Genomic DNA, 144,179 nt, shown 5'->3' on the forward strand with positions numbered 1-144,179 from the left:
CACAGGAAGATCAGCTCGGTGCTTTGTGACCACCTTGGGGGGGATAGGGAGGGTGGAAGGGAGACACAAGAAGGAGGGGATATTGGGGTATATGTATATGTATAGCTGATTCACTTTGTTATAAAGCAGAAACTAACACACCATTGTAAAGCAATTATACTCCAATAAAGATGTTAAAAGAAAAAAAAGTATGTTTGAGACAACTTCAAATTTCCATACTTTCTGGCTTAAAGTCAGGGCAGAATAGCCTGAGACTGCCTGAAAAGCCTGCTTCCATTTCCAACATTCTATATTTGTGAAACAGGGTTTTCTGCAGTGACAGCAACCAAAACAAGATTATGGAGTTGACTGGACATAAGCAACACACTTCGGGTGTCACTGTCTCCCATCACCCCCAGATGGGACCATCTAGTTGCAAGAAAACAAGCTCAGAGCCTCCCACTGATTCTGCATTATGGTGAGTTGTATAATTATTTCATTATATATTGCAATGTAATAATAATAGAAATAAAGTGCACAGTAAATGTTATGCACTTGCATCACCCTGAAACCATCCCCCCTGCCCCAGTCCATGGAAAAATTGTCTTCCATGAAACCCATCCCTGGTGCCAAAAAGGTTGGGGACTGCTGATACAGATGCCTAACATATTCTAAACACTGAATTACAGGGCAAACACCTTCGGAAGCAAGATAAAACACATGACAGATCAATGGTCACCAAATAAACCAAATACATCAATCGTGAATTGGGCAGTAAATGCTAATCCTGCACCTCTGAGTAATCATACATTCAAGTACCAGTTATGGCATTTTCTGCTGTGACACATGGTTTCTTAAAGGCAGATTATCACATAACAAAAATCATTTAATTAGCATTTTTCTATTAAAAATTAATTTTAGAAAAATTATATACCTAGCATAATTTTTCCTCACTAAGGACTATCTATTAATATCTCACTAAACTCTGGGCCTGGAAACACAATATGGGAAATGCTGCCTTACGCTTGCTTTTTTTTTTTTTTTTAATTCCCTGCTCTTGAGTAGCACAGTGTTCTGAAAGTGCTGAAAAACACTGGTTCAAGAAAAATATTTATAAACTTAGACCCCTGAAATGTGAGATGAAAACAAGAGCTTAAGAAAAGAAAGCACAGTAAATACAGAAATACAGTCAAATGAAACTATGACCACATGTAGGAATGGATCTTATTTAAGATTGGGTATGGATGTGTGCTCCAGCAAAAACTGGTTATTGGTTAGCTTTTTGCTCTGGATGACAAGTTGGACTAGAGTGGGTCACTTCCAAGTCCTCTGCTCCTTAAAATTCAAGGGAGAGCCCTAGTTTGAGGACTTGTATCACAGATTTCTACTATCACCGTTCCTACGCCTTTTCAATACAATGAAAGGCCACTAGGGGGAGAAACACGCAGAAAAGCGCATCCTTATCAGTTGTGATCTCAAAAGGCAACAGATCCTATTACTCTCAAGCAAAGAGAGGTTTCTATGGTACGCAGTACCAAAACACCTTGCATCTAATCTGCAACCGAAATGGCTTTTCTGCAGTCTCCGTGGGCGCTACGCGAAAAAAGCACGTATTCTGAATAGTCAGAAATGAATCCTACAAGCTGACTCAAATCTGGGGGGAAAAAGGACATTGCAAAAGGTCTCCCCTGCAAAAGGTCTCCCCGAGTGAGTCAAAGAATTGCGGTGGGATGTGGCAGTGCATTCCTCTTTCCGGATGGGCTATAACTTAACCTTACGTTGGCAGAAGGACGCGTAGCAACGTTTTGTAAAAGGCCTTGTTTCTAGTATTGATATCCAATTCTGGTTAGCCACTGACAGAGGCGGTTAGCCACCACATCCCCTTCCCTCGCCCCTAAACTAGAGGAAATCTCATTTCCTCTACGGGCGTAAAAGTGAATGGACCCGCTTCCTCCCAATACTCCTCTCTGTATCTCTCGCTCGTAGAAACAGATGTACGACACATACGCCGCCACAGGATGACGAAACAGCCTCACTACTGCAAAAGACAACAGCATTAAATACCAGCGCGCCAGAAAAGCACCCATAACGCCACCCCACCTTCAGGAACAACACCAGAGCGCAAGCGCACTGGCACACTGTTACCCGATTTACCCACTTCCCACTCCTGGTCTCCGCAGTTTCACTTCCCTTCATTTGTTCATCTGCTTCCGGGGCATAGTAGGCTCGGCCCCTCCTCAGCTCTTACCCTCCTCTGCCCGAGGAGGGGGGAGTCGAGGGGGTGGGGAAGAGTTCGTTGTTTGTTTACACGATGTGAGCGGAAAAAGAGACCAATAAAGTTTATTCTGGAAACAAAAGGAAAAAAACAGGGGTGACAGAGAAAGGAGACGGGGGCGGGGGCGTGTGGCTGGGGCTAGCGAGGAGAGGCAACGAGAAGGAGAAAGCGGCAGTTCCGGTGCCGCCGCTGCGGCCGCTGAGGTCTCGGGCTGCTGCCGCCGGGCCGCTGGGGCTGGGGCCGCCGGCGAGGCAGGGCTCGGGCCCGGCCGGGCAGCTCCGGAGCGGCGGGGGAGAGGGGCCGGGAGGCGGGGGCTGTGCCGCCCGCTTACCTCTCCCTCGGCGCCGCCGCCGCCGCCGCCGCCGCCCGCGGGGCTGGGACCCAATGCGGTTAGAGCCGCGGAGCCTCGAGGAGCCCCAAGCGTGAGTAGAACGCGGACTGGCCGGGAGCGGGCGCGGTCGGGATGGGGCCGGGTGGGTGCTCGTCTTGGGCGGGGGCTGCCTGCCGGTCGTTTCTCTCAGCGTCGGCCCGCATCGGAGTTCGCCTGCGATCGCCGCTCCCTCTCCCCCGCCTGCTGCTGGCCTCACCCAGATGCAGAGGCGAGGGTTCGCCGCTCCCTCTTTTCTCCCTCTGGCCGCAGCCTCGCTCCTCGTTTCCTTCCTCTCCCATTTTTGGGGATGGGGCGGCTAGGACTGAGGAAGTGCGCCCAGGGCCGCCGCCCCGGCCGCGGTGGCTCGGTCCCCCTCGCCCTTGCACATCCACCCGGCCCGCGAGCACCGCGGCGTGAGGGATTCCGGCGCCGAGCCGCGAGCTGTTCCTGAGGGGCTGTCACGCCCGAGGACTCCGGCCCCGCCAGCCCGGCGACCCTGCGTTTGCCTCATACTGGGTTTAAATCGCCCGGCTGGGGCTTGGAAGGAAAACCTCCCCCCACCCTGCTGTTCCCCTCCCACCCTTCCTCTCGAAGTTGTTGTTTTCGTCTTAACCGAGACAGTCAAACGTATTGGATCTTTCATTCATAGACCTGAGACGTTGTCTCGTGATTTGTGCCTTTACTAATTCTATTATGTGGTGCCTGCTTCATAGCTCCTAAGTGGCTCGGAAAGGTAGGGTAGCGCCCAGGATTGGGCTGTGTCAACACCAGACGTTCGGCCAGTGTGTTTTGATCGCGGTTTGAGGGGTTTATTTTAGGATGCAAAAGGAATAGTGGTGATGGTGGCTAGTTACCAGACTTAGGAATCGAAAGCTCTTTTCTTGGATGTCAGTAATTGGGGAGCTGTTTACGTAGTTATATAAAGGGTAAGGGGAGCGCAACAAGAGGGGGCTCTGTAAAAACAGCCTACATATTCTTTAGTGAAGTAGAGTTGTGATTTTGTTTGGTGAAGCTTCCTCATTCCAGCACTGCGCCTTTGTGCACATGCAGGACATGGGTTTGCGAGATGATGTTTTGAATCGTAGTTTGTGAGGCCTGGGAGAACCCCTAGAAAACTTGGGTAGGTGAACTCCTGGTAACCCAGGTCGTCGGTAGTTAACTGCGGCCACATTTGAACTACTGTGGGCAGTACTGATCGCATGTTTTCCTGCTCAGAAGATGGGTTCTCTGGGTATTTGCTTACATTGCACCGTACAAAATTTGTTTATTTGCTGGATTGCGTGTTGTTAAGGAAAGACCTGCAAAATACTTAAGATACCATGTTGCTAATTTAATTTGTATAAATCAGAACACGTCTTTATTAATGGACTCCAGAAGCAATTGCAGTGTAAGAATTTGTTAATATGTCTGTGTATTCAAGTTTTAACATTTTTTAACTGAAGCATTGAATTCTGGTTGACAGCATAGATCTCTATCTAAACATCACATGTCCTGGAAAATTTTAATTATCAGATTAACTGTTCTGCAGTGTCATCAGCCAAAATTATCTGAAGAGGGCCCTGTGTGTGTGTGTGTGTGTGTGTGTGTGTGTGTGTGTGTTGGTGTTTTGTTCTGTTTTCTAAGTTTTCTCATTTCACGTTTTTGGATAAAATTAAATTTCATCCATAACTTTTTTCAAAAGTTTCTTGTGGGTTTTTCATCATTGTAAAATAGAGTGCTTTCCTATTAAAATCACAAAATAGGTCATTGAAAGAAGTGATAGCACATCGTAATAGTAATAGCATCATGAAATGAAGGTGAATGAATATTAATAGTTTATCATTGACTATGAATATAAAGTTTGAAAGGCATTCCTATCAGTTTCAGTTGAAGAGTTAAAAATGAACCACATATAAATGCAGAACAGTGTTTTTATATGTCTAAAGTTTTTTTTTTTCAATTTTAAGTAAATTGGGTAGAGCATTAAAGAGATAACACTAAATACAAATGCTGTACTTAAACCCCAAAATTACCACGTGAAAGTGTATATTCTCATGGGCAAGATATATGTGAAAGTGAGACTATAAAAGAGCAGTGGCTTTGCCTGGCTCTGGATGGAACAGCCCTTCTTGAGGCAGAGCTTCCTTCCTGTCAGGGGAAGATCCCCTCCATCCCAAATAAGTATTCCCTTAAAAAAAAAAGTAAATTTATAAATTAAATACATATATGATAAGGTAGATCATACATTTCTTAAAACAGTTTACTTTGTGTATAACTTTCCTTATTAGTGCCCTTTACTGAATAAAGAATTTTTAACATTAGCTATTACCATTTAAAGGGCATTTTGCTCTGTTGATCTCTTTATTTGCAAAGGGCTAACTTAATCCCGTTTGATCTCTTTAGAAACTAAAATAGTATTAAAAGGATCAGTTCTCTATTATTTAAATATCTTGAACTTCAAGGTAGGGGTGATTCTTTAAATGAAATGTGTTTCTTAAGCATCATAAAGGATTTTATCTCTGGTGAAAATATTTATAATCTTTAAAATTGTGCAACTTTAGAAGCATAAATCTTGGAAAACTATGGTTTATATTTTATTAGCATAGTTATTGAACTATTTTATTAAATATATTTATCTTGAGCTACACAACAGCCCTGTAGAGAAGGCAGTATTACTGTCTCTGAGAAATGACATTTTAATCTAAGGTCAGACAGGTGTCAGGTGACAACTCATTGACAAAACTAATGCTTTGTGACTTCTTTCATTTTATCATGCTACCTCTAACCTGCTCCAGCCTGCTTTTTAATAGGTTAAGAAACTAGGGCCCAGAGATACTAAGATCACCTTTTCCCTTATTTGCAGTAATAAATGTATATGTTTAATTCCCCATATAGCTTAAACAGTGGTTTTTGATCCTGGCCACATATTAGAATCATCTAGTTAGCTTTTTAAAAATATCAGTGCCGGGGTCTCATTCCTAGAGTTTCTGATTTAATTGGTCTGAAAGGGACCCCAGACATCTGTTTATTTGTTTTTAGGTTCCCCAGGTAATTCTAATAGACACGATTGTAAAGCCCTTGCTTTCGAAGACCTATATGATTTGTTTCTTGCTTCTCTCTCTAGGTTCATCTCTTCCTCCTCCTCCTACAGCTCACTTGGCCTTTTCCTGCTTCATGTGCAAATGCTGTTTGCTTTTCCTGAAACATTTGCATATTTCATACCCTTTCCTTAACTGGCTGACTCCTACTCTTCTTTCATATCAACTCCTTTGAAAAGTCTAGTCTGGGTTAGGTGCCCTTGCTTCCTGTTCCCATAATATCTTGTACTCCTCTGTCATAGCATTGACTCACTGCACTGGTAATTACCAATTTATTTGTTGGTATCCTCCACCAAGATGTAAATCATGAGAAGGATAGGGTCTCTATCTTATATACAGTTGTATTCTCATTGCCAAGCACAGTAGCCAGTACATAATAGGCAGTTATTCACTGAATAAATAAATATATTGACAACAGACTTCTTTACAACATGTAATAATTTATAAATGCCAATTAAGCTTTTATTCTTGCCAAACACATTTATTATTTTTGGTCACTAAATATGTACATCCCTGCACCTGCCACACATATGAATTTTATTTGGAGACAGTTGAGATGTTCTAAATTACATATAAATTATATCAAGAGTGATACTCAACCTCAAACACACACACACACACACAAATAATTATACACAGAACTGTGCTGGAAATCAGGAGATATGAATTCAAATCCCAGCCTCACCACAAGTGTGTGACCTTGGGCAAGTCTCAATCTTTTGGGGCCTCAGTTTCCTCATCTGTAACATAGAGGAATTGTACTGAATGTTCTACATGGTACTCAGTGATCTTGCCTTAAAATCCTATGAGTACTAAAAATATTGACTTTGGAAAATCTGAACCTGCTTGGATCAAAACCTGGCTTCTATACTTACTGGCAGGATTACTTTGGACAGATTTCCTAATGTGTATAATGGGAGTAATTACTACTCAACAGACTTGTTGTTGTTGTTGTTGAATTAAATGAGATAATATAGATCCAAGAAAGTTTTTGTCCTGGATCAGATGTTTAAAACATGTTCATTTCCTTTCCCCTTAAAAGGTGTTAGATCTCATGATTGGACTTATCTGAGATAAGAAAAAAGACAGTTTATGTAATAAATCCTGTTTTCCACTTTGCTGACTGCTAGCTCTACAGATATGACTAGGGACCAAAAACCACGTGGCTTTTAGTTTCATTTTCTTAGAACCTTATTCCACTGTCAAAACATCCAGGTGTTAGTCAACCTGCTTGGGAAAGAATTATACCTAGAAGTTTGAACCATGACAGGATAGCAAGTGTCAAGCTATCTATACATCCATAATACATAATATGGAGGAAGGAAGAATCTAAACTGATGACCTTATGCCATCTCCAAAGATAAGTAAAATCAGATTTGACCATTCCAAAAGAATGGACAGATTAAAACTAAGGATGATTTACAAAAGAAGACCCAGAGATTTTGGTGAAACCTCTGTTTGCCAGACCTTAAAATTCAGGAACATTTATTTAGTAATTTCTAGGAGATACAGGGAGTATACCTCTGGTCAGGACCAATTTCAGAATATTGTTCTCAATATCAGAAGTGGTTACAGATATCAGCAGACTGAAGTTATTGATATCTTTCTCTATTTGGGAGCCATGTATCTTAATTTTATATGGTTATTTTAACCTTCATTTATTTGGTAATAGGGTTACCTTACATACAATGTAATAGTATCTCTGCTGAAGTTTCTGGATACAAGTCTTATTTTTGTATAAAGCAAATTGACTTGTCTGAGTTCTCCCTTAAGTTTATGTTTAAAGTGAACTTTATTATCTTTTTAGAGAAAGTACTGTAATAAAAATTAAAAATAGCGGGTAGGAGAAACTGAAGTCTTAAGGGTGTAAAAAAAGAAGCATGAGGGAACACACAGTGGAGTCTGAGGATTCGATTTAAAGGCTGGAGATTTCCATCATTCAGAAAGGTTATTCAACCTTAGATATACTGATAACGTTTTATAGACATTTATATTATTCACATTTAATCCTTTATTAACATGAATCAGTTGATGCTGGTTAAGGAATTTTTAGATGTTCTCTCTCCCTCTCCTCAACTATACAGTTTGGGGAGTTTAAAGTTAAAATGCTTCAACAAAAAGTTTATAAATTTATAGTAAAAGTGGTGGTTTAGAGTTTTTTCTTCAAGTTTAGTATTTCTTACAGTGAAACTGTTTTTAGTATGGATTATGGTGCTGTGGTCTGGATGGCTGAAAAACTAAATTCCAATCCCAAACTGCTACTTTGTATTTGTGTAAGGGGGAGAGGAGGCAGACTGTATCACATCTTTGCCTCTCTTTCTGCAATGATACAATAGGAATTATAATATGTTGCTTGCTAATAATTCATATAATTAATGACATAATTTAAATGATCCAAATTGCATAAAATTATTCATGGGAAAATGTGTACATATTAATCATTATTTTAAATTTATACCTAGTACAAGAATAACATATTTCATATTTGGTCTGACAATTAAACACTCATTTCTTCTGTATCATTTTGCTAGTTAGCTTGACAGTTTATCTAAATTGCACTCATTTATAAGAGGTTAAGTTTTAGTAACTTTTAGTATATAATTGGAATTGTTACAAAGGAGTCTCTGTGTCAGGGCCAGCATTGCCATTTGAAATAAGTGTGGGATTTAAAAAGAAAAAAAAAAGTAAGAATTTTTACAGGCCATACTTATCTGCTACACTTCAGATTTTAAATATTTGTGTAGTGGAAGCCAAATAAGTCAGTGTTGTGATGTGAAAAAAGCTACATTAGGATAGAATCATTCTGTTCTGATCATAACTCTCTTGCCATACTCACCAAGAGTTAGTAAGAGTCAGTGGAGAGATACATCTTATAAAGTACTGTAGAGATTTAAAGCAATATTATGAAGATAATTTTAAGCATAAATTTTTTAACAGGAGGAGACCATGTTTGTGTTCATTCTTATATCCTCAGCACGTAGCATAGTACCCAAAAGTAGGTGATCAGTAAGTGATATTTTTGCAGTAGAATCATAATTGGGAATCAAAACACTTTTCATATCTTTCTATCAATTAGTAGCTATATATTTTAAACTATCTGAAAAGTATATAAATTGCTGTGGCAGTCTTAGTTGATCATTTACTGAATATAGATTTGAAGTAGATAGGAAACACATTTCTATAAGTTGTTAACTAGTGCATATTTCTACTGATGTTTGTAGACATTTTTAACAAAGATTGATAGATTAGGAGAAGCCGTGTCCTAAAAGAACATTGGGTCAAGAGTCTGAAAATCTAGGTTGTATATTGAACTATTAACTAGCTCTTTGGCGTTAGATCTTTACCTTTTAGCACTTTTCTTTACCTGCAAAATTTCTAAGGTTCTTTACAGTTCCAAAATGCTATGAGATTCCTAGCATTTTAAAGTCTCTTTCTTTTTTTTTATTTTAATTTTTTAATTTATTTTTTTGGCTGTGTTGGGTCTTTGTTGCTGCACATGGGCTTTCTCTAGTTGTGGCGAGCAGGGGCTACTCTTCGTTGTGGTGCATGGGCTTCTCATTGCAGTGGCTTCTTTTGTTGTGGAGCACAGGCCCTAGGCGCATGGGCTTCAGTAGTTGCGATTGCGGGCTCTAGAGCACAGGCTCAGTAGATGTGGTGCACGGGCTTAGTTGCTCCGTGGCATGTGGGATCTTCCCGGACCAGGGATTGAACCCGTGTCCCCTGCATTGGCAGGCAGATTCTTAACCACTGCACCACCAGGGAAGTCCTAAAGCCTATTTCTGATTTCAGGGAAGAGTAAGTTAAGCCACTCCCTAGAGGGAAGATGGTCCTATCTCAGTAAGCAAAAATCTTTTTTTCTGCCTTTTTATAAATGTGCACATATTTGAAGGCCCTTTGTGAAATTCTGTGACAGAGAAAAGCTGCCATCAGAAAAGAATGGACTGGAAAGATTTTCTTTCTTTCTTTCTGAAACCTTCAGTGACTTTGAAGGATCAAAGTTGTACAGGCATGGCCATTTTGGTTACTGGCAAAGGCATTGCCAGTAAGCGACTGACAGGCATTGAGAGTAGATCATCCATTGCACACCAGTTGCCAGGGTTATGAAGGCCAGAAAACCTGTCACAGCACCCTTAATAGCCATTGGCAACCATCATTACTTTAGTTAAAGACTTCTAGGAAAATATGTTCCATACTTTCCTTTGGTAACCCATCCCACTAGATGGTTTTCAGAAAATATGTTCTAATCTTAGAAACATAATTCCAGAGGCATAGTAACCCTCTTTTTTCTAGATGTATCCTCTATTTTGCAGATATATACAGATATATGAAAAGATGACAAAAATAATTGTCCTTGTCAGAAAGCAATGGTGTGTATGCTACTGATTTGTTGTTTCTATGAATGTTCAAATTACCTTCAACTTTTCAATAGTTTTTAACCAGCAAACTGTTCAGGTAATGAGATATTATTTAGAGTTATTTTGAGTATGTACTCATTTTTCAACAAGCTAAGCAGATTTCTGTGGCTTTTCTTTGACAGATCATGCTTTTCCAAGTACTTTTCTGATGGACTTACTGCAGGTCTAGACCTGAAAGTACTATTGCATTTTGAAACAATTGACTGCCTTTAGCCTAAAAGCAAGTGAATTGTGTGTGTGTTTTTGGTTTTTCCTTAGGAGGTTAACTTCTTGACAAGTACAAAAACCTTGGAGTTTTCTGCTAAATAAGCTGCCTTTCTGGAATATAAATTTATGGGGCATGTGATCAAAAGTAAAGCAGCATTAATGGGAAAAATTGTCAGGAAAAAGATTGAAATTAGGCACAACTATAAAGTCGATCTGAAATCAAATCATATATGACCGCAAAGAAAGGAAAAATTGTATTTTCACACTGTCATTTTTATACTTATTGAAGTATTAGCAGTAACATCATTTTAAAGTTATTTTTCCTATGAAGATTTCCTTAAAATCTAATGGCTATTATTTGCAGTTGAGACCTTGATAGGCAGCATCTTAAAGTATTTATGAAAGTGATATTCGTACTCTTTTTCTCTAAGTATATACCAGTTGTAAAAGTTGAACATGACTTTATTAAAGCAGTTTCTGTACTAGTCTTGATAATTACAATGGTAGTAAAATCCAAAGCAATTTATAATATTAGTGATTTTATGGTTCGGAGACTGGTAGTTTGTTTTCACTAGAAGTGACCAACTTTCAAATTTCTTAGTGATATTGTAGGACTTAAGATTTCCTCAAAATCACTGTGAATAATTTTGACTATTTCTATGCAGTGAAATGGCTCTTTTTACAGCCATGTGTTGTTCACAGACACTACTAATATACAGCTAAATGATGTAGTAATGAACAACGACTGAAGCACAGCTAAATGTATCATGTGATGGTGTTTTGTTGAGTCTAAATATCAGATATATAAATTTGTTATGTACATTCCTCCTGCAAATAATTTTTTTCCCCAGCCAAAATGGGAGCAAGTAATCTGACAACAGTACAGAATATTTGAAGTCAGAACAGTCTTAGAAAATACACAAAATATGGTCAGTGTATGTAGGCTTCTTTAATTTTCTTTTCCTAAATATATGTCACAATGACTAAGAGCATGTGCTCTGAAGCAAGACTGTCAAAATTTCTAGTTTTGTAATTGAGGGCAAATTATTTAACCTGTCTGGGTTAAATATTCTCTGGGTTAATACGTATTTCCTCATTTGTAGAAAAGGGATAATAGGAATACCTACATCATAATATTATAATGAAGGTTAAATGCCGAATACATGAAAGCATTTAGAACAGTGCCTAGTACATAGTAAGCACTTAATAAATATCTGTATGCTACTTGAGAGCACTAACCATGTCATATTCATCGATTTATTTGGGGGCTTTAACATTTTGTAGTGAATTGAACCCTGTACATTTTGAGGATTTACTAATGAATCCTTTCTCTGGAGAGTGAACGGTAAGGTTCCTTTCTAACAAGGTTCTTGACATTACTGCTTGCTTTTTGTTCTATTACAACTTTTTAAGGTTTCATTCTCACTCTGGGAATTTGAATTCTATTGCATACCTAGTCCTAAGAGAAGTTAGCATATAGGGATTTAGCATGATCGGAATGAAGGTTTAGTGGACAGAAGGGAATTAAGTAAATGGACGTACATTTTTCACACCTAGTCTGAGCTTCCTATGGATTGTTTTTCCCTGTCCACTCCTGGAATCTCAGAATCCTCAGATGTCCTTTTTCTTTTTTGTTGAAGTATGGTTGATTTATGATATTAAATTAGTTTCAGGTATACAACCTAGTGATTCAGTATTTTTCTAGACTATACCCCATTTAAAGTTATAATAAAATATTGGTGGAGATCACCGGGGAAGATGGCGGAAAAGTAAGACGCGGAGATCACCTTCCTCCCCACAGATACACCAGAAATACATCTACAGTGGAACAACTCCTACAGAACACCTACTGAACGCTGGCAGAAGACCTCAGACCTCCCAAAAGGCAAGAAGTCCCCACGTACCTGGGTAGGGCAAAAGAAAAAAAGAATAAACAGAGACAAAAGGTTAGGGACGGGACTTACACCAGTGGGAGGGAGCTGTGAAGGAGAAAAGGTTTCCACACACTAGGAAGTCCTTTCGTGGGCGGAGACTGCGGGTGGCAGAGGGGAAAAGCTTCGGAGCCACAGAGGAGAGCACAGCAACAGGGGTGCGGAGGGCAAAGCGGAGAGATTCCCGCACCGAGGATCGGTGCCGACCGGCATTCACCAGCCCGAGAGGCTTGTCTGCTCACCCGCTGGGACGGGCGGGGCTGGGAGCTGAGGCTCGGGCTTCAGTCGGAGCGCAGGGAGACGACTGGGGTTGGCGGCTTGAACGCAGCCTGCAGGGGGTTAGTGCACCACGGCTAGCCGGGAGGGAGTCCGGGGAAAAGTCTGGACCTGCCGAAGAGGCAAGAGACTTTTTCTTCCCTCTTTGTTTCCTGGTGCGCGAGGAGAGGGGATTAAGAGCGCTGCTTAAAGGAGCTCCAGAGACAGGCGTGAGCCGCGGCTAAGAGCGCGGACCCCAGAGACGGGCATGAGACGCTAAGGCTGCTGCTGCCGCCACCAAGAAGCCTGTGTGCGAGCACAGGTCACTATCCACACCTCCCTTCCGGGGAGCCTGTGCAGCGTGCCACTGCCAGGGTCCCGTGATACAGGGACAACTTCCCCGGGAGAACGGATGGCGCGCCTCAGGCTGGTGCAACGTCCTGCTGGCCTCTGCTGCCGCAAACTCGCCCTGCACTCCGTACCCCTCCCTCCCCCCGGCCTGAGTGAGCCAGAGCCCCCGAAGCAGCTGCTCCTTTAACCCCGTCCTGTCTGAGCGAAGAAAAGACGCCCTCCGGCGACCTACACGCAGAGGCGGGGCCAAATCCAAAGCTGACCCCAAGGAGCTGTGTGAACAAAGAAGAGAAAGGGAAATCTCTCGCAGCAGCCTCAGAAGCAGCGGATTAAAGCTCCACAATAAACTTGATGTACCCTGAATCTGTGGAATACATGAATAGACAACGAATCATCCCAATTTGAGGAGGTGGATTTTGAGAGCAAGATTTATTATTTTTTCCCTTTTTCCTCTTTTTGTGAATGTGTATGTGTATGCTTCTGTGTGAGATTTTTTCTGTATAGCTTTGCTTCCACCATTTGTCCTAGGGTTCTATCCGTCCGTTTTTTATTTTATTTTTTTCCTTAAAAATTTTTTTTCGTAATAATTATTTTTTATTTTAATATCTCTATTTTATTTTGTCTTACTTTATTTTATTTTATCTTTTCTTTTTCTTTCTTTCCTTCCTTCCTTCCTTCCTCCCTCCCTCACTACCTCCCTCTCTCCCTTCTTCCTTCCTCTTTCTTTCTTTCTTTCTTTCTTTTCTTTCTTTCTTTCTACTTTTTCTCCCTTTTATTCTGAGCCGTGTGGATGAAAGGCTCTTGGTGCTGCAGCCAGCAGCTTTGCCTCTGAGGTGGGAGAGCCAACTTCAGGACACTGGTCCACAAGAGACCAGTGCCACTGCCAGCTCCACATAATACCAAATGGCGAAAATCTCCCAGAGATCTTCATCTCAACACCAGCACCCAGCTTCACTCAACGACCAGCAAGCTACAGTGCTGGACACCCTATGCCAAACAACTAGCAAGACACGAACACAACCCCACCCATTAGCAGAGAGGCTGCCTAAAAAATCATAATAAGTCCACAGACACCCCAAAACACACCACCAGACGTGGACCTGCCCCCCAGAAAGACAAGATCCAGCCTCATCCACCAGAACACAGGCACTAGTCCCCTCCACCAGGAAGCCTACACAACCCACTGAACCAACTTTAGCCACTGGGGACAGACACCAAAAACAACAGGAACTACAAACCTGGAGACTACAAAAAGGAGACCCCCAAACACAGTAAGATAAGAAAAATGAGAAGACAGAAAAACACACAGCAGATGAAGGAGCAAGATAAAAACCCACCAGACCTAACAAATGAAGAGGAAATAGGCAGTTTATCTGAAAAAGCATTCAGAATAATAATAGTAAAGATGATCCAAAATCTTGGAAATAGAAGAGAGAAAATGCAAGAAACATTTAACAAGGACCTGGAAGAACTAAAGATGAAACAAGCAATGATGAACAACAAAATAAATGAAATTAAAAATACTCTAGATGGGATCAATAGCAGAATCACTGAGGCAGAAGAACGGATAAGTGACCTGGAAGATAAAATAGTGGAAATAACTACTGTAGAGCAGAAAAAAGAATGAAAAGAACTGAGGACAGTCTCAGAGACCTCTGGGACAACATTAAACGCACCAACATTCGAATTATAGGGGTTCCAGAAGAAGAAGAGAAAAAGAAAGGGACTGAGAAAATATTTGAAGAGATTATAGTTGAAAACTTCCCTAATATGGGAAAGGAAATAGTTAATCAAGTCGAGGAAGCACAGAGACTCCCATACAGGATAGAGCCAAGGAGAAATACGCCAAAACACATATTAATCAAACTGTCAAAAATTAAATACAAAGAAAACATATTAAAAGCAGCAAGGGAAAAACAACAAATAACACACAAGGGAATCCCCATAAGGTTAACAGCTGATCTTTCAGCAGAAACTCTGCAAGCCAGAAGGGACTGGCAGGACATATTTAAAGTGATGAAGGACAAAAACCTGCAACCAAGTACCCAGCAAGGATCTCATTCAGATTTGATGGAGAAATTAAAACCTTTACAGACAAGCAAAAGCTGAGAGAGTTCAGCACCACCAAACCAGCTTTAAAACAAATGCGAAAGGAACTTCCCTAGGCAAGAAACACAAGAGAAGGAAAACACCTACAATGACGAACCCAAAACAATTAAGAAAATGGGAAGAGGAATATACATATCGATAATTACCTTAAATGTAAATGGACTAAATGCTCCCATCAAAAGACACAGATTGGCTGAATGGATACAAAAACAAGACCCATTTATATGCTGTCTACAGGAGACCCACTTCAGACCTAGAGACACATACAGACTGAAAGTAAGGGGGCGGAAAAAGATATTCCATGCAAATGGAAACCAGAAGAAAGCTGGAGTAGCAATTCTTATATCAGACAAAATAGACTTTAAAATAAAGACTATTACAAGAGACAAGGACACTACATAATGATCAAGGGATCAATCCAAGAAGAAGATACAACAATTGTAAATATTTATGCGCCCAACATAGGAGCACCTGAATACATAAGGCAAATACTAACAGCCATAAAAGGAGAAATCGACAGTAACACATTCATAGTAGGGGACTTTAACACCCCACTATCACCAATGGCCAGATCATCCAAAATGAAAATAAATAAGGAAACACAAGCTTTAAATGATACATTAAACAAGATGGACTTAATTGATATTTATAGGACATTCCATCCAAAAACAACAGAATACATATTTTTCTCAAGTGCTCTCGGAACATTCTCCAGGATAGATCATATTTTGGGTCACAAATCAAGCCTTGCTAAATTTAAGAAAATTGAAATTGTATCAAGTATCTTTTCCGACCACAACGCTATGAGACTAGATATCAATTACAGGAAAAGATCTGTAAAAAATACAAACACCTGGAGGCTGAACAATACACTACTTAATAATGAAGTGATCACTGAAGAAATCAAAGAGGAAATCAAAAAATGCCTAGAAACAAATGACAATGGAGACACGACAAACCGAAACCTATGGGGTGCAGCAAAAGCAGTTCTAAGAGGGAATTCCATAGCAATACAATCCTACCTTAAGAAAGAGGAAACATCTCGAATAAACAACCTAACCTTGCACCTAAAGCAATTTAAGAAAGAAGACAAAACCCCCAAAGTTAGCAGAATGAAAGAAATCATAAAAATCAGATCAGAAATAAATGAAAAAGAAATGAAGGAAATGATAGCAAAGATCAATAAAACTAAAAACTGGTTCTTTGAGAAGATAAACAAAGTTGATAAACCATTAGCCAGACTTATCAAGAAAAAAAGGGAGAAGACTCAAATCAATAGAATTAGAAATGAAAAAGGAGAAGTAACAATGAGACTGCAGAAATACAAAAGATCGTGAGAGATTACTACAAGCAACTCTATGCCAATAAAATGGACAATCTGGAAGAAATGGACAAATTATTAGAAATGTACAACCTGCCAAGACTGAATCTGGAAGAAATAGAAAATATGAACAGACCAGTCACAAGCACTGAAATTGAAACTGTCATTAAAAATCTTCCAACAGACAAAAGCCCAGGACCAGATGGGTTCACAGGCAAATTCTATCCAACATTTAGAGAAGACTAACACCTATCCTTCTCAAACTCTTCCAAAATATAGCAGAGGGAGGAACACTCCCAAACTCATTATACGAGGCCACCATCACCCTGATACCAAAACCAGATAAGGATGTCACAAAGAAAGAAATCTACAGACCAATATTACTGATGAACATAGATGCAAAAATCCTCAGTAAAACACTAGCAAACAGAATTCAACAGCACATTACAAGGATCATACATCATGATCAAGTGGGATTTATCCCAGGAATGCAAGGATACTTCAATATACTCAAATTAATCAGTGTGATAAACCATATTAACAAATTGAAGGAGAAAAACCATATGATCATCACAATTGTTGCAGAAAATGCTGTTGACAAAATTCAACACCCATTTATGATAAAAACTCTCGAGAAAGTAGGCATAGAGAGAACTTACCTCAACATAATAAAGGCCATATATGACAAACCCACATCATCGTTCTCAATGGTGAAAAACTGAAACCATTTCTTCTAAGATCAGGAACAAGACAAAGGTGCCCACACTCACCACTATTATTCAACATAGTTTTGGAAGTTTTAGCCACATCAATCAGAGAAGATAAAGAAATAAAAGGAATCCAAATTGGAAAAGAAGAAGTAAAACTGTCACTGTTTGCAGATGACATGATGCATAGAGAATCCTAAAGATGCTACCAGAAAACTGCTAGAGCTAATCATTGAATTTGGTAAAGCAGCAGGAAACAAAATAAATGCACAGAAATCTCTCACATTCCTATACACTGATGATGAAAAATCTGAAGGAGAAATTAAGGAAACACTCCCATTTACCACTGCAATGAAAAGAATAAAATACCTAGGAATAAACCTACCTAAGGAGACAAAAGACCTGTATGCAGAAAATTATAAGACACTGATGAAAGAAATTAAAGGTGATACAAATAGATGGAGAGATATACCATGTTTTTGGATTGGAAGAATCAACATTGTGAAAATGACTCTACTACCTAAAGGAATCTACAGATTCAATGTAATCCCTGTCAAACTACCACTGGCATTTTTCACAGAACTAGAGCAAGAAATTTCACAGTTTGTATGGAAACACAAAAGACCCTGAATAGTCAAAGCAATCATGAGAATGAAAAACGGAGATGGGGTAATCAGGCTCCCTGACTTCAGACTATACTACAAAGCTAAAGTAATCAAGACAGTATGGTAGTGTCACGAAAACAGAAATACAGATCAATGGAACAGGTTAGGAGGCCCAGAGATAAACCCACGCACATATGGTCACGTTATCTTTGATAAAGAAGGCAGGAATGTACAGTGGAGAAAGGACAGCCTGTTCAATAAGTGGTGCTGGGAAAACTGGGCAGGTACATGTAAAAGTATGAAATTAGATCACTCCCTAACACCATACACAAAAATAAGCTCAAAATGGATTAACGACCTAAATGTAAGGCCAGAAACTATCAAACCCTTAGAGGAAAACATAGGCAGAACACTCTATGACATAAGTCACAGCAAGATCCTTTTTGACCCACCTCCTAGAGAAATGGAAATAAAAACAAAAATAAACAAATGGGACCTAATGAAACTCCAAAGCTTTTGCACAGCAAAGGAAACCATAGACAAGACCAAAAGACAACCCTTAGAATGGGAGAAAATATTTGCAAATGAAGCAACTGACAAAGGATTAATCTCCAAATTTTATAAGCAGCTCATGTAGCTCTATAACAAAAAAACAAACAACCCAATCCATATATGGGCAGAAGACATAAATAGACATTTCTCCAAAGAAGATATACAGACTGCCAACAAACGCATGAAAGAATGCTCAACATCATTAATCATTAGAGAAATGCAAATCAAAACTACAATGAGATATCATCTCACACCAGTCAGAATGGCCATCATCAAAAAATCTAGAAACAATAAATGCTGGAGAGGATGTGGAGAAAAGGGAACACTCTTGCACTGCTGGTGGGAATGTGAATTGGTTCAGCCACTATGGAGAACAGTATGGAGGTTCCTTAAAAATCTACAAATAGAACTACCATATGACCCAGCAATCCCACTACTGGGCATATACCCTGAGAAAACCATAATTCAAAAAGAGTCATGTACCAAAATGTTCATTGCAGCTCTATTTACAATAGCCTGGAGATGGAAACAACCTAAGTGTCCACCATCAGATGAATGGATAAAGAAGATGTGGCATATGTATACAATGGAATATTACTCAGCCATAAAAAGAAATGAAATTGAGCTATTTGTAATGAGGTGGATGGGCCTAGAGTCTGTCATACAGAGTGAAGTAAATCAGAAACAGAAAGACAAATACCGTATGCTAACACATATATATATAGAATTTAAGAAAAAAAATGTTATGAAGAACCTAGAGGTCAGATGGGAATAAAGACACAGACCTACTAGAGAATGGAGTTGAAGATTTGGGGAGGGGGAAGGGTAAGCTGTGACAAAGTGAGAGAGTGGCATGGACATATATACACTACCAAACGTAAAATAGATAGCTAGTGGGAAGTAGCCACGTAGCACAGGGAGATCAGCTTGGTGCTTTGTGACCACCTAGAGGGGTGGGATAGGGAGGGTGGAAGGGAGGGAGACTCAAGAGGGAAGAGATATGGGAACATATGTATATGTATAACTGATTCACTTTGTTATAAAGCAGAAACTAACACACCATTGTAAAGCAATTATACTCCAATAAAGATGTAAAAAAATATATATATATTGGCTTTCTCCCGTATGCTGTGCAACATATCCTTGTAGCCTATTTATTTTATACTTATTAATTTGTACCTCTTAATCTCCCACCTCTATATTTTCCCTCCCCTTCCCTCTCCCCGCTGGTAACCACTGGTTTGTTCTCAATATTTGTGAGTGTGGTTTTTTTTCTGTTATATTCACTCATTTAATTTTTAGATTCTACATGTAAGTGATTACATACAGTATTTGTCTTTCTCTGTCTGATTTATTTTACTAAGCATAATACTCTTGAGGTTCATCAGTTTTGTTGCAGATGGCAAAATTTCATTCTTTTTAATAGCTGAGTAATATTCCATTGTATACGTATATACCACATCTTCTTTATCTGTTTATCTGTTGGTGGACACTTAGGTTGCTTCCATATCTTGGCAATTGTAAATAATGCTGCTATGAACGTTAGGGTGCTTGTATCTTTTTGAACTAGTGTTTTTGTTTTCTTTGGCTGTATATCTAGGAGTGGAATTGTTGGATCATATGGTAGTTCTATTTTTAGTTTTTTGAGGAACCTCCATACTGTTTTCCACAGTGGCAGCACCAGTTAACATTCCCACCAACAGTGTACAAGGGTTCCCTTTACTCCACATCCTCACCAACTTTTGTTATTTATGGTCTTTTTGATGATAGCCATTCTGCCAGTAGTGAGGTGGTATCTCATTGTGGTTTTAATTCACATTTCTCTGGTGATTAGCAAGCTTGAGTATCTTTTTGTGTGCCTGTTGGCTGTCTGTATGTCTTCTTTGGGAAAGTGTCTATTTAGTCTAATGCACACTTTTTAATTGGGTTTTTTTTTTTTGGTGTTTAGTTGTGTGATCTCTTTATATATTTTGGATATTACTCCATATCAGTCATATCATTTGCTGATATTTTCTCCCATTCTTTAGGTTGTCTTTTCGTTTTCTTGATGGTTTCCTTTGCTGTGTAAAAGCTTTTAAGTTTAATTAGGTCTCATTTGTTTATTTTTGCTTTTGTTTCCTTTGCCTTAGGAGACAGAGCCAAAAAAACATTGCTAAGATTTATGTCAGAAAGTGTTCTGGTTATTTTTTCTTCTAGGAGTTTCTTAGGTCTTCAATTTATTTTGAGTTTATTTTTGTATATGGTATGAGAAGATGTTCTAATTCCAGTCTTTTACATGCAACTGTCCAGTTTTCCCAGCACCGCTTATTGAAGAGAGTGTCTTTTCTCCATTGTATATTCTTGCCTCCTTTGTTGTAGATTAATAATTGACCATAGGCACAAGAGTTTATTTCTGGGCTCTCTATTCTGTCTAAAGATCTGTTTTTGTGCCAGTGCCATAGTGTTTTGATGTCTGTAGCTTTGTAGTGTAGTCTGAAGTCAGGGAATGTGATACCTCCAGCTTTATTCTTTTTTCTCAAGATTGTTTGGCTATTTGAGGTCTTTTGTGTTTCCATATAAATTTTAGGATTGTTTGTTCTAGTTCTGTGGAAGATGTCATGGATATTTTGGTAGGGATTGCCTTAAATCTGTAGATTGCTTTGGATAGTATGGACATTTTAACAATATTAATTCTTCTAGTCCATGAATACAAGATATCTTTCCATTTCTTTGTGTCATCTTAAATGTTCTTCATCAGTGTTTTAGAGTTTTCAGAGTATAGGTCTTTCACATCCTTGGTTAAGTGTATTCCTAGGTATTTTATTCTTTTTGATGTGATTTTAAATGGGATTGTTTTCTTACTTTCTGTTTCTGGTAGTTCATTATTAGTGTATAAAAAAAGCAGCAGATTCCTGTAAACTAATCTTGTATCCTGCAGCTTTCCTGAATTCATTTATTAGTTCTAATAGTTTGGGTGTGGAGACTAGGGTTTTCTATATACAGTATCACATCACCTGCGAATAGTGACAGTTTTGCTTCTTCCCTTCTAATTTGGATGCCTTTTATTTCTTTCTCTTGTCTGATTTCTGTGGCTAGGATTTCCAGTACTGTGTTAAATAGAAGTGGCAAGAGTGGGCATCCTTGTCTTGTTCCTGGTTTTAGAGGAAAAACTTTCAGCATTTCACCATTGAGTATGATATTAGCTGTGGGTTTGTCATAAATGGCCTTTATTATGTTGAGATATGTTCCCTCTATAACAACTTTACTGAGGGTTTTTATCATGAATGGATGTCAAATTTTGTCAAATGCTTTTTCTGCATCTATTGAGATGATCATGTAGTTTTTATCCTTCCTTTTGTTAATGTGGTGTTTCACATTGATTTGCAGATACTGAATCATCTTTGCATCCCTGGAATAAATCCCACTTGATCATGGTATATGATCCTTTTTATATATTGATGAATTGTTTGCTAATATTTTGTCAAGGATTTTTGCATCTATATTCATTCAGAGATATTGGCCTGTAATTTTCTTTTTTTGTAGTGTCTTTGTCTGATTTTAGTATCAGGGTAATGGTGGCCTTATAGAATTAATTTGAGGGTTTTCTGTCCTTTTCAATTTTTTGGAATAGTCTGAGAAGGATGGGTGTTAGCTCTCCTTTATATGTTTGGTAGAATTCCTCTGTGAAGCCCTCTGGTCTTGGACTTCTGTTTGCCTCCAGCAGCTGTCTTAATAGCACTCTGCCATTGAAGCAGTACTTGTTTCATGCTACTGGGTATTTCCTTTCCCTGTCTTTCTTTATGCACTAAGTGGTAATTGTGTCATATTGTCACATAGTTGCTATGTTACATGGCTTTTGTAGAATTCTCATGTCATGTTTTAAAGCTGCTTTTATTTCACTTCTCTATTATACCTGCTATGAAGTCTTAATGAATACAGATTTAACTCTTTTGTGTATCATTCTGTTTGTTATCTAGTTTACACTGACTGGGCATTGTGTAAACCTTACAAGTTACGTGAAAATAAGGAAATCAGCCATGTATGCTGAATATTTTCATCAGTTCAGTCTCTTAAGTCTTTGCCTTAATCACTAATGATGCTACCTGGCATCATTGATGCAAGTTTCTATGGCATCATCTACAGTAAGTCCCCTACACACGAACCTTCAAGTTGCAAACTTTCAGATGTGAGAACGTGCATTCGCACGTCCAGTCACATAAGTTAGTTCACGTGACTGGCATACATTGTCACGTGCGTGTGGTTGTGCTTTTGTGTACTTTACTGTACAGTACTGTATAGAGTACAGCAGTACGGTATCTTTATTTCAAGCCCAGGATGTCTGGAAGCAAGTGTAAAAGCAGCGGTGATGTAGCTGGTACTATACTGTACTTTTCAAGGTACTGTACTGTAAGATTAAAAATGTTTTCTTCATTTTTTGTTTGTTTTTTACATATTATTTGTGTGAAAAGTATTATAAACCTAATACAGTACAATATTATATAGCTGATTGTGTTAGTTGGGTACCTAGGCTGACTTTGTTGGACTTACTCTCGGAACAGAACTTGTTTGTATATAGGGGACTTACTGTACCTGGTTTCAGTACTGTGGTTGGCACCTTATATAAATGAGACTATTAGTTCATATTTAAGTTTTTGCTAACTATATGTGAATTTATGTTTTCTTACCTCTTACTTTTTAACAGTTTTCACCAGACTGCCCTTGATGGTCATACAACGTAACTTATTTTTCTCAAGTTGATGATCCCATAGTCTATTTCTCTCATGTACCAGGTTAATAATAACAATAAAACCCACACAATTTTTTTCTGTTTTTTTTAACATCTTTATTGGAGTATAATTGCTTTACAATGGTGTGTTAGTTTCTGCTTTAAAACAAATTGAATCAGTTATACATATACATATGTCCCCATATCTCTTCCCTCTTGCATCTCCCTCCCTCCCACCCTCCCTATCCCACCCCTCCAGGTGGTCACAAAGCACCGACCTGATCTCCCTGTGCTATGCGGCTGCTTCCCATTAGCTATCTATTTTACGTTTGGTAATGTGTATATGTCCATGCCACTCTCTCAATTAGTCCCAGCTTACACTTCCCCCTCCCTGTATCCTCAAGTCCATTCCCTTGTTGGTCTGCATCTTTATTTCCGTCTTGCCCCTAGGTTCTTCTGACATTTTCGTTTCTTTTCTTTTTTTTAGATTCCATATATATGTGTTAACGTATGGTATTTGTTTTTCTGTTTCTGATTTACTTCACTCTGTATGACAGTCTCTAGGTCCATCCACCTCACTACAAATAACTCAGTTTCGTTCCTTTTTATGGCTGAGAAATATTCCATTGTATACATGTGCCACATCTTCTTTATTCATTCATCTGTTGATGGACACTTAGGTTGCTTCCATGTCCTGGCTATTGTAAATAGAGCTGCAATGAACACTGTGGTACATAACTCTTTTTGAATTATGGTTTTCTCAGGGTATATGCCCAGTAGTGGGATTGCTGGGTCGTATGGTACTTCTATTTTTAGTTTTTTAAGAAACCTTTATACTGTTCTCCATAGTGGCTGTATCAATTTACGTTCCCACCAACAGTGCAAGAGGGTTCCCTTTTCTCCACACCCTCTCCAGCATTTATTGTTTGTAGATTTTTTGATGATGGCCATTCTGACCGGTGTGGGAAGATATCTCATTGTAGTTTTCATTTGCATTTCTATAATGATTAATGATGTTGAGCATTCTTTCATGCGTTTGTTGGCAATCTGTATATGTTCTTTGGAGAAATGTCCATTTCGGTCTTCTGCCCATTTTTGGATTGGGTTGTTTGTTTTTTTGATATTGAGCTGCATGAGTTGCTTGTATGTTTTGAAGATTAATCCTTTGTCAGTTGCTTCATTTGCAAATATTTTCTTCCATGCTGAGGTTTGTCTATTGGTCTTGTTTATGGTTTCCTTAGCTGTGCAAAAGCTTTGAAGTTTCATTAAGTCCCATTTGGTTTTTTTGGTTTTATTTCCATTTCTCTAGGAGGTGGGTCAAAAAGGATCTTGCTGTGATTTATGGCATAGAGTGTTCTGCCTATGTTTTCCTCTAAGAGTTTGATGGTGTCTGGCCTTACATTTAGGTCTTTTAATCCATTTGGAATTTATTTTTGTGTATGGTGTTAGGGAGTGTTCTAATTTCATTCTTTTACGTGTAACTGTCCAGTTTTCCCAGCACCACTTATTTAAGAGGCTGTCTTTTCTCCACTGTATACTCTTGCCTCTTTTATAAAAGATAAGGTGACCATATGTGCATGGGTTTATCTCTGGGCTTTCTATCCTGTTCCATTGTTCTATGTTTCTGTTTTTGTGCCAGTACCATACTGTCTTGATTACTTTAGCTTTGTAGTATAGTTTGAAGTTAGGGAGCCTGATTCCTCCAGCTCCGTTTTTCTTTCTCAAGATTGCTTTGACTATTCGGGGTGTTTTGTGTTTCCATTCAAATTGTGAAATTTTGTATTCTACTTCTGTGAAAAATGCCATTCGTAATTTGATAGGGACTGCATTGAGTCTGTAGATTGCTTTGGGTAGTAGAGTCATTTTCACAATGTTGATTCTTCCAATCCAAGAACATGGTATATCTCTCTATTTGTGTCATGTTTAAATTCTTTCATCAGTGTCTTATAATTTTCTGCATAAATGTCTTTTGTCTCCTTAGGTAGGTTTATTCCTAGATATTTTATTTTTTGTTGCAATGGTAAATGGGAGTGTTTTCTTGATTTCACTTTCAGATTTTTCATCATTAGTGTATAGGAATGCAAGAGATTTCTGTGCATTAATTTTGTATCCTGCTACTTTACCAAATTCATTGATTAGCTCTAGTAGTTTTCTGGTAGCATCTTTAGGATTCTCTATGTATAGTATCATGTCATCTGCAAACAGTGACAGCTTTACTTCTTTTCCGATTTGGATTCCTTTTATTTCCTTTTCTTCTCTGACTGCTGTGGCTAAAACTTCCAAAACTATGTTGAATAAGAGTGATGAGAGTGGGCAACTTTGTCTTGTTCCTGATCTCAGTGGAAATGCTTTCAGTTTTTCACCATTGAGGACGATGTTGGCTGTGGGTGTGTCATATATGGCTTCTATTATGTTGAGGAAAGTTCCCTCTATGCCTACTTTCTCGAGGGTTTTTATCATAAATGGGTGTTGAATTTGTCGAAAGCTTTCTCTGCATCCATTGAGATGATCATATGGTTTTTCTCCTTCAGTTTGTTAATATGGTGTATCACGTTGATTGATTTGCGTATATTGAAGAATCCTTGCATTCCTGGGATAAACCCCACTTGATCATAGTGTATGATCCTTTTAATGTGCTGTTGGAGTCTGTTTGCTAGTATTTTGTTGAGGATCTTTGCATCTATGTTCAACAGTGGTATTGGCCTGTAGTTTTCTTTCTTTGTGACATCCTTGTCTGGTTTGGTATCACGGTGATTGTGGCCTCGTAGAATGAGTTTCGGAGTGTTACTCCCTCTGCTATATTTTGGAAGAGTTTGAGAAGGATAGGTGTTAGCTCTTCTCTAAATGTTTGATAGAATTTGCCTGTGAAGCCATCTGGTCCTGGGCTTTTGTTTGTTGGAAGATTTTTAATCACAGTTTCAATTTCAGTGCTTGTGATGGGTTGGTTCATATTTTCTATTTCTTCCTGGTTCAGTCTCAGAAGGTTGTGCTTTTTTAAGAATTTTCCATTTCTTCCAGGTTGTCCCTTTTATTGGCATATACTTGCTTGTAATAATCTCTCATAAGCCTTTGTATTTCTGCAGTGTCAGTTGTTACTTTTCCCTTTTTCATATCTAATTCTATTGATTGAGTCTTCGCCCTTCTTTCCTTGATAAGTTTGGCTAATGGTTTATCAATTTTGTTTATCTTCTCAAAGGACCAGCTTTTAATTTTATTGACCTTTGCTTTCATTTCCTTCATTTCTTTTTCATTTATTTCTGATCTGATCTTTATGTTTTCTTCCCTTCTGCTAACTTTCGGGGTTTTTTCTTCTTCTTTCTCTAATTGCTTTAGGTGTAAGGTTAGCTTGTTTATTTGAGATGTTTCCTGTTTCTTAAAGTAGGATTGTATTGCTATATAACTTCGGTCTTAGAACTGCTTTTTTTGCATCCCATAGGTTGGGTCGTTGTGTTTTCATTGTCATTTGTTTCTAGGTATTTTTTTATTTCCTCTTTGATTTCTTCAGTGATCTCTTGGTTATTAAGTAGTGTGTTGTTTAGTCTTCATGTGTTTGTATTTCTTACAGATTTTTTCCTGTAATTGATATCTAGTCTCATAGTGCTGTGGTCAGAAAAGATACTTGATACAATTTCAATTTTCTTAAATTTACCAAGGCTTAATTTGTGACCTAAGATATGATCTATCCTGGAGAATGTTCCATAAGCACTTGAGAAGAATGTGTATTATGTTGTTTTTGGATGGAATGTCCTATAAATATCAATTAAGTCCATCTTGTTTAATGTGTCATTTAAATTAAAGCTTGTGTTTCCTTATTTTCATTTTTTATGATCTGTCCATTGGTAAAAGTGGGGGGTTAAAGTCCCCTACTATGATTGTGTTACTGTCGATTTCCCCTTTATGGCTGTTAGTATTTGCCTTATGTATTCAGGTGCTCCTATGTTGGATGCATAAATATTTACAATTGTTATATCTTCTTCTTGGATTGATCCCTTGCTCATTATGTAGTGTCCTTCTTTGTCTCTTGTAGTAGTCTTTATTTTAAAGTCTATTTTGTCTGATATGAGAATTGCTACTCCAGCTTTCTTTTGATTTCCATTTGCATGGAGTATCTTTTTCCATTCCCTCACTTTCAGTCTGTATGTGTCCCTAGGTCTGAAGTGGGTCTCTTGTAGACAGCATATATATGGGTCTTGTTTTTGTATCCATTCAGCCAGTCTGTGTGTTTTGGATGGAGCATTTATCCATTTACATTTAAGGTAATTATCAATATGTATGTTCCTATTACCATTTTCTTAATTGTTTTGGGTTTATTATTGTAGGTCTTTTCCTTCTCATGTTTGCTGCCTAGAGGAGTTCCTTTAGCATGTGTTGTAAAGCTGGTTTGGTGGTGCTGAATTCTCTTAGCTTTTGCTTGGCTGTAAAGATGTTAATTTCTCTATCAAATCTGAATGAGATCATTACTGGGTAGAGTAATCTTGGTTGTCGGTTTTTCTCCTTCGTCACTTTAAATATGTCCTGCCAGTCCCTTCTGGCTTGCAGAGTTTCTGCTTAAAGATCAGCTGTTAACCTTATGGGGATTCCCTTGTGTGTTATTTGTTGTTTTTCCCTTGCTACTTTTAACATGTTTTCTTTGTATTTAATTTTTGACAGTTTGATTAATATGTATCTTGGCATGTTTCTCCTTGGATTTATCCTGTATGGGACTCTCTGTGCTTCCTGGACTTGATTAACGATTTCCTTTCCCATATTAGGGAAGTTTTCAACTATAATTTCTTCAAATATTTTCTGAGTCCCTTTCTTTTTCTCTTCTTCTTCTGGAACCCCTATAATTCGAATGTTGGTGCATTTAATGTTGTCCCAGAGGTCTCTGAGACTCCTCAATTCTTTTCATTCTTTTTCTTAATTCTGCTCTGCAGCAGTTATTTCCACTATTTTATCTTCCAGGTCACTTAGCCGTTTTTCTGCCTCAGTTATTCTGCTATTGATCCCTTCTAGAGAATTTTTAATTTCATTTATTGTGTTGTTCATCACTGTTTTTTTGCTCTTTAGTTCCTCTAGGTCCTTGTTAAGCATTTCTTGTACTTTCTCCATTCTATTTCCAAGGTTTTGGATCATTTTTACTCTCATTTTGAATTGTTTTTCAGGTAGATTGCCTATTTCCTCTTTATTTGTTAGGTCTGGTGGGTTTTTGCCTTGCTCCTTCATCTGCTGTGTTTTTCTCTGTCTTCTCATTTTGCTTAACTTGCTGTGTTTGGGGTCTCCTCTTCGCAGGCTGCAGGTTTGTAGTTTCTGTTGTTTTTGGTGTCTGTCCCCAGTGGCTAAGATTGGTTCAGTGGGTTGTGTAGTCTTCCTGGTGGAGGGGCCTAGTGCCTGTGTTCTGGTGGATGAGGCTGGATCTTGTCTTTCTGGTGGGGCGGTCCACGTCTGGTAGTGTGTTTTGGGGTGTCTCTGGCCTTATTATGATCTTAGGCAGCCTCTGTGCCAATGGATGGAGTTGTATTCCTGTTTTGCTAGTTGTTTGGCATAGGATGTCCAGCACTGTAGCTTGCTGGTCATTGAATGGAGCTGGGTCTTGGCGTTGAGATGGAGATCTCTGGGAGATTTTTTGCCATTTGATATTATGTGGACCTGGGAGGTCTCTTTTGGACCAGTGTCCTGAATTTGGCTCTCCCACCTCAGTGGCACAGCCCTGGCGCCTGGCTGGAGCACCAAGAGGCTGTCCTCCACACAGCCAGGTACGTGGGGAGTTTCTTGCCTTTTGGGAGGTCTGAGGACTTCTGCCAGTGTTCAGTAGGTGTTCTGTAGGAATTGTTCCACATGTAGATGTATTTCTGATGTATTTGTGGGGAGGAAGGTGATCTCCCTGTCTTACTTTTCTGCCATCTTGAAGCTCCTCTCCCCCACACTCTTTTAAATACATATATTATTGTAATTAATTTATATGGAGATTGCTTTAGAAAGTATCTAATTTTTGGCATAATTGTTCAACATTTTTCATTTTTACTTTCTTTTCAATAATTGTTATCATACTCCCCAACATTTTTTTAAATAGATCTTCATTGGAGTATAATTGCATCACAAAAATGTGTTAGCTTCTGTTGTACAACAAAGTGAATCAACCATATGCATACATATATCCGCATATCCCTTCCCTTTTGAGCCTCCCTCCCACCCTCCCTATCTCACGTCTCTAGGTCATCGCAAAGCACCCAGATGATCTCCCTGTGCTATCCTGCTGCTGTGTGTTAGCATATGGTATTTGTTTTTCTCTTTCTGACTTACTTCACTCTGTATGACAGACTCTAGGTCCATCCACCTCACTACAAATAACTCAATTTCGTTTCTTTTTATGGCTGAGTAATATTCCATTGTATATATGTGCCACATCTTCTTTATTCATTCATCTGTCATTGGACATTTAGGTTGGTTTCATGTCCTGGCTATTGTAAATAGTACTGCAGTGAACATTGTGGTACATGTCTCTTTTTGAACTGTGGCGAAACATTTTTTTTAACTAATTAATTAATTATTTTAATTTTTGGCTGCATTGAGTCTTCGTTGCTACCCGCAGGCTTTCTGTAGTTGCGGAGAGCGGGGGCTACTCTTCGTTGAGGTGCGCGGGCTTCTCATTGCAGTGGCTTCTCTTGTTGCGGAGCACAGGCTCTAGGGCACGTGGGCTTCAGTAGATGTGGCGCACGGGCTCAGTGGTTGTGGCTTGCGGACTCTAGAGTGCAGGCTCAGTAGTTATGGCACACGGACTTAATTGCTGCACAGCATGTGGGATATTCCCGGACCAGGGATTGAACCCGTGTCCCCTGCATTGGCAGGTGGATTCTCAACCACTGCGCCACCAGGGAAGCCCCCAAACATTTCTTATGCATGTAAAACTGTATAGAATTTTGTATCTTTTGGGTGGGGGGATGATATTCATAATGAAAACAAAACAACACAACAGTGGACTGCCCTTGAACTGACAAAGAATTTATTGACAGAATGTGGGAGAAAATTTGCTCGATTTTCTAAGTGTACCTGTTAGTGTGTGTGTGCGTGTGTGTGTATATGTATGTGTATATATATATATATATTTTTTGAGTTACCTCAAAACCAAACTTTAAATCTCACGAATCTGGGAAAGGGGAAGGTTACGGACTTTGTATATGTTATATCCCTTAATCTTCACAGTAACACTTCAATACGCATCACCTCTCCATCTCAGATTAGGAAATTGAAGTTCCACATGTATTCAGTACAGTGGAGTCCCGTCACATTTAATTTACAAGAAATCAGTTACATATACTCAGCCAAAAGTAAAAATATGGCAAAAGTAATCATAAATATTGCAATCACATCCCACTACTGAGCGTTTGCTTTAAAGTAGATGTGAGATTAAAGATGTGAATTTGCTGTCACCTCAACAGGTCTCAGTGTGTAGGTCTGAACTCACTGTGTTGAGTATGATTCTCTTATTCAGACATATGTAATGTTCATACAACATGGCCTCCAGTACCAATTCTCTAGTGCTGAACTAAAGAAACAGCAATTTGTTCCAGTGTTGGAAGAAAAACTGCTGTTTTAGATTGGTTGAGCAATTGTGGTGATTTCCAAGGTGGCCTTGCAGTTGTGCCCACAAGAATTTATGCATGTGCGTTCTCTCTGGTACATGCCTGCACCTGCATAAATCCACACCATTTTAAATACAACATATATTTTATATATTCCATATATAAATTTATTGTGTTCTAGATTGCTGTATATATATTATATCTTTACACAAAATATATTTCTATACAAGGTGGTAAAAAAATGTACATTGTAATTTATGGGGGATTTAAGAGATTCTTTTCAAGGAAAATGTTGACTCTGTAAATCTGCAGACTATGTATGTATTGTTTGCCACTATATACCCAGAGTCTAGCATGTAACCAAGTACAAGGTTTATTGAATAAATGGGCAAATAAGTTTAATCATTCAGCTACATATTTTTTTAAAAATACAAATATATATATGGTGATCACATTTTCTAAGCCCAGATTTTGAAGGCACTTTTGAAACATCTGCTTTATTCCCCAGATGGATTAATCTTAAGTCATATTAGAACAATCCAGAAAGTAGAATATTAGAAATAACAACTATCTCACATTTGGTCCTAATGTGACCACTAGACTTACTGTTACTTATGTTTCTTTCCTTTCTCCTTTCTGTTCTTTTATATGTATATGGATTTGCTAAAGGAAATACAATTATACTAGGCAAAATTTATTTTATGAAAACTCTGAATGGGTTTCTGCTCTTTCACCTAAAGAACTGGAAAGACTGAAGGATAGAAAATGTAAATAAGGTGACAAATCTACATGTTATTCTCACCTCCTTATGTAATATTGATTCCCTTTGTACAAATACTTTTTGAATTCCTATCTGATTTGTGTAGGGAAAGAGAACTTCCCCTAGGTCCCTGGAAAGAGCTGAGCTGCCATGTGGTGGGGGAGGAAAGGTTTGATGCAGTGAAACAGGTCATTTGCTTACAATTCTAGATCAGAACCAGAATATCTAACCTGCCTGCTAACTACGTGACACTGAATGAGCCACTTACGTTTTATAAGCCTGAAAAGTTGATACTGGATGGCTAGTGACTGAAAGAGATGTTTCCAGGGTACTGTGTTCCAGAAATGAGCTTATGCAAACAAACTTTAAGAATGTAGAACTCAAATAAGAATGTAGAATTCAAATAAAATAGCAACTCTAAATAAAATAGGAGCAAGAGTAATTCAACAGTATATTAAGTCTATTTTATGATTACCAAGTAGGAACTATTCTAAGAATACAAAGATGGCTTAATATGAAATTTTATAATGCATAGATCAATAAATCCAATAAGGGAAATAAAGATCATATCAGTAAATATGGAAAAGAAATTAATAATTGCCTTTTGTCTCAAAATCAGGAACAGAGAATTTTCTTAAAAAGTATATCAAACTGAAAGCTAAAATAATGGTTAATGGTGAAAAAGTAACCGTTTTTAAAAAATTGGAAACCATTATCACTATATTACTACATAGCATTGTTCTGGAAGTTCTGACCAATAAAATAAGACATGAATTAGAAAGAAGAGGAATAAATACTGAAAAAGAAGCTGCACAGTCCCATTTTCAGTGTTACATAATTGCATTCATAGGAGAACCAACTGAGAAATTACTAGAATTAATAAGAATATAGAGTAACTAGATTTAAGACAAATAGTTTAAAATCAGTGGTTCTCCTTCATGTTAGCAATAATTGTTTAGCAAATATAATAGAAAAGAAATCATTTTTAACAGTGTACAGAAAAAGGTTAAATTATGTTCATAAGAAATGTGTGAACCCATGTGAAGAAACCTAAAAACTATTAGGATATGGACAGAGTACAGGTGTAATGAGGACAATGTCATGTTCCTATGAGAGAAGTCCAACTATTACAAATACCAGTTTTTCTCAAGTTAACTTACAGATTTAACATAGTCCTAACTTTTAAAAAATGTGTTTGAGAAATTAACAAGATAATTCTTGATTTTGTCCAAGAGACTAAACAGATAAAATGGGATAACTTTTAAGTGAAAAATCAAGAACAGTGTTAGAGAGCTAACCCTGTAGCCCTATCAGATATCAGAACATACTATAAAATTATAGTAAATCAAGGAGTTGGATACTGGTAAAAGCATTCATAGGAAAGTCGGTAAAAGGAAATAGAGATCCCAGAAACAGACATTCTAAATACAAAAAAGGAGTTCAAAAATCATTAGAGAAAGGAAGACAGTCAATAAATGTTTTTGAGAGCATTAAATAGTTACAAAAACAAAATCAATTTGATATTTAGCTCATCTTATGTACCAAAATAAATTCTGGATAAATTGAAGAGTGAAGTGGAATAGAGTAAATATTCTTATGCTAATCTCATTTAAGAAATATATTTATCTGGATGGGGAAATAACTTTCAAACATAAAAGAATTGCCAGGGGAAAGTTTATTACATTTGACTCTCAAATAAAACATTGACATTTATTCTGTCTATTTCTCCCACCTCCCCTCCTACTCCACTTCCCAATACAAGTGAACAAACTGAAAGATGTGCAAACCAGGATTATAAATTTGCAAAAATGTAATATAGAGATGTTTAAGTTTTAAGGTGTTCATACAAATACTTCTAAAAACACCGTGATCTATGTAAATGAATGAGCAAAGAACTTGAAAAAACTAAAGAAAAAATAAATGGGAAAATGTTTTTCCCAGAAAGGTAAAGAAGTAAAACTAAAAGATACAGTGATATATTTTTACTTTCTGAATTAGCAAGAAATTTTTTCTCACGTTGTTCCTGGTTGAGGTGCTGTGAAATGTCCTTGCTTCTGTATTTTTATTGGCAGTCGAAATTGATTCAACCCTTCTGGAAAGCAAGTCAGCGATTTTTTTCTTGCCATTAAAATTAACATCCCTTTTGATCTCTTAATTAAATTTGTGTCATTAAAATAATAATATAAATTTTATTTTTATTTTTTTAAAAAAACTTTATTGGAGTATAATTGCTTTACAATGGTGCATGAGTTTCTGCTTTATAACAGAGTGAGTTACCTTTACATATATCCCCATATCTCCTCCCTCTTGTGTCTCCCTCCCACCCTCCCTATCCCACCCCTCTAGGTGGTCACAAAGCACCCAGCTGATCTCCCTGTGCTATGCGGCTGCTTCCCACTAGCTATCTATTTTACGTTTGGTAGTGTATATATGTCCATGCCACTCTCTCACTTTGTCACAGGTTACCCTTCCCCCTCCCCATATCCTCAAGTCCATTCTCTAGTAGGTCTGTGTCTTTATTCCCATCTTACCCCTAGATTCTTCATGACCCTTTTTTTTTCTTAGATTCCATATATATGTGTTAGCATACGGTATTTGTTTTTCTCTTTCTGACTTACTTCACTCTGTATGACAGACTCTAGGTCCATCCACCTCACTACAAATATCTCAATTTCGTTTTTTTTTATGGCTGAGTAATATTCCATTGTATATATATGCCACATCTTCTTTATCCATTCATACGATGATGGACACTTAGGTTGCTTCCATGTCCTTGCTATTGTAAATAGAGCTGCAATGAACATTTTGGTACATGTCTCTTTTTGAATTATAGTTTTCTCAGGGTATATGCCCAGGAGTGGGATTGCTGTGTTGTACGGTAGTTCTATTTTTAGTGTTTTAAGGAACCTCCATACTGTTCTCCATAGTGGCTGTATCAATTTACATTCCCACCAACAGTGCAAGAGTGTTTCCTTTTCTCCACACCCTCTCCAGCATTTATTGTTTCTAGATTTTTTGATGATGGCTTTTCTGACTGGTGTGAGATGATATCTCATTGTAGTTTTGATTTGCATTTCTCTAATGATTAATGATGTTAAGCATTCTTTCATGTGTTTGTTGGCAATCTGTATATCTTCTTTGGAGAAATGTCTGTTTAGGTCTTCTGCCCATTTTTGGATTGGGTTGTTTGGTTTTTTGTTATTGAGCTGCATGAGCTGCTTGTAAATCTTGGAGATTAATCCTTTGTCAGTTGCTTCAATTGCAAATATTTTCTTCCATTCTGAGGGTTGTCTATTGGTCTTGTTTATGGTTTCCTTTACTGTGCAAAGGCTTTTAAGTTTCATTAGGTCCCATTTGTTTATTTTTGTTTTTATTTCCATTTCTCTAGGAGGTGGGTCACAAAGGATCTTGCTGTGATTTATGTCATAGAGTGTTCTGCCTATGTTTTCCTCTAAGAGTTTGATGGTGTCTGGCCTTACATTTAGGCCTTTAATCCATTTTCAGTTTATTTTTGCGTATGGTGTTAGGGAGTGTTCTAATTTCACTCTTTTACATGTAGCTGTCCAGTTTTGCCAGCACCACTTATTGAAGAGGCTGTCTGTTCTCCATTGTATATTCTTGGCTCCTTTATCAAAAATAAGGTGACCATATGTGCATGGGTTTATCTCTGGGCTTTCTATCCTGTTCCATTGATCTATATTTCTGTTCTTGTGCCAGTACCATACTGTCTTGATTACTGTAGCTTTGTTGTATAGTCTGAAGTCCAGGAGACTGATTCCTCCAGCTCTGCTTTTCTTTCTCAAGATTGCTTTGGCTATTCGGGGTCTTTTGTGTTTCCATACAAACTGTGAAATTTTTTGTTCTAGTTCTGTGAAAAATGCCATTGGTAGTTTGATAGAGATTGCATTGAATCTGAAGATTACCTTGGGTACTATAGTCATTTTCACAGTGTTGATTCTTCCCGTCCAAGAACATGGTATATCTCTTCATCTATTTGTATCCTCTTTAACTTCTTTCATCAGTGTTTTATAGTTTTCTGCTTACAGGTCTTTTGTCTCCTTAGTAGGTTTATTCCTAGGTTTTTTCTTGCAAGGGTAAATGGGAGTGTTTCCTTAATTTCTCTTTCAGATTTTTCGTTGTTTCTGTATAGGAATGCAAGAAATTTCTGTGCATTAGTTTTGTATCTTGCTACTTTATCGAATTCATTGATTAGCTCTAGTAGTTTTCCGGTGGCATCTTTAGGATTCTCTATGTATAGTATCATATCATCTGCAGTGACAGCTTTACTTCTTCTTTTCTGATTTGGATTCCTTTTATTTCTTTTTCTTCTCTGATTCCTGTGGCTAGAACTTCCAGAAGTATGTTGAATAATAGTGGTGAGAGTGGACCACCTTGTCTTGTTCTTGATCTTCGAGGAAATGCTTTCAGTCTTCCACCATTGCGAATGATATTGTCTGTTGGTTTGTCATATATGGCCTTTATTCTGTGAGGTAAGTTCCCTCTGTGCCTACTTTCTGGAGGGTTTTTGTCATCAATGGGTGTTGAATTTTGTCAAAAGCTTTTTCTGCATCTATTGAGATGATCATATAGGGTTTTTCTCCTTCAATTTGTTAATATGTTTATCACATTGATTGATTTGCATATATTGAAGAATCCTTGCATTCCTGGGATGAATTCCACTTGATCATGGTGTATGATCCTCTTAGTATGCTTTTAGATTCTGTTTGCTAGAATTTTGTTGAGGATTTTTGCATCTGTGTTCATCAGTTATGTTGGCCTGTAGTTTTATTTCTTTGAGACATTTTCTTCTTATTTTGGTATCAGGGTGATGGTGGCCTCGTATAATGAGTTTGGGAGTGTTCCTCCCTCTGCTGTATTTTGGAAGAGTCTGAGATGGATAGGTGTTAGTTCTTCTCTAAATGTTTGGTAGAATTCCCCCTGAAGCCATCTGGTCCTGGGCTTTTGTTTGTTGGAAGATTTTTAATCATGGTCTCAATTTCAGTGCATGTGATTGGTCTGTTTATATTTTCTATTGCTTTCTGGTTCAGTCTCAGAAGTTTGTGCTTTTTTAAGAATTTGTCCCTTTCCTCCAGGTTGTCCATTTTATTGGCATAGAGTTGCTTGTAATAATCTCTCATGATCCTTTGTATTTCTGTAGTGTCAGTTATTTCTCTTTCATTTCTCATTCTGTTGATTTGAGTCTTCTCCCTTTTTTTCTTGATGAGTCTGGCTAATGGTTTATCAATTTTGATAGTCTTCTCAAAGAACCAGCTGTTAGTTTTATTGAGTTTTGCTATCATTTCCTTCATTTCTTTTTCATTTATTTCTGATCTGATTTTTTTCTTTCTGCTAACTTTGGGGTTTTTTTTTCTTCTTTCTCTAATTGCTTTAGGTGTAAGGTTAGCTTGTTTATTTGAGATGTTTCTTGTTTCTTGAGGTAGGATTGTATTGCTATAAACTTCCCTCTTAGAACTGCTTTTGCTGCATCCCATAGGTTTTGGTCATCATGTTTTCATTGTCATTTGTCTGTAGGTATTTTTTGATTTTCTCTTCTTTTTGTTCAGTGATCTCTTGGTTATTTAGTAGTATATTGTTTAGTCTCCATGTGTTTGTATTTTTTACTGATTTTTTCCTGTAATTGATATCTAGTCTCATAGCGTTGTGTTCGGAAAACATACTTGATACAATTTCAATTTTCTTAAATTTACCAAGGCTTGATTTATGACCCAAGATATGATCTATCCTGGAGAATATTCCATGAGCACTTACGAAAGTGTATTCTGTGGTTTTTGGATGGAATGTCCTATAAATATCAATTAAGTCCATCTTGTTTAATGTATCATTTAAAGCTTGTGTTTCCTTATTTATTTTCATTTTGGATGATCTGGCCATTGGTGAAGGTGGGGTGTTAGTGTCCCCTACTATGATTGTGTTACTGTCGATCTACCTTTTTAATGGTCATTAGTATTTGCCTTATGTATTCAGGTGCTCCTATGTTGGGTGCATAAGTATTTACAATTGTTATTTCTTTTTCTTGGGTTGATCCCTTGCTCATTATGTAGTGTCCTTCTTTGCCTCTCGTCGTAGTCTTTATTTTAAAGTGTATTTTGTTTGATAGAATTGCTACTCCAGCTTTCTTTTGATTTCCATTTGTATGGAATATGTTTTTCCATCCCCTCAATTTCAGTCTGTATGTGTCTCTAGGTCTGAAATGGGTCTCTTGTAGACAGCATATATAAGGGTCTTGTTTTTGTATCCATTCAGCCAATCTGTGTCTTTTGGTGGGAGCATGTAATCCATTTACATTTAAGGTAGTTATCGACATGTATGATCGTATTACCATTTTCTTAATTGTTTGGGGATTGTTATTGTAGGTCTTTTCCTTCTCTTATGTTTTCTGTCTATAGAAGTTCCTTTAGCATTTGTTGTAAAGCTGGTTTGGTGGTGCTGGGTTCTCTTAGCTTTTGCTTGTCTCTAAAGGTTTTTATTTCTCTGTTGAATCTGAATGAGATCCTTGCTGGGTAGAGTAATCTTGGTTGTAGGTTTTTCACTTTCATCACTTTAAATATGTCCTGCCACTCCCTTCTGGCTTGCAGAGTTTCTGCTGAAAGATCTGCTGTTAATCTTAATGGGGATTACCGTGTATGTTATTTGTTGCTTTTCCCTTGTGGCTTTTAATATTTTTTCTTTGTATTTAATTTTTGATAGTTTGATTAATATGTGTCTTGGCGTGTTTCTCCTTGGATTTATCCTGTATGGAACTCTCTGAACTTCCTCAACTTGATTTACTATTTCCTTTCCCATATTAGGAAAGTTTTCAACGATAATCTCTTCAAATATTTTCTCAGTCCGTTTCTTTTTCTCTTCTTCTTCTGGGACCCCTATAATACGAATGCTGGTGCGTTTTATGTTGTCCCAGAGGTCTCTGAGACTGTCCTCAATTCTTTTCATTCTTTTTTCTATATTCTGCTTTGCTGTAGTTATTTTCCACTATTTTATCTTCCCGGTTACTCTTCCGTTCTTCTGCCTCAGGTATTCTGCTATTGATTCCTTCTAGAGAATTTTTTTTTCTTTCTTTTTTTTTTTTTTTTTGCGGTACATGGGCCTCTCACTGTTGTGGCCTCTCCCGTTGCAGAGCACAGGCTCTGGATGTGCAGGCTCAGCAGCCATGGCTCACGGGCCCAGCCACTCAGCGGCATGCGGGATCTTCCCAGACTGGGGCACGAACCCGTGTCCCCTGCATCAGCAGGCGGACTCTCAACCATTGCGCCACCAGGGAAGCCCTAGAGAATTTTTAATTTCATATTTTGTGTTGTTCATCATTGTTTGTTTGCTGTTTAGTTCCTCTAGGTTCTTGTTAAACGTTTCTTCTATTTTCTCCAGTCTGTTTTCACGGTTTTGGATCATCTTTACTATCATTACTCTGAATTCTTTTTCACGTAGACTGTCTATTTCCTCTTCATTTGTTTGGTCTTGTGGTTTTTTACCTTGCTCCTTCATCTGCTCTGTGTTTCTCTGTCTTCTCATTTTGCTTAACTTACTGTGTTTGGGGTCTCCTTTTTGCAGCCTTCAGGTTCGTAATTCCCATTGTTTTTTGTGTCTGCCCCAGTGGCTAAGGTTGTGTGTTTCAGTGGGTTGTGTAGGCTTTCTGGTGGAGGGGACTGTTGCCTGTGTTCCGGTGGATGAGGCTGGATCTTTTCTTTCTGGTGGGCAGGACCACGTCCGTTGGTGTGTTTTGGGGTGTCTGTGACCTTGTTATGATTTTAGGCAGCCTCTCTGGTAATGGGTGGGGTTGTGTTCCTTTCTTGGTAGTTGCTTGGCATAGGGTGTCCAGCACTGTAGCTTGCTGGTCGTTAAGTGGAGCTGGCTCTTAGCGTTGAGATGGAGATCTCTGGGAGAGCTTTTGCCATTTTATATTATATGGAGCCCAGAAGTCTCTGTTCGTCCAATGTCCTGTACTCGGCCCTCCCACCTCATAAGCAGAGGCCTGACACCTGGCCGCAGCACCAAGAGTGTGTCAGCCACATGGCTCAGAAGAAAAGGAAGAAAGAAGGAAGGAAGGAAGGAAGGAAGGAAGAAAAGAAAGAAAAGATAATAAAGTTATTAAGATAAGAAGTTAAAAAATTATTTAAAATAAAAAACATTAGAAAGTAATAAAAGAAAGAAGAGAGCAACCAAACCAAAAAACAAATCCACCAATGATAACGAGTGCTAAAAACTACACTAAGAAAACAGACAGACATAACCATAGGACAAATGGTAAAAGCAAAGCTATGCAGACAAAATCACACAATGTCCCCTGCCTCAATTTTGGGATGATTCGTTGTCTATTCAGGTATTCCACAGATGCAGGGTACATCAAGTTGATTGTCTAGATTTAATCTGCTGTTCCTGAGGCTGCTGGGAGAGATTTCCCTTTCTCTTCTTTGTTTGCACAGCTCCTGGGGTTCAGCTTTGGATTTGGCCCCGCCTCTGCATGTAGGTCGCCTGAGGGTGTCTGTTCCCACTCAGACAGGATGGGGTTAAAGTAGCAGCTGATTAGGGGGCTATGGCTCACTCAGGCTTGGGGGAGCGAGGGGTACGGAATGCGGGGTGTGCCTGCGGCGGCAGAGGCCGGCATGATGTTGCACCAGCCTGAGTCGCGCCGTGCGTTCTCCCGGGGAAGTTGTCCCTGTATCACGGGACCCTGGCAGTGGCGGGCCGCACAGGCTCCCGGGAGGGGAGGTGTGGATAGTGACCTGTGCTTGCACACAGGCTTCTTGGTGGCAGCAGCAGCAGCCTTAGCATTTCATGCCCGTCTCTGGGGTCCACACTGATAGCCGTGGCTCGTGCCCATCTGTGGAGCTCGTTTAGGTAGTGCTCTGAATCCCCTCTCCTTGTGCACCCCTAAACAATGGTCTCTTGCCTCTTAGGCAGGTCCAGACTTTTTCCCGGACTCCCTCCTGGCTAGCTGTGGCGCACTAGCCCCCTTCAGGCTATGTTCATACAGCCAACCCCTGTCCTCTCCTTGAGATCTGACCTCCAAAGCCAGAGCCTCAGCTTCCAGCCCCCACCCGCCCTGGCGGGTGAGCAGACAAGCCTCTTGGGCTGGTGAGTGCTGGTCGGCACTGATCCTCTGTGAGGGAATCTCTCCGCTTTGCCCTCTGCACCCGTTGCCGTCCTCTCCTTCGTGACTCCAGAGCTTCCCCCAATGCCACCTGCTGTCTCCACCAGTGAAGGGGCTTCCTAGTGGGCTTCCTAATGTGTGGATACTTTTCCTCCTTCATGGCTCCCTCCCAGAAATGCAGGTCCCATGCATATTCTTTTGTCTCTGTTTTTCCTTTTTTCTTTTGCCCTACCCAGGTACGTGGGGAGTTTCTTGCCTTTTGAGAAGTCTGAGGTCTTCTGCCTGCGTTCAGTAGGTGTTCTGTAGGAGTTGTTCCATGTGTAGATGTATTTCTGGTGTATTTGTGGGGAGGAAGGTGATATCCAGGTCTTACTCCTCCGCCATCTTGAAGGTCTCTTAGTAATGTAAATTTAAAAACAGCTGAAGTATACAAGTAAGCTGTGCTATATCTTTCATGGAAATGAGCAGTCAGAAGGCTATCGTTTTATGAAGAATTTACAAAAATTTGAGGAAATTTTTTGAAGTGAAAAAAGCAAGATACAAAATCATATGAGCACAACTATATAAACCAATGAAGTAAACTAAAAATATGCATATTAAAAATCTGTAAGAGACTACATCGAAAAATGGTAATAATAGTTGTCTTAGGTACATTTTTCACTGTTTTGTTTTCCTCATTCATTCATGTACCACTGTAGTTCGAGTATGTAGTTCGAGCACAGTCTCAGGTTCTTAATAGACACTTCAGTCAGTATTTAAGTGAATGAACTTCTATAATAAGCATGAGTTACTTTTACTTTGAAAGAAATATGAATACAACCCACATCTAAGTTAAGGAGAGTGTGGGAAGTGTTCTAAAAAGGAACCTGGTTCTATTTTATGTGATCCTTTTCTGTTAATAACATCACTACTTGCCTAAGCTAGAAATTTCTGTTAACCTTGGACTCTGACCTATCAAATCCAACTGATCACCAAATCTTGGATATTTTTCTTCGAAATGCCTCTTGATTTCATCTTTATCTGTTCTCATAGTCACTGCCTTAGTTTAGTCCTTTCCTGTGTCACTGAAGTATCCCAACAAGTCTCTTCACTTTTCTACTCCTCTCTGTTTTACTTTCCACACTGCTGCCAGAATTATCAGACATGTAAATAATCAGCAGAATTTCGTATATGTGCTATAATAAGTTTTATGGAAGTAAGCAGGGGAGAGATTGACACTGCCAAAATATCACCCTAAAATACAAAATTGATCTGCTTAAAGCGTAGTAATTCCTTGTGACCTACATTGCTGCTGCTTTTTGACCTTTAGGTGTATTAGAATCACCAGGGGGAACTTGTTAAAATATGAATTACCCAAAGCTTAGAAATTCTGATTAGGTGGAGCTCTGGGCCTGGGAACATGCATTTTAACAAGGATTTCTGCTCTTGAGCCTCCTGCATGTGATCCCAAGACAAGATTTTAAGGAATGCTGACCTCAGAATAAAGTGCAGTCTCATTCATTTACTGTAATTCTCACAATTTGGCACCATCCCACTTTTCGTACACATTTTCTACACTGTCCCTGGTGAACATCTTGCAATCTAGCCATTTTGAACTGCCTCAGAGTCACCTAGCCCTTTCTGGACTCCTGTGCTTGTTCTCATGCTGTTCCTCCTACTCAGAGCTCCTTTTGCTATGGTTCCTTCTACCCAATAACTTGTTGACCTGGCACACTCTCTTCAGCTTCTGTGTAAAGTATTCCTGGGCTCAACATTCCTAGGCAGAGTAGACCTCTCCCTCCTTTGTACTTCCATAGCCTCTACTCATTGCAACACACACATATTAAGTTATGCTTATTTATTTACATATCTGTCTTCCTCAATAGACTATGAGCCTCTTGAGGTCAGAGATGTCATTTTATTTATTTATTTATTTATTTATTGGATGCATTGGGTCTTCATTGCTGTGCGTGGGCTTTCTCTAGTTGCGGCGAGCAGGGGCTACGCTTCATCGTGGTGCTCAGGCTTCTCATTGCAGTGGCTTTTCTTGCTGCGGAGCACGGGCTCTAGGCACGCAGGCTTCAGTAGTTGCGGTACGTGGGCTCAGTAGTTGTAGCGCACAGGCTCTAGGGCACGTGGGCTTCAGTAGTTGTGGTGCATGGCCTCAGTAGCTGTGGCTTGTGGGCTGTAGAGCTCAGGCTCAGTAGTTGTTGCACACGGGCTAAGTTGCTCCACGGCATGTGGGATCTTCCTGGACCAGGGATCGAACCCATGTCCCGTGCATTGGCAGGTGGGTTCTTAACCACTGCGCCACCAGGGATGTCCCAAAGGGATGTCATTTTATTTATCTTGTATCTCTAGCATAAGCCTGGCACATAATTGCTTAATAAATGTTTGTCATGTGAATAACAGTCCAGTAAAGAAGGCAGGGGAGGAATGATTAGTCCCACTTTTCAGTGAGAAAAATGAGGTCTTAAAAAGTTAAATATTTGCTTCCAGTTACCCAGCTTGTTAGTACTATAGACTTGAGATTTGCCCCCAAGATATTTGGCTGCTTTTCTGGTTTTAGTATTTACAGGAAAGTTAGACAGACTGTCACTGTAAAATTACACACACACACACACACACACACACACACACACACACACACACACAACCTTTTAAGCATTTTTTCCTGCTTATGTATTAGTTGATCTTTTATCATGTTTGGGGGAGAAGGTGTTTTAATAAACTTTTTCATCATATGTCACAATTTATAAATAATATCTATTCCTCTAGGGCAAGAACTGATTACTGGATATTAAGCTATTGTCTCTCAGTGTTACGTCCAATCTCCTATCCTCTGCTTTGTGATGCTTTGTATCCCTTTCAGAAACCATATTATCGTACCTAATGGGGTGTCCACAAATATTGTTTAATTAAATGCAGCTGACATTTATGTAGTTAGCATTTTATTCTGCAGTAATTAAGACAAAAAACTATATAAATAAATACACACATATATAGTACATAGATAAGTATTCAAGTGGGTTTGCGTTGTATTTTTTAAAGTTCAATTTCCAAAGTTTAGTTGTGTTTAGCCTTGCTATAGATTTCAGTCTTGATGTGTTGATGGAAATCAACGACCAGCTGCAAAGTTCAGATCCAGTATGGCATAGAATACATCTAGCTATGGCTTAAACCAAATGTTAGCAATGAAATATTTAGTAGCAACTGTTCTTTTAAAAGAAACGTTTTAGATAATTAGAGTCATCTTGTAATATCCTTACACCCAGCTGTCATCTTTTTACTTTTTCTGCCAATATTTCTGGAACTGAAATCAAGAAAATGGAAATTAGGGTACCACACTTTGAAATACACTAAACACTTGAAAAACAGTTATATCTTATAAAGATTTCCGAGTTCCTCAGTCAGTGTCTCAAAACATTTTATAGAAAGGAAGAATGTATAATAACCTCCAAAATTAAACTGAAATACAATACATTAGTAAATAATAGCATTTGAGAAATTGAAGAATTGCCTTTCTTAATAGTCACACATGAAGATTACTAAAGTAAATTTGAGCATTTTAATTTCATTTAAAAAATTTCCTGCTACTGTTAATTTTGTTACCTGTTTAATCAGCATCTCACTATCCTTCCATTCTCTCTTTCTTTAGTTTTTGTCATTACTTTCTGCTTTTAATATACTCAAATGTCCATTTTCTATCACATCAACTTTTAATATTCCTGATATCCCACCATTAGACAGTGATATTAGTAGCCTATTTTCCTTTTAAGTTTTGTCCCACTCTTCCACAGCACGTTATATATACAGTTACTTATATTGTCAAGTAATGATAACTTTTACATTCTATTCTATCAGTATGACCATACTTAAATCCTCTTCTGTTTTGACTATAGGAGGATTTTAATAGCTTATGCTAGTAGTATTTACATTAATATGATTATTTAAAAATGTTTCACTCCATGACCATGTAGAGTGCTAGGATTAGATTTCTTTATATGTTCAACATCATGAACCACACAGAGAATATTCTTAGCATTTAGATCACATGGTTACTCTTTTTATACACTCCACAAGTTGCTGAAAATTGTGCTGTTTTGCTTCATATTTTGAGCATGATTTTATTATACATTTTTGTTTTTTCCCCTAAAGTTTCAAATTGCCTGTTTTTTTTTTTCCTGTTGTGAAAATAAGCATGTACGTTATTCAGCATGCCATTAATACTTCGTGACTCCTCAGTTCCTTTATCTGCTGCTTAGAAGCTGTTGTATTCTTTTTTCTGAATACTTTTTACTTTGGCCACACAGATTTCATTCTGGTTTGGGCTTATTACTTTCTATGATTGATGTAAAACTTTCCCTAGGATTGCTTTTTCTTATAATAAATAAGATTGATTTATTTATGTGATTTGGCCTCTGAGTCAGTTCTGCCATCTCTAGCATATATCTTCCTCTTTCTTGACCTCCATTTTTGGTTGGCTTGAGTAATAACTCACATGCCTTAGAATTGGTTCATGAGAGGTAAAACCCATGGAAATACTTTATATTTTCTTTACCTATGACAATTTGCTGGGTATAAAATTCCTGATCAAAACACTTTCCAACAGATTCTAATTACTGCCTAATTTTTCACTCCTATTGTTGTTGATGAGAAGAGTTGTCAGTCAGATAATCGTTCCTTTCCATATTACCTATTTTTCCCCCTCTGAAAGCCTTTAGGCTCTTATCTTTATCTTTTATTGTCTAGTATAGTTTTTTTTTTTTTACACCTATTCTGCTCAGTGGTCCCTTTTAATCTGAATACGTAAGTCTCTCCAGCCCAGAAATATTTTTCTTTTATTTCTTTAATTTCCTTTCTTCCATTTTTCTCTTATTCTAAAATAAGAAGTATTTGGTTATTGGACATCTCATGTCTTCCCCCTCCCCCCACCCCTTGTTTTCAATGTATGTCTTTTCACTGTATGTTCTAGCAGTTTTTTTTTAATTTTGAAATTCCAGTGTTTTATCATTTAGTTTACATTTTATTATGAATAAAGATGAGTAATTTTCATAAGTTTATTAACTGTTTGTGTTTGTTTTTCTATGAACTCTCAGTTCATATCTTTTGTCCATTTTATATTGTTTTATTTATACAGTAGGGATTTCTCCCTTTGTCAGTTATATGAATAGCAGATAGTTTTTACTACTTTTTCTTTTGTCTTTGCCTCTGGTGTTTTTTTCCTACATACAGGAATTTTTTGTTTCTTACATAGTTGCATTTATCAGTCTTTTCTTTTTATGGCATCTCTATTTTACTGAGAAGAAACTTACACATATTAAAAATGATCATCTCATATTTTCTTGTACTTTTATGGTTTTATTTTTACATTATGTTTGTTATTCTAAGTAGAATTTATTTAATGTAAGTTGTAAATTGGGAACCCACTCTTACTTTTTTTCAAGTTTCCAGATACTTGTACCAAATTCTTTTCCCTATTAATTTGAAGTGACACCTTTATCGTATAATACATTCTTTGTCTATTTTTAAATTTTCTCTTCTTTGTTTTTTAATTTTATTTATTTTTGGCTGGGTTGGGTCTTCATTGCTGCACGTGGGCTTTCTCTAGTTGTGGCAAGCAGGGGCTAATCTTTGTTGCGGTGCACAGGCTTCTCCTTGCAGTGGTTTCTCTTGTTGCAGAGCATGGGCTCTAGGCATGCAGGCTTCAGTAGTTGTGGCGTGCTGGCTCAGTAGTTGTGGTGCACAGGCTTAGTTGCTTCGTGGCATGTGGGATCTTCCTGGACCAGGGATTGAACCTGGGTCCCCTGCATTGGCAGGTGTATTCTTATCCAGTGCACCACCAGGGAAGTCCCTTCTGTTCTATTCTATTAATCTGACTCTTCATAAGCTGTATCTTACCATTTTAATTATTGTAGTTTTATTATATGTTTTAATGTCTGGTAGGGCTAGACCCTTCTCTCCCCCTGATTTTTCCCATCCCCCAATTTTTCCCGGGTTTCCTGCTATTTTAATTTTTTTTACATTATAGTCAGCATGGTTAATTCTATACATATGAATCATATTGATACTTTATTGGTATCATGTTCAGTGTACAGATTATTTAAGCGACAGTTGACATCTTTATGAATTTGAGTCTTCTTTACTAAGTATGTAGTATTTTTTTCCATTTCTTCAAGTCCTTTATGTTTCTCAGGAACATTTTAAAGTTTTCTTTATATATCTTAAAGTAAGGCAGTAAAAATTCAACTTTTTTTTTCCCTCCAAGTGTCTGGTCACTTCTACCAGGACCATTTATTAAGTAATTTATCCTAGTACCCTAATTAGAGATTTTGGGTTCTTTCCTATACAAAATTGCAGCAATAACTTGGGTTCATTTCTGAACTCATTTCTGTTCCTTGGGTCTACATAGGCCCATACTATATATACTATTTTTGTTACTGAGGCTTTGATGTCTATTAAGGCTAGTCTCTTCTCATTATTCTTCTTTCAAATATTCAGTATGTTAAAAGCTATTGTAAAATTTGTTAAACTGTTCTGGAGCCACACACACACACACACACACACACACACACACAAAGAAAATTACAGACCATTCTCATTTCAAGTATTTATTCTAAATAAAGTATTAGCTAACAGATTCAAAGTTTGTTAAAACATACACATACATGTACACATGCACTCACACCCCACAATCAAATGCATTTATTCTAGAAATACAGGCGTCGTTTTAATGTTAGGAAATCTGTAACACTTATAAACACACATATTCTTTCCTTTTCTCTCCCTCCCTCCCTCTCTTTCTCTCTCTCTCTCTCTCTCTTTCTCTCTGTCACACACACACACACACACACACACACACACACACACACACACACTTTAGTAAAATAGTAATAGAAAGTTGTTCCTTGATGTATTAAATAATAGCTGTCCCAAGCCAGAAGCTTTGCTCAAGCTCAATAACGAAAGATTCACATTCCATTCATGTTATGAATAACATAAGGAACAATCAGCTATTTTCTCACCTTTTTTTGTGTTGGTGTACAATACTGGTACAGTTAAATGAGGGAAAGAAAACAAGTATAATGAAAGGAGAAGACAAATTATTATTTGCAAATTTTACTTTCTGTCCTCACTGCCCATCATATCCTGCTCCTCAAAGTGTAGCCAATGTTAATAACGTGGTTAATTTTAGGGGGCGACATGGGAGGGGATATAGGAATATATATTTATGTAAAATACTTTTTAATCCAGGTTTTTAGTTTTATTAGTATACAATTATAATCAACATTCTTTTTTCAAATATCTTCTGAGTCTGTCGTTGTATTCCCCTCTTATTTATTTATTTTTATTTATTTTATTTTTGGCTGTGTTGGGTCTTCATTGTTGTGTGCTGGCTTTCTCTAGTTGCAGTGAGTGAGGGCTACTCTTCGTTTTGGTGTGTGGGCTTCTCATTGCAGTGGCTTCTCTTGTTGCGGAGCATGGGCTCTAGGTGCTCAGGCTTCAGTAGTTGTGGCTTGCAGGCTCTAGAGCACAGGCTCAGTAGTTGTGGCGCATGGACTTAGTTGCTCCGCGCATGTGGGATCTTCCTGGACCAGGGCTTGAACCTGTGTCCCCTGCCTTGGCAGGCGGATTCTTTTATTCAACCACTGCCCCACCAGGGAAGCCCTGTATTCCCCTTTTAAGTTTTTAATTTTCATCATCAAAATAAATGTATCTTCCAGTAATGACAGTGTGACGAGGTTGGGTGATTCCCCTTCGTAGAAAATAAGTATAAGAATGCTGGAGTAACTGTATTAATATCAGCCAATATATTTTAAAACAAAGAGTAATACTAGAGATAAATTATAAAATGAACACAGCAGCATAATATGAAATTCTAAATATATGTGCACTTGACAACAGAGACACAAAATCCATGAAGTAAAAAACTGCCAGAATCAAAAATAGAAATAGGCAGTTAAACATTTAGAGTTGCAGGCTTCAGTGCTCTTCTCTCAACAATTGGTAGATTAAGTAGGCAGAAAAACAGGATACATAGAAGACTTGAATAAGGCAATCAACCAATTTTACCTAACTGACATCTACAGAATACCACACCCAACAACACATTCAAAGTGCATTTGAAACATTCATCAGGATGAGCCATATAATGGCCCACAAACATAAAATTTGTTGGTAAATATGAAAGGATTGAAATTACAGTGTGTTGAAATTATGCAGTATGAATTAAATTAAAGGAATTAAACTAAAAGTCAATACAGAAAGAAATAAGGAAAATTCCCAAATATGGGGAAATTGAATCATGTGTTTCTAAGTAAGCTATGGGTGAAAGAAGAATTCACAGAAGTTAGAAAATATTTTTAACTGAATGAAGAAAATATTTTAAACTGAATGAAAATAAAAATACAGCATATCAAAGTATTTGGTATGTAGCTAAAGCAGTGCTAAGAAATTAACTTATAGCTTTAAATACTTACATACTAGAAAAGAAGAAAGGTGTAAAATCAGTTATCTAAGCTCTTGCCTTAAAAAGCTAGAAAAGAGGGCTTCCCTGGTGGCGCAGTGGTTGGGGGTCTACCTGCCGATGCGGGGGACACGGGTTCGTGCCCCGGTCCGGGAGGATCCCACGTGCCGCGGAGCGGCTGCGCCCGTGGGCCATGGCTGCTGGGCTTGCGTGTCTGGAGCCTGTTGCTCCGCGGCGGGAGGGGCCACAGCAGTGAGAGGCCCGAGTATCGCAAAAAAAAAAAAAAAAAAAAAAAAAAGCTAGAAAAGAAATAGTAAGTTAAGCCCAAAGTAAATAGAAGAAAGGAAATAATAAAGATCAGAGCAGAACTCAGGTAAGTGGAAAACAGAGAAAGCCAATGAGATGAAAACCTCATTCTTAGAAAATTCAGTAAAATTGATAAACCTTTAACTAGAACAATTAAGAAAAAAGATGTAAATTAACAATATTAGGAATAAAAGAAAAGATGTTATTACAGATACATAGATACTTAACAAGATAATAAAAGAATATTATGAACAACTTTACACCAACCAGTTTGACAACTTAGGTGAAATGGACAAATTCCCTGAAAAATATAAATGACCAAAAACTGACTCAAGAAGAACTAGAAAATCTAAATAGACCTATATAGAATAAGGAAATTCAGTTAGTAATTAAAAACCTTCCAACAACAAAAAAATTCAGGCCAGTGGCGTAATTGGTAATTCTGTCAAACACTGAAAAAAGAAAAAATATAATTCCTACCCAAATTTTCAGAAAATATAGGCGTAAGGAGAACATCACAACTCATTTTATGAGGCCAGTATTACCTGGATACCAAAGCCAAAGAAAGACATCACAAGAAAAGAAAACTAGCAGTGAATATTCCTCATGGACATAGACACAGAAATCCTTAACAAAATATTAGCATATTAAATCTAGCAGTATATGAAAAGGATAATACATCATGGCCATGTGGGATTTATCCCAACAATGAAAGACTGGTTTAACTTCCAAAAATCAATTCAGTGTAATACATAATGCTAATAAGATAAAGTTGAAAAATTGTATGATCATCATCATAAATAAATAAAGAATATCTATGAAAACACAACTAAAATCATACCTCATGGTGAATGATTTTGTTTTTCCAATTAAGATCAAGAACAAGGCAAGGATGTTGCTCTCACCACTTTTATTCAACATTATGCTAGAGGTCCTAGCTGATGCGATAAGAAAAAGAAACGAAAGGACAATACAGAATAGAAAGGAAGAAGTAAAACTGTTTTATTCACAGCTGGCACGTGTGTAGAAAGTTCTAAGGGATCTGCATTAAAAAAATTATAGAACTAATGCATCAATTTAGCAAGGCTGTAGGATACAAGATAATTAACAAGGATTAATTATATTCCTATATACCAGTAACGAACAATCCAAAAGTGAAATTAAAAAACAAAACCACATTAGCATTATGTAATTACTTAGAAATAAATTTAACAAGATATGCAAAGCCTGTGCACTACAAATTTTTGCTGACAGAAATTAAAGAAGATCTAAATTAATTGAGAGTTACATCATGTTCTTGAATTGGAAGACTGAATATTGTTAGGATGGAAGTTCTTATGAAATTGATCTATAGAGTCAATGCAGTTTGAATCAAAATCTTGTCAGTCTTCCATAGAAATTGAAAACTGGTTCCAAAATTTATATGGAAGTGCAAGGACATAAAGCAGCCAAAAAATATTTTTTTTAAGTATGAAATCTGAGGACTTAACAGTACCTGACTTTTTGGACTTGCTGTAAAGCTACAGTAGTCAATATAGTACAGTATCGGCATAAGGATTGACATATAGATGGATGGGGGGAAAATGAGAGTCTAGAAATAGAACCATGCTTAATGTAATTGATTTTTTACAAAGACACCAAGGTAATTCAAGGAGGAAGGAATAATCTTTTCAAAAAATGGTGCTAGGATGACTAGATATCCATATGGAGGAATTTTTTAAATTCTTAACACTAAACCCCAAAATTTATTTGAAATGGATCCTAGACCTAAACATAAATGATAAAAAAAAAATGATGCTAAGCGAAAGAAGCTAGACACAAAAGATTCCATACTGTATGATTCCATTTATATAAATCTCTAGAATAAGCAAAGCTATTGTGACAGAAACCAGGTTAGTAGTTACCAAGGACCTGGGGTAGGAGTGGAGATGGACTGTAAAGTAAGAAAACTTTTCGTGATGAGTAATTGAAGTGTTCTTAACTTGATTGTGGTGGTAGTTTTCGCAACTGTGTACATTTGCCAAGACTCCTCGAATTGAATTTTAAGTTATACCTCAAATAAAGCTGAAATAAAAATAATACAATCATGTATTTTTAAAATACTATGAAAAGTTAATAAAAACAGCAGTTTACTACCCCTCGTTTCTCCTGTCCTGTCCCCCTAACCTGTCTTGTCCCATGTCATTCTTCAGAAAAACCATTTTCAACTATTTTATCTACTTTTTCTATTTACCACCTTATAATAATGGGGTATATATACTCCTGTCTCTTGGTCCACCAATATTTAACATACATTGATTTCCTCTTATAACATGATTTTAACTCTCAATGCCTTCCTTCACCTTATCTTGTCATCCTGATGTATTTAACTATTACTTAGTGCTTTCATTAACCATACTTAGTGCTTTCATTATTATGACCATAAAAGTATTGTTCAACAGTGAAGCAAACAGCGCATATGATTATGTCTTTTCTTGTACAACTTTTGTTGTTGTTGCTGTTTCAATTAAATAATTAAGTCAGTTTAAAATTTTGCTTAGTTAAGGTTGCATCTGAGTCTGTCTTCCCAGAGGCTTCAAACCATCTTTGTAATAATAACTTTCACCTGTAGGATAATTAGTTTGGTTATTTTCCTAAGATACCTTCCTAGAGCCTTCAATTTTTCTGATTTAATCTTCACTGCCCTTTAGGTCTGTTTCACAGCTGTTGTCTTATGACTTCTCTTTGCTCTTATCCTGGAAATTCCCTACCCCTGCTTCCTGTGTTGGAGGCTTGATTTCCCATGTCCCATACCTTCATGGTGTACCCTCTCATTTACAAGACCATACTCTCTAGTGGCTTCCTGAAAAGGGATAACTGAGGGGTAAATTGTTTGAGATTTTACATACCTGAATATGTCATAGTCTACTCCTGTAGTTATGTGGATACTTTTGGTGAGTGTAGAATTCTAGATTGAAAATCATTTTTACTCAGAATGTTTAAAGTATTGCTGCTGTAATATATTCTGGCTTCCCGTTTTGCTATTGCATGATCTAGTGCCATTCTGGCTCCTGATCTTTTATTTGGCTTGTGTGGGGGGTTGGGGGGTGGGTGGGTGTCTTTAGAAGTTATTATTATCTTCCCTTCAGGCCTGGTGTTCTGAAATTTTATGGCACTGTATCTTGGTGTGGGTCTCTTCCTTTATTGTGCTATGCACTCAGTAGGTCCTTGCTTTCTGCAGACTTACATCTTTCAGTTCTTGGACATTTTCTTGCCTTTCTTTTTTGATATTTTCTCTCTTCTGTTTTCATTGTTGTTTCTGGAATTCCTACAAGTCAGATATTAGACTTCCTGAATTGCTCTTTCTGGTTTTTTACCTTTCCCCCCTATTACTCATCTCTTTCTTTTTATTCTGCCTTCTGGAAAATTGCCTTGACTTTAAACGTTTATTGAATTTTTTTTTCAGCTCTTATTCTCTGATTCTTTTTTTCTTACTGGTTCCTCTTCTGGTTAATGATGCAATATCTTCTCTTATCTGAGAATATTTTAATTAGTTTCTTTGACATTTTCTTCTGTCCCATCATTCTCTTTGTTTCTCAGCACTCCTGTTTTGTTTTGGTCTCTGTCTTTAATATTGGAGGCTTCCTCAAAAGCATAAAGATCCTTGGCTGTCATTCATATTTAAAAAGTATTAAAAGCTGATAAAAAGCTCTGACTTTGAGGGCAGAGCTCTTGTCTGTTAGTGGACTGTGCTGTAGGAAATCCTTAAATGTCATGATCTTACTCTATGTTAGTCAGTTTTGGCTTCTTTTCTGGAGAAAAATCTACCATCTCTTATGTGGGGCTACTTATATGTTCTAGAGATTTACTGAAGAAAGGGGCTTTGAATCTCATTAGACTTTCAAATAATCCTCTGGTTTTAGTCACAACTTTACCCTTAGCTATTTCTGTGTCTATTTAAGTCCAAAGACTTTGGGGTTTAGTTTTTCCAGAAACTATGCCTTCTGATTTCCGAAGGATTGGGAAGCCATTGACTACACTAAGAGGAGTTGGAGACCTGAAGTTCTAATAGTTCCAGGTATTTCCTTGTCCTGAACCTTTCTTTCTTTCTTTTTTTAATAGATCTTTATTGGAGTATAATTGCCTCACAGTACTGTGTTAGTTTCTGTTGTACAACAAAGTGAATCAGCCATATGCATACATATATGCACATATCCCCTCCCTCTTGAGCCTCCCTCCCACCCTCCTTATCCCATCCTTCTAGGTCATCACAAAGCACCAAGCTGATCTCTCTGTGCTATGCTGCTGCTTTGCACTAGCTAACCGTTTTACATTCAGTAGTGTATATATGTCAATGCTACTCTCATTTCACTCCAGCTTCCCCCTCCCACCCCGTGTCCTCAAGTCCATTATCTATGTCTACATCTTTATTCCTGCCCTGCCACTAGGTTCATCAGTACCTTTTTCTTTTTTAAATTCCATATATATGTGTTAGCATACATTACTTGTTTTCCTCTTTCTGACTTACTTCACTCTGTGTGACAGTCTCTGGGTCCATCCACCTCACTACAAATAACTCAGTTTTGTTTCTTTTCATGGATGAGTAATATTCCATTGTATATATGTGCCACATCTTCTTTATCCATTCCTCTGTCGATGGACACTTAGGTTGCTTCCATGTCCTGGCTATTGTAAATAAAGCTGCAGTGAACATTGTGGTACATGACTCCTTTTGAATTATGGTTTTCTCGGGATATATGCCCAGGAGTGGGATTGCTGGGTCGTATGGTAGTTCTATTTTTAGTTTTTTAAGGAACCTCCACACTGTTCTCCTTAGTGGCTATATCAATTTACATTCCCACCAGCAGTGCAAGAGGGTTCCCTTTTCCCCACATGCTTTCCAGCATTTATTGTTTGTAGATATTTTGATAATGGCCATTCTGACCAGTGTGAGGTGATAACTTATTGTAGTTTTGATTTGCAGTTCTCTAATAATTAGTGATGTTGAGCATCTTTTCATGTGCCTCTTGGCCATCTGTATGGCTTCCTCGGTGAAATGTCTATTTAGGTCTTCTGCCCATTTCTTAATTGAATTGTTTGTTTTTTTTATATTGAGCTCCATGAGCTGTTTGTATATTTTGGAGATTAATCCTTTGTCCATTGTTTCATTTGCAAATATTTTCTCCCATTCTGAGGGTTGTCTTTTCGTTTTGTTTATGGTTTCCTTTGCTGTGCCAAAGCTTTGAAGTTTAATTAGGTCCCATTTGTTTCTTTTTGTTTTATTTCCAGTACTCTAGGAGGTGGGTCAAAAAAGATCTTGCTGTGGTTTATGTCAAAGAGTGTTTTTCCTCTAAGAGTTTTACAGTATCTGGTCTTACATTTAGGTCTTTAATCCATTTTGAGTTGATTTTTGTTTATGGTGTTAGAGAGTCTTCTAATTTCATTCTTTTACATGTAGCTGTCCAGTTTTCCCAGCACCACTTATTGAAGAGGCTGTCTGTTCTCCATTGTATGTCCTTGCCTCCTTTGTCATAAATTACATCACCATATGTGTGTGGGTTTATCTCTGGGTTTTCTATCCTGTACCATTGATCTGTATTTCTGTTTTTGTGCCAGTACCATACTGTCTTGATTACTGTAGCTTTGTAGTATAGTTTGAAGTTGGGGAGCCTGATTCCTCCAGCTCCGTTTTTCTTTCTCAAGATTGCTTTGGCTATTCGGGGTCTTTTGTGTTTCCATACGAATTGTGAAATATTTTGTTTTAATTCTGTGAAGAATGTCATTGGTAGCTTGATAGGGATTGTATTGAATCTGTAGATTGCTTTGGGTAGTATAGTCATTTTCACAGTATTGATTCTTCCAATCCAGTAACATGGTATATTTCTCCACCTGTTTATATCATCTTTGCTTACTTTCATCAGTGTTTTATAGTTTTCTGAGTACAAGTCTTTCACCTCCTTAGGTAGGTTTATTCCTAGGTATTTTATTCTTTTTGTTGTGATGGTAAATGGGATTGTTTCCTTAATTTCTGTTTCTGATCTTTTGTTGTTAGGGTATAGGAATGCCAGAGATTCCTGGGATTAATTTTGAATCTTGCAACCTTACCAAATTCATTGATTAGATCTAGTAGTTTTCTGGTGGCATCTTTAGGAATTTCTATGTATAGTATCATGTCATCTGCAAACAGGACAGTTTTACTCTTCTTTTTCCAATTTTTTATTTTTTTTTTCTCTGATTGCCATGGCTAAGACTTCCCAGAAATATGTTGAATAAGAGTGGCGAGAGTGGACATCCTTGTCTTGTTCCTGATTTTAGTGGAAATGCTTTCAGTTTTTCACCATTGAGTATGATGTTTGCGGTGGGTTTGTCATATATGGCCTTTATTATGTTGAGGTAGGTTCCCTCTATGCACAATTTCTGGAGAGTTTTTATCATAAATGGGTGTTGAATTTTGTCAAAAACTTTTCCTGTGTCTATTGAGGTAATCATATATGGTTTCTATTCCTTAATTTGTTGATGTGGTGTATCACATTGATTGATTTGCGTATCATGAAGAATCCTTGCACCCCTGGGAGAAATCCCACTTGATCATGCTATATGATCCTTTTAATATGCTGTTGGATTCTGTTTGCTAGTATTTTGTTTAGGAATTTTGCATCTATGTTCATCAGTGATATTGGTCTATAATTTTCTTTTTTGTGATATTTTTTTCTGGTTTTGGTATCAGGGTGATGGTGGCTTCATAGAATGAATTTGGGAGTGTTCCTTCCTCTGCAATTTTTTGGAAGAGTTTGAGAAGGATGGGTGTTAGCTCTTCTCAGAATGGTTGGTAGAATTTGCCTGTGAAACCATCTGGTCCTGGACTTCTGTTTGTTGGGAAGATTTTAAATTACAGTTTCAATTTCATTACTTGTGATAGGTCTGTTTATATTTTCTACTTCTTCCTGGTTCAGTCTTGGAAAATTGTAACTTTCCAAGATTTGTCCTTTTCTTCGTGGTTGTCTATTTTATTGGCATATAGTTGTTTTTGGTAGTTTCTTATAATCCTTTGTATTTCTGCGGTGTCAGTTGTGATTCCTCCTTTTTTATTTCTAATTTTCTTGATTTGCGTCCTCTCCCTTTTTTTCTTGATGAGTCTGGATAAGGGTTTACCAGTTTTGTTTATCTTCTCAAAAAACCAGCTTTTAGTTTTATTGACCTTTGCTATTGTTTCTTCATTACTATTGCATTTATTTCTGCTCTGATCTTTATGATATTTTTCCTTCTACTGACTTTGGGTTTTCTTCTTCTTTCTCTAGTTGCTTTAGGTGTAGGGTTAAATTGTTTGAGATTTTTCTTGTTTCTTGACGTGAGATTGATTGCTGTAAACTTCCCTCTTAGAACTGCTTTTGCTGCATCACATGTTTTAGGTCGTTGTGTTTTCCTTGTCATTTGTTTCTATGTATTTTTTAATTTCTTTGATTTCTTCAGTGATCTCTTGGTTATTTAGTAGCACACTGTTTAACCTCCATGTATTTGTCTTTTTTACAGTTTTTTTTCCTGTAATTGATTTCCAGTCTCATAACGTTGTGGTCAGAAAAGATACTTGATACAATTCCAATTTTCTTAAATTTTCCGAGGCTTGATTTGTGACCCAAGATGTGATCTATCCTGGAGAATGTTCCATGTGCACTTGAGAAGAAAGTGTATTCTGCCACTTTCAGGTGGAATGTTCTATAAATATCAATTAAATCTATCTGGTCTATTGTGTCATTTAAAGCTTGTGTTTCCTTATTTATTTTCTGTTTGGATGATCTGTCCATTGGTGTAAGTGGGATGTTAAAGTCCCCTACTATGATTGTGTTACTGTCAATTTCCCCTTTCATGTTTGTTAGCATTTGCCTTATGTATTGAGGTGCTCCTATGTTGGGTGCATAAACATTTGTAATTGTTATATCTTCTTCTTGTATTGATGCCTTGATCATTATGTAGTGTCCTTCCTTATCTTTTGTAACAGTCTTTATTTGAAAGTCTATTTTATCTGATATGACTATTGCTACTCTAGCTCTCTTTTGATTTCCATTTGCATGGAATATCTTTTTCCATCCCTTCATTTCAGTCTGTATGTGTCCCTAGGTCTGACATGGGTCTCTTGTAGACAGCATATATATGGGTCTTGTTTTTGTATCCATTCCCGCAGTCTGTGTCTTTTGGTTGTGGCATTTAATCCATTTACATTCAAGGTTATTATCGACATGTATGTTCCTATTACCATTTTCTTAATTGTTTTTGTTTTGTTTTTGTGGGTCTTTTTCTTCTCTTGTGTTTCTCATCTAGAGAAGTTTCTTTAGCATTTGTTGTAAAGCTGATTTGGTGGTGCTGAATTCTCATCACTTTTGTTTGTCTGAAAAGCTTTTGATTTCTCCTTCAAATCTGAATGAGCTCCTTGCTAGGTAGAGTAATCTTGGTTGTAGGTTTTTCTCTTTCATCACTTTAAGTATATCCTGCCACTCCCTTCTGGCCTGCAGAGTTTCTGCTGAAAAATCAGTTGATAACCTTATGGGGCTTCCTTTGTATGTTATTTTTTGCTTTTCCCTTGCTGCTTTTAATATTTTTTCTTGGAATTTAATTTTTGTTAGTTTGGTTAATATGTGTCTTTGTGTGTTTCTCCTAGGTTTTATCCTGTATGGGACTCTCTATGCTTCCTGGACTTGGATGACTCTTTCCTTTCCTGTGTTAGAAAAGTTTTCCACTATAATCTCTTCAAATATTTTCTTAGACCCCTTCTTTTTCTCTTCTGCTTCCGGGACCCCTGTAATTCGAATGTTGGCGCGTTTAGTGTTGTCCCATAGGTCTCTGAGATTGTCTTCAATTCTTTTCATTCTTTTTTCTTTATTCTGCTCTTTTACAGTTATTTCCACCATTTTGTCTTCCAGCTCACTTATTCATTCTTCTGCCTCATTAATTATGTCACTGATTCCTTCTAGAGTAGTTTTCATTTCAGTTATTGTACTGTTCATCTCTGTCTCTTTGTTCTTTAGTTCTTCTAGATCTTTGTTAAACATTTTTTGTATTTTCTCAATCCATGCCTCCATTCTATTTCTGAGATTCTGGATCATCTTTACTCTCATTACTCTAAATTATTTTTCAGGTAGATTGCCTATTTCCTCTTCATTTATTTGGTCTTGTAGGTTTTTACCCTGCTCCTTCATCTGTGACATATTTTTTTGCCATCTCATTTTTTTTTCCCTTTTTTTAATGAGTGCGATTGTGTTCCTGTCTTACTGGTTGTTTGGCCTGAGGCTTCCAACACTGCAGTTTGTAGGCTGTTGGGTAGAGCTGGGTCTTGGTGCTGAGATGATGACTATTCCCTGGGGTCTGAGGTTCTCTGTTAGTCCAGTGGTTCAGACTCAGAGCTCCCACTGCAGGAGCTTCGGCCTGACCACTGGCTTGTGAACCAAGATCCCACAAGCCGCATGGGGTGGTTTGCTTGGGGGTTCTTCCTATCTCCTTGGGCGTCGGGGTCACCCACCAGCATCCAGCAGGTGCCCTAGTTGTCGGGAGATGTGAACTCTGCGTCTTTCCACACTGCCATCTTGACTCCTCCCCTCCCTGGTCCTGAACCTTTCTGAGGTTCTGTGAGAATTGGCTTGCTTATTATCTATAGACAGTTAAATTTAATATTCCTTACTTGACTTACCATTTTTTATTCCCCTGTCTGAGCTATTTGTAAACTACAAAAAAAAAAAAAATTAGCCCTTTGTCATATATGTTGCAAATATATCTTCCCAGTTTGCCAATGGTCTTACAATTTGGTTTATGGTACTTTTGCCAAAAAATCTTTGACTTTTTAGTCATATTTCTCTATCTTTTTCTGTATGACTTTTCAGTATTGTAGCATTAATATATAAATAAACCATAGTTTTCCTTTATATGAACAATAACCAATTATATAATGGAAAAGAAGAACCCATTCACAAAATTAACAAGATCACTTATCTGCAAACAGTTATCTGTTATCTGTAACCGTTACCTGTTAATAAGCCATAACAGAACTTACATAAAGAAATCTTTTAAAATTCTACTGAGAAGGCAAAAATTTCTTGAACAGAATACGAAAAGCACTAATCATAAAAGAAAATTAGATAAATAGGACTATCAAAGTTAACAGTTTTTGCTCATCAAAAGACAACAGGAGGATGAGCAGACATGCCACAGAATTGAAAAAAATATTCTTAGTACTTACAAGTGACAAAAAAAACTTATTTCCAGAATATATAAAGAACCTGAAATCAACATTTAAAAAAATCAACTATATGGGGCTTCCCTGGTGGCTCAGTGGTTGAGAGTCCACCTGCCGATGCAGGGGACACGGGTTCGTGCCCGGTCTGGGAAGATCCCACATGCCGCGGAGCGGCTAGGCCCGTGAGCCATGGCCGCTGAGCCTATGCGTCCAGAGCCTGTGCTCTGCAACAGGAGAGGCCACAACAGTGAGAGGCCCGCATACCGCAAAAAAAAAAAAAATCAACTACTAAATAAAAATGGGTAAAAGACACAAATAGACATTTCACAGAAGATATACAAATGGCTAATAACACATGAAAAGATTTTCAACATCATTAGTCATTAGTAAATGCAAATTAAAACAATAGTGTTTTAATTTGTAGAGCTATCACTACCTACCCAGTAGAATAGTTAAAATTAAAAAGTGATACCACTAAATAGTTATGAGGATGTAGGCCAGCTGGAACTCTGTTTTATTGCTGGTGGGAATACAAAATGATCAACCACTTTGGAGAACTGGTAGACAGTTTCTTATAAAGTTAAACATAACATTTACCTCATGTGTCAGTTTACTAAAACCAGGTTTGATGGTTTGCTAGGAGGACTCACAGGACTCAGCATGTAGTCATACTCATTGCTGTGATTTATTACAGCAAAGGATACAAAGCTCAATCAGCAAACGGAAAAGGTTCGTTGGGAGAAACCCAGGGGAGACCAGGTGCAAGCTTCCAAGGGTCCTCTCCCAGTATAGTCACGCAAGGTACATTTAATTTCCCCAGCAAGGAGTTGTGACAACATGTGAAATGTAGCCAATCAGGAAAGCTTGTTAGAGATTCAGTGCTGCACAAGTATAGCTTTAGAGGCTGATCCCTCTGCCCAGCACATACCCAAATTTCAGAAGGAAAGCAGGCATTAGAAGTAAACCATATTGTTTACAATGAACAGTTCAGGTACAGTGAGCCACTCTTATCAGTTAGGGGGTGGAAATCCTCCCAGTATCCAACATCCAAATTCCCAGACACTAACCAAGGGCTAGCTTTGCAAGCAGAACTTTTTAAGGATAAGCAGTCAGTTTATACTCTGTAGAACCCAGCATTTCACTTCTAAGTATTCACCAAACAAAAACATTAAAACAAAAACAATAAAAACTGATGTAAGAACGTCCATAGCCAAAACTGGGAATAGCTCCAACAACTGGAGAATAGATAAACAAGTTGTAGTATATTTTGGAATGCTACTTGGTGATTTAAAGGAACTGATTAGTGATACATTAACAACATGGATAAATCTCAAAAATAATGAAGGAAAAGAAGCCAAGTACAAAAGAGTATATACTGTGTGATTTGATTTACATGAAGTCAAGAACCAGAAATACTAATCTATAATTACAGAAATCAAAATGTGATTGGGGCATAGAGAGAAGTTAACTGGAAAAGAGCATGAGGGGACATTCTGGGGTAATAGAAATGTTCTGTGTCTTGTGTGGTGGTTACACAGGTGTAAAAAGCTATTAAAAATCATCAAACAACATTTACGATATAAGCAGTTCATCGTATGTTAATTATAATTCAATTTTAAAATAACTACTGAGGAACATTGAAAAATAGATGTGGAAATACATACTTGAATAGGAAGATTATTTTGTAAACATGTCAGTTCTATCTCAGCATAAATCAGGTGTTCTTAATCAAAATATGACCAGGTTTTGCTTTGAGCTGTTTTTGAACTTAACAAAATGATTCTAAAGTTCATCTGGAATTGAAAGTCAAGTTTAATGAGACTGTGAGGGACTAGAGGGAAGGCATTTGGGTTGAATTTAAAGAATGATTGAAATGGCAATGAATAGGAATGGAGATTGAAGAAAGATCATGGACCCTATTTACAAATGCAAAGAAGACTGAAGAGAAAAGATTGATCCAATAGGATTAGAGTTTGGAGTGTGGGTCAGGAGGGGGAGAGTAAAGGCAGACCATTGTTGTAATGGTTCATGAGGCTTTGAGTTTGAGCTGTTTTGTAGATACTAGAGATTCATCATATTATTTTAATTGAGTAATGGTATAATTAGATGTGTGTTTTAGGTAGCCACTTCTAGTGACACTGTGGATAATGGATTGGGAAGGGGAAAAATTAAATAGTGTATGTTTTCAGGGCTTTTTGCCTTAGTTTATACTGCCCACTTAACCTGCTGTGCCCTCTGTACCTGTCAGAAATCCTTTTCATTTCATCTTATAGAAAGCAATTGCTTAATGAATGCTCATTGAATTATAAACAAGTCATTGTTCCATGTGAGAACTCTTTAAGGCCTAATAGTGATAGAGAAGATGGCCAAAAAAAAAAAAAGATGAATTTGAGGGCAGTTTAGTGGATGGAAGTGACGTCATGCAAGAGGAGTTGAGAATTCCAAAGGTTCTAACCTTGGAGATTGAGAGAGTGGTGATGTCATGAAAAATCCCCACATTTGAGTAATAAGCAGAGTAAGAGGTACCAACAAAAGAAACAATTAAAGGAGTCCAGAAAAATACCACAGAAAGATTATTTTGACTTTTTATTGAGGAAACTTTGGGGAAAAACTTTAAATCATTTATAATATTAATAGTTCCTTACCTTTGTAATTTTAAGTTTTTAATTTTGAAGGTATTTTAACATGAGATATAACATATGAACCTGAGAACTTTTTGACATTTACCATTGTAGAAATATACACTTTTAGAATGTTCTCTATGTATACTGTATTGTAGTGACTTTGTAATAGATGCTTGAATAGCGAGAGAGAAGTAGAGAATGTGTGAGTGAACACATGTGTGTATGTGTCTGTATTTTGTCCTGGGAAAATGACATCCTGACAGGACAGAAGAACAAAAGAACAGTATTGAAAATAGCTAGAGTAAAGGTTGTTTTTCTGTCACCACACAGCAGATATGGAGAGTAGTAAAAGCAGACAGATGGACAGCTGTGCTAGTTTTGGAGTGTTCTAATAGAGAAAAGAAACATTCTGTTCCTTTTATTCAGAAAATGAATTTCTAGGCTAAATTACTAGTTTCAGTAATAAGTTTCATATTCTGACCAAAGAAACATTTTTTTTTACCCTGGGGATAATGACTCATGCTCTTCTCAGAGTTTTGCTTTTGTGGAAACTAAAGTGCAGTCATAAATACAGCACTGTTACTTGGATCTTAGTGTTAATGATACTATTGTGAGTAGACTAGTGATGGGTAAGAACACTAGTATTGTAAGGCCACTTGTAACAAAGGAACCAAGCACAGGCTTTAATTAGCTGATTCCTAGAGATGTAAAAGTCGTTAAAAATGTAACGTTAAGTTACATTTAAAAGTTATTTAATATTAATTAATATTAATAATTATTTAATTAATATTAATATTAATAAATTAATTAATATTAACATATTAAAACTTTTACATGTAAAAGTTATTAAAAATAAAAACTAATAAGCTAGTTATCATGATTTTGTTGATTATGCTATAAAAATAGAACATACTTTTATCTTTTTTAAAAAAAATACTTCATTGTTTTAAAGACTTTGTGACAGAAGGTAAATTTCTGACTTCCAGTAGAGACAGTGGAGATACTTTATTTTCTTCTGTGCATTCTTTTCTTATATCACTGAAAATTGGTATGAGAGTATCAAATTATAATCACATAGACCATAAAGCAACTATCAAATAATAGAGATTATTGGTATTGACTAGATAAGTTAAAAGTTTATGTTCCAGTTTTAGTTTAACCTTAATCTTGCAATTTAAGAAATAGAGATTTAAACGTGCTCTTTATGTGCCGTAATAAAAGCTCTCATGCTGAATTTTCACCACATCAGGATTCTCCAATGTGTCCATTCCTGTAATAACCATTATTGAGCACATACACAAAAGTCTCTGTTAATGTCCCCCACAGTGTCTCTCTTCAACCTAGGAACTGTCCCGTATCTCTTCACTTTAATCTTTGCAATCGTTCTCTTTCTTGAGATACTACTCCCTAGTGAAGGTTTAGAATTTTAGATCTTTAAGTTCCCTTTTTCAAACTTTCTTATGGCTCCCTCTGTGCATTTATTTTAATTTCAGCAAAATTAACTAATGAATCATAATATGTGAAGCAGTTGTTGGGATAATAATTTAATGACTTACATTCAGTAACCAGTTTTAAAGTTTCTGTCAGTTGATACGTATTAAAGAAGCACTTTAACTTATTGAATTATAAGGTAATTTATTGTTTAACTTTATGCCTTAGGTGATCAACTGATGACATATTAAGCAGCAGTGGATAAAATGGAAATATTCTACTTACTGATCACTTATTTTGCTGTTTATACACAGTTACACCCATTTCAGTTTGTCATTCTCATTGCTCTCATGTTAAGGTATAGTAACCATGATTTCCCAGATACTTGGTACATTGTACTATATCAAGTATACATGAATAGTGTTTGAAAAGGCAAAGTGAAACCCATCTACTAATATTTCTCTTCCATCATTAAATGGATTCTAAAGTATCTACCCATATTGTGTTGGCTAAAAAATTGAGTTTTTAAAAAAATACCTATGCTTACATGACTACACGTTGTTGTTATCAGTCGTAGGACTGCTTCTCTTCACATCTTGACTAGGTGATGTTTGTGCTGCGGTTAAGCTACCCTCTCTCTGATTGCGCTTCTGGGAGATCTGCATTCCTTTGCTTGCCAGACAGCTATCCTGTATTACTCCAAATTTTGCTTTAGTGAAGTAGCCCTTTTTACCAGATATCAAATACTGAAGTATGATAAATCACTATTAAATACGGTCAATAATTGCTTGCAGGGGAGTTTTTCACTATTACTAGTATAATACTAAAGTATTCTGTTATTGCCAGAAAATGGAGCAGATGGCAAGGAGTTACATCAGAATATAATATTACTGTTTGGTCTTTATCGTTGAAAAAGCAAAATTTTTAAATCAAGTTTCTACTGTATTTCATGTCTTTCATCCAGTGTTGTAGCATCCCTCTTGAACTGTATTGTTACCTGTAGATAGACTTGGGTGGCACTCATTGAACAAATAATACAATATCTTACATTTATTAGAGTATAGTTTGAAGAAAATGGAACATATTTTCAAGTAGCTCTCTATAGGTTTATTTGATTAAGTTCAGTAAAACTAGGGACTGCTTGTTTTGGCCAATAAATTTGGCATGTGAAATAAGCATATTAAAAATAGACATTATATGATCATCTTAAGTGAAATTTAATGAAGTAAAATGTGAGTGCCCTATGCATTCTATGCTTTGTATCTATTCGTAGAATGCCAGTAATATATCAATAGATATGACATAAAAGAAAGAATACTTGAAGAGATTACTATAATGGCCTCTAAGAAAGGTAACCAGTTCAAGGAAAAGGGTGAGATTGTGATATTGGGACTAAAGGTTAATAGCAAGGGCAGATAAATAACTAGACAAAAATGTCAGGGACCTATGTATTGATATGATAACCAAGGTTATGCAGTACATCTTCGGCCAGATTTCCCCAGTCTAATCTAAATTAAAAACTAAAATATATTTTCATGACACTGTATTATACTGATGCTTAATTTTGTAATACAGCCATTGGGGACTATGCCTTAGGATGAATGAAGCTAAAGGTAAGGCCCTTCTAGTATTTTTAGTAAAAGTTCATTGGATAGTACCTGTTTCCACAGAAAATATACTAAAATTAGAATGACAGCAGAAGACTAGCATGGTCCCTGTGTAAGGCTGATACACAGATTCAAGAAGTACTCCATATTTTTAAGTTAATGTTTTTATTTGACTCACCAGCAGGCTGTTTTCCTGCCATAAAGGAAATTGGTGGAGTCCAGTTGTACTTTCTTCTTAGCCTGTGAGTATTCCCAGAATCACCACCATGATCATTGCAGCACATTCCAGACCTTGTCATTCAATTTTGAAAATATTGTCCTTGCAGCAGCCAGTTACAGCAATGATATATAAATATATGCTTTGTTCATTATTTGTGTGTGGTAGTATGTAATAATAATTACAGACACTATAGCTTAAGTTTAATGACACTGCATAAAACTCAGGAAGTAGAGAAATCCATTGGAAACTGTAGACCATAATGAAGCTTTATGATTGGCCCCTCATTCTCTCTCCTAGATAAGTTTGGCCTTGTGACAGATAGTACAATCTATAAAATTTGAAATGTTACATTGGTAAAAAATGAAAATAATACTACCAAAGTAAAGAGACTTTCTATGAAATATATCTGGATGCAATTAGGTGAATATATTATGTCTGCTAGTACCCCTAGTCAGAGTTGCTAGCTCCAACTTTATTGGATCAAACTAGACTGAAAATTTACTGTGTTGGTATTTAGGGTGTTTTTTTCCTTTCTCTATGGATACTAACTACTTGTTCTGTACAAGGAGGATAGAGCATCTCATTTTACTGAGAAATCTGTAGCTGACACAAGTTTCACTTTGTTTATAATGATAGCTTAAGACTTGTTATGCAGGACTCATCTTTTCATCATTGTCAGGAAAGACCATAAGGTTAATCAGTGGGGTGCAGACAAGTTTCAATACATCTAGACACTAGAGAGGTGCCACCAGAAGGAATAGTAATTGACTAGAAGTCCCAATAGTGACCAAATTATGTCTTCATCCTCTGACATAAGGAAATAAGGTAGCTGTTCATTCTTGATAAAGAGAAGAAAAGACAAAGAACAGTGTGAAGCAAATGTTTTCCGAAAGTTCATCTGCCCTCACCCATAGTAGCAGGAGAACTTGAAAGATGACTGTTGAGATATTCAAAGCCATGGAAAGGCTTATGAGGGCATTATGCTAAACCAGAAAGAAACAAAAATAAAAGAGGAAAAGCTATTTGTAAACTTCAGGAAGAGAAGTTCTCATTCCTGATACGGAAACATCTTGCCTTCAGCTTATTACAGGTCTTTAAAAGAATCAAGTCAAGTGAGCTAGAAGACACATTGCTAGTGTTACCTTTTTCTAGATGTTTTAATTTAATTAAGATGTTTACTGAAGATATTCTTAAACTCTTTAATGAATTTATCTAGATGGGCCCTGGATGATGTACTCTTTTGTCTCTTCAAAGGAGTACATCCAAGTCCCGGATAGGTGTTAGCTTCATTAGTGTAAAAAAGAGTGAAGTTATGTTTTGTGAAGCCCCAGACTTTGGAAAGAAAAAGAGGGGAGAATTAATTTTGATACTGACTTTAAGTTGGAAAGTAGATCCCTTTTATACTTTTTTAAATGAACCCATCAATCAAGAAAGGAACAGTGTGTAGTTAGCATCATCTATATAACTCCAAGTAATAAATAGTAATAAATAGACTTTCTTTCTGAAATATATGGGACATGAGTCTCATTTGTAAAGGGGAATTAGAAAGGACTGTGAGGCCTATTTTTTGGTTATCATCAGTAATAAGTTTGGTTATAAACTTTGACTTCTAAGAGATTAAGCTTTCAGGACCTTTTCTTTTCATCTTCCATGGGAGCTAAAATTTTTGCTTACCAGGAAATTGGAGTAACATTTCAAGAACTGCTCCATATTTTGCATTTCTTTGTAGTAGGCCATGCTTCCTTACTGGGCTGTTCTCTTCATTGATCTCACATTGGTTAAATTTTCATGGAGGCAATCAGGTGCATAATTAGGCTTCTGTTTTCACTGTTGTGTTGAAGTATACTCTTGATTCTTAAATGTAAATACAGCTGCTAAACTTAAATATAGAGTTGTTTCTCTCTGTATATAAAAGATACTACTTTGTAACCATTTTTCAAGGAAAGTATCTTTTTTCTCATTAAAAAATAACCCTTTACATTATACCAAATTTCCTTTAAGTATTGCTTCTGTGAACTAAATAGTATCTTACTAAATGTACATGAGCTATGTTGTTGGTTTTTAGCCCCAAAAGATCATCGATCATCACTGCTTATTTCCAGTCAATCCAGATATAATTAAAAGGCATTTATTTTAACATGAAGAGAAAGTCGGTAGTATGGTCTATTTTATTCCCCTTTACTTCTTGCTTTCCCTCACTGGTCATTATTTTTTTTCAGTCCAAAGAACCAAAAATACTTGTTACGTGACTTTGAATTTTTATTTCTATTATTCATTGCAATTTTCCTCCTTTTTCTTTAAATGAGAAAAACCAGTAGAATCTCATGTGTAAACTTAAAGAAGTAGATTTTACAAATTATGTATAGCATAATTCTAAAATAAGAATTTCTGTATTTCCAGCTGCTTTTGTCTTATGTCTCTTGTGTTTTATCATTATTGAAATATGTTAGATGACCATTTGATGCTTATGCTCTGCTGAGAATGTACGGACTGAGTTAAACAGGCCTCATCCTTTAGGAATTTCATGTTTCAGTAAGAATACAGAGACAAATACAAAGATGGGGACAGAGACATCTGTACAGATATCAAATATATCAATAAAATATTCTGCATCAAAAATATTTTTTAAATCATTTTAAAAAATATCTTTCATCTCCTTACAATAGGCCTGAAACAATAAAGTTGTGTCCCTTTCTGGACACGTGGATCTAGATAGCATTGATCCAATAGATAAGAAGAGGGAACCTTTATTGAATTTTTATGCTCCAAGCACTATACTAAGGATTTTTTTACATGTATTATCTCATTTAATTCTTATAACATCACTATGAGGTAGTAACTTTTTTTTTCACTTTGTGCAAATAAAGAAACTGACTGAAATTTCCTCTCCTGGGGAAGTCTTAATAATTGCAGAGTTCTTCATAGGGTCAGCAGAGCTGAGGGTGATGGAGCGAGCAGTGATCTGAACCAAAGCAAAACCCTCAGGTTAGACCATTTCTGCTCTGCCATTAAAATAAGACTGTTTTCATATATGCTACTAAATACTGAATAATACCATAATTGAAAAAACGTAGAGGTTTCTAAAACATTTTCAGGTTCCTTGGTTATTCATTTGTTACAGGTGTTAAGATGTTAAAGCTTAAGTCACCTGGTTAGATTCTCTTTATGGAATGGTTAGCTTTGTTCGTTTCTTTAGGCAGAAGGAGGCACCCTTAACCGTGTCCACCTGTGTTACCAATGCTTGCTATTAGTCACAAGGTGGCCTGATTAATAAAGAGGAATCAAAGAATTGGAATTTACTACTCTTTTCTACAAATAGAAAAACAAGGCAAACTATTAATGTATTTTTTATTTGAAGTATTATTCATTAAGTGAATGGGAATTCTAGAGTTACCTGATTTACAGTTTACTTCTGACTGCCTGCTGCCTGTTTTACATGAAGCTGTGATAATCTGTCTTGACTCCCTCACAAAGATGAGAAAAATATTTTCTGGAAAACTTTGTCAGTGTGGAATCATTTGTCCTATTAAATTGTGTGCTACTATGAAATATCTCTTACTGTATTTTCCACATTGTTTAACTATATTTACTTCATAATCCTGTCCTTCCAATTTTCACCTCTATTAATATTTAGGCCCCTTTGAGCTTAAATTTTAAGAAATTTTAATTTATCCTATCACACAGTAAAATTTGAATTTTTATAAGCTCAAATTGGGAAAATTAGTGACTATATTTTGAGATTTGGTATGTTTTCTTTATGTATCTATATAAAATATGAAAATTATAATTTAATCTAAGATCAAATATTTATTAATCTGTATTTCACCTTATTAATGACTTATGTTTGTTTACCACATTTTTTTTAGTTAAGCGTTTTTTTATTAATTTATTTACTTGGCTGCGGCGGGTCTGTTGCGGCACGTGGGCTCTTCGTTGCAGCGCTCAGGCTTCTCTTCTAGTTGTGGCGCGCAGGCTCTAGCGTGCACGGGCTCAGTAGTTGCAGTGCAGACTTAGTTGCCCCATGGCATGTGGGATCTTAGTTCCCCGACCAGGAATTGAACCCATGTCCCCTGCATTGGAAGGTGGATTCTTAACTGTTGGACCACTAAGGAAGTCCCTGTTTACCACATTTGATTCTGCTACACATTTGTTCACATTTATTGATAATCAAAAATCTGTCAGTAGAGGGACTTCCCTGGTGGTGCAGTGGTTAAGAATCCACCTGCCAATGCAGGGGACACGGGTTTGAGCCCTGGTCTGGGAAGATCCCACATGCCGCGGAGCAGCTAAGTCCGTGCACCACAACTACTGAGTCTGAACTCTAAAGCCTGCGAGCCACAACTGCTGAGCCCAAGAGCCACAATTACTGAGGCTGCGTCCCACAACTACTGAAGCCCGCATGCCTAAAGCCCATGCTCTGCAACAAGAGAAGCCACTGCAATGAGAAGCCCATGCACCGCAATAAAGAGTACCCCCGCTCTCTGCAACTAGAGAAAGCCCGCGTGCAGCAACGAAAACCCAACACAGCCAAAAATAAATTTATTTTTTAAAAAAAACCATCAGTATAAACATTGCTGACCTAGACCTTAATTGTCATTATTTTAAAAATCCATTAGCAAGACCCTTCCTAAGCCCATCTATGGACCTCATGTTAGGCAACGCTTATGTTATATAATGCATTAAATCTCTGAAATGTATTTTCATAACACCTTTTTTATAGCACTACAAATTTAATAGTGAAAATGAATTGCATCACCTTCTAAAGGAATTTAAATTTTCTATATCCTGGTCATGAGAACTTGATTTTCCAACCCGAAGTTGTTAAGGTCTGTCTGAATCACTAAAATAATGAGTTAAATCTGTTTTCTCATGATCTGCTTGTAAAGGTTAGTGAAGGACAGCACTTTGACAGAAATGGATAATACGCATCCTTCCAGAGCTCGTGTATATTACAGCTGTCTGTTTGGACTCACTCCAACAACAGCTCAGTGACTCTTAGAGGAAGAGAATTTTAGAGGCCCTAACTGGGGCTCAGAATAATTGTACTGAAAGACACTTGCTTCCCATGCATAACCACTGCAGTGAAATTTGTTTAAAATGGTTTCTTATCCCTTAAATCCAATTGATCTCTCAGTGCTTTTGATTTTCCTTTACAAGGTATCTTCGTCTATCTCTTTTCTTGCTTATTACTGTTGCTACCACTCTTTTGTTCAGGGCCTTGTTACATTTTCCCTGGGATAATTTCAACAAATTAGTTTTCCTACTTACTCATTTATGCTGTAGGATTATAGTGACCCAAATAAAGACCCTATCCTGGAAAAGTTCACAGTCTATCAGGAAGTCAAACATGGATGTAGATAATATAATAATAATGTATTAAGGTACAGTTATAGAAATACATAAGAGGCTGGGTAACATTAAGAAAGGAAGTAATTAACTCTGGAAATAAATATTAAAGAGATTAATCAAACCATGGAATTATTGCGATTTAAATCATGTTATTTCTGTAGTAAGTGTAGAGGCAAGTTTTTGTTCTCTTGTTCTAAATAAACTAAAGGTTCATTTGTAATTTTTTAAAAAAACAGAAAAGTTTTAATGAGCAAATAGATGCAGCTGGGATGCAGCGGTGGCAACTGAGTTAGCCACAAAACTACTTTAATGTTTTCCTGTTGACCTATCTGAGAATGAGGGTAGAAAATATCTTGTCAACATATGTCTAAACAGATACACATTTGTAAATGTGTCAGTGAAATCAGATAACATTTGCTAAATGTATCAGTTAAATAAAAAAATGGTGTTTGTAAAACCTTTGGTCATTCAACATTTATGCAGCTTCTATATTTGTGGGACATATATATCTAGAAAATACAAGGTGCTTATTTTAGCAAATTGTGGCTGTTTGGGGTGATTAAGCTGCAATCGAGTCCATATAGATATCCCCTAAGTTTGCAAGTGTACGCTTAAAAATAGCTTTCTTATTTTTAATGACTTTCTGATGCAGATGTAATATTGATATTTTAGAAACAACTATTTTAAACATAATATACTTCTGAAATTAAAATCTGAATTAAAAATATATAAGATATGCTTTATGTATATTTTAAAGTAATCAAGTTAGAAAAGGTCTCTGCTGTCTTAGCCAGTGTTTATAGAGACTCATAATCCACAGTCAACTAATAGTTTTCTGTACTCTGCCTTAGTGATATTGACTCTAGAGTATTGTACTAGATTTTGGTTGCTGCATTTTGAGATGAATATTATTAGCAAAAGAACACATCCAGTGATGGCAAAGAAGATGACAACAAACTGTCTCACCTGAATTATGGTTAAAGGAATTGGGATTAAAAGACCTAGGGAAAATTCTAATCTCTGTCAATATGTTCAGAGATAGAGAAGGCAGAACTGTTGGAATAAAGAAGTTTAGGAATAACAACCTTTAGGAATAACTTTAGAAGTGCTTCACAAAAACTTCTACATCAGTTAGTGAGCTCCTAACACTGAAAATATTTAAGTGACTTATGAGATACTTCAGCATTTCAAGATTTTAACTTCACTGGCTTAAAATTAATGTCTTTGTTTTTGTTTTCAAAGTACTTAGATTGAAAGTATAGGGTTGTGGTTGTAAAGGTAGGGTTGGGATGACTTATTAGCCATTGTGCATTTAGAAAATTCTCCAGTTGCTATCAAGTAATTCTGATACCTTTTCAGAGGTAGCAAACTTTTTCTGTAAAAAGCCAGATAGTAAATATCTTAGGTTTTGCAGGCCATATGGTCTCTGTAGCACCTGCTCAACTCTACTGTTGTAGTGCAAAAGCATCGTTGACAATACGTAAACATGGTTTATTGGCTGTGTTCCAATTAAACTTTATTTACAAAAGCAGGTGGTGAGTTGGATTTGGCCTGTGGGCCATAGTTTGACAACCCTTGCCTTAAATGATGAAATCTGGAAATAACATTTTAATATAAATGGAGAAAGGCTTTCAATTTAGGAGTTAAAAACAAATTGTCAAAATGTCATTGTCTTTTTGGGCTGACAGTGCACACTAAGTGTTCAAAATACTGAATTGCCCATTGAAGTAAGAAGCCTTTCACTATAAAAGTCAAGTGACAGTGGAGAGTCTGAGACTATTTTCTACTGTTCATTTCTGCTGCATATTTTGTCCTTAAAGGTGTGTTTACTCCTGCTGAGCAATATCATCCATCCCGCATGGACTGCTAATGCAGACAGACCCAACCCTTACCAAGACATAAATGCAGGTTCAGTCCTTCTAAGAACAAAAAAGACTTTCAGTGCCTCCTGCCCAAGCACAGTAATTTTTAACAGTAATTTTAATACCAGAACAAGGAAGTAAACAGAAGTCCCTGATCAGCAAGGTATCTGTTACATGTTTTGTTCTAACCTCATAAAGCAGAGGTTCTCATATCATCATTTGGTCTGTTGGCCTTTAGCTAATAGACTGTTAGAAAACGATGGTCAAATGTGGATGCTGAGTAGAAATGAATAACAGAAGAACAGGAGGCTACTCTCATAAGGCAGTCTGGCCACAGCTGAGAAGTGACCATTGACTGCTAGAAAACCAGGGGATGAGAGCGTTTTTAAATCAGTCTCCACCCTGGGATCATTGGTTTTAGGGTCAGAAATACCCTCAGACTCCTCAGTAATACTGAAAAGCTTTGCTATCTTGTATTTTCGTATAGCACAGTAGTTCATTTTATAATGAGGACTGTAATTCATCAAGAAAAGGGTAAGTTGTGAAATATATTTATATATACTCTTTTAGGAAAACAGAACTGCCCCAGTTGAAATAACTCATTATTAGGTATATTTAAAAATTAGGATAGGGCTTCTCTGGTGGCGCAGTGGTTGAGAATCTGCCTGCCAATGCAGGGGACACGGGTTCGAGCCCTGGTCTGGGAGGATCCCACGTGCCGCGGAGCAACTAGGCCCCTGAGCCACAACTGCTGAGCCTGCGCGTCTGGAGCTTGTGCTCTGCAACAAGAGAGGCCGCGACAGTGAGAGGCCTGTGCACCGCGATGAAGGGTGGCCCCCGCTCGCCGCAACTACAGAAAGTCCACGCACAGAAACGAAGACCCAACACAGCCAAAAATAAATAAATAAATAAAATTAAAAAAAAAAAATTAGGATAAGCAAAACCAATTTATTTCCTAACAGTTCTGAATAATTGTGATTTGTCAATATGTGACTATTTAGTCCTGGCATTCTGAACTCCAAAGCCCAATAGAGTAGTTCCTTGACTCTTAAAGTGTTTTCTTTTTAAAAATACATTTTTGTCACCTCAGACCTCCAAATTGCATAGATTCATATTTTAAATATTAATCTTAGAGTGATTTATCCCCCTCTACTGCTTTTCAAATAAGTTTTTCTTTGTAAATAGGTTATGCCCTTAAGTTTGGATAATTCCACCTTCTTTATCAACATTTAATTTTTTCTGTAGTGTAAAGGCCATTTATTTAAAACGTTACGTACTCTGATTTCTTAACTTTAGGGATTTTCCTCCAAATTTGGGAAATTGAGAAGATAAAGTTTTTACACCTTGGTTTAATGTTTATTTGGTTATATCCTATATTTAAAAACAATTTTTTTAAGAAATCTGAATTTAAAAATCATGAAAAAATGTCATGTCATTCTTGTGTTCAAAATACTTCAGAGACTCCGTTTTACTTAGAGTGTACTACATAAAATTCAAACTCCTTAAAATGGAGTCTGCTCACCTTTCTGGCCCCTGCCTACCTCTCACCCCTCCTTCTTTATCACATATCCTACCTATTCTCATGCACTTCATACTCAAGTAATAAAAACAGCTTGTATTGCTGGTAAAAGGTGCATACTTTCATGGTCTGTGACTTTGCACACATACTCTTGTGGCAATCTAAAACACCCTCCTCGTCTAGCTCTCCCATGTCCAAGCCACCTCTTCTCTGCAAAATCCCTACTAATCTGTGATACTCAGACTTTACCTCTGTGATGCCTTCCCTAGCCTCCTCAGGCAGTTGGAGATTTCCTGTGACTTTTCCAAAGTTCATATTCTGTCTTATAACAATTTTCCATTGTTAAAGTTGTTCCTGTGTCTTGTCTTTCCCCAGTAAACTAAACAACCAAAGAGAAAGCATCTGTTTACCATTGTTTTCATACTATTTAACCTAGAACCTGGCACAAGCAAGTATTTCTCCAAAAAGGAGGATTCCTCACACCTAAGCCATAAATAGCTGTACCAATTAAATGGGGATACTAGGGGTTTGGGGAACTAGAAGCAGCTGCAAAAGTACCAACATCTGAGCCACATTCTAAACTCATCTGTGAGCCTTGCAATACCAGTGCTACCTTCAAGTTTCAGCACTTGACACTGGCGCTGCTTTATGAAGCTGAAGCTCCTTATTTACTTGCTTCCCTCTGTAAAAGAACCCAAGCTCCTTTTTCCCATCCCTAACTGATGCTCGTCCTGAATAATTCATAATAGCTTGAAAAGATAATATGGGTATACTTAACAGGTTTATTAATAATATTTAACATTTTTGAGTGCTTACAGTGTGCCAGTCTCTTTGCTTACATGTTTTTCATATATTACCTCATCTAATACCACAGTCTGATGAAGTATATGCCATTATCCCAACATAACAAATTGGGGCAGTGGGTGGCAGGGGTGGGGAGTGATATAAGGTGCCATGAGATGAATTAAACTGCTCAAGGCCATACAACTATTAACTAAGGCAGACAGAATGTGAATCCAGTGTAACTTCAGAGCCCATTCTCTTATTTACCACCAGTGAATATTCCTGCCATAACTGAAGCCCAAATAGCAGCATGGTTATAATGTACACTTTGAAATCATCTAGACCTGGATTCAAAATCCGTATCTAACATTTACTGGTGGCGAATAACTTTACTTCTCTGATCTTCGGTTTTCTCATATGTAAAATGGTTATTACCTACACCAAAAGGGTTATTGCCTGCATAAGTGCAAGATGCATACTAAATACTAAGTGTTAGCTCCATTTGCCTCTTCTACACTTCTGTTCTTGTGAGCTCTGAGGTAGTGGTTTGAACAGAATAAGGCCTGGCAGAAGAAGACAAAGTTAACTTCCTCTCTCTTCTGTATAGTACTACCAGAGTGTCGACCAGTGCCTGCCTTCCAGGATCGCCAAGTGTTTTATAGCTGTGATTGCATTTATTCTCTTAATGAGAAGGGCATGTCTTGAGTATTTACTAGTTGTTAATTGCCCATAAATATACTATAGTAGAATAAGGATTAGAATCAGTGATCTCCTGTTGTACTAGACTTCTCTTTTGCTAATTCTTAGGAAACATATGGGACTCTGGGGGTTGTTATTTATTATATATAAAATAGTTGCCCGCATGATTCCGTAACATAGATCAGTTAGTGCCATTCAACAAAGAAAACTATAAACACAGCTGCTGTTTTAGTGTGGTTTGTGGTTTGGTTTTGTTTTTGTTTGAACTTTTTTGTGCAGGCAGATCATCATTTAAAAGTAGTCATTTGGCATTTTCCCTTGCATTCTTCAGATTTTTTTGTATGTTTTTAAAAAGCTTAGCTTAAGTCAGTTTATAATTATGCACTCAGATTGATCCATCTGGTCTTTTTGCTAGCCAATGAATTTTCTTTTAAAAGTATAGAAAATAGGATAATTATATTTTAAATCCTATAACTTCAGTGAGTCCCTTTTATAAATTTGAAGAAAATATTTTCAGGTATTAAAAAATAATTTTTTATTCCTTATTGTTTTTCAATTGATTTCTGTATTTCCAGAGGTAGGGAGAGGGCTTGAAATTTCTCCTATTTCCACTCCTCACCTCCTTCATATGTTATAACTCTGAAGCATAAACACTTGTTTGCAACTGAGAATGGGTACAGCAGAAATGTCTGATCAAAATAGGTTCTATTGTTGTCTCTAGATTGCACTGGCTATGAGGAGAAAGATGGATTGTAGGGGGCAAATGTAGATGTAGTAAGACTTACATTTAGGCCTTCGCAGTGGTCCAGACAAGAAATAGTAGTGGCCTGACCCAAGGTACTAAGAGATTCAGGATATAGAATTAACAGAATTGGTTGATGGATTAGCTGTTGGCGAGCATGACATAAAGGAGTCAGAGATAGGTTTCTGGATTAGATATATCGTGCTCCTCACCTCTTTCTCACTGTGTTTGTTCAGCTCCAGCTTATCCCTAAAGAATTTAGTTTATATGTTACCTCCTATGGAAAACTTTCCCACTCCAACTTCCATTAAGTTAGGTGACCACTCTATGTGCTTTTATAGCACCTGGCACTTCATGAGAACATTTTTTTTCTGTTTTGTACCTGTGAATTTATTACCCCACACCCATATACACATAACCTTCACACTCTTGACTTTGTCTTGTGAGAGCAAGGGCCATGCCTGTCTTACTTATCATCATATTCCCAGCACCTAACATGGTCCTGGGGACAACATCAATACATTTTTGGTGAATAAACAAAGTGTCATTTATAGCTATTGTCTACAGTGCCTGATAGAGTAATTGAATATGTAAGTTATCTGGGCTCTTTTTTGATTCATTCCTCTTGCTTAACTTTTATTTCTTCTTTATTTTCTTAATATCTCAGACCTTATTTTTTCTTATATCTTTACAGTTTAGCTTACTGAATAAAAGAAAATATAAACAGCAAGAAATAAAATTTTGTTTTGTGGGTTTTGACAGTATCTTCCAAAGGAACCCCTAAGGTTGTTGACATCTAAAATAAATGAGGGCTTCAGATTGTAATAATACTTAATATTTTTCCAAATAATATAAGTGCTTAACACAGTGTGTTGGAACATTATACTGACAAAAAGAGTCATTGGATATGTAGATCAGTTCATTTCAATCAGAAGTATTAAGACTGGGTTATTTGATAAAAGGGATGGATCATTGCAAATTCATCATTATATCTCAAGGAAAATGCATTGATGACACTTTACATTATAGTGAATATATAACTAAATTATACTTAAAAGCTTATTATACTTAAGCTTTATACTTAAGTAAATTTAATTATACTTAAAATACTTAGGGCTTCCCTGGTGGCGCAGTGGTTGGGAGTCCGCCTGCCGATGCAGGGGACACCAGTTCATGCCCCGGTCCGGAAGGATCCCACATGCCACGGAGCGGCTGGGCCCGTGAGCCATGGCCGCTGAACCTGTGCGTCCAGAACCTATGCTCTGCAACAGGAGAGGCCACAACAGTGAGAGGCCCGCGTACCGAAGAAAACCAAAACAAAAAAAAAAATTTAGATATGGTCTAAGATATCACTTAGACAATAATCAATACAAAAAAGGAAATTACAATGATTTTTCTTTCTTAAGAAAGAAAAAAAGACTAAGCTATGTAAATTCTAGTTACCATAGGGTGGAAGTAGGGGTGTAAAAGCAAAAGGATTTGACTTCTCTAGCCTTTACTTTACTCATCTGTAAAATAAAAACAATGGACCCATGATCTAAAAGAGCCTTTCCAGCCCAAATTCTGTTGCTCCATAAAATAGAAAAGAATGATATATTACGGGAATTTTGGGTTCAGTTGCAACTTACTATTTATTCTCTCCATAGCCCCAGCTCTGTCTTGTTAAGAACTGACTTTAAAAGTCCATTCAAATAAAACTTTTTTTTATTGAATGAATTTATTAAATACAAGTGATTTTTTTTTCTAATTTCTGCTTTGGAATCAGTTCTTCTAGCCTAATTAGGAGCAACAATCTAAGATGAATTGTAATTACTTACCCTAATCATTTCAAACTACAGAAAATGAATTTTTGCATTTAGTAATACCATAAATGTATTCTTTGATGGTTGTTTCTCTTTTAACGTATGTTTTCTTTCTTTGGTTTAGATTTCTGCTTTGGGACAGCCACGCATCTAATTCCTTAAAGTACTTTTATATGTAAAACTTGTAAAGGATCAGAACAATGCCTCCAAGACCATCATCAGGTGAACTGTGGGGCATCCACTTGATGCCCCCAAGAATCCTAGTAGAATGTTTACTACCAAATGGGATGATAGTGACTTTAGAATGCCTCCGTGAGGCTACATTAATAACTATAAAGCATGAACTATTTAAAGAAGCGAGAAAATACCCTCTCCATCAACTTCTTCAAGATGAATCTTCTTACATTTTCGTAAGTGTTACCCAAGAAGCAGAAAGGGAAGAATTTTTTGATGAAACAAGACGACTTTGTGACCTTCGGCTTTTTCAACCCTTTTTAAAAGTAATTGAACCAGTAGGCAACCGTGAAGAAAAGATCCTCAATCGAGAAATTGGTATGATAAAATTTTGAAATGGCCTTGTCATTCTATTCTAAATGCAAATAACTATGAAGCTTAACTATTTTCTCATTAGTAAAATATTTTGTCTGAACTGGTTAATAACCTTTGTAATCTTAAATAAATAGATTTCAAAATAAAAATCATTACAAATCTAAAGTTTTTTTGACTGTTAGGCTGAGGAACTGTTTTTAACACCTTGGTATTATTCTGTAAAGTTTTCTTTAAGAAGTATCATTTGTAGGGATGATTTATATTTGTTATATCCCAGTTTTGTTTTGTCTTTTAAAAAATAATTGATATGAATAATGTTTGCTACCTTTGCTCCAAATTGCCAAACAGATCATATTTTATATATTAAAAGTATTTGCGATCTTGTCAATTCTTACTATATGTATTCATCAAAAATTTTATTAACAAAGAGAAACTTCTTTATTGTGATCTTCCATACCTACCAAGTTCCCTATTTACAATAAACATGGTCTTACTGTGTGTTTAACAGAATGTTATATTCTCTATATAATTTTTTTAAGGTTTTGCTATTGGCATGCCAGTGTGTGAATTCGATATGGTTAAAGATCCAGAAGTACAGGACTTCCGAAGAAATATTCTCAATGTTTGTAAAGAAGCTGTGGATCTTAGGGATCTCAATTCACCGCATAGTAGAGCAATGTATGTCTATCCTCCAAATGTAGAATCTTCACCAGAACTGCCAAAGCACATATATAATAAATTGGATAAAGGTAAGAAAATTGTAAATCTACCATAATTGTTCACTGTAGTGAAAACTTTTATCTGTGCGTATATCTTTGTACAGTCTTTTTTTGGGGGGGGGGGGCCAGCTGCTCCGCAGCATGTGGGATCCTCCCGGACCAGGGCACGAACCCATGTCCCATGCTTGGGCAGGCAGACTCTCAACCACTGCGCCACCAGGGAATCCCTGTACAGTCTTTTTATCCTAGCTAGATGATAAGCTTCTTGAAGGCAGGGAATGCTTTACTGACAACATATAGCTGAGTGCCAAGTACACAACTTTTTTTTTTTAAATCTTGAATTATTTTATTTGTGTGTGTCCTCATGAAATGTGTAATACTTTGTGTGCTGTATTTTCTTTATAATTGAATTTATTTACTTATTTTTTATTGGGGTATAGTTGTTTTACAATGTTGTGTTAGTTCCTGCTGTACAGCGAAGTGGAGTTCCCTGTGCTATACAGCAGGTTCTTATTAGTTATCTATTTTATACGTATTAGTGTATATATGTCAATCCCAATCTCCCAGTTCATCCCACCCTCATCCCCCACTTTCCCCCCTTGGCATCCATACATTTGTTCTCTACATCTGTGTCTCTATTTCTGCCTTGGAAACTGGTTCTTCGGTACCATTTTTCTAGATTCTGCATATATGCATTAATATACAATATTTGTTTTTCTCTTTCTGACTTACTTCACCCTGTATGACAGTCTCTAGGTCCATCCAGGTCTCTACAAATGACCCAATTTCATTCCTTTTTATGGCTGAGTAATATTCCATTGTATATATATACCACATCTTCTTTATCCATTCGTCTGTCGATGGACATTTAGGTTGCTTCCATGACCTGGCTATTGTAAATAGTGCTGCTATGAACATTGGGGCACGTGTGTCTTTTTGAATTATTGTTTTCTCTGGGTATATGTCCAGTAGTGGGATTGCTGGGTCATATGGTAATTCTTTCTTTAGTTTTTTGAGGAACCTTCCTACTGTTCTCCATAGTAGCTGTATCAACAGTGCAAGAGGATTCCCTTTTCTCTGCACCCTCTCCAGCATTTATTGTTTGTTGATTTTCTGATGATGCCCATTCTAACCAGTGTGGGGTGATACCTCATTGTAGTTTTGATTTGCATTTCTCTAATAATTAGTGATGTTGAGCATCTTTTCATGTGCCTCTTGGCCATCTGTATGTCTTCTTTGGTGAAATGTCTATTTAGGTCTTCCACCCATTTTTAGATTGGGTTGTTTGCTTTTTTGATATTGAGCTACATGAGCTGTTTGTATATTTTGGAGATTAATCCTTTGTCCGTTGATTCATCTGCAAATATTTTCTCCCATTCTGAGGGTTGTCTTTTTTTTCAGGTACACAACTTGTGTGCAGTAAGTAGTGATTGATTGAATGAATGTGTGCATATGGTGCTGATCTCTTGGTGAATTGTTTATCTCAGAATAAAACTGAAAAAAAAAAGCATTGAGTTTGAAATTCACTGTTACAGAATTATAGCTGATTATCTTTTTACAAATAAAAATAAGTATAAATAGAAATATTTTATGAAATTTTGGGGAAACGTCACACATTCTTACTATATGCAAAGAAAAAGTAAATTTCCTAATCTTAATGTTAGATGCAGTATTTAACTCTGATCATAGTGAATGATAATATATAAGTCGACTTTTGACAATATATCAATTTCTAGAATTAAGTGTACATGAGAATATATAAACTAATTGTTTTAGAAATAAAAATATCATTGTGTCAGATAAATATTTGTATTTTTCAGAATAACAAAGTGAAGTTTTTAATTGAAAGTTATAGAATAGGTTAACTTAATACACTATTAAATATAATATTCTCTCAGTAGAATGAATTAAGACATCTTATCACTATTTTAGACATATTTTTCAAAGTAGTTTAATGCTTATATAACATAAGGTCTTCATTAAAAGTTCATTTCTGGGCTTCCTTGGTGGTGCAGTGGTTGAGAATCTGCCTGCCAATGCAGGGGACACGGGTTCAAGCCCTGGTCCGGGAAGATCCCACATGCTGCAGAGTGGCTGGGCCCACGTGCCACAACTGCTGAGTCTGCGCTCTGGAGCCCACAGGCCACAACTGCTGAGCCCCACAGGCTGCAAGTGCTGAAGCCTGTGTGCCTGGAGTCTGTGCTCCATGAGAGGGGCCACTGCAGTGAGAGGCCCGCGCACCACAACGAAGAGTGGCCCCCACTCGCCGCAACTAGAGAAAGCCTGCACACAGAGCAAAGACCCAACACAGCCAAAAATAAATAAAGAAAATAAAGAAATTTTTTAAAAATTCATTTCTACTTTAGCATACTTTTTAAAATGGAATGCTCTTTTTATTTTTCCCCACTATTTATGAAATATTTCCAACATATAGAAAGTTTGAAAGAATTTTACTCTGGATACCTACACGACTCTAACATAGTTTTAATCTTTTCATTTTCATTATTTTTTTTTTTTTGGTCCCCCAGCTTAAAGCTTAATTATTCTTCTTAAAAGGAAGATAAATAGAAAATTTATTTTTTTCCCCTTCCTCCCCCATCTTTTCTCTCATTCTGATTCAGCATCTTTCTTTAAGTCTCCATGATTCTTTCCCACAGTTCCCAGAAACTCTTCTACTTCAGGTACTATTGAACCTTTGATGCCATCATGAGTCACTCTTCACAGGGGTTGTATCTGTGAAGTATGTCATGTAGTTTAGAATGGAAATTAGCTTGGTCTCAGGTAATTGAGACACACAGTAGTCACAGTTTTGTGTGCTTGCCTTAAAACATGAGGTTTGGGCATGGTTTGGCAGCCCTATCAGATTTGAAGATTTGGTTATTCTACCTGATATTTACCTGTATTTAATTAAGGTTGATTATAAGTCATTATGGTTAGTGCATACTTTTGGAAATTTGTCTCTTGAAAAATGAAATATATGTGGTGACTGCATCTAATATTATTTTCCTATTATAGGGCAAATAATAGTGGTGATTTGGGTAATAGTTTCTCCAAATAATGACAAGCAGAAGTATACTCTGAAAATCAACCATGACTGTGTGCCAGAACAAGTAATTGCTGAAGCAATCAGGAAAAAAACTCGAAGTATGTTGCTATCATCTGAACAACTAAAACTCTGTGTTTTAGAATATCAGGGCAAGTATATTTTAAAAGTGTGTGGATGTGACGAATACTTCCTAGAAAAATATCCTCTGAGTCAGTATAAGGTGAGTAACAAGTTTCAAAGATCTTACTTTTAAATTTAAAAGGTAATCACATTGGGAACTGGTATCTGTATTTAGGACATAGTTTTTGAAAATTAAAAACAAATTTTTTTTGGCTGTGCTGCACAGCTTACGGGATCTTAGTTCCCCCATCAGGGACTGAACCCACGCTCCAGCAGTGAAAGTGCCAAGTCCTAACCGCTGGACTGCCAGGGAATTCCCAAAATTAAATAATTAATATTAGTAAATAGATTAATAAGTTTATTTTTTACACTATATTTAATTTGAGAGACTGATGAATTTGAGACGACAGATGCTATTCTTTTAGATTTTATATAATTAATATTTGGGGACCTGACTACATATATGGGTAAGCTGATTAATGTTTTACAATTGTAACAATAGATATATCATTATTCAGATACAAACATTTGATTTGGTGACTGTTTAATTGTGCCATGAGGTAAGATATAATAATGCTTCAGGTATTCTACATGCAAAAAATGCATCGTGTGCTTTTCTGGATAGGTCCAGTTCTATAGTGGAAATACTTTTATAGCCAATAGGAATTTTAAATAACATGGAACTTGCCCAAAAGGCTTTTCATGTGCCTTACTTTTTTTAAAAAGGGTTTGTTGTGTTCATTTGAATAGGCAGTGTAAGCAATAAGGTAAATGTGTTCTTTGTCAAAAAAAAAAAAAATTGGCAGTTATAGTAATCCCCAAATATGGGGTATTTAATGATTTTTATCCCCTCCCAAGCAGTGGCACTAGAAGGAATTAAAATAAACATTTCAAAAAATCCATGATCTATAGTTAATTAAGGTGTACTATAAATACTTCCCTACTCTCTATTTCTATTCATTAAATAAATACCTATAAGAAGCAACTGTATTTGTACCAAGCATATGTCAAGTGCTGATTTACAATACCAAGCAAGACATGGTTCTGGCTTTTAGGTTGCTTACAGTATAGTAGGGCTTATGGGTAAGAAAATAGGTTTTTGTAATATGTGTACAGTTGCTTGAAAATCTATCCTAACTACCATTTCAGAGTTCGAACCAATGCATTTTAATATTTTTTAAAACATATTCCATAATTTTATTAGTCTCCTCTCTTTGTGGTTTTTGGCTTTTTTTGTTCTGTTTTTTTTTTAACAAAACAAATATTTCTCAAGAAATGTTGGGACAGAAGAACAAGTGGGCAGCAGCTCTTGGATTTGACATCAGTATGACTTAATAGATTGAATGGCAGAGGCTTCCTAAATGATGTTGCTTTTCCTTTAACAAGCACCTGCAGTATGTTTTCAGTTGGCTAGAAAACATCTACCTCAGCTTATAGCCCTTTTCTGTAATTCTAATATCTAGTGTTTTCATAATGAGTATCTTCTTATCCTTATTTTTAATTCCTTTTTTCTTTTCTTTCTTTTTCCTTCCAGTTAAAGGTAGAACTACAGTCTAAAAAGCTGACCTTTGTTTTTCTTTTCTTTTATACAATTTATATTCCAAGATGTGTTTGGTTTATCTGTGCTAAAACCTAACTCCCAAATGTTAGTTTTTAAAATGTTATAAATATAGCAACTGCTAAGAAATGTGTCTATAATGTTTGATTTTTTTAATTACCTTTGCAGATTAGTATGTAAATTCTCATAGTACTCTTATATGTTGCCTTTAAAATGAAAAACCTTACAAGAAATGCCTTCTCTCCTCCCACCTTAATCTCTTACAGTATATAAGAAGCTGTATAATGCTTGGGAGGATGCCCAATTTGATGCTGATGGCTAAAGAAAGCCTCTACTCTCAACTGCCAATGGACTGTTTTACAATGCCATCTTATTCCAGACGCATCTCCACAGCTACACCATATATGAATGGAGAAACATCTACAAAATCCCTTTGGGTTATAAATAGTGCACTTAGGATAAAAATTCTTTGTGCAACCTATGTGAATGTAAATATTCGAGACATTGACAAGGTAGGGTCAAGTGTTGATGTTTATTATTGTATATAAATTATTTTATATAAATCTTTTTTATTGAAGTATATAATAATCTGTTGACCTGCAGTATGTTTTCAGCTGGCTAGAAAACATCTACCTCAGCTTATAATCATTTTCTGTAATTCTAATATCCCTAATTCTAATAATTCTAATACCCATAATTCTAAGCTCTTAAAACCAAACTTTTACAGAATTCATTTGGCAGGAAAACCTGACCTAACCTGAAGCGAGGTTTTTTACAGTCTTTATTTATCCCACTTAGTGTAAATATCCAAATGTTTTATTGCAGAAATATTAATTTCCTTATGGAGTGCTGCTTTAACTGCTAAGAGTACTAAGTAATATTTAGTATATGTACCAATTTATCTTTCTAAAATATGAAAAACTCTGAATTACATACCTGGCCTAAAGGGATTGTGGGCCTATCTTGATTTTTAATAGTGTAAGTCCACCTGAAGGCAGCAGTACATTTTGGTGAAGAATCTGCATCAGTATTAATTTACTATACATGTGAAGAAAAAGAGAAAAGAAAAGCTACATCTGAACAGAAACTTTAGTTGATTCTCTCATTCATATCAGTTACATTGTTTTGATAATGTTTAATATTGGTCTGGTCTAGTATGTATGTGTGCGTGTGTATATATACATATATATATATATGTATGTGTATACACATAACTTTTTATTTTCCTTAGATCTATGTTCGAACAGGTATCTACCATGGAGGAGAACCCTTATGTGATAATGTGAACACTCAAAGAGTACCTTGTTCCAATCCCAGGTAAGGAAGTATATATGAGTTTATATTTCCAAAAGTCATATTAGTGTTTAGCAGTATAATAAATAAAAGTAGTATAGTTTACATCATTAGTTTTATACAAGTCATATATAATTACCAGACATTTACATATAGAACATGAGGACATTCCGTCTAATGAGTATCAATCACAGGATCACTTTATTGATTCTCCCTAAAACGTTATCGGAAGGGTTTTTCTGATCCTCTCTTCTCATTGTGTCAAGGAGAAAACAGAATGTGATTATAGTTTTGTGCTGATTATTCCTTACATTAGATCCATAAACCTAGCATTTTATTCCTTTTTTATCTCCATTTGCATTTCCATTAAGAAGTGAGAGTTGGCAAACAACTTTAGAGCTGGACTACTCTGAGGCAGTTTTCTTTACAGTACTCCCAAGAATACATATTTATGACATTCAAATAAAGAATCTTGGGGCACAAACCAGTTTCTTAGTGAGAGGGGATGTTATTGGGAACATTTTTAAATGATTACTGCCTAGATAAAATGAAGAAATAAAAGGTAGTATAATTCAACAGCTTGACATCCTGCCATTTCTTTGCTTCTCTGTATAGAATCATTTGGGGATAAAAGTTTATTCTTGAAATTAATAGTAATATTTTAAGAGAACTCAAATTGGAATTAAATGTTAAAGATGGATTTTTTAGACTAGCAATAGAGCTAACTAGTGGATCTTCCAGAAGTAAATTTCATAATCAATTCAGACTGAGTTCTAGGAGAGTCAAGAAAAAGTTATGGTGTTGTAATTAAATTGATAGAGGTGAGAGAGCCTACATAAAGTTCAAAGAGATGGTAGCCTTCTCTACCAGGAGGAAGGGAAATAGTTCCCTGCCCTGCCTGAACCATCATAGGTCAGAAAGTATCAATACATCATTCGGGTTAGAAGTTATGCTGTGGCAACAGACCATACCAGAATCTTCTGAATTTTTTGTTAGAACAACAAATGTTTATTTCCCACTCACACAGCATATCTGTCACAGGTTAGGTGGGTGGTTGTGCAAGGAGCAGAAAAACAATATTTGAGGAAATTATAGCCAAAATTTTCCAAATTTGGTGAAAACTATAAAACCAACAATCTAAGGAATTCAACAAGCCCCAAGCAAAGACCACAAAATACAGTTGGGTAGAGTTATCCTAGTTCTTTCAAGTACCAAGAATAAACAGGCTTTAGAAAAGTAAAAGGTAAATTTATTTAATAATATAAGATTAAACTGTTAAAATTTTAATATCTTAAAATAGCTATTCATAAAGGACTTATATTTTATTGTCTTTCCTTTAAGAATATCTGTAAGGTAAAATCCCTGTGGTAGTAGTATAAAGATTTAAGTAAATTTTACCAGTCAGAATGGCCATCATCAAAAAATCTAGAAACAATAAATGCTGGAGAGGGTGTGGAGAAAAGGGAACACTCTTGCACTGCTGGTGGGAATGTGAGTTGGTACGGCCGCTATATAGAACAGTATGGAGGTTCCTTAAAAAACTACAAATAGAACTACCATATGACCCAGCAATCCCACTACTGGGCATATACCCTGAGAAAACCATAATTCAAAAAGAGTCATGTACCAAAATGTTCATTGCAGCTCTATTTACAATAGCCTGGAGATGGAAACAACCTAAGTGTCCATCATCGGATGAATGGATAAAGAAGATGTGGCACATATATACAATGGAATATTACTCAGCCATAAAAAGAAACGAAATTGAGCTATTTGTAATGAGGTGGATAGACCTAGAGTCTGTCATACAGAGTGAAGTAAGTCAGAAAGAGAGAGACAAATACCGTATGCTAACACATATATATGGAATTTAAGAAAAAAAAATGTCATGAAGAACCTAGGGGTGAAACAGGAATAAAGACAGACTTACTAGAGAATGGACTTGAGGATATGGGGATGGGGAAGGGTAAACAGTGACAAAGCGAGAGAGAAGCATGGACATAAATACACTACCAAACGTAAGGTAGATAGCTAGTGGGAAGCAGCCGCATAGCACAGGGAGATCAGCTCGGTGCTTTGTGACTGCCTGGAGGGGTGGGATAGGGAGGGTGGGATAGGGAGGGTGGGAGGGAGGGAGACGCAAGCAGGAAGAGATATGGGAACATATGTATATATATAACTGATTCATTTTGTTGTGAAGCTGAAACTAACATACCATTGTAAAGCAATTATACTCCAATAAAGATGTTAAAATGAAAAAAAAATCAAAAAATCAAAAATCAAAAAAAAAATTTTAAAACTTTTCTGCATTTACAGAAAAGATCAGAGGTAAAAGTGTATTAAGTTATTAGAATCTTTAAAATTCTTACTGAGATTAAGTGATTGTTCTAAATCTGTTCTTTCTATATACTAAATAAATTTCTTATAAATGTCACCAGTTATCTCCCAATGTCAAAATCAATTTGAAATATATATATAAAACCATTGCCAAAATAAAGAACCTAATTGGGTATGGGTGGGGTGTGTGTGTGAAAGGAGCATGCTTTATTCGGTTAACATAATACTGAACTACATTAATAAGACACAGTTCTCTTAGAAAGTGTGTAGAAAATTTCCCACTAATTATGAACAATTCTAAAAATTTCAGAGTAGTAAAAAGTACTAGGTACATTTGAGATACATCTTCTAATTTTTCTTGAATTACTGTGGACTTATCAAATCTCACAGTATTTCTTTTCCCTGCATTTGTTGTCTCCTTTCCCTTTCGATTTCCTTCTAGCTAAGTTCCCGCATTTTAAATGTCTTCTCTGTATAAAAGGACAACATATTTCTTTTTATCTTTGACCACACTCAAGCAAAGATACTAGAATAAATAGAACTTATTTTACTGATGGTTTTATAACTTAGTCTGACTAATTAAAAGTAGAATTCTTATACTGTTTTGTTAATTAAGTCTTGTTTTATTTATAATCAGAAAACAGAACAGAATTATAAAGAAGCCATTTGAAAAGTTTTCAAAGTTAATATCTAGCACTTGAGCTTTTAACATGGACCAGTTACTGTTCTAAGTGCTTTACTTATGTTATCTCATTTAATCTTCAAAACAACTCCCTGAGAGTAGGTAATATTATTAGTCCCATTTCACACATGAAAAAACAGACAAAGCGAGGGTTACACAAAGTGAGGGTTACACATATAGTAAAATAGTAGAAACAAGACTTTACTCCAGGTAGTCTGACTTCTGAGTCCAAGCTTTTAGCCATTACTATAATGATTTTAATTAAAAAAAAAAACAAACTACTACTTATTATACTTCGCTCTTTACCAGTATGTTTACCAAATATAGACATAATTTCGCATGTAACATCCAATAAATTGAAGGGAATTTATCATAAAAATTTGAATAATTTTTATCATCACTTGTTGTAGTAGCTTCTTATGCTTTCCTTATTATGAATGTCAAGTTTTATTACCTCTTGTGAAGTAGTTAGTTACTCTAAAATTTACATACTTTCTCCTTACGTATCCTTTATTTTATTTACATGCTGACTTATTTAAATTAATGGGCTCTTCTGGAGGAAACTACATCATATATAAAAGTAATCAAATATAATTTTAATCATAATAGGAAATCTAATTTTATCTTACTTAGTTTCCCTTTTCTCTTTGCCTCTTCTATAAATAAGCTAATTTGTTTTTTATTTTTACTGAAATATAGCACAAATGCATAAATCATAATTGCACAGTTCAGTGAATTATCACAAGGTGAGAATACCTATATAGCCACTGTGCTGGTCAAGAATTAGAACATTTACCAGCATTCCAAAAACCCCTCCTCACACTACTTCCCAATCCATTAATCTTCTCTCCTCCCCAAAGATAACTACTATCTTGATTTCTAACACTATTGGTTAGTTTTGGTTGTTCCTGAATTTTATATAAATGGACTGAAGGAGTAGATATTCTTTTGTGTCTAGCTTCTTTCACTCAATATTATGTTTGTAAGATTTCATCCATATTGTAAATAACTGGTGTTCATTTCTGTTGAAATATAGTGTGCCATTATATATGGCATATATATTATATGAATATACTACCATTTATTCTACTGTTGGTCATTTGAATTTTTTTGAAGTTTGGGGATACTGTAAAGAATTCTATTAACATTCTGTGCAAAAATGCATACATTTCTGTGGTTTTATACCTAGAGGTGGAACTGAGTCATGGTTCAGTTTTAATAGATTATGCTTTCCAAATTGGTTGTACAAATTACACCTCCCCTAGCATGTATGAGATTTCCTGTTACTGCACCTCCTTACCACCCCTTAGTATCATCAGTCTTTATAGTTTTAGCCATTCTTTTTTATAGTGATATCTTTTATTTTGCATTTTTTGAATGACATATTGACTACTTTCTTTTTTTAAAACATTTATTTATTTACTTACTTATTTTTGGCTGCAGGTCTTAGTTGTAGCGCACAGGCTTCTCTCTAGTTGTGTCGTGAGGGTTTTCTCTTCTCTAGTTGTGGCGCACAGGCTTCAGGGCACGTGAGCTCAGTAGTTGTGGCTGCGGGCTTAGTTGCCCTGCGGCATGTGGGATCTTAGTTCCCTGACCAGGGTTCAAACCCACGTCCCCTGCATTGTAAGGCAGATTCTTTACCACTGGACCACCAGGGAAGTCCTGATATTGGCTACTTTTTCATGTGTATTAGCCATTTAAATATGACCTTGTGAAGTCTTTGTTCCAGTCAATCTCTGGCTTGGTTTTCATTTGATTTATCTTTTTCTTGATGATTTGTAGGGGTCATTTTTATACTCTAGATAAAGTCTTTTTTGGTAAATTATTTTTTTCTTAATTTTTCATAGGTGGAATGAATGGCTGAATTACGATATATACATTCCTGATCTTCCTCGTGCTGCTCGACTTTGCCTTTCTATTTGTTCTGTTAAAGGCCGAAAGGGTGCTAAAGAGGTAAAGTATTTCAGAAGGAACAATCATTCACCTCTAAAAACTCCTAATTATACTGCTGATTGAACTTTTTCAAGAAATGGATATTATTTTTTCTTTGTTTAAAAAATTAATAAGCATTTTAAAATAATATATTTATTTAAAGAAGAATAGCTTGATAGAGCTTCCAGAATTTATTTTATGATGAATATGTCCTGAGTTCATACTGATAAAATTTTTAAACTTGCAGAGTGACTACATACAAATATCTGTCTTGCTTGCTTTGGTTCATATTTCCTATTTATAATTAAAAAATACATGTAATTTCAAATGGGAAAAAGGAAAGAAACTATTTATACTTTGAAAAAATTAATGTGACTTGTTATAGATACCAGGAAAAAGACAGTTGTTGATTTCTCCTTTCTGGGAAAGAAGAGTATCAATATTTTGAAATGCATTTTAAAATTTAATCTACAGAGTAGTGAACATTTTTCTGTTTTGTTAAGGAACATTGTCCATTGGCCTGGGGAAATATAAACTTGTTTGATTACACAGATACTCTAGTATCTGGAAAAATGGCTTTGAATCTTTGGCCAGTACCTCATGGACTAGAAGATTTGCTGAACCCTATTGGTGTTACTGGATCAAATCCAAATAAAGTAAGCTTTTTATTATCATAAATAAGATTTTTTTTCTTTTTTGTGTGTGTGACAGTCAAATGTAATATGTATAATAACTTTTATTCCATCTCTTAGGAAACTCCATGTTTAGAGTTGGAGTTTGACTGGTTCAGCAGTGTGGTAAAGTTTCCAGATATGTCAGTGATTGAAGAGCATGCCAATTGGTCTGTATCCCGAGAAGCAGGATTTAGTTATTCCCATGCAGGACTGGTAAGGCAAATCACTGAGTCTTCCTTAAGTATCAGTCATAATCAGTGCTTTTGGCTACATACTGTTACTCGTTGTATAGAGAAGGTTTCATGTGGTTTAGTCACACTCGAATAGATACTTCAGGCTCTAGAACAGTATTGCAATAAAATAAAATACTGTATGCTAATATTTTTACTGCAGCTCTGCCATTTCTTAGTTTAGCCTGCCTCATTTGACAAATATTTATTGAATACTGACTATATGTATATATTTATTATACGATAGGTAGCAGGTAATAAAGTTGTGACCTAAAGAGACCTCCACTGATTATACAGTCTAATGGTGAAAATAGGCCTGAAACTGGTAAAAGCAGAAATATAAGATCATAAATCATGGTGAGTGCCATGAAGGAAACAATAGTGTGTCAAGAATGACTAACATAGGGCTTTGGGGAGAAAGGCTAATGTATTTTGGGTTCAGGAAAGACCTCTCTGGGATAATAACCTTGAACTTGAAATCAAGGTATAAGTATGTTGTTAGTTGAGCAAGGGAGCAGAGGAAATAGCATACCAGTATAGTCCAGACATGCTAGAAAAGAATATATATAAAATGGAGTTTAAATATTGATCTATTTGTCTGATCTTGGCTGTAACTTTTGAACCGCAGTATAACTGCGTTCAAAGATCATAAACTCTCCTCGGTGCTTTGTGTCCACCTAGAGGGCTGGGATAGGGAGGGTGGGAGGGAGACACAAGAGGGAGGAGATATGGGGGTATATGTTTATGTATAGCTGATTCACTTTGTTATACAGCAGAAACTAACACACCATTGTAAAGCAATGCTACTCCAATAAAGATGTTAAAAAAATAAATAAGATCATAAACTCTCCCTTATTTCTCAAGGGCAAAAGTGTCAGTACTGAGAGAAGAGGTATTTTTGTTCTTTGCTGTCTCTTTCCCCAGTTTTCTAATTTATCACCATTTTCTTTGGCCTAATTAAAGGTTATAGATAGACCATTCAATGAATGTGGGTCTTGAGATAGGCACACCCCCAGTAACAGTAATAGTAGCACCCTGGGGTAGCCTGGAATCCTATGCTTAGGAACTTTATTAGTTTAACTTTATTAGTTGTATTCTCAGTAAGGAGTTTACCAATCCCTTTTGTAAACAGAATAATAATAATAGTAATAATAATCTTCCTGCTTGTGTACTTTCAGAACTATGTAGAAGATATTTTGTTAAGTAGAAATTAATTTAAAATCATTACTGAATTCTGTCATTTACGGAAGGAACAATTAGCTTTTTTGACGTTAAAAAGGGATTCTCTTTCTTGAAAAACCCTACTCTGTAAGTTTAATTCTTTGAATATACCTAACATTTATTAAGTGCTTACCATATACCAAATGCCATACCAATTACTTTTCACGTATTACCTCATTTAATCTTAAAAGCAGTCTCTATGAGGGTAGGTGCTATTATAATTCGTATTTTACCAGTAAGGAAAAGGCTTAAGGAGTTTAAATAAGTTATCTAGTGTCACTGTTTAATTAGTATTAAGTCTTTTACTCTTAACCATTCTAACTAGACAGGAATTCCTTACTTTTGAAATTGGGGGTAAAATACTGATGAGCATTTCCATAAAATGTCCATAACCCTATCCAATTAGTTATACCTTTAAACTAACTGAATTACAAGAGTCAAGTCACATACTTGGAAACTCATTTATTTCCTATTTTATTCATACATTCAGCCATTGAACTCAGTTTGCCATCAGGGCTTGTTGGAGCCAATTTTAGCTTTTGAGTTTCCTTTTTGAGCAGTTCTAACTCTGTAAGGATTGATACTTTATGACTTTTTCTTCCTTAGAAGAATTTTTTTTATTTCAAAAAGAAAAATGAAAAACTTTTTTTTTTTTTTTTAATAACAAGTGTTGGTGAGGATGTGGAGAAATTGGAACCCTTATCCATTGTTTTTGTTTTTTTTAATTTTATTTATATTTAGGCTGCGTTGGGTCTTTGTTGCTGCGTGCTGGCTTTCTCTAGTTGCGGTGAGCGGGGGCTACTCTTCATTGCGGTGCGTGGGCTTCTCATTGCAGTGGCTTCTCTTGTGGAGCACGGGCTCTAGGCACGTGGGTTTCAGTAGATGTGGCATGCGGGCTCAGTAGTTGTGGCACACAGGCTTAGTTGCTCCACAGCATGTGGGATCCTCCCGGACCAGGGCTCGAACCCGTGTCCCCTGCATTGGCAGGCAGATTCATAACCACTGCACCACCAGGGAAGTCCCTGTTTATTTTTATAATAGAATAAAACTGACTCTATCTTTCAGTTACCTTTGGATCTATTGAAAACTTTTATAACTCCTAGAAATAATAATAGGATCTTAGTTTTCCAATATCTTAAAACATTTTACTATTTCATCATTATTCATTAATTCCAACTATGCTAAAAAAAGACTAAAATAATATAAAAATATAAAAGGATAAAATAGTCTAGAAGGATGATACAGTAGTGAGATAAATCATCACTAGTACATCATCCTTCAGTCTTCTTATTGCATAGCCCAGCGTTTTGCATCATCTTTCCAGATGTATAAAGAAGTCTACAAACACCATCTTTGTAGTGTTTTGTTGCTGTTATTTTTTAGGCTTTAATTGAATACTGTTAATAATTCAGAATTTTTCCCTTTCCACTGATAATGCCAAAGAGAAGAAAATTGACAGAGGAAAATATTTCATAATTATTAGCAAATCAGAGTATGAATACAAAGAGACAGATAATAGCACTTTAAAGCAAAGTTTCTCAGCCTTGACATTGCTGACATTTGGGGCCAAAAACTCCTTTGTTGTAGGGCCTGTTGTGTGCATTACAGGATGTTTAGCAGCATCCCTGGCCTCCACCCTCTAGATGCCAGCACCACCACCGCCACAAGCTGTGATGATCAAAAATGTGTCCAAACAGTATCAAAGGTTCCTCTTAGAGGAGACAGAATCACCCCAGTTGAGAACCACACTATTCCAGGCTTGAATGATGATGTTAAAATTGATCATGTAAGTGAAATATCAGATGACAATATCCTAGATGAATTTTTCTCAAACTCAGGAAACGATGAGTGAACAGTATATCTCCAAGGACAAAAAATGACTAACATCAGTTAGTCATTCTGCAGGAATGACTTTATCACACAGTATTTCTTAGCAAGAACCCAGCCCACACCTCATCTTTTGCAGTATTCTTTCCATCTTTTATGATGTTGTGCATCAGAATTTACTTAGTAAGTAGATAAATGCTGCAGGCAGTTATGTATAAAAATGACTGGAAGGAAAAAGGTGTTGTAGAAATTTTTTAAATCCTTGGATTGATTATTCTGATATCTGTAAGTACAAAAAATAGAAATGTTTTGCAGTTATGAAGCAAAGAAGATGGTTGTCCTTTCTTCAATAAAATTATGAGTCATCAAAGTTTTCAAAAGTATTTTGACAATGCAAATGTGAGAAGAAATACCAGAAGTAATGATAAACTAGAAGTTATTAGATATGTATTTGAAATCTGGAATCAGTATTCACAAGATGGATATATTCAGGCTCACACATGACAGTTGATGAGCAAGTTTGTTGCATTCAACGTATGTTGCCCATTTTGGATTATAAATTTGGTTTTACTGTGTTTATATTCTTATTAGGATGTCTAAGAAAATTGTTTTTCACCATCACTTTATTCTTCTTTAAATTATTTTGTATTAAAAATATAAACAAAAATCAGTAAGTAAAAGAACTAAGAGTCCATTGGAACCCAGATGATAAGTTTTAATGACTACTTTTTCTGATGAGTTGAGGGTTAAGTATTCTCTTACCTGGACTATTGCAGTAGCCTCCTAACTGGTCTCCTGCTTTCCCCAAAGCAACCAGAATAATATTTATAAAAGGTAAATCAAGTAATAGTATTCATCCTTGAAATAGCTTTGCTAAAAGTAAAATCCAGACCTTTTACCCTGACCTGCAAATTTTACATTCTCTGAACATGGCCTCCTGTCACTCCTCTCCCACATCTACCGGACTTCAGACGCCCTGGTCTTCTTCCTGTTCCTCCTTCACACCAAACTCATTCTTTCCTTGGGGCACTTTCACTGTTTCCTTCATCTGTAGTAGTCTTTCCCTGGTCTTAGTGTGGATGGTTCTTTCTTGTCATTTGGATCACAAATTAATATTACCTTCTCAAAGGCCATTCCTGAACACCCAGTCTAAAGTAGCCACTCAGTCCTTCTCTGTCACAACACCCAGAGTATCTTATCTATATCTACTCCAGTATTTTTATTTGTTCATTTAATTTCCCACTGTAATAGAGGCTCTGTTAATACAGGGTGTTTTACTACTTTCTGAGCCCAACAGTAAGAACAGAACAAGGTTCACAGTACATGTATTAATAAAGATTTGTTGAGTGAATATGTGCCAGTAATATTTCTTTATGCTGTTGGATAAATTAACAATATTTAAATGTATAAAAACCAAGTAGCATGGATGTCTGCTTTCATTTTTAGCCAATCGGAATATGTGTAACTCATCCTAAGGGGTGTGTGTTTTGCATGATACATTAATATGCATTCATAATTATTCACTATGCGGTTAATAAATTTGTATTTAAAGGGAATAAATACATTACCTGGAATATTGGAATTACACCAAAAGTTATGGTATTTTCTTTTTCGTTTCCAAACATTCAATGTGCAGTGTTTTAATGTGGATGTTTTTTTTTTCTCCTTTTTTCCCTTATTTTTACTTTTAAAATTAGAAAGCCTTGCAAGTGATTATAAGGATATTTTCAGGGAAGGATTATGAAAGAATTTATATTTTTATTTTATTATTTTACTTTTTAATTTTCTCTCTTATTCCAGAAACATTAGCAGATTAGTTAATAGGATACTAGGAAGGGTCCTCATCAGGAAGAGAAGTAAATTGTTCACTACCACCCCCTAGTATCCAAATCTAGCCTTATCCCTGATTGATTTTGGCACTTAACTGTTCGTTGGTTGGTGGTAATGTTAACCAAGTAAATTATTGGATTTGTTCCACAAATAACTGTCTTAAGTTTGTTCTCCCCATCCCTGAAAATAAAGTCTTGCAATGAGAATAAACTGTTTTTTAACAGTTAATAAGCAATGTAAAGTTTATTGAAAATTAATTTTCTTTTTTTGCAGATCACTCATGAATCGAGGGGGGGTATGGCAAAGAAAATTATATAAGATATTACTTTATTTTACAGAGTAACAGACTAGCTAGAGACAATGAATTAAGAGAAAATGATAAAGAACAGCTCCGAGCAATTTGTACACGAGATCCTCTATCTGAAATCACTGAGCAAGAGAAAGATTTTCTGTGGAGCCACAGGTAAGTGTTAAGATAGAGTCTCTGTTCCTTCTATTTCAGAAGAAAGAACTGACTTTGGCTGATCTTGCCATGCTTCTGCCATTACCTATTAGAGTAAATAAAGCATAATTTACATGATTTTTAATTACAAACATTATCCTTTTTTGAACTGTGGGTATCGATCAGTATTTCTAGAAAATCATGCTGCATTGGTAATAACCTTGCAGATTGAAGGCTTTTTTAAAATTCTGAATCCTTAGTTTTAGATCAATTTAGTTGTGATTTAATTGGTCTAGATATTTTCATTTTTAGGAGTTCCTTCCATTTTTCTTACACTTCCTTAAAGTAATACTTATTTTCACTTTCTGAAGAAATTATCCTGCAACTTGGTAAGTGTACCCTGGTTTATTTAAATAAGGCAGTTGCAGTGCATTTCTGCAGAAAGTTCATTTAAACATAAATTTTGTCCAGTGACCACAGTAGAAGTGGTAACTCTTCTCATGGTTCATGCCGAATAAGTAGATGAATAATAGGGGCTATATAGTGTTATAACATAAATTCATAATTTTCCCTAAATACCTGTCCTCCATTTGGGTTTTCCTTTAGTCTTCCATGCCATTATAACTGTATCTATGTACATATATGTGCAGCTATAGTGTTAAACACAGGTTTGTTTTGATTTTAAAGAAGGCTAGTAATGGTAAGAAGTTTTAAAAGTGTTTGGAACTTCTTAAAGATTGCATAGTCACAAATTTAGACATCTAGGCCTTTTGAATAACATGTAAGAATGTTTGTTTTTTTTGTTTTGTCTTTTCCACACAGACACTATTGTGTAACTATCCCTGAAATTCTACCCAAATTGCTTCTGTCTGTTAAATGGAATTCTAGAGATGAAGTAGCTCAGGTAAATGCATGTTTGAGATTACTGAATAACTGTTGCACAAATCTGGTATGTCATTCAAATTGTTTTTTCTCAGAAAGTCTGCATATGTATAAGAAATGAAATAGACTATGTTTTAAATTAATTAATAATGATAATACAGATGGTCCTCGACTTACCATGGTTCACCTCAAGATACTATTACTTTACAATGGTGAGAAAGTGAGATGCATTCAGTAGAAACTATACTTCAAATTTCGAATTTTGATCTTTTCTCAGGCTAGCAATATGTGGTAAAATAGTCTCTCCTGATACTGGGCAGCAGTAGCGAGCCAGAGCTCCCAGTCAGCCGGATGATCATGAGGCTAAACAACCAGTATCCTTACAACTATTCTGTACCCATACAGCCATTCTCCTTTTCACTTTCAGTACAGTGTTCAACAAATTGCATGGGATATTCAACACTTTATTATAAAATAGGCTTTGTGTTAAATGATTTTGCCCAGCTGTGGGCTAAAGTAAGTGTTCTGAGCATGTTTAAAGTAGTCTAGGCTAAGCTATGATGTTCAGTAGATTATGTGTATTAAGTGCATTTTTGACTTGAAATATTTTCAACTTATGATAGGCTTATCAAGACATAAGCCCATTGTAAGTCGAGGAAGATCTGTATAGTAGAGAAAAATACTGTTTACATAACTTCCACTGATAAAATTAATTAGAACTAAACATTTTAAGCACTGAATTCATAAGGGGGGCTTTTATCTAATTTTAAAATAAGAAATTAAGACAATGTCTTAAGAGGGTTCATTCACAACTATCTTGGTTTTTTAATATGATCTATTATCTCACTCATACACAGATGTACTGCTTGGTAAAAGATTGGCCTCCAATCAAACCTGAACAGGCTATGGAGCTTCTGGACTGCAATTACCCAGATCCTATGGTTCGAGGTTTTGCTGTTCGATGCTTAGAAAAATATTTAACAGATGACAAACTTTCTCAGTACCTAATTCAGCTAGTACAGGTAAAATAGAAAAATAATGTTTTATTCTAAATCCATGCACCTTCCAACACCTACTGTATTAGCTGGGTTTATGCATTTTTAAAAGTCAGTTTTATTACCAGTAGTATCTGTTTTCTTCCTAAAAAATTTTTCTTTAAATCCAACCATGCAGAAACTGACCTTGATTGATGTAGAGTTGTTTTTATTTTTGTTTGTTTGTTTGTTTTTAATCACATAGGTCCTAAAATATGAACAGTATTTGGATAACCTACTTGTGAGGTTTTTACTCAAAAAAGCATTGACTAATCAAAGGATTGGGCACTTTTTCTTTTGGCATTTAAAGTAAGTCAAATTATTTTCCCATTTAATTCTTTATATATATATATATATTACTTGTATTCTCAGTTGATGTATAAATATGTATTACTTATATACTGTTGTTTTTGTTTGTCTAGAAGAGTTTTCCATACTGAAAGTATATTGTACCAGTGATGAACTTCCCTCAGCCTTTTCTCTTTAACATTAAGTAAGCAGTAAAATTAAAACTAAATTTTATACAAGAATGAGAGCTGAAATATTTTTAAAGATTTTGATTCTACTTTAAGCAAAGTAAAATTTGCTAGGTCCAGATTAATGTTGCAATTGATTTCACCATATGTGTGGATTAAGATATCCCCCCACCCCCAAAAAATCTTGCCTTGGAATTCAGAACAATAATGACAAATATCCCAAGTTTCTTACTAGAAAATAAGCTAATTAAGAATAAAAAATATTTTGCAGAATATGCTATATCTAATACACAAAGTGAGAGGTCATAAACCATGCACTTTTTTATAAATTTAGAAACAGATTTGTAATTAACATGATTTTTTAAATGTTAAAATAAATTTAAAATGGAATCTAGAAACTAGGTTTAAAATAACTTAAATTCAGGGACTTCCCTGGTGGCACAGTGATTAAGAATCCACCTGCCAATGCAGGGGACACCAGTTCGATCCCTGCTCCGGGAAGATCCCACATGCCATGCAGCAACTAAGCCCGTGTGCCACAACTACTGAGCCTGCGCTCTAGAGCCCGAGAGCCCTCGTGCCACAACTGCTGAGTCCTCGTGCCACAACTACTGAGCTCTCGTGCCACAACTACTGAAACCCATGCGTCTAGAGCCCGTGCTCTGCAACAAGAGAAGCCACCTCAACGAGAAGCATGCCTACTGCAATGAAGAGTAGCCCCCGCTCTCCACAACTAGAGAAAGCCTGTGCACAGCAACAAAGACCCAATGCAGCCAAAAATAAATAAATAAAATAAATTTAAGAATAACTTAAATTCAGACACAGTACAGAAAAGGGACATGTATGCCAGAAGAGTCAAATAGTGTTCACTGAGCTCTTCACTCCCTCTCTATTCATTGTATTATTTTTGTGCCTAATTTCCTTTTTTCATGTTTATGTATTTTGTGCTAAGATTAGTAAATGAAAAGTAGTTGAAATAAACCTAAAATCTAGTTTTTTTAAAATTTATATTTCCAGGAACTACCTGAAACTCTTAATTGTTTTGCTTCTAAATGATAGGTTTTAAATGATTTAAAACCTGTCATTCGTTAGTATGATTGTATTAGTTAGTATTAGTTACATGATTATAACATTTTTTGAATTTAGAAAATGGGTTTCTTAAAAAAGGTTATGTGTATACTCATTAAAATCTCTCTCTCTCTCCCTCTCCCTCCCACTGACCTTTTAGATCTGAGATGCACAATAAAACAGTTAGTCAGAGGTTTGGCCTGCTTTTGGAGTCCTATTGCCGTGCATGTGGGATGTATTTGAAGCACCTGAATAGGCAGGTTGAGGCTATGGAAAAGCTCATTAACTTAACTGACATTCTCAAACAAGAGAAGAAGGATGAAACACAAAAGGTATGTGACTCTTCAGTTTGTTTTTCAGACTCCTTCATTGCAGTGGGGCAGGGTTATTTGAGAGCCCAGTATATATGAGCCCAGTATATGAGAGCCCAGTATATATGCCCAGTATATATGCAGGGCCTTAGAATTAGGCAGATTAAGATTTGGATCCAAGCAATGTAATGTTAGACACATTATTTAGTCTCTTGAGATTCATTTTCCTCATCTGTAAAATGGGAATAATACTTTCCTCATAGGGTTGATGTGAGAATTAAATCATACAAGATATGCAAAGCACCTCTCATAGTCCCTAGAACATGGGAGGTGCCCAGTAAATGTTAGTTCCCTCCTCTTTCCCTTCATTTCTCTTTTATATAGCCCTAAGTCTTTTTTTTAATTTTTTTATTGAAGTATAGTTGATTTACAATATTGTGCTAATCTCTGCTGTATAGCAAAGTGACTCAGTTATATACATATATATATTCTTTTTTTATATTCTTTTCCATTATGGTTTATCACAGGATATTGAATATAGTTCCCGTGCTATACATTAGGACCTTGTTGTTTAGCCCTAAGTCTTTTTTTTGGCTGTGTTGGGTCTTCGTTGCTGCGCACGGGCTTTCTCTAGTTGTGGCGAGCAGGGGCTACTCTTCGTTGTGGTGTGTGGGCTTCTCATTGCTGTGGCTTCTCTTGTTGCGAAGCATGGGTTCTAGGCACGCAGGCTCAGTAGTCGTGGCACATGGGCTTAGTTTTACCGTGGCATGTGGGATCTTTCTGGACCAGGGCTCGAACCTGTGACCCTTGCATTGGCAGGCAGATTCTTAACCACTGCGCTACCAGGGAAGTCCCAGCCCTAAGTCTTAAAAATGATTTTTCCTTACTCTGTGTCATTTCTTTTCTTTTAATAATGACCCTGAAAATGAGTGGAAAGAAATTAGTTTCTATATTTCTAAGTTTAAAATGGACTCTTAGTCACACAGTAAATATATCACACACTTGAGTCACCTGCAGTCTTGCTTAGTGTACCTGAGGAACATGAAATGTAAAGGTTTTCATGACCTTTTCCTACTCCTTATCCTTTATTCAGTCCAACACACCCTACAGTAAAAAGTGAGATCATTCCTCACCTCTAGTGAAATGAAAAAAGAAAATTCCAGTTTATTAGTGAGTCCCCAAAGGACAGACAATGTAAATTAGTAGTACTGAATACATTTTTTCAACATTTTCATTAATGTTGCTTGAAGAAAAAAACAACTTTAAAAGAAAGTTACTGTATTAATCTAAATGTCATACAGTATGTGACTGAGTTGATTTTATTGAAATTGTGGTATGTAAGTTCAAATACAGGTTATTAGAAAATAATTGTATTGTTTCTGCTGCTGGAATTGTGAGCAAGAAGAAATTAGACTTCTTTGAAATAATAAAATTTATTATATTGTAACTAAGGTAAGAAAAAAGAAATTAGATATTAGTTAAATTTGTAAATATAAGCATTTCTTCTAAAGTGAGGTTTTCATATCACAGATTGGCTGTGATACAGTGGATTAAAAAAGTGATTAAAAAAGGATGTTTCTTTCCACTTATGTACTAGAACCTTGAGTATAGAATGAGACTTTTCCCAACAATTTCTTTTAGACTCACTAGACCTTTTTTATTGAACAGAGAATGTGGTGTTTTCTGCAAAGCTTAAAAGTAAGGTTATTAAGCTAATGTGATATCTCCACAGCTTTTCCTCTAGAACAAAGGTCAGCAAACTTTTTCTTAAAAAGCTAGATAGTAAATATTTTAGACTTGGTAGGCCATGCAGTTTGTTGTAACTACTCAGCTCTGCTATTCTAGTGTGAAAGCACCAATATCTAAGTGAATGGGCATGACTATATTCTAAGGCAATTTGACTTACAAAAACTGGCAACTGACTTACAAGCCATAGTTGACCAAGCCCTGCTCTAGAGCCAGAACACTGCCTCGGTCAGCATGCAGAGCTTTTGTCACAGGAAAGTGCACAGTACTGTCACTCTCACCTCTCTGTCTGAGTTGTGCAGCTCTGTGTTATAGAAACCCTTCTAATTAGAATGCAGCCAATCCAGGATATGGATTCAAAGACTACACAATAATGAGGTTCCAGTGTATAAAAGAGATTAGCAATTAGTTTTACCTTTATCAAATCAACTTCTAACCATGATTATGCTCATTTATCAGGTACAGATGAAATTTTTAGTTGAGCAAATGCGGCGACCAGATTTCATGGATGCTCTACAGGGCTTTCTGTCGCCTCTAAACCCTGCTCATCAGCTGGGAAATCTCAGGTAAGGTACTTTATTGGAAGTTTTATTGATACATTTAAACAAGTACTTTCTCTGGAGAACGTCTTGAAAAAGTCAGAATGTCATTGTGTTCAATAATATATGCTTGTCTCTCTCCTTTTCCTACCCTGCAAAATAAGAGTAGTAAAATTTTCTTAAGTTCAGACCTGCATTTATTCAGAATGAGTTTTTACTACTTTAATAATAGAATTTAAAACTTTTTATGGCCAGAATTTCTGGTATCATTGGATAAGAAATGGAATGTAATAGCTGTAAAACAAATGAGATGTCCCTATATTTGTGGAAAATTCATATTCCATTTATAAGAAATTTTTAAGCTTAATATGTATTTTTTCTTTATACTACCTCAGAAATTAATTCATAAATAAAACTGAGGAGAAAGTTTAAAATTGTTATAACACTTCAAAAAGCTGTATAGTATATATATTTTAAAATAAATTGAGGCTACAAAGAATAACAAAGCTAAGGTGCCTAGTAAATTTTTCAACTATTTTAAAGGCTTGAAGAGTGTCGAATTATGTCCTCTGCAAAAAGGCCACTGTGGTTGAATTGGGAGAACCCAGACATCATGTCAGAATTACTCTTTCAGAACAATGAGATCATCTTTAAAAATGGGGATGGTAAGGAAGAATATTAATGGACTTATGATGCATGAATTTAGTTATATTTTTATACACAGGATATTTATGAACCCTGAAGATTACTGAAAGCCATTTAAGGAATATGCATGTGGTAAAATAGATAATATTAAGCAAATGTCTTAACCTTTAGAATATGTATTTATAATTATTGAAAAGGAAAGAAGTACTAGGTTTAGAATCAGAAGGCCTGAAAATCATTTTGTTCAGCTGTGTATCCATTCACTCCATAAATATTTGACATGCTAGGCCCTGAAGTTGTAAGAATACACAAAACAGAATCCCTGCCCTCTTATAGAGTTTACAGTCTAGCAGGGAAAAGAGACATTAAACAAATAACTACAAAAACAAAATTACAACCCTGGTACAAAGGAAAAGTGTAGTCTGCTGAGGAATCATAAAAGAAGGTCCTAATTTATTTGGAGAACAGGCTGTGGGGTAATACATTTTTATATACTAAACAAATGTATCATTGATGGGTTTTCATTAGGAAATGACCTTTCAGCGCTGAATTCTGTTAATCCAAATATTTTAATATAAACATGTTCAAGTTTAAGGATTCAGAAAAATAAGTAATTTAAATATTTTAATTTAATTTTTTTGTGAAATACATGCCACGTTATCCTACATTGTTATACAGATGTGTTTATGCAGATACTTTAGAAATGGGTTAAAGACTAAGATTATTGCTTCCTTACAGATTATTTTGAAGAGCAAACATAGTTCTGTATATTTTCTGTTTGAAAACATTGTGATGAAGTGATACTCAAATTTGTGCTTGTGGCATTAAGTGTTGGTATACATATTCTTTGAATTTCAGATTTACGGCAAGATATGCTAACACTTCAGATTATTCGCATTATGGAAAATATATGGCAAAATCAAGGTCTTGATCTTCGGTAGGTAACCAATAAGACAACATGTATGCTGAAAGTTATCCTGAAAAAGTAAACCATTAGTAAATTTTAATTGTAAAATATATTAATTATAAACAATATAGAGGCATATATCTATAAATAAATGTATGGAGTGATAATTAACACTAGTTGATTACACTGTGGTACTTTCTATTTGTCCTCTTCTTCCTTGGCTTAGAATAGCTAATGAGATTCAGCTAGGTAAGAAGAGCTATTTCCAATAAGCTGATAAAGACTCTGCAACTGGTCACTAACAATCTTTCCTTGGTATCTGCAGGAGATTGGTTCCAGGACCACCGCCAATGCCAGAGTCCACGGATGCTCAAGTCCCTTATATAAAATGGCGTAGTATTTGCATATAAGCTGTGCACATCCTCCTGTATACTTTGTCATCTCTAGGTTACTTATAATGCCTAGTGCAATGTAAAGGCTATGTAAATAGTTGCCAGGGCACAGCAAATTCAAGTTTTTCTTTTTGGAACTTTCTGGATTTTTTTCCCCAAATATTTTCCATCTGCAGTTGGTTGAATCCGAGTATCCAGAATCCTCAGTTATAGAGGGCCAACTGTATTTAGGAACAGGACATAGGAGACAAGAGACACAAAAGGCCCCATTTTTTATTCAGAAGTTAAAGAGTTTAAAAGAAGGTTTCTTTCATTATATAAGTTTTCTAATTCTAAAACTTTATAAATTCTCTAATCTTGAGTCAGTTTTTCAGCAAAATTTATGAAAGCAGCTAATCTTAAAGTTTTTGCCATTTTGTTGGTTTCTGCCCAACCTTCCCAGTTATCAGCATCATCTCCAAGTTTTCTATCCTGCCACATCTTCTCTTAGTCATTTTTGTGTCTAATATTTTATCCTTCTTTTACTTGTCCCTTTGCAAATTCAGGCAAAGTCCACCCTCTTCAAAAGTACTTTTGTCTGTAACTCTGGTAATTACAATATTTAATTGTAAATTAGTAGCTATACAAAAAAGTATCTAAAGTTAAATGAGCTAGATCGTTGGAAAGTAAGTTGTATCTTTGGAAAGTTGTTACGTTTTTTAACTTAAGTAAATTTAAATTTAAATTTATATTTAATATAAATATTAAATATAAATTTAATATAAATTTAAATATAAATTTAAAATTTAAATTTTAACTTAAGTAAATTTAAAATTAAACTTAAGTAAATTTAACTTAAGTAAATTTAAAATTTTTATAAAGTTTAATATCTTTAATAATAAGCTTGTAGGACTATGTAACGCTTTAACCTATGAGCATGTTCAACAGTAATAAAATTAAGAAAAAATGCTCAGGAGTACCACCTTAAGAAATTCCTTTATTTACCAGAGCAGATAGAAGAAAAGATTCCACAAGGAAAATGGTCAAAAGGGTAGGAAGACCAGAGTAAGTGATTCACAGAACCCAGAAAAGGGGAGAGATTCACAAACAGTTTACAGTATCAGGTGCTTCAGGAGTTATAAGAACTATGAAAAAGGCCTTGGATTTGATGATTCATGGTTAGCTTTAAGAAGAGTTGAGTCAGTAGAGTGATAGAAATTAAGCTACAAGGAATTAAGTGAGAAAAGAAAAATAAGTTTAGACTGTTACTCTTTTAGGAATTTAGGAAGTACAGGAAAGGTGGAAAGAATGGACAGTAGCATATGAGAACAGGAGAGCAAGAAAAACCATACTTCAGTACTTATGTGCCAATGGGCATATCAGGTGCTTTTTTTCCATTGTCTCTTTAAATCCTCACATCTCTACCCTTGATTACATGTCCTTTTTAATATTACATGTGATGAATGGGAAATACCCATAAAGCACTTCGACTGCACACAAGTATGGTTGTATCAAGGAAAAATCATTGGTGGGTTATTTGAGTTGTGGGCTAAACTAACTGCTTTTATCATGGAACATCATTTTTACTTAAAGAATAACTAACAGACAAGCTATGATTATTCAGACATGGATATTTGGTAAACATTTTCTTGAAAATGAACAATATGAGACTCTTCAGGGAGAACAACTGACAGTATTTGTTGTCAAAAATCAAATTTAAGCTTTCAAGTAAAAATTAGAATTTTGAAAACCTTGTATCTACTGCTATGAGCTTCCCCAAAATTAAAGACTTTTCTGATGAGATCAGTGATAATGTTAACAATTGTGATTTTTTTTAGTTGGTATAATGAAAAGGAGATCAACATTTGGAAGATCTCCATAACTCAGTGAACTAATATCTTCCAAATGACCAATATAGGATATTATAAAGTCATATATGGGTAGAAATTCCATTCAGAGGCAAGATAAACAAATGGGTCTTCATGTAACAGAGTATGAAAAGTTTACTGTTATGGTTTCACATTCCACATTGCAACTTAAGAAACTATCTCTTGTCAAGTTTTGGAACAGTAGGAAAGAAAAATATGTACAATTATCTGAAAAAGGCTATTACTCCCTTTTCCAAATACATATCTGTGCGAGGCCAGATTTTCTTCATATGCTTCAGTCAAAACATTGCATTAGATTGGATACAAAAGCATTCATGAGAAGCCAGCTGCATACTATTAAGCCAGACATTAAAGAAATTTGAAAAAATGGGAAACAGTGTCACTCTTCTAAGTTTTTTTTGTTTGTTTTTAGGGTTTTTGTTTTGTAAAAGATAGTATTTTTTATATAAATGAGTATAAATATTACTTTAAATGAATTAATGAATATTTTAATTTTAAAATTTTCTCCATTTTAATGTCTAATGTCAATAGATATAACCCAAATAAATAAAAGCTTTTTGGTATCCTTGATAATTTTTAAGAGTTTAAAGGAGTCCTGAAACCAAAAACTTGAGAACTGCTACCCTAAGGTATTGTTTAGATGTCAGTTAAACATCTTTAAATTCACCCATTATTTTTAAAGTCATAAATGTTTATAAACTTTTTGAATAGCCACAATAATTTTCTTCATGCTTTTCTCATATACAATTAAATGCTTTCACAGTTGGAGGTTACAATAAATGATGGCAGATAATTTGATTTTTCTAGGAATATTTGTCATGTTGTAATAAAAGAAAAGTAAACTAGGTTAAAGGAGTAAAGGTCATGCATGAAAAATTTGCAAATAGAATATTCCTGTATTAGCCTTGCTATTTTAGGGAGCGCCCTTCGAGTTGCTAGATGGAATGATGCTCGATTCATCAATCTCCTAATAAAACCAATTAGATCTTCACATTAAAAAAAAGATAAAATATTTGCTGTTTTAAAATCCCATCATTTAACTGCAGTCTTGTTCCTTTTTCAGAATGTTACCTTATGGTTGTCTGTCCATTGGTGACTGTGTGGGACTTATTGAGGTGGTGAGAAATTCTCACACTATTATGCAAATTCAGTGTAAAGGAGGCCTGAAAGGTGCCCTGCAGTTCAACAGCCACACACTACATCAGTGGCTCAAAGACAAGAACAAGGGAGAAATGTGAGTTTATTATTCTTTTCTTTCTATGCTAGTAGAAGTTTGTATCTGATAGACAAGATTTTTAATGGTTGTGTATATTTCTTTGAGTTAGACCAGAAAAGAAAAAAAAAAAAACTGTATTTACATTGGAAAAAGATATGTTCAACCTTTGAAATATTTGAGGTTATTGAGTTTAAATGATCAGAATTGCTTATAATTTGGTGAAATCCTGTACATTCACCTTAAGAATCTAAAATGTGTTTTTCTTAGTGCTTATTCTTTTTTTAAAAGCTAAGGTTAAATTAATTAAAATTAAAAATTTTACTCCTAATTCATTGTTAAAATGATTAGAAAAAATTTATTTTAATGACATAAGTATTTTTTCACTATAATAAGAATTATGCTTTGGTCAGAGAATATCTAGAAATTTTCTTAGAAACCTTTGAACACTTGAGAATCCCAGAGTTCCTCAGATCTTCAAACATAATTACTTCCTCCCCCTAATGTCAGTGATTGTTTTCATTGTTTTAATACAGACTTTACTAAAAACTTTGACCATCTTTTCCCAGTTTGGACTGGATCATTCTGTATTTCCATACTAACTCAAAGGTGTTTATTTCTTCTTTGTAGATATGATGCAGCCATCGATCTATTTACACGTTCATGTGCTGGATATTGTGTTGCTACCTTCATTTTGGGAATTGGAGATCGTCACAATAGTAACATCATGGTTAAAGATGATGGACAAGTAATAGCTTCCTCTTTTAAATGTGTCAACATTCTTTTTTTTTAATATTTATTTTTTTACTTATTTATTTGGCTGCACTGGGTCTTAGTTGTGGCATGTGGGATCTTTTAGTTGTGGCATGCAGGATCTTTAGTTGCAGCATGAGGGATCTTTTAGTTGTGGCATGTGGGATCTAGTTCCTTGACCAGGGATCGAACCCGAGTCCCCTGCATTAGGAGCACGGAGTCTTAGCCACTGGACCACCAGGGAAGTCCCTCGACATTCTTAAATTTACTAATTCAGGACATTGTATTTCTGCCTTTGTCAAACTATAACATAATTTCTTATTTTTGAAAGCTGTTTCATATAGATTTTGGACACTTTTTGGATCACAAGAAGAAAAAATTTGGTTATAAACGAGAGCGTGTGCCATTTGTTTTGACACAAGATTTCTTAATAGTGATTAGTAAAGGAGCCCAAGAATGCACAAAGACAAGAGAATTTGAGAGGTAAGTTCAAGACATCAAAAGCACAAAATAAAGAATTCTTGCTGCTCTACCAAAACAATCGATATTTTTCAAGCAATTTAAAAATAAATGTTTTATTAACATTGTAGCATAAACTGGATATTCTATTGTGTTTATTTTTATTTATTTATTGTGTAATGCTGTGAAGGAAATGGAAAGAAAAACCAGTTTAATTTATTGATTTAGTTAAGGCCTAAAAAGAAAGTGATCCTTAAACTTCATAGTACATTAAAAGTTTTTGTTCACTGCCGTTTAAAAATTGGATTCCACCTTCTCTTTATTAACAAATCATGTATAGTGCTTCAAACAACACTTTTTAGTCATACAATCTGAGGAATTCAGTCAACCATCAATACCATGTTTATTCATAATTTTTCTTAACCACCATATGGGGTATCATTAGTCTATCTTAAACCTTAAAGTACTTTTAAAAACCTTTTATAAAATTCTCTTTTATCTATAACTCAGTCCTGGCCCTAACCTAATCCCTAGAGGCTTTAGTATGGACCAGTTCATACATTTAATAAATCCTTATTAAATTGCTAATGTGCCAGGCATTCTTTTAGGGGCTGATGATAGAGCAGTAAACAAAGTGCTTATGGACTCACAGAGTTCACATTCTGGTGTCAGGTAAAGGGAACAGAAAGTGTTGGTAAGAGGAGTAGGGAGAAGAATGCTGTATTTTATAGTTTTGTCCAAGAAGGCCTCTCTAACTTTGTGACATTTGAGCAGAGACCCGAAGGTATTAACACGTTTTACTCCATACTAACCAAACTGTTCTTATTACTTGTAGGTTTCAGGAGATGTGTTACAAGGCTTATCTAGCTATTCGGCAGCATGCCAATCTCTTCATAAATCTTTTCTCAATGATGCTTGGCTCTGGAATGCCAGAACTACAGTCTTTTGATGATATTGCATACATTCGAAAGACCCTAGCTTTAGATAAAACTGAGCAGGAGGCTTTGGAATATTTCATGAAACAAATGAATGATGCACATCATGGTGGCTGGACAACAAAAATGGATTGGATCTTCCACACAATTAAGCAGCATGCTTTGAACTGAAATGATTAAGAAACTGAAAGCTCAGTATCTGGATTCTATACTGCACTGTTAATAACTGTCAACAGGCAAAGACTGATTGCATAGGAATTGCACAATCCATGAACAGCATTAGAATTTACAACAGGAACAGAAATAAAATACTATATAATTTAAATAATGTAAACGCAAACAGGGTTCGATAGCACTAAAATAGTTCATTTCAAAATTAAGCTTTAGAATTATGCGCAATTTCATGTTATGCCTTAAGTCCAAAAAAGGTAAACTTTAAAGATTGTTTGTATCTTTTTTTAAAAAACAAAACAAAACAAAAAAAAACCCAAAATATATAGAAATGATGGAGAAGGAAAAAGAATGATGTTCTTTTTTTGTCTTGCAAATGTTTTATGTTTTGAAATGTGGACACAACAAAATCTATTATTGCATTAGGTCCAAGTAAACTGGAGTTTGATGTTAAATTACACTAAGATTGGAAAATAATGAAAATTTTTATTTTTCCATTGCTGTTCAATTTATAGTTTGAAGTGGGTTTTTGACTCCTTGTTTGATGAAGAAAAATGCTTGGGGTGTAAGGGACTCTTGAGATTTCATCAGAGACTTTTCCTTTTTAATAAATCAAACCTTTTGATGATTTGGGGTCTTATCTGCAAAGTTTGGGAAGCAGTCACAAATGAGACCTGTTATAAGGTGGTGTTTTGGGGTTTTTTTTCTGGACAGTATTTACAAGAATCTGATTCTTATTTCCCAGGGAAATTCTGGGCTCCCACAAAGTAAATAATCATCATAGAGGAAGAACGAGCAGGAATAATTCTTGCTCCAGAATTGTACAGTATTCACCTTAGATTTTTTTTTCTCCTTTTGCAATGAATTGAATACATTTTTCATGCATGTTTTCCAGAAAATAGAAGTGAGTATTAATGTTATTAAAAAGATTATTTTTTTTATTAAAGGCTATTTATATTATAGAAACTATCATTAATATATATTCTTTATTTACATGATCTGTCCCATAGTCATGCATTGTTTTGCACCCCAAATTTTTTATTGTTTGTAGCAGCATGGTCAGCGTTTCTCTTGATCTGTGGGTGAGGCTCAGGCACTATCCCATTTATACCAATGACTAGTGTATAACTACTTAAGGAAAACAGATGAAAGTTCCTCCTCTTTCCTTTTATTTTCTTCTGTTTTCACTTGAATCCCCCATCTTCCATCCTCTTTTATAGTTGAGAATGCCTCAACCATATGAAATTAGTTATCAAAATTAACACAATTTAGACTATCTTCCTGATTGCTTAACCCCTCTACCAAGGTATGTTCATGAATAATACTTTATAATAGGGGGAATAGAAACCATGAACTTTTTACCTTTTTAGCCTATTTATTCAGTATCTCCATAATAAAATTAGGGCCTTAAACCATTTTAAGATCATGTCCCATTTCCGAGTTGTCAGGACTCACTCTCCAACTTTATTAAATTGCATTTGAGCACAGGATACATTCTTAAACATTTTGAAAAACATTAACCCAAGATGTAGGGGCTAAGGCTAGTTATCACTCTACAATCTGATATTTTACTCAGTATTTCAAATGAATGATTAATGCCCTAGGACATAGCTTTAGCAAATGTCCAGGTGCCACACCAGAAAAAGTGCAATAATTTACTGACAGTTTTCTAGACTAGGCATATTATTGGAGTACAACTTTATGAAGACTGCACATTTTATACAGCATCACTTAAAAAATATTCATTTATGAAATCAGTTACCTATAGTAGAAGTCTTGAATAGTGAACGGGACTCTAATACAAATACTCTTAATATTTGACTATTTTAGAACCCTTAAAGGGCATAATTACTGGAGATTTAGGTACCTCACTAAAGCATGTACATAATATTGCCAGCAAGAAAAATAAATTTGGGGACTTATTTAGGGAACTTACTTCCCTAAACTGTCTTAGAATAGTTAAGAAGAATTTAAACTTTGTTTTAAGCAGGAGACCAGATAGATTCTTTTGCAGATACAGATTTCATAACATTAAAATTTCATGATTAACAATTAGTGTCTTTTAGATTTATTCAGTTAATACATACTAACATCCCAGTATTTTCTATATCAGGGATTAATTACAGGAAAACTCAGTGAAATGGTACAAATCTGAAGCTTTGATGGTGGAATCTGAAGTTTTTAACAGAGAACTGTGTTTTACTGAGTGCCAAAAAAGCTTTGAGCTTCCTTGCACAAAGTTTATACAATTTTTGCATTTTTCACATCAGTCCAGATAGTTCCCCTTCCCCTAGGACCTCTCCACCATTAAAACACAAGCCACATAACTTTTATCATTTACGTTTATTTTTAAGTTATTACAACCAAATTAATTCCGTTTGAAGAAATGTAGACAAATTCTATAAAGAATATACATTAAATGAACTAGCTAAATGCAAAGTACATTTCAAACAAATCCAAGCAGAGTTTATGTAAACAACCTTAAAAATAAGGGAAAATGGATAGGTAGTACTCAGAAGGCAAGGAACCAGAAATTGAATTAAATGCTACATGGGGTGACTAGGATATGTTTCAAGTCAGTGATAATATAGCTACTTCCAGGTACTTGAGTATCAGAGATCAATTCCAGTTGGTCAGTTTCTATGACTGACCATCCTTGTCATTGAATGTGGTATAACTGAGTATTGGCTCAACAGTTTCATTTGGTCACTTGAGCAATATTTCCTTCGGTGACTATTTTGGAGAAAAGAAGAAAATCAGGTTTAAAGAAAATAAAACTAATTTAAACACATTCTAGCAAGAAATAACTATTTGAAAATCATGCTTTAACTTTTTATCATTCTCAGCTATATAAAATCATTTATTTTGAAGATTTTTAGAATGCTGTTAATTTAAAATCTGTTACTCATGTTGTGGAATTTGGTTTTTTAAAAAGATGTTTCTAATTGGGTTTTTTAAAGAAGAATGGAATTTGGTCACTATTTTACGATAGAACCTAAGCTTTTTGTGGTTCTTAGTGTCCTCTGTAAAACTTAGTGTCAAAGTAATCAACTTTGAGGTTTTTCCCTTCTAATCTGCTTTATATTACAAGCCCTTTAGGAAATGGGAACCTGGTGAATATACAATGAATTGTAAAATATTTTAATGTGTAACTTTTTCAACTGTGAAACTATGACTATTGGTTTTTTGAAGAAAACAGCTGCTGATAAAGTATTTTGTGTAAAGTGTAGTTCTTATTAATCAGGAAAATAACCAATTACTTGATTAGAATGTATATACCCTCTTGGATTTTATTTTAAATGGATTGGTGATTTTCAAATAGGTAAAACACAGTCCATCTGTATTTTTTTTCCATCAAAAATCTAGTGATTTGGCATTTATTAAAAAAATTATGAGCAGCCTATTTTAAAAGCACCATGGAAATTTCACAGTACATAAACTTGGGTTTCTTAATGATTTGTAAATCCATTTAATTCATATCATGACCAGTAGCTCATGCTTGCCAACTTTTGAAGAAATTTAATTTCCAGCATTATTTTAAAATCAGCAAGTTAACTTTTTCTGAATGTTATAAGTTCCTTTTGTTTCTGTATCTGCACAAACTGCAGACCTGGGCTGGACCCACACATTCAAAATCCACCTTAAAAATTGATTTTGATGTCCAAGACATCACTAAAATACTTCAGTTTAAAGACCATATGTGGTGTGATGGATTGTGGTGCTTCTACCATTCAAAAACAACTTTCATACTTCAGATGTTTTTGAGAAGAGGGGAATGTGGAGGGAGGAGTTGCTTGAATGAATTACATCCTTCATATCCATCCTGCTCAGATCGGGCACTAAGAGATGGCTGCAAGTTGTGAAAGTATATTGTGCGTACATGAGGGAATTAACTCTTCATCAAGGATGGGATTGTGAAGGCTGAACTATATAATTTAGCACTGATAGAATCCTCAGACAATATCAATAATTCTTGGTGACAGAGAATAATACAGCTGGGCTGTTTTTTAAAATATAAAGACAAACCATTTTTATTTTTTAATTATTACATTAAAAATTGTAAATGTATCTTATGTGCCATGGCCTGGGAAGCCTTTTTTCTTTTCTCTTCGAAGTTATTTTCACTTTCTGAAAAGAATATAGTGTTTAGCTTACGATAACTATGGTCCTGATAAAATTGGATGGGTAACTCTACCTCAGAAGGTTAATAAGGAAAAAAAAGAGATGAGTCAATAATTCAGTACTTCCGGCTCTGATACGACAGAAATTTGCAGGGCACTGTATTTTAGATTTATAAAGTCAGAGTTGGCATGCCTTGTTTTTAATGGCATTGGAGACATTAAGAAAAAATTTGTGTTAAAATTTAATCTTTGCTCCAACCATTAGGAAAAGGCAGTAGTGCCAGGAGGTTCATGGTACTGGCTTCTTGAATTCGGCATTTGAAATTAGTTTTGTTTTCTTTATTATTAGTGAAATTGGTGTGTGTATATTTGCAGACATTTCTATTTGTATACACAGTGCTTGCTAGCCCTAGTCAAGAGGCATCCTTTATAAAAGCTGTAAACATCAAGGTTCTAAAATTCAGAAGAGTTTAAAATTGATTAGGAGTTTCCCAAGTTGGGATGTTAGTTTTTAAACAAGCTTATTTCCTTCAAGTACTCCACTTGAGTAAGGTTTTGCACTTTTTATCAATGCAGCGCCATTCCTTTTGCTTGGTTTTAGATATGTTCATATTTCAGCCATGCTAGGTAGCATAAAGTGATAGTTATGAGCCATAAGAAAATCTTAACGACTTAATTTTTACACAACTACATTTAAGAGTTTTAGCAGGGAAGAAAAAAGTAAAATCAGTCCACTGTACATATTAGTGTAGTTTGGTAGCTGATTTTCACTACCAACAGTAGACTCCAGTCCTCATGTTGGTAAGTATGGGGAGGGTAATGCATTTTGTAAGCATTAAATTAAGTTTATGAATCTATCTAAAACATTATTTAATCTCTCACTACAATAATTTTGTGGTTATGCTAAGAGCCATGTATACTTTTAGGTGATTCTTTCTTTTGTTAATCCTAGGATAGCAAGGAGGCAGAAAACCTTCACTGTTTTATTATTTTCTCAGAATATCTTTAATAAGGCTAAACTCCTTAATTCTAGTATAAATTTCCAAATGTGGTCACTATCCACTGATTTCATAAGAAAAATCCTCTTATCAGATTTATGTTCCTAAGAGTACTGGACAGCTTGGCCTTCATCTGATTTGTAGAAATGTTTTTGGCTATGGAACCAAAGTTTCTAATGCAGTTAATGGTTTCAATGTGACTCAGTCCTCAGACTTTATTGGATTGAATAAAATCTAAAGGAATGTATGCTTTTAGAACGTAACATCTTGGGAATGTGGCACTACCAAAATTAGAGTACTGATACATCAACTGTTGACTTTGGAAGCTTCAAAAAGGAGTTCCCATCACCCTCTTTAGCCCGATTTATTGTAGCAAATCTATTTCACTATATTTTGTCATTCAATGAGTTGGAGTCCTATGGTATACTGCATTAGTTAGGAGGAAAATGTTTTTAAATGTTCTTTTAATGATGGCCCAAAAAGTATTTGACACAGCAAGTGCATGTGTTGTTGTACTGAGAATATAGAATAATACAGTGTCACTAAATTTAAGACCTCTCCCCAGTCTTGCTGTTCCTGGCAAGAAGTTTGGCCTGTGACTGCACTTACTGTTTATGCTCATCAGAAACTGTCAATGTCTGCTTTACTTTAACTTTGCAGTCTGTAACGTCACGCTGTTTATTAAAAAAAAATATTACTTTGACTTGTGTCCAAACAATCCTTAGTGTACTATATGTTAAACAAAAAACTGTGATAATTATATTTTGCCATTTCTTTTTAATACTTAACAGCACACCAGTGTTGCTAATAATCAAAATTTAGCTGAATTTGAGTTCTTGTCAATAATGACTAAGTATAGTTGACTAAAAACCTGAAACTATTATGCCTTAAAAGCCAATTTTTCTGTCCCAGTAAAGTGATGAATATTAGAGAAATACCTGTTTAAATATTAACTTCCTTTAAGCATGAAGAATTATGTGCTTGTATTTTAAGCAGAAATATATGTGTACACATACATGTATGAATGTGTTTGTATGTGTGGACAGACTTTTTCCCAAGTCAGTTGATGACTAGAACCTAAAAGTGAAGTTCAGCTAGAAGCAAACTGGTTTTGCATTCAGCTATCATAAACCTTGCAAAAGGTAAGTCTGGGCTTTTCTTGGACCAGTAATTCACATGGGCATTGATATTTAGTACTTCTAAGCAATTCACAGCAAATAATTGCTAAAATTTTGTTTATTTTCCAAATGGTTAGAGTGACTTTGAGTTAACATTGTTGTAAACTGACTTTGTTCTTCAAGCATAATGTCTCTCTTTCCTGACATGGACCAAGTAGCCACTAAATAAATGGAAAATTGTAGTATTTGAAACACTTTAGGTTTCACACTTTCATGCACTTCAGGTTTCAGACTGTTTTGAATTTGTTAGAAGAAAAATCCAAAGAACTGCATATTGTTAGATGGGTGTCAAACTTACTAAGAAATGGAATAGATATGTGCCCTTAATTTAAGAAATCTAGAGAATCTCAATTTGCAGAATGATTTAAAGTGTGTATGCATACATATATTTTATTATGGGGAAGTCTTTGGCATACAAAATAACTTATTACGACCTTTTAAACATCATGTTCTGGACCTTAAATGCATATGATATTTAGCCAAGAGAAGGTGGGGAGGAATCCTTTCCTGCAGCTCCCTACCCCAGCCCCTATACCCAGCTGTCCAACAAAAGGTACCAAGACCGCTTGAATTTATTTTTAATAAGAATTGTGTATACTTAAGGTTTACAATATGATGATTTGATATACATAGTGAAATGATTGCTACAGTCAAGCCAATTAACGTATCATCTCCTCACATAGTTACCTTTTGTGTGTGTGCGTGATGAGAGCACCTAAACTCTATTCTCTTAGCAAATTTCCAGTATTCAATACAGTATTAACTATAGTCATCATGCTGTACATTAGATCTCGAGATTTATTCATCTTATAACAAAGTTTGTACCCTTTAACCAACATCTCCCCAATTTCCCCCACCTCCCCACCCCTGGTAACCAGCATTCTGCTCTCTGCTTTCTATGTATTTGACTTTTTTAGATTCTACATATAAGTGAAATGCAGTTTTTTCTTTTCTGTGTCTGAATTATTTTACTTAGCACAATGCCCTCCAGGTTCATCCATGTTGTTGCAAATGGCAGGATCTCTTTTTAAGGCTGAAAAATATTCCATTGCATGTATTTATACACACACACACACACACACACACACACACATACACACACACACACATATATACACACACACATACATATATACATATATCACAATTTATTCATCTGTTGATGGACACTTAGGTTGTTTCCATATCTTGGCTCTTGTGACTAGAGCTGCAGTGAACATGGGAATACAGATATTTCTTGGAGATCCTGATTTCATTTCCTTTGGGTATATACCCAGAAGAGGGATAAGGCTGACTGAAAACCAAAACTTAGCAAAAGTTTTGTTATCTACTAACAAACATTTTTGAGCACCTCTGCTACGTACCAGAAACTAAGCTAGGTGTTTTACATACTCTTCCTTGTTTCTTCTCTAAAAATAACCTCATGAAAGAAGAGATCATCCCCATTTTATAGATAAGAGTGGCTCAAACAGTTCAGCTGAATTGCCCAAGGATACATATCTGAAAAGTTGTAATTATGGCCTACAAATTCAAAAAAATTGTACTCTGAGATACATGTTCTCGCCACTATTCCACACTAGAAAGAGGAGAAAACACCAAAATTGTTCACTGCTGGTGAAGTCAATAGTGCTCTATTATTCATTTTATTTAATAATGTGTGACTTGCACTTATTTGCTAAAAAGAAATAAATTGGCTTAGAGTCAAAGTTTCTGTTTTGATTACATCTACGTATAAAAGTTGTTTCAAAAGTCATTCTTTCTATTGTCCATGATGTACAACATTTTTAGTAAAATTGTAAAGATACTTTGAGGAACACTGGTTTCAAAACGAACTCTGTTTTCAACTCATATTCACCTTAACCTGGAAAGCACTTGTTCGGAGAGTCTTGTGACAGTATTTAATAACCATGGTTGATTCATTAATTAAAGTACGGACAATTGTTGACTATCCATGTGGGACTTTTCTATGATGCGGATTACCTGAGATGAATGTTAAATTCCATCCAGTACAGCTTCTCCCTACTTCATAACACATTTCTAGCTCTCACTCCCTCCAGAATGTACACAAAGAACAAAATGCGCTTACGGAAAGCATAATTAGAAAAACTTGTCACTCAAAGAAAAGTCACATGGTACACGGCAAGGTTAAGTACAAATAAGGCTAAGCTTAGTGAACTTCCTAGGCAGCGGCTTTCCTCCTTTCTCATGGATGGTGAGGTAAAACAGTAGGTCCACATTTTCTGAAATTATCAGATTATTATCTTCTATAGTGAATGAACTGCTCTTCACTAAGACTTGAGAAATGTTTTAATGTGAACTATGTTGCATAGAACTAGACTGGCTGTTCAGTGCTCAATAGCTTAGAAACCCTCCTCATTTATTTCCACAATGACAAGTTCTAGCTAGAGCTGATATTAGATGAAGCACAATGACTGAGCTCATTTTGCCCTGTGGAAACAAAAAATGCTTCCCGGCTGATGTGGAGAGATTTGGAGTAAAAAAAAGATGGTGAATTTATATGTATTTATAGAATAAATAAATACCTAATGAGACTTTTTAATGAGATTTTTCTTTCCCACATGAAATGTCATACCTTGCTTCTATGCAGTTAGTTTGCAAGCAGGCATAATTAGGTCCTCAAGTGCAGAAATTGCAGGTATCTGAAGGCCCGGACTTTGGCCACCATCTTAAGATTTCTCTGCTCCTTCCTTTGCTCCTCCCAACACTCCACAGTTTAAATTGATGCTGTGCCATGTAAGGAACTTCGCACTTACCTCGTCTCTAAGTGCAGTGCTATATTTTTCACATAAGAGGGACAGGTATTGTGTTAATCTCACCATGCCAACTATCAGGGCGCCATTTATCAGTCATGAAGGCCAAAATAAACAGTGGAAGATAACCATTTGGTCATATTATTTATGAGAATGACATCTTCGGATCGGCTGTCTGGAGTGTGGAAGCATGAAAAGGGGGTCCCATTTTGTGATCAAAGAATTCCTTTATATTCAGAGCACTGTCGAGCAAATCATATCTATCCCAGTAGCACTTAGGTGTATAGAAGCACTAGGAATATGGAGGAGGAAGAAAGGTGAGGGCACTGTCTCTGAAAACAAGCACTTAAACAAAAGCTTTAATTCTGAAATTGCTTCAGACTGAAGCTATGAGGAGTTTTAATCTCAGAAGGTGATGAAACCTATTACATAGCTCATGGGGAAGGGTTGCCAGGAGGGCAAATAGTGAAATGGCCATTTCTGAGCACTAAACAGGATGTGGGAATAAAGACATTGAGGTTTATCGCCATATCCACCAAGCACTCACGACACTGTCCCAAGGGCCACAAAACTGTTTGAGACCTTAAAGATTACTGCATCCAAAATAGAAAACCAAACTCATCAGATTGAAATTAGTGCTTAAGTAAACACAACAAAGTGTAAAATGTCAACTAATCTAATACAGCTCAACTTTTATAGTTATGTGAAAATGTACCCTTTAAATCATATGAACCTGTTCAGTATCCTTTAAAGGATAATCTTTAAATTTCTTTGATAAGAAAAATTACTTGTTTGATTTAAGGTGGACTGTAAGTACATTTTAACGTTTTCGATATGATGGGAAATGAGGCCTCCAAAAATAAGACTGCCAAAAATAAGAATGATGAATAATTCTGTTCATTGGCCCAGTCTTTAAATTCCAGACACCAATATGACCTCTCTTTTCTATATACCCCATTTTTCCTCCAAGAATGCTTTTAGCTTCATTTATCCTGATTGGGTCATTGTCACAATGTTCACTGGAAGAAAACAGGTTTATCTAGAGATGGCTACTGCGCCTTGCTAGGGACAGTCTGCCATGGAAAAGTTGCTGTAATTAGAACTGTTTCATTACATGAACTTTACACTACCTTGGAATTTATCTGGACAGCCTCTTCATTATAATGTAGGAGCACTTTCTGACCTGAATGGGTGAGCTTCACAAACACCTGCAGACACGGGTACTTGCCCTGACATTGGCAGTCCACACCACAGGTGAAAGACAGTCCATCCAGTCGTCCAAGATGTGCGTGTGGATGATAGTGCAGTTAGATTCTTCTCTCTTGAGTGCTTCAATTTGGAAAAAAAAAAATGATTTTCACCCCTAGAAAATTTAGTCCTATATTTCTAATGTGGTAACCCAAGGCATCTATTTCAGAGCAATGTAGGATGATTACAGAAGGCATCTAATGATTTGGGAGCATGGAGAAGCTTGCAATGGGACAAACAGCAGCAAAGTGCCAAGTTCCATCTCAATTAAGACCCTCCTTGCATATTTCTCACTATAGATCAATGGTTTTCAAACTTCAGAATCACCTGAGTGGGTTTCTTAGAATGAAGAATTTGTTAAAACGTGGGTTCTATGATTTCACTCCCAGGGATTCGGGTTCAGTTGATCCAAGTTGAGGCCCATGAATCTGTATATTTAATAATATTTAAGTTGCAGGTATTTGGAGAACCACACTTTGTGCAATATTATCCTAAATACCGTAACCACAAAGATTCACACTCAGAAATCTTCTCTCTCCTGCCTCATCATCTCAAGATGCACCCACTGGCTTGTCCTGGTGAAAATGTGCCTTTGGAAGAAGTCCAACCACAAGGCTCTTAGACAACATAGCCTCCGAAAGTTGTGGTAACAAGGTACAGTTCCACTCTACTTCCAAAGAGGCAAATGCAAATCATATGAGGAATCTCTCATTAGAAAACTTGCCATGTTTTTACTATTAGTAATTTCCTTAAGGTCAAGAACTATATCCTATTCGTCTTTATGTTCCTCAAAGCATAAAGCACAATGCCTCTCACACAGTAGAAGCTCAATACGTGTTGTACTGAATTAAATTTTAAACATTCCTTGAGAATTTACACATGCACTGCATATACAGAATGTCACAGGTGCAATGAGACGGGGCAGACAAAATTCCTGCCCATGAAGACTTTGCGGTGGTGTTGAAGAGAAAGGACACTTGTGTATAAAATAATTAGAGAACAGGTCCAAGATAAAGTAAACGAGAGTGAGAGGAAAGGCTCCGATTGAATGCACAGGTCCACCTCCTCATGTATCCTCACACTCACATCTAGGTGAGTCTTTGTGTTTACTTCCCTGCGCCTTAAACACAAGAAGTTAGATTAGCAAATTCTAAAGCCAGAATGTTTGAAAAGCCTTGTTTAGCTAGGTTCAGACTGCACTCTCATTAAGATCTTGGACTGTATGTAATCATTTTTCTTTACTAACATAACAAACTGAGACACACTGCATTTTAATATGATCTCAAGGCCCAGGGCATAAAAAAAAAATCACTAGATATGGCCTTAGAGGAATAAAATACTGGGCAAGTGAAAATGCAAAAATGGAAAATAAGGTTCCTTCACAGGTTTAGCACTGGCCTGATTTTCACAAAATTAATTTCTCTACTTATTTAGACCAGGCATCTTTAAGTATTTAGAGTTGTCTGCCTTTCTCTGTTAGAACTTAAAACTCTCTAAATCCTAACCAAGTGCCAAACAGAGTTTGATTTGAACCTTCCTTGAGGATTTCAGGAAGCTCAAATATAGAGAGTGGGATATTCTTTCCTATGTACAAGGGCCAGGCCAGAGGCTTTCAGGTAGAACCAGGAATGTATTTAAGGCTGAAACATTCAGCATGTTCTTTCAATAGTATTGTGTGTCTATTTGTCTACAAATAGACAAATTCCATCATTTGATTGAGAAATGAGGGTATAAGGGAGTGGGGATAGGTATGAGCTACCCAAGCCTCTCAACTGTTATGAAGCAAAACCTTCATCTTTTATGAAGCAAAACTATTCTCTGGTGGCACAAGATCACAAGGCAAGAGAGATGAGAACTCACCACTCTTAAAACATTCCCTTAATTACTTCCAGCAAACTATTTCCAGAAATGCTTAGAAAAGTAAGTTTTAAATATGAGTAACAGTTTGGTACTAGCTTACAGAAGGTAACTTCAAACCATCTCCCAAATATATCACATTAAAAAAAAATAATCTGACCTGCACACACATGCACACACTCACACATTTATTGAACTTATGTAGATGTTGTAATGCAGATATAGATATATAGATGGAAAACGGAGTAACAGGAAAAGGAAGGTAGAAAGCTAGAATGAAGGCAAGAGTAAGGTACAAACATGTAGCCTCCAGACCATAAGATCCCCTATAGTTATAAAAGCTGGGCCACAAATTTGGCTCTGAGCTTCCTAGCAGCCAAAGCAATGAAGGAAACACAACTAGATAAAAGATTCCTGGTGTCCACTGAATAAAAGCAAACTGGTTGATCAGGAGCAGAACAGATTCTCCTGCTGCTAATATCAGAGAGACAATTCCCCTGGAATCCTTCCAATGGTGGCACTGTGTGCTATAGTGGAGGATAACCTCCATATTATTGCCCTAACAATGGTAACTCAGGAGTGGTGGGAGATGAATCTGATATCAGAATAACAAAAGCAGGCCATACAGTTCCTTTTCTATGACCTTTTTCTTCACTGAACTCCTAGGCCTCCCTCTTCCCCTACCCCCTGGGCCTTCTGTTGCTCTTCGGCTAGCCAAAGGGGAGGTATACCTTGCTTACCCCCTACCCAGTGCCACCCTCCTCCAAAGTACCCCATGTCGTGTGAGCCTGTCTCCAAAATTAAACAGCTCCTCTACAACCCTAATCAACACTCCCATCCTCCTCACTGCAGCAAACTTCAGTTAAGTATCAGGAGGCAAAGAGTCTTATATCAGAATGAATAGGCAGATTCTTTACTGGCTATATGACCTTGGGTATTCTACTTGGCCTTTCTGAGCCTCAGCTTTCTCATTCATAAAATGAAAGTTAAGTAATAAAATAATACTTCCATCATGGACTTGCTATAGGTTTAAATAGGATAAAATATATATTTGACATATATATTTAATAAATGGTAACTTATTACATGTATTTACTAAGGAAACTACTTAAAAGGAAGAAAACTAATATTTATTGAGCAACTACTATGTGCCAGGTAGCTATTAGCAAACTCAAAAAACTCAGACTCAAAAAACTTTTGTTATGCTCATGCAAAAGCTCATGCTCATCCCCTTCCCTGGGATATCTACATGTTAAAGAAAGACTTTACTACCTACAGAAATATCTAATATGTGGACCATTGTTGAAAGAATTTTGAGATTGGAGGAGGGGAGCGGCAAAGGAGTATCTTCCACTTTCTTACCACCTCTTCCTCCACACCCAGTTGCCTCCCAGCACTGAGAGAGGAACAGGGATTCTGGAGAAACCAAAGCCAGCCTCCCCTCCCCTCCTCTACCACTGTGCTTGCACCTGATTTGAACTGGAAATTCTAGGTCTCCTCTCTCTGTTTCTTACCTGAGCATGAAGGGCTTTAGGATGGTTATTCCAAGCAAGAAGAACATTAGGACAGAGAAGCCTATCATTGCAAACCCTAGCAGCATGGCTCAGTCCTCTGCAGCACTGGATGGCAGCTTCCTGTGCACATCTGGCGGTTCTCTGTCATTGTAGTCTATGTTTCTCTTCCTCCCCAAGGTAGAAAAGGCTGTCCTTTGTGGGAAGAGGGAAGGAGATATTTCAGTAAGCTCATAAAGAACTGGGAACAGTGGTGATTATTCTGTGGAATATAGAAATATTGAATCACTATGTTGTACACCTACCTGGAACTAGCATAGTGTTGTAGGTCAATTATACTTCAATTTAAAAATTAAACAAATAAACTATTTGTTTTTAAAAGCCTAAGTTTAAATTCTAACATTTCTAGAAGAAAACGTAAAACAAATCCTTTATGATCTTGGTGTAGGCAAATATTTCTTAGATACAACACACAAGCACAATCTGAAAGAAAACAAACTGGTAAATTGGACTTCATCAAAATTTTAAATTTCTGCTCTTCAAAAGACACTGTTAAAAGAATGAAAATCAAGCCCAGACTGGAAGAAAATACTGGGAAATCATTTATCTGATAAAGGACTTGAATCCAGAACACAAAAAGAACTCTCAAACTCAGTAATGCCACACAATCCAGTTAATGATTTCAACAGCCACTTCAAAGAAGTTATATAAAGAGCAAATAAGCACATAAAAAGATGCTCATTAGTAACTTGTACATTAAAACCACACGGAGATACCATCTCACCCCCACTAGAATGGGTTTAACCAAAAAGACAGACAATACCAAGTGTTAGAGATGATGTGAAGGAACTGGAACTCTCCTACACTACTGATGGGCATATGAAACAGTATAACCACCTTGGAAAACAGTTGGTATTTCCTAAAAAAGTTAAACATATATGGGACCATATGACCCAGGTGTTCCATTCCTACGTATTTATTTACCAAGCAAACTGAAAGCGTATGATCATACAAAGACTTGTACACCGACGTTCATGGTACCCCATTTGTAAGGAGCCCAAAACTGAAAACAACCCAAATTTTTATCAACAAGTATAAACTCTTACATTCACACAATGGAATAATACTCAGCAAGAGAACTGATAAACACAGTACTCATGATGAACCTCAAAATAATTACGCTGAGTGAAAAAAGCCAAACAAAAGAGGCCACGCTGTATGATTCCATTCCTACAAAATTCTAGAAAATGCAAACTTATCTTTAGTGACAGAAAGCAGATTAGCGGTTACCTGGGGGTTGGAGGAAGATGCAGAAGGACACAAGGAAACTTTCATGGTAGTAGGTGATGGATATGTTTTTTATCTTGATTGTGTGATGGTTTCACTGGTACACACACATGTCAAAACTTACCAAATGGCACACTTTAAATATGTGCCATTTGTCATATTTCAGTCATAAAGCGTTTTCTGACAAATGTTAAAAAAAAAAAAAAAAGTGGGGGGGCTTCCCTGGTGGCGCAGTGGTTTAGAGTCCGCCTGCCGATGCAGGGGACACGGGTTCGTGCCCCGGTCCGGGAAGATCCCACATGCCGCGGAGTGGCTGGGCCCGTGAGCCATGGCCGCTGAGCCTGCTCATCCAGAGCCTGTGCTCCGCAACGGGAGAGGCCACAACAGTGAGAGGCCCGGGTACCACAAAAAAAAAAAAAAAAAAGTGGGAACATTTACCAACCCATGGGGGATGGAGGGATTATACCATTTGCCGCCCACCTGAGGGTTGTAAGCAGGCTTGATGCAACACAATGAGATCTTATATTCAGAGCATGGTTAAAAGTCCATCTAAACAAGCTAAAATGATGTGTTATAAAAATTTTTTTTCATGTAACAAAACTAAGGAATGTTGCCTGGGTTAAGTCTTTAGAGATCTGTTTAATCAATGACTAGGAAAGAATTACCTATAAGTAGCTTTCATTCATTTTATGTAAATAGTGTTATAAACTTACTTATCTTCCAGGGAAATTGCATATTTCCCCTGAAAATGTTTTTTACATTCTTTTATGAATTCCATATGGAAAGAATGACTCCGCAAGCTCACATTTGGAATTAATAGCATCCTGAAGTAGGATCTGACTTGTTCTTTCATATCCAGCTGTTGAGAAGGCAGCACATCCACCACATGGCTTTCTGGCCCAGGGCCCAGTCCGTTCAGAACAGTGAGGGCCTCGCTGCAGGCGTCTCCCTCGCCCACCTCTCCTCTGTCCTCATACAGCTCCACACAAGTGGCCCTACGCCTCTTCTCTCCCTCTCTCTGTTCTGCTCTAGCAAAGGAGGTGATAAATTCTTTCACAAGGGGGCATCCAGGGATCAAAGTCCAAAACAAAGGTTGCCAACTGGTGACCCATGGACAGTATCCAGCCCACAGATGTGTTCTGTTTGGCTTTTTCTGTGTGTGTGGTTTTTTTTTTTTTTTTAATGTGGGATTCGTTGCTAACACTTTAAAAATCATGAAATTTCTCACAAAGATGCTGATTTCTACTTTTTTAAAAATAATTTATTTATTTTTGGCGGCATTGGATCTTCATTGCTGCACGCAGTCTAGTTGCGGCGAGTGGGGGCTACTGTTCGTTGCGGTGAGCGGGCTTCTCATTGCGGTGGCTTCTCTTGATGCAGAGCACGGGCTCTAAGCACGCGGGCTCAGTAGTTGTGGCTCACGGGCTCTAGAGCGCAGGCTCCGTAGTTGTGGCACACAGGCTTAGTTGCTCTGCAGCATGTGGGATCTTCCCAGACCAGGGCTTGAACCCGTGTCCCCTGCATTGGCAGGTGGATTCTTAACCACTGCGCCACCAGGGAAGCCCTGATTTCTACTTTTGAAAAACATCACAAGGTCCACATTCCTGCCTATGAACAGCTGGCCAAGTCGAGTAGAGGCTGCCCCTGTGGACAGGGGTGTCTTCTCCAACTGCAACAGTCCCACAACTTCCTGTGGTCACTGTCACTGATTTGCTATTCCCTGTTCAGCAGACATTTGTGTCCTGGAGGTACTTCTATTTTAAGAAGCTTAACGAAATCTTAAGCCAAACAAATGCAGGGTAAAAATTCAGGGTCCATCAAGCTGTGTAAAAAGCTTACCAAATTCTGAAGGTGAGCAAAAACCCTGTCAAGGGAATCGTCTTCCTCCAAAAGCATATTTTATAGTTTATCTTCCATCCTTCCCCCTTTCTCTCCCCAATTCCCTTTCTCCCTAGCAGTATCTTCGAGTCCAAAGAGAGCGAAGGGAATGTCGGGCAATCCAGGGTATTCCAGGAGCCTGGTCTGGGAAGCACTGCTCTCAGGAGATGGTAACAGTGTCGTTATACTACTCTGGGAATCAAGGACCTGGTTTGGGGATTTTTAGTCTCCTTTGATATTTTACCTTCTATCATCCCACCCTCAGAGAATGGGAAGGCAAAAAAAAAAAAAATGTAACGAAAGTTAAGCCAGTATATTTTATAGTTTCTCAACAAATATGATAGCTTGATTAAGAGTTTTAGCCCTAAAGGAAGGTTTGGATATTTTGTAGGTTCCCAATACCCAACACCCAGCATTTCCCTCGTGTTCTGAAACTGGGCTTTTAGTTGTTTTGCACTGTAAAGTATCCAGAGGTTTATCATCAGATATCCATCAAATCCACAAAGAGGGTTATTATGAGGCCTCTTTGCCATTTCTGACATATTGATTTAACATACCCAGTTATAACTGTATGATTTAACATACCCAGTTATAACTGACATAACTTAATTCTGATCTCATTTAGGAATAAGACAGACCTGGTAGTATAATAGACTATGTTTTATCTTTCTAATATTTCTGTCCAGTTTGTTTCAAGGCTTCATGAAAAGTTGACAACCTCAGAGACCTCTTGTGAAGAAGTTATTTCATGTTTGGAGGGAAAGATAATACAAAAGAATTGCTAAAAATGAATACACAGCTATATATTTTTAAAATTTATTTTTATTTTATTTTTGGCTGTGTTGGGTCTTCGTTGCTGCGTGTGGGCTTTCTCTAATTGCAGGGAGGGGGGGCTACTCTTCGTTGCGGTGTGCAGGCTTCTCATTGCTGCAGAGCACAGGCTCTAGGCGCACAGACTTCAGTAGTTGTAGTGCGCAGGCTCAGTAGTTGTGGCTGGCGGGCTCTAGAGCGCAGGCTCAGTAGTTGTGGCGCACGGGCTTAGCTGCTCCGCAGCATGTGGGATCTTCCCAGACCAGGGATCGAACGCATGTCCCCTGCATTGGCAGGCGGATTCTTAACCACTGCACCACCAGGGAAGCCCACACAGCTATATTTTTATTATTGTAATAATAATAGTCTTCTATTTCTCCAGCAAAATGGACTAGATACCCACTTTAACTGTAAACATAAAAATTCTGGTCAAAACTTAAAAAAAGAGTTTGAAATACTCAAAGGACAAAAACTATGTGAAAGTAGGAACCCAGAAGGGAAAGCAGACTGGAGTAAATTTTAACCTTGAGGACATTTGAAGAACTTGGTGACCTTGAGCTTCAGTCTCACAGTTTGGGGGTGGCGGGAGACACAGGGACAGGAGACAATGCCCAGGGCCTATCCAAGGTGTGGGAGGTAATGCTCTCCACGAGAGCTGGGACCCGTAAGACCTTGTACTCAGTGTAAGGCTGAATTGGAAGTAGCCACCTCCCACACACAACTCCCTAGGAGACTGCAAGGAAAATACCTTACTCTAACCTGACACTGAGTACAGGAGGAAAACTATAATCTCCCCTGAGATTTCATAACCTTAAGGTGTTCCTTAAGAGAGTTTATAGCCAGAATTCACACTACCTGGGAAATCTAAAACCCTCAAGCTAAGAATTTCACTTAATCTTATCTCAAGTAGTTAGTGCCTTCTGGCAGCTGGCAGAAGCAAAGATATAAATTCTCTGGAGGAGATCACCTTCAACCTAGGTCTGGAAGGAATCCTATAAAGTTTCAAGGAGTATGTACTCTCATTCTAAAGTCATAAAGCACACAATAAGGACCTTGGAGTGAGAAAAAGCAACAGAATCAGATCCAAAAAAATACTTCAGATATTGGACAACATATAAAAATATATCTACAATATGCTTGAAGAAATAAAGGAGGGATTGGATATCAGAAAGAGCAAAAGACTCTAAAACATGACCAAGCCAATATTAAAAAGAACCAAATAGAATTTCTAGATATGAAAAATGAAATAATTGACATAAAAAGCTCAGTGGACGACAAGGACCTACTGTAGAGCACAGGGAACTATATTCAATATCTTGTAATAACTTATAATGGAAAAGAATTTGAAAAAGAATATATACATATAATATATATTATATATATATATGTGAATCACTTTGCTGTATACCTAAAACATTGTAAATCAATTATACTTCAATAAAAAAATCAATGGATGGATTTAACAGTTGGATTAGATACATCTGAAAAGATAATTAGTAAATAGATGGACCTGCAAAATAAATAAAGTATATTGCTAAATATACTTTAGCTAAAGTATAATACAGAGATTTCTTTAATGGAAAATATTGAAGAAAGGTTAAGAAGTGTGGAAGATAGATAGAAAGGTTCTAACATAAAGTCTGTTCAGAATTCCAGAAAAAGAAGAGGAGAAAGCCAAGCAATATTTTTAAAAAAACAATAAAATTACAGAATTGCTGAAGACCCAGTCCACAGATTCCAGAAGCCAAGTGGGATAAAATAAAATGAAACCCACACCTATATACATCACAGAGATATTGCACAGACACCAAGACAAGAGAAATTCTTAAAAGCAGCCAGAGAAAAAGACAGATTAACTTCAAAGGAATGACAATTAGGCTGAAACCTTACTTCTCTATAACAAGAAAAGAAGCCAGAAGACAGGAATATTGTCAATATGCTGAGAGAAAACAGAACTCTATACTCTGCAAAAGTCTCTCAAGAATAAGTATGAAATAAAGGCATTTCAGACACACACAAGGCTGAGTTTGCCATCAACAGACCTTCACTAAAGAAAAAGGTCAAATATTTACTGCAGGCAGAGGGAAAGCAATCCAGGTAGAAGAGCTGAGATTTAGTCAAAAATGAAGAGCAATTACAGGAGTAAATAGGTAAGTAAAGATACAAACCTTACAAAATAACAATAATAATAAAACTTCAATAGTTAAATATTTAAATTTTTTTAATTAAAATGGTGATGGTGATGATGTCATCTTGTGGGATTAAAAGAAAAGACAAATACATTATAAGAGCACGTACCGTATAGGAGGTGACAGTGTTACTGTGTTCTAAATTACTAATATTTTTTGAGGAGATGATAAAGATATTGATTTCACTTTGATAAGTTCAAGTCTGCATGCTAAAATTGTTGGAGTATCCACTAAAAGAGTACAAATAGGTGATATAACTTCCAAACCAGTAGAGAGAGAAAGAATGAAAGGGGGAAAAAATCAATCCAAAAGAAAGCAAGGGAGAAGGGGAAAAAGAAAAACTCATGGAAAAGACAGGACAGATAGAAAGCACAAAAACATGATAAAATAAATCTAAGTACACCTGTAATTACAATAAATCTAAATGGATCAAATGATCCAGTTAAAAGATAAAGACTGTCTGACTGGATTTAAATATATGTTTTTACATCTAAAACACACAGATGGGGAGGATCTTCAAGATGGTGGAGGAGTAAGACGTGGAGATCACCTTCCTCTCCATAAATACATCAAAAATACATCTACATGTGGAACAACGCCTACAGAACACCTACTGAATGCTGGCAGAAGACTTCAGACTTCCCAAAAGGCAAGAAACTCCCCACGTACCTGGACGTGTGGCTGACAGGGTTTTGGTGCTCTTGCCAAGTATCAGGCCTGAGCCTCTGAGGTGCGAGAGTCGAGTTCAGGACACTGGAACACCAGAGACCTCCTGGCCCCATGTAATATCAAACAGTGAAAGCTCTCCCAGAGATCTCTGTCTCAATGCTAAGACCCAGCTCCACTCAATGACCAGCAGGCTCCAGTGCTGGACACCGCATGCCAAACAACTAGCAAGACAGGAACACAACTCCACCCATTAGCAGAGAGCCTGCCTAAAATCATAATAAACACACCACCAGACATGGTCCTGCCCACCAGAAAGACAATATCCAGCCTTATCCACCAGAACACATGCACCAGTCCCCTCCACCAGAAAGCCTACACAACCCACTAAACCAACCGTAGCCACTGCGGGCAGACACCAAAAACAAAGGGAACTACTAACCTGCAGCCTGCGAAAAGGAGACCCCAAACACAGTAAGTTAAAAAAAAATGAGAAGACAGAAAAATATAGCAGATGAAGGAGCAAGGTAAAAACCCACCAGACCAAACAAATGAAGAGGAAATAGGCAGAAGAATTCAGAGTAATGATAGTAAAGATGATCCAAAAACTTGGAAATAAAATGGAGAAAATACAAGAAATGTTTAACAAGGGCCTAGAAGAACTAAAGAGCAAACAAACAATGATGAACAACACAATAAATGACATTAAAAATTCTCTAGAAGGAATCAATAGCAGAATAACTGATGCAGAAGAACGGAGAAGTGACCTGGAGAATAAAATAGTGTAAATAACTACTGCAGAAGAACAAAAAAAAACCCCAAAGTTAGCAGAAGGAAAGAAATCATAAAGATCAGATCAGAAATAAATGAAAAATAAATAAAGGAAACAATAGCAAAGATCAATAAAACTAAAAGCTGGGTCTTTGAGAAGATAAACAAAATTGATAAACCATTAGCCAGACTCATTAAGAAAAAAGGGGGGAAGAATCAAATCAACAGAATTAGAAATGAAAAAGGAGAAGTAACAACTGACACTGCAGAAATGCAAAGAATCATAAGAGATTACTACAAGCAATTATATGCCAATAAAATGGACAACTTGGAAGAAATGGACAGATTCTTAGAAAACCACAATCTTCTGAGACTGAACCAGGAAGAAATAGAAAATAAAAACAGACCAATCACAAGCACTGAAATTGAAACTGTGATTAAAAAATCTTCCAACAGGGGCTTCCCTGATGGCACAGTGGTTGAGAATCTGCCTGCTAATTCAGGGCACACGGGTTCGAGCCCTGGTCTGGGAAGATCCCACGTGCCGCGGAGCAACTAAGCCCGTGAGCCACAGCTACTGAGCCTGCGCGTCTGGAGCCTGTGCTCCGCAACAAAAGAGGCCGCGACAGTGAGAGGCCCGCGCACCGCGATGAAGAGTGGCCCCCACTGGCCGCAACCAGAGAAAGCCCTCACACAGAAACGAAGACCCAATGCAGCCAAAAATTAAATAAATTAATTAATTAAAAAAAAAATCTTCCAACAAACAAAAGCCCAGGACCAGATGGCTTTACAGGGGAATACTATCAATCATTTAGAGAAGAGCTAACACCTATCCTTCTCAAACTCTTCCAAAATATAGCAGAGGGAGGAACACTCCCAAACTCATTCTACGAGGCCACCAACACCCTGATACCAAAACCAGACAAAGATGTCACAAAGAAAGAAAACTACAGGCCCATATCACTGATGAACACAGATGCAAAAATCCTCAAAAAATCACTAGCAAACAGAATCCAACAACACATTAAAAGGATCATACACCATGATCAAGTGGGGTTTATCCCAGGAATGCAAGGATTCTTCAATATATGCAAATCAATTAATGTGATAAACCATATTAACAATCTGAAGGAGAAAAGCCATATGATCATCTCAATAGATGCAGAAAAAGCTTCCAATAAAATTTAACAACCATTTGTGATAAAAACCCTCCAGAAAGTAGGCACAGAGGGAACTTACCTCAACATAATAAAGGCCGTATATGACAAACCCACAGCCAACATCATTCTCACTGGTGAAAAACTGAAACCATTTCTACTAAGATCAGGAACAAGACAAGGTTGCTCACTCTCACCACTCTTATTCAACACAGTTTTGGAAGTTCTAGCCACAGCAATCAGAGAAGAAAAAGAAATAAAAGGAATCCAAATTGGAAAAGAAGAAGTAAAACTGTCACTGTTTGCAGATGACATGATACTATACATAGAGAATCCTAAAGATGCCACCAGAAAACTACTAGGACTAATCAATGAATTTAGTAAAGTAGCAGGATAAAAAATTAATGCATAGAAATGTCTTGCATTCCTATACACTAATGATGAAAAATCTGAAAGAGAAATTAAGGAAACACTCTCATTTACCACTGCAACAAAAATAATAAAATACCTAGGAATAAACCGACCTAAGGAGACAAAAGATCTATATGCAGAAAATTGTAAGACACTGTTGAAATAAATGAAAGATGACACAAACAGATGAAGAGATATACCATACTCTTGGATTGGAAGAATCAACTTTATGATAAGGACTATACTACCCAAAGCAATCTACAGATTCAATGCAATCCCTATCAACTACCAATGGCATTTTTCAGAGAACTAGAACAGAAAATTTCACAATTTGTATGTGAGACACAAAAGACCCCCAAATAGCCAAAGAAATCTTGAAAAAGAGAAACGGAGCTGGAAGAATCAGGCTCCCGGACTTCAGACTATAATTCAAAGCTACAGTAATCAAGACAGTATGGTACTGGCACAAAAACAGAAATATAGATCAATGGAACAGGATAGAAATCTCAGAGATAAACCCATGCACATATGGTCACCTTATCTTTGATAAAGGAGGCAAAAATATACAATGGAGAAAAGACAGCCTCTTCAATAAGTGGTGCTGGGAAAACTGGACAGCTACATGTAAAAGAATGAAATCAGAAAACTCCTTAACACCTTACACAAAAATAAACTCAAAATGGATTAAAGACCTAAATGTAAGGCCAGACACTATCAAACTATTAGCGGAAAACATAGGCAGAATATGACATAAATCACAACAAGATCCTTTTTGACCCACCTCCTAGAGAAAGGGAAATAAAAACAAAAATAAACAAATGGGACCTAATGAAACTTCAAAGCTTTTGCACAGCTAAGGAAATCATACACAAGATGAAAAAACAACCCTCAGAATGGGAGAAAATATCTGCAAATGAAGCAACTGACAAAGGATTGATCTCCAAAATATACAAGCAGCTCATGCAGCTCAATATCAAAAAAAAAAACAACAACCCAATCCAAAAATGGGCAGAATACCTAAACAAACATTTCTCCAAAGAAGATATACAGATTGCCAACTAACACATGAAAGCATGCTCAACATCACTAATTATTAGAGAAATGCAAATCAAAACTACAATGAGGTATCACCTCACACTGGTCAGAATGGCCATCATCAAAAAGTCTACAAAAAATAAATCCTGGAGAGGGTGTGGAGAAAAGCGAAGCCTCCTACACTGTTGGTGGGAATGTGAATTGGTGCAGCCACTATGGAGAACAGTATGGAGGTTCCTTAAAAAACTAAGAATAGAACTACCATATGACTCAGCAATCCCACTACTGGGCATATACCCTGAGAAAACCATAATTCAAAAAGAGTCATGTACCACAATGTTCATTGCAGCACTATTTCCAATAGCCAGGACATGGAAGCAACCTAAGTGTCCATCGACAGATGAATGGATAAAGAAGATGTGGCACATATATACAGTGGAATATTACTCAGCCATAAAAAGAAGCGAAACTGAGTTATTTATAGTGAGGTGGATGGACCTAGAGTTTGTCATACAGAGTGAAGTCAGAAAGAGAAAAACAAATACCATATGCTAACATATATATATATGGAATCTGGGAAAAAAAATGGTTCTGAAGAACCTAAGGGCAGGACAGGAATAAAGACGCAGACATAGAGAATGGACTTGAGGACACGGGGAGGGGGAAGGGTAAGCTGAGATGAAGTGAGAGAGTAGCACTGACATATATAACTACCAAATGTAAAATAGATAGCTAGTGGGAAGCAGCCGCATAGCACAGGGAGATCAGCTGGGTGCTTTGTGACCACCTAGAGGGGTGGGATACGGAGAGTGAGAGGGAGATTAAAGAGGGAGGAGATATGGGGATATATGTATATGTATAGCTGATTCTGTTTGTTATACAGCAACAACTAACACAACAATGTAAAGCAATTATAGTCCAATAAAGATGTTAAAAAAATAAATAAAACACACAGATATACAGAAAGGTTGAAATTTGTTAGGCAAAGTCTATGAAAAGGTGATATGAACGTTAAGGTTAAAAAGCATTATTAGAAGTAAAGAAGGTAATGACATTGATTTAAGGTTCAATTCACCTGGAAGATATAATGATACTAATTTATATGTACCTGATAGCATTGCCTCACTGACAGAACGATAGGAAGAAATAGACAAAATCCGCTATCAGACTGACATATTTTTACATACTCCCCCAGTAATTGATAGCTCAACCAGACAAATCAGTAAGGAAATAGAATTGAGCAAAGCAATTAACAAGGTTTTTCTAAATGATAAAGGTAGAATATTGTCCCCTACAGAACACATATTCTTCTCAAACATACATGAAATATTTGAGACCTAACCACAAACTAAGCCATAAAGAAAGCATCAATAAATGTCAAAGGATTTGTAACAGTAATGAACTTATTTTGTATGCTCATTTTATGAAACTTTGAAAATATGGGTAAGTCTAGAGAAGAGAATAAAAATCACCTACAGTTCTACCTCTCAGAGAGAATTATTATTCACTTACTGGGTTATTCCCCTCGTCTATATTGTTTTAAATAGAATGAGATCACACTGGATATATATTTTTTTTAAGCTTGTATTTTTCAGTTAACATAATAACCACTTTCCCAAGTTGGTAGCAATTCTTTGTAACCCTTCTGTTGGCTACATAATATTCTATGAATTGGATATACCATAATTTCCTTAACCATTTCCTTACAGTTGAATATTAGGTTGTTTCCAGTTTTCTGAGTTCATAAACAGTCCTGTAATTAAGTTTGTGGTATTTACAAGCACCTTTCATCAAAGGACCTGAAAGTGCTTAAGAGTGATCTAATTTTATTCTCCAGCCAGTGAGATGAGTGAATAGCATTTTCCTTCCTCTTTGCCAGCAATAATCTTCACTTCTAACCAATGTGTTACCTGGAGGCATTTTATTATAGTCAAGGCATTACCCACCCCTTCCTGTTGCTCCCCTGCAGACAGAACTGACTTTCCCACCAGCCCTGACTACCGCAGTTGCTACAGGTGCCTTCTGGCTTAGCGTGAGGCAAACTCAGTTTCAAAGAGCTTGAACATGTTCATCTGTCATCCCTGTGGAAGCCCGCAGCCTCTTCCTCCAACACTGTAACTTGGGCAGAGTGTTCCTTAGAAGGATTTTGCGGTTGATGAAAGCTTGATAATTCAGCTGACATTCATTTCACATGTGTATGTAATTTCTAAGCGCTGGGTATGTTAAATAAATATTTCCCTGTAATTTGTGTTGCAGAGATTTGGGTAATTATTTTTACCCTTCTATTTTTTAATTACAAAATTATTTAACAAATTCTTTTGAAACAGCAAAGGAGGTTGAGAAAAGTCAACATGGTTCATGTAGTTCAGCAAGAGGCAAGATGGGTGATCCAACTGTGCATTTCAGAAGTGAAAATGGGATGCTGTATTGCTTTGGGGAGAACACAACTGCTCTGCTAGCTAGTTAATTATGTTATGAATGGGGCATTAAAAATTGTTCCCTTGCATGTTTGTCATTTGATCTTCTGCCATACAATGACTCACTTTGATTGTCTTCTCACAAAAGCATTAGTTCACTTGTAGGAGAGAAATGTTTTTGCCTCTATCTCTTTCTGCGGTTTGTTCCTTCTTCCTCCAGCCCCAACCTCCGTCCAAACCCCTACCTCTCACTCTCCTGCATTCTTTCTCCCAAATACATAAAGACTCATGAGTGTAGTTAAAGAACAATGGGAGTGGGCAATGTGATGACCATTACGATCTTTACTGTTTCCACTTTCTCAGCTCCCAGCTTCACTTGAGCCACTAACAAACCATCCAGGTTTCCAGATAGAGTGAACTTAGCTGTGAAATGTACCCTCCCAGGAGTAAGCTGGCAAGTTTTAATATCTCATTCCTCAAACACCCTCAGGCATTGCTCTTCTCTCCATGTTGGTGCCCACTTCTCAATGCCCCACTGCCCCACGCCTGGGGGCAGGCAGAAGTACAGCCCCTCTGCTTTGCATTCCCCTGCTCCTCAAGATAACCTGTCTCACTTCCCCCTTAAATAGTAGAGGCTGGTGGTTAATAACCACAGCTAAAATGTGAAATGGAATAGTATGGAAAGTAGTACATAGAGAGTATGCTAAGGCATGCAGAGACCATTACTATCTCCATCAGCAGACAAGAGGATGGGGCAGAGAGAGGCTAAGTGACTTGCCCACAGTCATACAGCTATTTAAGTGATGGAGCTGGATTTGAACCTAGGCTGTGACTCCAAGACCCAAGCAGATTTCACCAATGTGACAAAGGCTGGCAGTAATTTCATTTAACCAACAGACATTTGTTGAGCACCAACTATGTGCTGGGCCATGTTCTACTGCTGGGGAGCCAGAGAGGAGTTTAAAAAGATACCTAGCCTCCAAAAACTTGCAGCCTAGATGAGGAAGCCAACAAGAAAGGATGCAACCCCTGGATAGCAGTGCTGCTGGGGAAGCCTCCAAGGTCCCCTGGGAGGCATGACAAGTGGACACCCTCAGAGGATGAAGACCAAACTCAACCTCCAAACTCCTTATGGCCGCTCTTCTTCTAGCCACTTGTTCAGCGAGATGCCCATGAAAGCTGAGAGATTCTGGTGGTAACTTACCTCCCCTGGCGTCTCCAGCCACCCTGGAGTTTAATTTGCATGGGGATGCTGAACAGCTGCATGAGACCAGGGGGCTGGGCAAAATGGACTCCTTCCACCTGAGCCCTAGCCTCTGAGGGCACCAGAAGGGTGAAGTTTAAACATCAACAGAAGTGGGGTCCCAGGGAGCCACCAGTCCCCGGCGCAGGCAGCCATCGGAAGCACCTGCGCCTCCAGAGCTGCCAGCTGGTGGTGTGCGGCGCCTGCTCTCCTGGGGAGGTGGGGGGTTAGGGCTGGCCTGTCTGGGGGTTCTGCAGATTCCTGGCAAGGCAGGGCGGTCCGTCCAAAAGGCTCAAGGCCCTAAGTGGTTTTCTGCAGCCAGACCTTCTCCCCGTGGTCGCCCGATGCCTGCCGCTGCCTTATCACCTGGGTTCTGCTTCAGCAGCCGGTGCATCGCCATAGAGACCTAAACGCTTGTGGAAAGTTCTGAGGCCCAAGGGACCCTGTATAATTTGCGAAGGACATACGCAGTTCAAGGTTTATAAAAAGAGGAAATGTTTTGCCCTGGCCACGTTTCCTTTTTCATAAATTTTCTGTTAGAGTGCAAGCTCAGAGGATGGATTTTTTCTGGTTAATTGTATGTTCTGATTAAGAGAATTCATTTCTATACCATATGTGATTTCCCAAATTTTCAAGACTCAAAGGGTCATAAAATAACTCACCATTAAAACTATAACAAAGTTTAAAAAAACTGTATCAAATGATACTTTATCTTTCTTTGATAACTAAAAGACATTTGCGGGATCTTTCGATACCACGAAATCATGAACATAAATTACTATTATATTGTAGCTTACCGAAACGATGATAGAATGTTAGGTAGACTACTTTTGCTGCATGTTTTTTAGTAAAGGTAGTATTATCTTAACATTTTCCAAAACATGGGTGTTAGCAAGAAGGTAAGCATGATCTCATCTATAAACATCATATATATAGAGCCATATTTATTAACTGTTACTTGCAGCTGTATTAATATCACTTAATAAAAAAACATATTTATATACTTATGATTTGTATTAATTTTCTATTAGAGTTATAGACTAGTTCCTTTGTAAATTATTTGTTTTTAATGAACTGATGGAATTTGGAATAAGAACTGATACCAACTAGAATTTTTTCCTTCTGCTTCCTACTTGAAACAGCCTTTAAATATATAATAAATCTTCTTTTTCAGATTTAGATGTGCTAATAAATTCCCCTGCAATTTGGTATGTAATGCTCTTTGAAGAAATGATTGGTTTTCTGCTATTTTTATGTATTTGATTCAACCTCAGAAATAGGGTACTTTCTGAGCCCCTAAGACCCCCTACTTGAATTTGCACTCGCCTTTACTGGGACTTCCCATTTTATAATTCTAGTTCCACCTAAGTGAAAATACTCATGCAGAATCTTTAAAAATTCATTTTAAGAGGGTGTGAACAAAAAAAGTGCGTTATTTTAAATTACCTTTAGTCCCAATTCAAAAGTTCTGATAGGTCCAGACAGATTTATTTTGGGTCCTGGACAAGTCTGGGTCTGGTATGTCTTAGAAGTAGCTGGCATAGTTGGCCATCTGAGATTGACCTCAGACCCAGCCTATGCTTGGTTTTTTCTTCCTTTTTACATAGGGTCATGATGGTAAATGGGAAGGAGTAACTTAACCTGTTACCCTTTGATTTTCTTCCCGGTGCCCCTTCACTTGGTAACTGACTGGCCTCTCTGTCCACCAATAGCAGACCACTCCCTTCTCACCCTTACGACAAGTGCCCGACACACACACACTCCACTCAAGGCTCACAGCCTACCTCTCAAGAAGAACCTAGAGTGATTGCTATGAATTGCAATCCCAATGCATCCATTCAGGAACACACAAGCTAAGCCAGAAGGAGTGTGGTGGTAAGAGACGCCAGGTGCACAGACCTTCACTGTACATCAGGATCTCTGATCCCCACCCTTGGTCCCTCAGACTGTCCCTGAGTCCCCAGCTTACTCTTTCCTCTCAGAGTTGCTGGAGATCACTTCCTACTCCACAAAAGCCATGAGTCAACCATCAAGCCCACCATTTGGGCCCCCTCCCTCTCTGGGCCAGAGGATTTGGGTACTGCGTTCAAATCCCAGTTTTGTAACTTCAGGTAACACTTTATACATTCTCTGCCCTGGTTTTCCTTAGTAAAAAGAAAGTAAATAAAACTTCAGTGTGAGTTGTGTGAGTGTGATGTAACTTAACTGGTGCCCATAAACTGCTGTGAGATCTGAAGATGAAAGGGGATGTTACTGCCAAATGCTGGCGTCACGGAGTCTTGGCTCCACTTTTTCTTTTGCACTGAACAGGTGCTTTACTCAAGGGAAAAAAGAACCGTCTCCCTTTCACCAGGCTAGAGAAACCACTTCCTCACTCATTTTCATATTCTCTCAATCACATACTACTTATTCTTTGGTAATATGAATTCTACGAATTCTTTGGTAGCTGAAATTCTCCACGTTCATGAGAACTGTATCTCTCTTCAAAGATGGAGATGTACAAATCATATACAACAACCTAAAAAGTATACAACAGCTTATGTTCTTTGTCTGTCTCTGTTATTTGTAGGAGAATAAATAAACCTCTAACTGAACAATCATCCTGGTATGAATAGTTTTTGCTGGTGCAAGCAGCAATTTAAACTGTCAAAAGCAGAATAATATGTGATCTTACGTTCTCTTTGCAGGAAAAACAAACAATAAGGAAGTATAATTTGTGCTACATATTTACAGAGTCTTAGATGGTAGCTTCCTTTTCCTTTATCATAATGACTAACTCCAGACATCTGTGCTAATCAAATGGCCACTGACCCTATATGACCTAGGCTCATGTCAGAGAAACCAGTGTCACCTCTCTGCAGATGGTCTCCCTGCTCTGATGAGTGATAATACTAATGACTAACGTTTACTGAGTACTTACTATGAGTCAGGCATGGTTCTAAGGCTTTACATGCATTAATTCACTTCTTGGGCATTTTTAAGAGCAGAGAGCTACACTGAGTTACAAAACCTCACAAGAGCCACAGAACTGGTCCAACCTGGCATAGAAAAAGCTCATTGGATAATTGAAGCAGAAACTAATAGAAACAATAGCTGAAATTGTTAGAGAGTTCAAGAGCCCTTGATTTATGGTCCCGTTTGAAATCCACGGTGACCAAGTCTTCACCAGGTGGCACTGGGCACAGACATATTTTATAATAATGTAAGTCAAGGTAACTGATCACTGCTTGAATGGTACTTGATTCCAAGTGTGACCTATTCAATACAGATTCCCAGGCCCCATCTTTAGAGATTCTGATCAAATAGTTGGGGTGTAGCATGCAGGAACATGCATTTTGAAAAGCTCCTCATGTGATCCTAATACAGGTGGTCCTACATTCATACATTGGAAAACCCTGGGTCATGTTATGGGTTTAATAGGTCTTGGAGGCCTGGTCCTTGGGATCCTAAACCCTGTTTCTAGTCCCAGATCACTAGACCTCTCTGGAACTCAGCTTATTCCTCTATGCAATGAGGGGATTGGAACAGATGTTTAATGTACTTTCCATCTTTAAGATCCAATAAAGTATGTGAAACCATAAGTTAGTTTGCAAGGAAAAGTTCTCTCCTGGAGTGACAATAATGCAAGAACAGGCCACCTCAGCTGCTGAGTGACAGTGCTCACCTAGAAAAGAGGGAACCCAACCAACCGCCCTCAACCTACTTCTCCTAGAAAAGTAATAACAATTTAGGCACCCTGAGCAACGCTGCGCCGGGTGTCATGCTCAGTGCCTTGAGAACGTTATTTCCCTTAGTCACATAACCCAAGGAGGTAAGTATTCACTCATTTTGCAGATGAGGACACAGAGACCCAAATCACAAAGCCACAGCAAGAAGGGGCAGGTCCAGGACTCCAGAAGAGATCAGATTCAAAGCCCAGCTTTTACTAACAGTCTGCCTTCTCACTCAGTGGCTTGGGACATGTGCCTTATTCTCAAGGTTTGCCCAGGAATGTTGGTGACCAGGTCTTCATAGAGACAGGATGTTCATAAGTTTTGATAGGTCCGGGTGTCTTAGTTACTTTTAGATAAATTCTTGTTTCTGATTTGACCAAGCCCTCATTTCTTGTCAAGTGATATGTGGTCATTAATTCTAATGCATCCTGTAAAATGATAGAATAACTCTGTTAACAAAAACTCAATCAGAATTCTCAATTAACTAAAAGTTGTTTGTTTTGTTTTGTTTCCTGTTTCTCTTTCCGAGGAGAAGACAACGAAGTATATGAAAATGAACTTATATGAGACACTTAATTTTTTAAAATTCCAGGAGAGTTCCTAGGTTTGTAGAGATACAGATCACTCTCCTTGTTCAGGTAATTTTTGGCTAGTGGACTTCTGATCCCACTGCAGACACCTTTAATGTCCATTCCCTGTGAGCTGAAAAATTTAGCTCCATGAGGGTCTGAGTCTGTCTGTTTTATTCATTACTGTACCACCAGCTCCTAGAACAGTGCCTAGCACAGATGCCCGAGAAATAGTTCCTGAATGACTGAACAAGCTGGACACCACCTCAGAAATTATTCTGTGGATGGCGTTAAAGGCAACCACTTCCAACCAGTTGGGATAGGCTTGCAAGATTGAAGCATTTGGCTATTCCTGTCTACATCTTCCATTTATATCTACAGCCTCTCCATGGTGGGACTTAAAGTTCAAAATGATGGTTGTGAGGATCTGCAAGATTCTTAGTCATTCTATCCAACAAGCATTTAGTGAGCTTCTCTTAGTGTAGAGTTCAATTATAGTCACAGCAGTGATTCTCAAAGGGGACGGAGCCACCCCCTGGTGGACATTTTGGAAACCTGTCAGGTGTTTCTTGGCTGTCACCATGACTGGAGTGGACAGCCAGATGTGGCAGATGTCCTGTAGTTTGCAGGCAAGTCCCACACAACAAACAGTTGCCCTGAGTGCCATGGAACTTTCCACGTTCCCGCTGGACATTCATGTAGATGAAAAGTCTGTTAATAATGATCTGAGCTAAAATCAAACACTGTTTTACATACGAACACAAAAGATCTTGTGTTTGACTGGCTTTTGCATTTTTCAATATTTGTTGAATTTTCCAAAATGCACCTACTGTGAAAATTGAGAGAAATGTGTATTTGCTTTGTTCAGAACTTTATCAAAAGTTCTTCACCATTTTGGAAACGTATATCACCATCAGCAAAGCTGCACGTGGTATCTGAGTTATCAATATAATAAAATCCAAATCAGCCTATGTTTTCAGCTGTCACATCCAATGTGACTATCCATATAAATGTCAGCATGTGTACTTCACTGTACCACTGATGTGGCCATGCCTAAGAATTCGCATGGAGAATTACATACTTAATGGGAATTTACTCAACTTTAATTTCTTCTATATAATATAGTTCGGGCATTATATTTTTTAAACATATGTAGGTAGGTTATATCATCTATAGATCTCATTTCAGAATAGTAAAGTATTGATATTTGCTATGAAGGGGACATCGGGTCTGAAAGGATTGAACACTACTGTCCTCCTTGTTAAGAAAGTGGAGGGACTTCTCTGGTGGCGCAGTGGTTAAGAATCCGCCTGCCAATGCAGGGGACACGGGTTCAAGCTCTGGTCCGGGAAGATCCCAGATGCCATGGAGCAACTAAGCCTGTGCGCCACAACTACTGAGCCTGCGCTCTAGAGCCCACGATCCACAACTACTGAGCCCACGCACCTAGAGCCCGTGCTCTGCAACAAGAAAAGCCACCGCGAGGAGAAGTCTGCACACCGCAACAAAGAGTAGCCCCCGCTCGATGCAACTGGAGAAAGCCTGCGCACAGCAACTAAGACCCAATGCAGCCAAAATATAAATAAATTAATTTTTTAAAAAAGCCCAATGTCTGGCTGATAGCGTGGGCTAAAAGAATGTTAATTCTTTTTCTTATTAACCTCTTAGCTTATATCCTATAACACAAACTCCCTTCTGGGATGTTCCTACTTGTATAGACTTAAGAAATCATTTGTAGCCATTTGCTTAATTCCTGTCTTCCTCGTTGGCCTACAAGCCCCACGAGCAGGGGACCGTATGTATTGTTTCCCTCTGTCCCCCTCGCCTGTCACAGGATGGTGCACAGCACTCGAGAAAAACAGGAACCAACTGAACAGTATTAATACTGTCCTTTAATCAGTGTTCCCCAAACTTGGTTAACCAGGAAACCCTTTTACCATGCAAGAGCAATTATCATCACACAGAACAAGTATTCCTTCAAATATGTTTTGAAAAACACTGATCTACAGGTTAAAATTCAAGTGCCTTATGGGGTCCAGACGGTTCTGGTTTGGTCTCATGCCACTCCCAGTCCATGCTTTTCTGGTTTTTGTTCTTGCTATTCCCTCCCTGCCCTCTATCCTTTATCTGATCTGCTTGTATTCATCCCCCAAGACTTTACCCTACCGTGGCCCTCACCAAATGAGACCGAAAGCATCTGCCCTCTTGTCTTGCATCGCCCTTCAGAATATCTGCTCCTCAAAGACAAGGACGCATCATACTCATCCTTGTCCGCAAACCCTAGCACAATGCCTGCGATACAATACACAACTTAAAAATGGTTGGTGAATAAACAACGAATTTTCTTTCACAATGAAAATTTCACCTCAGGGGTGACATTACATAAAATTACCAAATGAATTATGTCTTTAGGTCTTAAATCTGTGATAACACAGTGAGTCAAGTACAGAATAAGCCCATCAATGAATCAAAAGTGAAAAGAACGAGCCTGAGCTAACCCTCATGTTCTGCGTCATTAATCTACACGTGGGCAGGATGAGGTAGGTGCCTCCCCTGCACAGACGCTTTTATGATTAATGAGGCTGAGACTCTCAAGAGCTAGTGACTATAAC

General features: G+C 36.7%; 2 protein-coding genes across 2 annotated transcripts; one reads left to right on the forward strand and one right to left on the reverse strand.

Moving 5' to 3' along the window:
* Positions 1-2,258: 2,258 nt before the first annotated feature.
* PIK3CA (phosphatidylinositol-4,5-bisphosphate 3-kinase catalytic subunit alpha) lies at positions 2,259-116,742 on the forward strand. Its single transcript, XM_079922961.1, has 21 exons — positions 2,259-2,676; positions 78,003-78,430; positions 78,967-79,176; positions 82,162-82,412; positions 84,137-84,382; positions 85,102-85,187; positions 90,030-90,135; positions 90,618-90,770; positions 90,867-91,001; positions 96,235-96,359; positions 97,161-97,242; positions 98,078-98,242; positions 98,460-98,563; positions 99,959-100,130; positions 102,315-102,421; positions 102,938-103,059; positions 103,898-103,976; positions 107,270-107,440; positions 108,050-108,167; positions 108,504-108,655; positions 109,467-116,742. The coding sequence occupies exons 2-21, from the start codon at positions 78,079-78,081 to the stop codon at positions 109,735-109,737; spliced, it is 3,207 nt and encodes a 1,068-aa protein (XP_079779087.1). The 5' UTR covers positions 2,259-2,676; positions 78,003-78,078; the 3' UTR covers positions 109,738-116,742.
* A 1,929-nt stretch (positions 116,743-118,671) lies between these two features.
* Positions 118,672-137,308, reverse strand: KCNMB3 (potassium calcium-activated channel subfamily M regulatory beta subunit 3; the record flags this gene model as incomplete). The annotated part of the gene is given in 11 exon segments (XM_079921402.1): positions 118,672-118,796; positions 118,799-118,901; positions 118,905-118,948; positions 118,951-119,016; positions 119,019-119,097; positions 119,936-120,069; positions 120,072-120,126; positions 120,128-120,134; positions 123,425-123,513; positions 123,517-123,616; positions 137,247-137,308. Coding segments are annotated over 11 exon segments (864 nt in total).
* Between the last annotated feature and the right edge of the window lie 6,871 nt (positions 137,309-144,179).

The sequence above is a fragment of the Stenella coeruleoalba genome (assembly GCF_951394435.1).
Source record: "Stenella coeruleoalba genome assembly, chromosome: 5".
Classification (NCBI taxonomy): Eukaryota; Metazoa; Chordata; class Mammalia; order Artiodactyla; family Delphinidae; genus Stenella; species Stenella coeruleoalba.

What these genes read in the sequence shown, in the direction of transcription:
- PIK3CA (XM_079922961.1), top strand. Translation starts at nt 78,079, where the DNA reads ATGCCTCCAAGACCATCATCAGGTGAACTGTGGGGCATCCACTTGATG. An exon ending in GTTATTCCCATGCAGGACTG is followed by an intron (nt 91,002 to 96,234) that starts GTAAGGCAAATC and finishes TTTATTTTACAG; the next exon opens with AGTAACAGACTAGCTAGAGA. An exon ending in GACAAGAACAAGGGAGAAAT is followed by an intron (nt 107,441 to 108,049) that starts GTGAGTTTATTA and finishes TCTTCTTTGTAG; the next exon opens with ATATGATGCAGCCATCGATC.